The 139,026-nt window shown below is 42.6% G+C and overlaps 10 protein-coding genes across 15 annotated transcripts in view; 5 read left to right on the forward strand and 5 right to left on the reverse strand.

The window, feature by feature from the left end:
- Positions 1-239: 239 nt before the first annotated feature.
- On the reverse strand, positions 240-2,256 carry LOC115204355 (selenoprotein W). Of its 2 annotated transcripts, none has more exons than XM_075074299.1 (6): positions 2,083-2,256; positions 1,792-1,816; positions 1,623-1,676; positions 1,419-1,493; positions 1,202-1,314; positions 240-988 (listed from the first exon to the last, which is right to left on the reverse strand). In XM_075074299.1, the coding sequence occupies exons 1-5, from the start codon at positions 2,238-2,240 to the stop codon at positions 1,237-1,239; spliced, it is 390 nt and encodes a 129-aa protein (XP_074930400.1). In that variant the 5' UTR covers positions 2,241-2,256; the 3' UTR covers positions 240-988; positions 1,202-1,236. The 2 variants fall into 2 exon arrangements, with proteins under 2 accessions (XP_074930400.1, XP_074930399.1); XM_075074298.1 differs by having other exon boundaries at positions 1,218-1,314; positions 2,083-2,252.
- A 1,371-nt stretch (positions 2,257-3,627) lies between these two features.
- On the reverse strand, positions 3,628-7,588 carry ehd2a (EH-domain containing 2a). 2 transcript variants are annotated; one of them, XM_029769859.1, is made up of 6 exons: positions 7,020-7,588; positions 6,704-6,880; positions 6,299-6,396; positions 5,342-5,736; positions 5,020-5,184; positions 3,628-4,595 (listed from the first exon to the last, which is right to left on the reverse strand). In XM_029769859.1, exons 1-6 carry the CDS (start codon positions 7,241-7,243, stop codon positions 4,056-4,058), a joined length of 1,599 nt encoding a protein of 532 aa, XP_029625719.1. In that variant the 5' UTR covers positions 7,244-7,588; the 3' UTR covers positions 3,628-4,055. The 2 variants fall into 2 exon arrangements, with proteins under 2 accessions (XP_029625719.1, XP_029625718.1); XM_029769858.1 differs by having other exon boundaries at positions 5,342-5,754.
- Positions 7,589-11,024: 3,436 nt separating this feature from the next.
- zbed4l2 (zinc finger BED-type containing 4-like 2) lies at positions 11,025-14,907 on the reverse strand. Of its 2 annotated transcripts, none has more exons than XM_029769864.1 (2): positions 14,406-14,570; positions 11,025-13,955 (listed from the first exon to the last, which is right to left on the reverse strand). In XM_029769864.1, exon 2 carries the CDS (start codon positions 13,933-13,935, stop codon positions 11,449-11,451), a length of 2,487 nt encoding a protein of 828 aa, XP_029625724.1. In that variant the 5' UTR covers positions 13,936-13,955; positions 14,406-14,570; the 3' UTR covers positions 11,025-11,448. The 2 variants fall into 2 exon arrangements, with proteins under 2 accessions (XP_029625724.1, XP_029625723.1); XM_029769863.1 differs by lacking the exon at positions 14,406-14,570 and adding an exon at positions 14,594-14,907 and having other exon boundaries at positions 11,036-13,955.
- An 18-nt stretch (positions 14,908-14,925) lies between these two features.
- Positions 14,926-28,493, forward strand: napaa (N-ethylmaleimide-sensitive factor attachment protein, alpha a). Its single transcript, XM_029769868.1, has 11 exons — positions 14,926-15,143; positions 16,611-16,693; positions 16,790-16,906; positions 17,103-17,149; positions 17,303-17,380; positions 17,688-17,743; positions 17,873-17,957; positions 23,591-23,695; positions 23,781-23,849; positions 24,018-24,068; positions 27,462-28,493. Exons 1-11 carry the CDS (start codon positions 15,049-15,051, stop codon positions 27,561-27,563), a joined length of 888 nt encoding a protein of 295 aa, XP_029625728.1. The 5' UTR covers positions 14,926-15,048; the 3' UTR covers positions 27,564-28,493.
- On the reverse strand, positions 28,435-35,138 carry LOC115204360 (radial spoke head protein 6 homolog A). The gene is made up of 7 exons (XM_029769867.1): positions 34,733-35,138; positions 34,431-34,650; positions 31,251-31,550; positions 30,710-31,159; positions 29,430-29,571; positions 29,174-29,291; positions 28,435-29,054 (listed from the first exon to the last, which is right to left on the reverse strand). The coding sequence occupies exons 1-7, from the start codon at positions 34,831-34,833 to the stop codon at positions 28,823-28,825; spliced, it is 1,563 nt and encodes a 520-aa protein (XP_029625727.1). The 5' UTR covers positions 34,834-35,138; the 3' UTR covers positions 28,435-28,822.
- A 154-nt stretch (positions 35,139-35,292) lies between these two features.
- sympk (symplekin) lies at positions 35,293-47,001 on the reverse strand. 3 transcript variants are annotated; one of them, XM_029769862.1, is made up of 27 exons: positions 46,983-47,001; positions 46,168-46,278; positions 45,987-46,052; positions 45,560-45,613; positions 44,656-44,729; positions 44,409-44,535; positions 44,047-44,296; positions 43,242-43,412; positions 42,797-43,036; positions 42,500-42,651; positions 42,256-42,406; positions 41,819-42,047; positions 41,536-41,686; positions 40,763-40,998; positions 40,575-40,656; positions 40,354-40,467; positions 40,126-40,273; positions 39,870-40,030; positions 39,622-39,730; positions 39,408-39,508; positions 38,910-39,000; positions 38,713-38,814; positions 38,396-38,583; positions 36,611-36,787; positions 36,354-36,449; positions 36,006-36,236; positions 35,293-35,762 (listed from the first exon to the last, which is right to left on the reverse strand). In XM_029769862.1, the coding sequence occupies exons 2-27, from the start codon at positions 46,273-46,275 to the stop codon at positions 35,595-35,597; spliced, it is 3,777 nt and encodes a 1,258-aa protein (XP_029625722.1). In that variant the 5' UTR covers positions 46,276-46,278; positions 46,983-47,001; the 3' UTR covers positions 35,293-35,594. The 3 variants fall into 3 exon arrangements, with proteins under 3 accessions (XP_029625722.1, XP_029625721.1, XP_029625720.1); XM_029769861.1 differs by lacking the exon at positions 46,983-47,001 and adding an exon at positions 46,525-46,650 and having other exon boundaries at positions 46,168-46,275; XM_029769860.1 differs by lacking the exon at positions 46,983-47,001 and adding an exon at positions 46,525-46,650.
- A 125-nt stretch (positions 47,002-47,126) lies between these two features.
- On the forward strand, positions 47,127-56,973 carry hnrnpul1l (heterogeneous nuclear ribonucleoprotein U-like 1 like). The gene is made up of 16 exons (XM_029769865.1): positions 47,127-47,232; positions 47,669-47,928; positions 48,155-48,511; positions 48,620-48,857; positions 48,962-49,035; positions 50,709-50,848; positions 50,980-51,079; positions 51,201-51,313; positions 51,417-51,683; positions 51,814-51,936; positions 52,027-52,155; positions 53,513-53,681; positions 54,382-54,651; positions 54,740-54,906; positions 55,326-55,535; positions 55,883-56,973. The coding sequence occupies exons 2-16, from the start codon at positions 47,706-47,708 to the stop codon at positions 56,000-56,002; spliced, it is 2,700 nt and encodes an 899-aa protein (XP_029625725.1). The 5' UTR covers positions 47,127-47,232; positions 47,669-47,705; the 3' UTR covers positions 56,003-56,973.
- Positions 56,974-57,336: 363 nt separating this feature from the next.
- On the forward strand, positions 57,337-61,185 carry im:7138535 (protein FAM98B). Its single transcript, XM_029769869.1, has 8 exons — positions 57,337-57,519; positions 57,775-57,881; positions 58,331-58,450; positions 58,560-58,828; positions 58,930-59,010; positions 59,129-59,245; positions 60,348-60,494; positions 60,588-61,185. Exons 1-8 carry the CDS (start codon positions 57,455-57,457, stop codon positions 60,771-60,773), a joined length of 1,092 nt encoding a protein of 363 aa, XP_029625729.1. The 5' UTR covers positions 57,337-57,454; the 3' UTR covers positions 60,774-61,185.
- Positions 61,186-74,739: 13,554 nt separating this feature from the next.
- On the forward strand, positions 74,740-79,887 carry LOC115202630 (uncharacterized). The gene is made up of 14 exons (XM_029766718.1): positions 74,740-74,968; positions 75,115-75,260; positions 75,510-75,595; positions 75,792-75,888; positions 75,979-76,262; positions 76,358-76,521; positions 76,615-76,764; positions 76,869-76,940; positions 77,099-77,210; positions 77,332-77,390; positions 77,483-77,633; positions 77,722-77,797; positions 77,891-78,035; positions 78,236-79,887. The coding sequence occupies exons 2-14, from the start codon at positions 75,132-75,134 to the stop codon at positions 79,885-79,887; spliced, it is 3,177 nt and encodes a 1,058-aa protein (XP_029622578.1). The 5' UTR covers positions 74,740-74,968; positions 75,115-75,131.
- Positions 79,888-80,711: 824 nt separating this feature from the next.
- LOC115204363 (ryanodine receptor 1-like) overlaps positions 80,712-139,026 on the forward strand; it is a 112,422-nt gene continuing 54,107 nt past the window's right edge. The window contains exons 1-63 of the mRNA XM_029769870.1: positions 80,712-80,829; positions 86,762-86,881; positions 86,981-87,082; positions 87,544-87,564; positions 91,169-91,243; positions 94,904-94,982; positions 95,084-95,196; positions 95,297-95,396; positions 96,013-96,109; positions 96,189-96,263; positions 96,363-96,519; positions 96,671-96,835; positions 97,019-97,140; positions 97,347-97,536; positions 99,052-99,187; positions 99,345-99,440; positions 99,541-99,659; positions 99,786-99,919; positions 100,017-100,258; positions 100,353-100,545; positions 100,652-100,868; positions 100,943-101,047; positions 101,169-101,272; positions 101,355-101,438; positions 101,753-101,912; positions 102,840-102,987; positions 103,622-103,827; positions 103,920-104,094; positions 104,685-104,893; positions 105,051-105,403; positions 107,216-107,342; positions 107,659-107,819; positions 107,934-108,096; positions 108,679-108,765; positions 111,683-111,909; positions 112,100-112,544; positions 112,781-113,329; positions 113,430-113,630; positions 113,739-113,850; positions 113,979-114,119; positions 114,331-114,604; positions 131,424-131,538; positions 131,654-131,786; positions 131,924-132,018; positions 132,116-132,251; positions 132,355-132,544; positions 132,674-132,788; positions 132,902-133,022; positions 133,244-133,413; positions 134,236-134,456; positions 134,659-134,749; positions 134,904-135,044; positions 135,172-135,335; positions 135,611-135,689; positions 135,804-135,893; positions 136,012-136,155; positions 136,274-136,351; positions 136,620-136,695; positions 136,811-136,934; positions 137,021-137,136; positions 137,326-137,393; positions 137,533-137,654; positions 138,726-138,775. Of these exons, the coding sequence (XP_029625730.1) occupies positions 80,785-80,829; positions 86,762-86,881; positions 86,981-87,082; positions 87,544-87,564; positions 91,169-91,243; positions 94,904-94,982; positions 95,084-95,196; positions 95,297-95,396; positions 96,013-96,109; positions 96,189-96,263; positions 96,363-96,519; positions 96,671-96,835; positions 97,019-97,140; positions 97,347-97,536; positions 99,052-99,187; positions 99,345-99,440; positions 99,541-99,659; positions 99,786-99,919; positions 100,017-100,258; positions 100,353-100,545; positions 100,652-100,868; positions 100,943-101,047; positions 101,169-101,272; positions 101,355-101,438; positions 101,753-101,912; positions 102,840-102,987; positions 103,622-103,827; positions 103,920-104,094; positions 104,685-104,893; positions 105,051-105,403; positions 107,216-107,342; positions 107,659-107,819; positions 107,934-108,096; positions 108,679-108,765; positions 111,683-111,909; positions 112,100-112,544; positions 112,781-113,329; positions 113,430-113,630; positions 113,739-113,850; positions 113,979-114,119; positions 114,331-114,604; positions 131,424-131,538; positions 131,654-131,786; positions 131,924-132,018; positions 132,116-132,251; positions 132,355-132,544; positions 132,674-132,788; positions 132,902-133,022; positions 133,244-133,413; positions 134,236-134,456; positions 134,659-134,749; positions 134,904-135,044; positions 135,172-135,335; positions 135,611-135,689; positions 135,804-135,893; positions 136,012-136,155; positions 136,274-136,351; positions 136,620-136,695; positions 136,811-136,934; positions 137,021-137,136; positions 137,326-137,393; positions 137,533-137,654; positions 138,726-138,775 (9,268 nt within the window). The 5' untranslated portion in view covers positions 80,712-80,784. The remainder of the gene's footprint in view (positions 80,830-86,761; positions 86,882-86,980; positions 87,083-87,543; positions 87,565-91,168; positions 91,244-94,903; positions 94,983-95,083; positions 95,197-95,296; positions 95,397-96,012; positions 96,110-96,188; positions 96,264-96,362; positions 96,520-96,670; positions 96,836-97,018; positions 97,141-97,346; positions 97,537-99,051; positions 99,188-99,344; positions 99,441-99,540; positions 99,660-99,785; positions 99,920-100,016; positions 100,259-100,352; positions 100,546-100,651; positions 100,869-100,942; positions 101,048-101,168; positions 101,273-101,354; positions 101,439-101,752; positions 101,913-102,839; positions 102,988-103,621; positions 103,828-103,919; positions 104,095-104,684; positions 104,894-105,050; positions 105,404-107,215; positions 107,343-107,658; positions 107,820-107,933; positions 108,097-108,678; positions 108,766-111,682; positions 111,910-112,099; positions 112,545-112,780; positions 113,330-113,429; positions 113,631-113,738; positions 113,851-113,978; positions 114,120-114,330; positions 114,605-131,423; positions 131,539-131,653; positions 131,787-131,923; positions 132,019-132,115; positions 132,252-132,354; positions 132,545-132,673; positions 132,789-132,901; positions 133,023-133,243; positions 133,414-134,235; positions 134,457-134,658; positions 134,750-134,903; positions 135,045-135,171; positions 135,336-135,610; positions 135,690-135,803; positions 135,894-136,011; positions 136,156-136,273; positions 136,352-136,619; positions 136,696-136,810; positions 136,935-137,020; positions 137,137-137,325; positions 137,394-137,532; positions 137,655-138,725; positions 138,776-139,026) is intronic.

Genomic DNA, 139,026 nt, shown 5'->3' on the forward strand with positions numbered 1-139,026 from the left:
TCAACAGCTTCCCGTGTGTATCAAGAATGGTACAAAACCCAAAGGACACTCAGCCAACTTACCACAACTGCGGTAAGCATTGGAGTCAATATTAGGAAGGTGTCCTTACTGTTTTGTACACTTAGTATACTTTTCCTCTAACAAGTGCACAACCTACTGGTATCTACCATACCCAGGCAAGGGGATCATTTTTCACATGCCTACAGGGTGCCTGTATCAGATATCACAGCTGACAAATATTTCAGTTTCAACTTTCATTATGCATTAAACATGATCTAGTTTAAGAGAAGATACATGTAACACCAATCTTGAATGTAGATTAAAACAACTGTAAGGGTTATAGAAATGTGTATAAAACCCCAAATGAATGTGTAACACTAAATGGCTAACAGTCTTGTTTTTACACTAAATAGATGCTGTTTAAGATGAAAATGTATCCTATTTATCTGTCATGGAAAAGACAGTGCAGCTCTATAACTTTCCTTGAAGCATGTCTACCAAGGGTGTCACTGTCACTCACTAGTCTACTGGACATTGCAATACGCATTTCTATTCTGTCAAGGAGTTGCATCTTCCTTTCCTTGTTTAATCAAAACATCAGGCCTTTTTAAAATACAGACAAACTAAGAGAAGAAAGTTGACATATAAACAAAAGATAAGTTAAAAACTTGCATTTCATAGTCGCATCAACATTTGGGAAGATACATACAATGTTAAATGTTTTAATGCTTGGCCATGCCTAACAGGTAAAAATAATGAAAATGTAAGAAGCTCAATTGAGATGTTATGTTTCAATTACAAATAAACAGTATATTCTCCCTTTATCACCCACCATCTTACAAAAGCAGTGCCACTGTAGGAGTTGAAGCAATCTGCAGGGCACCTCCATGGCAGAGCAGGTTTCATCAAGCAGCACCCATGTCTTTGACAATTGGAGCACCACCATCATTATTATGCAATGTCAAGGAGATGACAAACAGAGATCAGACTGTGGAAAGAGAAAACATTTAAATTAAGAAAATGTACACTGAAATGGATGTATGCTGCTACCAGTAACAGTGTACAAGAAAGAAGCCAAAGTAATAATAAAAAAATTACATTGTAACAATCGTGGAAACCATGTGTTAGATGTATTTATTTTGAAAGATTCCACTCCAGTCACTACCATGAGCCCGTCCTCCCCAATTAAGATGCCACCAACCTCCTGTGGTTCATACCTCCATAATCAGCACTATCTTATTTCCCCAACACCTTATCAATGGCATCAACCAATGTTGCCATTTTCTGCTCGTTGTCCACAAAGCCTGACCCTTCCTGTAGAAAGCAAATGTTTGTATTTAAAAAAATATTTGATTAATCATACTGTGCACACATGTTTTGTTGGGTGAAGAAACAAGTTCCACTGTTTGATACTGTACCTTCTTTGAGTGGACCAACTTGCCATTCACCTCCACCTCAAACCACCCAGAGGTTGAAGGTGTGCTTTCACCAGTCTGGTGAGTGAGTGATAGATAGAAAGGATGTGAGACAGAAAGAGGGGTGTCAGTATAGTAACTTGAAACAAATATCTGGTAACATCCATCTGCAATTTTCTACTCTTTAGGCTACTTAAAATGACTCACAATCTCAAGATCACCTGGGAATTCATCCTCAAGCTGTGTCTTGAGTCTGGTGAACTAAAAATTAAGGCATAAATATCACTCAGATGTAGAAAGAATGATTAAATCAAAAAGATACAATGATTAAAAAATGGACTAACATGTTTTATTTACACATTTAATGGACACGTACCTTGGGCCTGTACCCTCATCCACCGCTAGGCATGAGAAACAGAGGATTAGCAACACTGTGTCAAACAACATGCGTTCACTTCACTGTGCCATCTATATGCAACTTTATAAGCAAATAACTACAGCAACTCATTTTCAGAGAACCAATCATTTGGGGTGAGGGCCTACGATTGCTCCTACCTAACAATCAATCTAGCAGTTTGCAAAAGCAGCCAGGCGGTAATGTTACCTAAATAAACCATTGCGTGGAGGATAAACTGTACCGTCAGCAGTAGTAAAAATAGCAACCTACCAGTAGGTGATATGAACTTTGACTCCCATATCGCAAGTCGCAGCAGCCCTTCTCTGAGAGAGGTAGTGGTTGCAAAAGGGTTGTCGGTGTAAGGCTATTTCCTTGATATTTGACGTTATGAAATAAATAAGGCGGAGCGACCCACGAATCATCTTCATGAGGTCCCCGTTCACACAGGAGAGAACACATCTTTACCAAGGAGGAGAGATGTGTTTTTTGCTTTACCAAAATACTTCACATGAAAACAAGTACGGCAAGAATAAGTGCATGTTCTAGTCTTGATTATTTTTATGCATGTACATAACGTTTTCATACATAGATTTATTCACATAAGTAAATATATAAAACAGTCCATTTTGTCCACCCCTAAAAGCTTGCATCAAATGGTTTGGTTGGGAAATTCGACCTCCCAACTACGTCATCGTTGCATTCACGTGACCACTAGACTTTAGAGAACGAAGCCCTTTTAGCCTGGATACTGCCTTATGTGCACATCTTCTGCCCCCACAAAACACTTCTTCAACAAAGATATTGTTAAAAACAAGTCTTTATTCTTCCCTAAGTGATTTGAAATAACCATTATATTTTTGCTTGATTTATTTGATAAAGGGAATATACTCTCTTATAGAATGTTCTTAAAAACATATAACTTCTCAATACATTAAATCATTTAATTCTACATGCAAAGCAATACCTTCAGGATTTACTCAATTAATTAAATCTAATTTGTGTTTTGTAGAACATGTCAAGATAAGAGGCACAATTTATGTTGTATGGTTGCCCCCAGCTGGATAAGAAATGTATTAATGGGACTTTTACGTTCCAAGAACAAGATCTCTCTCAGGGGGAAATTCTTCTGGAATGTAGACATATTACTGAAATGTAATGGTAGAAAGCTTGGTTGCTCACAAATGTTGTATATCAAATGAAGTAAAACAAATGTACTTTAAAATATTGCACAAACTATACCATTGTAATAACTTTTAATAGCATGTTTTGTGATTTAAAAAAAAGGGGAAACTACTACACAGGTTTTATGAGTGTGACTCTGTGAAGTTATTTTGGAGCGAGTTAAGTAATTGCATGTGTTATCTCATTAATAAGACCCATGTATTTACAATGAAAGATGTAATATATTATTCAAATGAAAACAAGCTACTGAATTAGTTGTTCATTTCTTAATTCTCTTGTCAATTTTACATACACAAAAACAAATATTTGAAATCTGTCCCCAAATGTAATAAAATCTCTAGAATTAGTCAATGACAAAACAATGTATTCTTACAACTCTATCATAGTTTTATACAATTGTAACCCCTGACCTTTTTCTGATTATTTTATTTGAGATACTTGCATTTCTGTGAAATTGTTGTCACTGGCAATTCACTTGTAGTGATTTGTATTTCTTAAAATATTTTTTTACATTTTAGTCATTTAGCAGACGCTCTTATCCAGATCGACTTACAGTAGTCAATGCATACATTTCATACATTTTTTTTTTTTCCCGTACTGGTCCCCCGTGGGACCGTGGGAATCGAACCCACAACCCTGGCGTTGCAAACACCATGCTCTACCAACTGAGCCACATGGGACTCATACAATACAAATATACATATAATCAAAACAAGAAATCAAGAAATGACAGAACGAGTCCAATTCACAATCCAGCGATCTATTGGAGTGAACCAGTGTCAGGATCCACAATATAAATGCGTAGTGTTTGTAGACAGTACATCATTTGGAAGGAAAATCCTGCCAGGATTGTGGTTTCTCAGGGAAAATCAGTGGGTGGCCTGACATGACCAAGTTGTTGGAAATCTATCCTGTCCAGTCATCTTTTCTAGGAACAAATGTTTTGTTTAATTATTTATCTTCATTCAAAAGGGTTGTTGTTTTTGACTGCATTATTTGATGTTCTCTAGTTTTGCTTTGCCCAGCCAATCATAGGCTCCTGTTCAACCTGTCAGACTAAGCTAAACAGCTAATCCTTTATGCAAACGTTTCGAAGGTGGCACCAGGTGGGCAGGCAGCTCTCCTGGGAGCCCATGGCCCTCCAGCTTGGCCTCAATGAGGTGGATGGCTAGGGCAAACTCCTGATCATCCAGCATGCCATCACAGTCCACATCAGACAGCCTCCAGATATGGCCAAGTACCGAGTTTGGCAGGTGGGTGCTGACCATCCACTCCTTGGCCTTAGTACCGCTCAGTTTGCCCTCATTTGGACAGAGATGGTAGAATATCTCATCATATTTTTGTTTATCTTTTGTCACCACCCACTCATCATTCTGTATTTCCCTGCTTTCTCCACTCTTTGTAACTTGCTCAAAGAGAGACCTGCCAGTTTCCAAGAAGGTTCCATCCGGAATCCCTGGCGGGGAAGCCTTCTTCAGATCCTGTTGATGTAGTAAAGGCATCAGCTTTGCAATGTCATTGGACAGTAACTTGTCCAAGGAAGCCATTAGGCTGGGCTTGAGTGTCTTGAACTTTGTGAAATCTTGACCCATTAGCCGTGCCTGAGAACAGAAAAAAGCAGGAAAGTCATACGAGCATGATTTTGAGTAAGTGATAATCAACTGGTCTGATTTTCTAGAAGTTGTACTGGTCCTGACAGCTTTCTGTTTCCTGTAATAAACACATCAGCAATAACCATTATGAGTAGGGCCCTGTGTTTTGTGCAATCATGTGACATGACTGGATTTTAACCTTTATTTGAAGCTTTTTCATAAAAATTTTCCCTTTTGGTACAGCGCCATCGTCAGACAATTGCTTACATTTTTGGTGTAATTCTTATTTCTGGATGGCTTAAAATACAGGATAAAATCTTACTATGTCACATTATGACTGCACAAAACATAGGACTCTAATTATGAGTTCTTGGTAAACGGAATAGGTAATCCAACCAAATATGCATGCAACAAAATTGGGAGGGTAGCAGACCTGCATCTTGGCACAGTCAGGGAAGTCACCAGCTGGCACTCGCTGTTGCTGTTGAATCTTGGAGAAGATGAGAGGAAGCTCATAGATCAGGTTCTGCTTCTTGCTCTCCTTGCAGAAAACGGTGGGCATCTCCTGCTTGAGATGGCTAATGATATGTGCATGGGCCTAGAGTGAGGAGGACAAAGATGGGAAGCACTTAACCTTGGTTTCAAAAGAGTCCATTTTTATAGATTCATGCCTGTGCAAATGCTCTCCAAGTATACACTTATGTTTATTTATAAACAATTATATCAAATGAAAATAGACAATAAAAGTGCCTTACCCTAACTAGGCGTGCCCTCTTAACTAGGTCATTAAGTTTCCGTACGGCAGCATTTCGAGGCAGGTTCCGGATATCTGCCAAAAGATCCAGTTCCTCAAGCTCCAGCAGTTGACAGTGGTCAGACAACAGACGTGGCTGTGACCAGAGGGAGACGATGTAAACCCGGAGTATTTCAGGGGTTTGAAACACCTTCCCCAGTGACCACATGAGAGCACCATACACTCGCATCAACTGTTGAGAGTCGACCCTGTCTGCTTTATTCAGTACCACACGCAGCTTGTCTTCATAGCCACACAGAGCCCCAAAGACACGCGTGAGCTCATCAGAGAACTCCAGTTTATGTGCATCAAACAGAAGGATGATGTGGTCCACACGTTCTGCAAACCAGCGCAGCACTGCTGGGAAATCATAGCCTAAATTAAGAAACAGCACAGAAGTTGTATGAAACCATTAAAAGTGGAACACTGAAATTGAATAACTCCGTGAATTAGGTCAACATGCATAATCCCAGTGGACCTAAAATATTTCATTTGATTGAGTGGCTGTTAGCAGCTCCACCCTTGGATTAATATCTCCCCGAGTAAAAATAATCTGCACAGTCCTCCCATCCCATACAACACATACAATAATTTGACATCATACATTCTGCTTCAAATCAAGACCCACCCTCTCTCTGAGGACCGAGGGTGTGTCAGGGAGAGTTGGGATATCCCCCAAAAACATTTCCAATTCACAAGTGTATTAAACACACTTGTACAAATATAAGCACCCTCCAAATTATTATTATTGTTTTTTAATCAACACCCGTCTTACAAGTCAAACTTCCAGCAGGATAAGGTGTACGCAAAATACATGGACTACTGAAACGTTTTTCAATTCAAACAATTGATTTGAGATATATATTAGGACAGTAGGACTTCTCCATCCTCCATTCAATGTATCTTTCTTGCATCTGACCTCGACTCATTCTCCTCTTAGCCGAAGATAAGATGCCTGGTGTGTCAATAATGCTGATACTCTCCAGGACCTGATTTGGCAGCAGGGCACACTGGAATCTAGGGGAAAGAGTTAACAAGAATTTGACTCTCTGCATCAAACTTTGCATGTTTTTCAAACATCACCGACGATGCAGTATGTTGAAATTGAAATTCTAAATAACATTTCCAAGCTTCTCCTCTTTGGTAGCACTAAAGTTAATGCAGCTCACTTTTTCATTTCTCATGTCCCCCCCTTTCCCTATTCTCAGTTTTCCATCCACTCCTTGATTTGCTTTGTTGGCGTGGTTTTATTTCCTGTCCTTGCACCTCAATTAAAACATTTATTTTGCCAACAGCCACTAACTTTGCCCTGATGTGCTCTTACCTGTTCAGGAAGGTATTTCCAAAAGAGTTGAGGTGGCGAAAGGGCTTTTTGGGGTCTACTGACAGAGCATTGCCTGGGATCAGTTCTTCCAGCTCCCCATGCATGATGGCAGTGAAGCTGTCTGTGGTGGGCTCAGGACCAACACGGCTACCTGGAAAGTCTTGCTCAAGGAGATATCTTTATCTCACACACACACACACACACAGATAAGCAATATACATACATACACCATATAAAGAAAGACATTTGTATGGCAAATACTGTATCTGTGCCATAGGCCCGTGAGCCCTTACGATTGAATAAATAACTTAGTCACCTGATAAAGGTAGTCTTCCCTGTCGAGTATTGACCCATCACCAGCACCATTGGTTTGTTGTCAAAATCGGCATCCTCAAAGCTGGGAGAGTGAAAGTGTTGGAAGCCATATTGCTTCTCTATGGGAAGCAGCCTCTTATAGTAAAGATACTTGAGCTCTTTTGTGACTGCGTTGACATCCTCCAGCGTTTCAGCATTTCTGTCCTTCAGCCCCCCACTAGACATGATGGTGGAGTAATATAGAACAAATAAAAGGTCCTTGAAGTGTTGGTGAGCCTCTTATTCTGCTGTAGAAGAATGTGAAAAGTAGTGATTGCAAAGAATGAGCTGGAAATTGTGAATAGAACACAGTGGTCTGAGCTGCCTGAGCCTATGCTGCCTCGGGGACATGCTCAGAGGGTGGAGATGGGTGTTGACCACAGCTGTTCAAGTGCACCGAACACAGACATGTCAATTGGGATTGGGTGGAGGAGTGGAACAATGCAATTTTTTACTGAGAAGGCGAATAAGAAAAGCTCGGACATAAGAAAAAAAAAAAGGTCTAAGGCACTGAATCGCAGTGTTGCGGCATCACTACAGCCTGGGGTTCGATCCCAGGCTGTGTCATTAAGGTCTGTGACCGGGAGTCCCATAGGGCGGCGCACAATTGGCCCAGTATCGTCCGGGTTAGGAGAGGGTTTGGCCGGGGGGACTTTACTTGGCTCATCGCGCTCTAGCGACTCCTTATGGTGGGCTGGGCGCCTGCAAGCTGACCCCGGGTGTCAGTTGAATGGTGTTTCCTCCGGCACATTGGTGCGGCTGGCTTCTGGGTTAAGCGAGTGGGTGTTAAGAGCGCAGTTTGGCGGGTCATGTTCCGGAGGACGCATGACTCGACCTTCCCCTCTCACTCTATTGGATAATAATAATTCAAAAAAATTGGCAGCCATTGTGCCAAACCAGAAGATTAATAGGAAAGCAAGTATGCCTATGCAATTCATCAGCCAGTCAGGCCAGTTAGTTTGGCAGACTGGTCTCATAGACTATGCGTAACATAGAAAACATAAATCCGGGACTCAAATTACACTGAACAAAAATATAAAACGCAACATGAATTTAAAAGAGTTACAGTTCATATAAGGAAATCAGTCTATTGAAATAAATAAATTAGGCCCTAATCTATGGATTTCACATGACTGGGAATGCAGATATGCATCTGTACCTTAAAAACCTTTTTTTTAAAAAGGTAGGGGTGTGGATCAGAAAACCAGTCAGTATCTGGTGACCACCATTTGCCTCAAGAAGCGTGACATCTCCTTCGCATAGAATTGATCAGGCTGTTGATTATGACCTGTGGAATGTTGTCCCACTCCTCTTTAATGGCTGTGCAAAGTTGTTGGATATTGGCGGGAACTGGAACACGCTGTCGTACACGTAAATCTAGAGCATACCTAACATGCTCAATGGGTGACATGTCTGGTTAATATGCAGGCCATGGAAGAACTGGGAAATGTTCAGCTTCTGGGAATTGTGTACAGATCCTTGCGGCATGGGGCCGTGCATTATCATGCTGAAACATGAGGTGATAGCAACGGAAGAATGGCACGACAAGGGGCCTCGGGATTTCATATCTCCGTGCATTCAAATTGCCATTGATAAAATGCAATTGTGTTCGTTGTCCGTAGCTTATGCCTGCCCATACCATAACCCCACCGCCACCATGGGGCACTCTGTTCACAACGTTGACATCAGCAAACTGCTCGTCCACACAACGCCATACATGTGGTCCGCGGTTGTGAGGCTGGTTGGACACACTGCCAAATTCTGTAAAAAGACTTGAGGCGGCTTATGGTAAAGAAATGAACATTCAATTCTCTGGCAACAGCTCTGGTAGACATTCCTGCAGTCAGCATGGCAATTGCACGCTCCCTCAAAACTTGAGACATCTGTGGCATTATGTTCTATTACACAGGTGCACTCTATAAGGTGCAGTTTTGTCACAGAACATAATGCCACAGATGTCTCAGGGAGCGTGCAATTGCCATGCTGACTGCAGGAATGTCTACCAGAGCTGTTGCCAGAGAATTGAATGTTCATTTCTTTACCATAAGCCGCCTCAAGTCTTTTTACGGAATTTGGCAGCTTCTTGATATGCCACACCTGTCTGGTGGATGGATTATCTTGGCAAAGGAAAAATGCTCACTAACAGGGATGTAAACAAATTTGTACACAAAAATTGAAAGAAATAAGCTTTTTGTGCATATGGAACATTTCTGGGATTTGTTTTTCGGCTCATGAAACATGGGAGCAACACTTTACATGTTGCGTTTATATTTTTGTAGTTCAGGAAGTGTACTGGGCTTTACCTAAGTGGTATTTCCTCTATTGTGAGAGTGTTGATGAAAGTTAAATTTGTCTCACTCAGGTGTTGTTTTAAAACCTCTTACATCTAGATGTTCCGCTAGCGGAACGTCTGCTCCAATATCCAATGATGGGCGTGGCGCGAAATACAAATTCCTCTAAAATCCGAAAACTTCCATTTTTCAAACATATGACTATTTTACAGCTATTTAAAGACAAGACTCTCGTTAATCTAACCACACTGTCCGATTTCAAAAAGGCTTTACAGCGAAAGCAAAACATTAGATTATGTCAGCAGAGTACCCAGCCAGAAATAATCAGACACCCATTTTTCAAGCTAGCATATAATGTCACAAAAACCCAGAAGACAGCTAAATGCAGCACTAACCTTTGATGATCTTCATCAGATGACACACCTAGGACATTATGTTATACAATACATGCATGTTTTGTTCAATCAAGTTCATATTTATATTAAAAAACAGCTTTTTACATTAGCATGTGACGTTCAGAACTAGCATACCCCCCGCAAACTTCCGGGGAATTTACTAACAATTTACTAAATTACTCACGATAAACGTTCACAAAAAGCATAACAATTATTTTAAGAATTATAGATACAGAACTCCTCTATGCACTCGATATGTCCGATTTTAAAATAGCTTTTCGGATGAAGCACATTTTGCAATATTCTAAGTACATAGCCCAGCCATCACGGGCTAGCTATTTAGACACCCGGCAAGTTTAGCCTTCACCAAAATCAGATTTACTATAAGAAAAATGGTCTTACCTTTCCTGTTCTTCGTCAGAATGCACTCCCAGGACTTCTACTTCAATAACAAATGTAGGTTTGGTCCCAAATAATCCATCGTTATGTTCCATCAGCGACGTTTTGTTCGTGCGTTCTAGACACTATCAGAATGGTAAATCACGGTCGCATGCATGGCGCATAACGTGACAAAAAATTTCTAAATATTCCATTACCGTACTTCGAAGCATGTCAACCGCTGTTTAAAATCAATTTTTATGCAATTTATCTCGTAGAAAAGCGATAATATTCCGACCGGGAATCTGCGTGTCTGTAAACAGAGGGAAAAACAGAAAGGCGGGGGAGGCCAGTGCCCGCGCCTAAGCCCTTTGTCCTCTGATAGACCACTTAGCAAAAGCGCTCGTGTGTTTCAGCCAGGGCTTTGAATTATGTCATTCAGGTTTTTCCCGGGCTCTGAGAGCCCATTGGAGCCGTAGGAAGTGTCACGTAACAGCAGAGATCCTTTGTAATGAATAGAGATGACAAAGGGCAAGAAATGGTCAGACAGGGTACTTCCTGTACAGAATCTTCTCACGTTTTGGCCTGCCAAATGAGTTCTGTTATACTCACAGACACCATTCAAACAGTTTTAGAAACTTTGGAGTGTTTTCTATCCAAAGCTAATAATTATATGCATATTCTGGCCAGGACTAATAATCAGATTAAAATCGGGTACGTTTTTTTATCTAGCCGTGAAAATACTGCCCCCTAGCCATAAGAGGTTAAAATAAATGTTATTGAAATACTTTTGTTTGTTTGAAAATGTTTGAATGTTTTTTAACCATTCCTTTAGTGCAACAGTTCTTCACGGATAGTGTTTGAGACATTTCTTACTTCTAAATGAACATCATGCTGCAATTATTGAACAAGCGTCGCTGCTGAACCAGTGTTTTTACTTCATGCAAACCAAGGACAAAGTGCAACAACTCCTAACAACTTTACATATAAGATACATATTATTTGGTATGGTACACATTGAAAGCACTTTACAACGACTTATGATGAAAATTCACAGCTCACATGTAGATATGTAGGCCAGACGCTAGTAGGCCAGACACTTTTTACATGTAAAAACAGATGGCACACAAGTGTGGCTTTGAGCCCAATAGCTGCATTATTTTTTTGCCTTGTCATTGATTTTTCAACTCTTTACCTAGATGAGTTGAAATCAGCTAAATCTTAGGCAGGAATGGATGGATATTTTCTCACAGGCCTATGTTGAGTGTGCATATCCACAACTCTGTTCTTACTATAATAAAGGAAGGTATATCGACTGACTACAAGCTCACAACTCCTCCCCTCCCATCCAAGTCTTGCTCTCATAGGACACTAAAGACTGATACAGAGTCTCTCTTGTCTTCTTGGCTCCATTCCTGTCACTGCCCCTTTCTTCATGCCCCATAGACCCTCCCATCAGTTTCTCCACATAGTCACTGTTCTGGTGAAGGAAAAGAATATGATCCAAATGCTGGGGCCCCAGAATGGCCCTCCGTTGAGCAACAGTAGTCTCTCTAGGAGCAAAAGCTCTGTCTGCAGCCATAGCCGTAGTAGGAATAGCCAGAAATGTACGGGCAAGTCTGGCCACGGCAGGGAAGCGATGCTCCTTGGAGTGCCACCAGTGGAGAGGTGACAGGCTACGTTTGCACAACGGCTCTGCAATGTAGTTCTCCAGCTGTTGGTGGATCTCAGGCATTCGCTCAGTGGGATCCTCTCCTAGCAGTATGTCGTACATGGTTTTGGCCACTGGGCTCACTTGATTATAGGAAGGGGGTTGCAGATGAACGATTGTTGACTGAGAGTTAATCAATCTCATATTAGTCACTCCCCTTTCCCTTCCCTCTTCGCCCTTCTCATCATCACCTCCTTTATCACGCTCTCTGCTTATTTCCTCTGCCTCTATTTGCGCTTGAGCAGATAACAGTTCTTTAACCTTGTCGTGCAGCTTACTACGCGCATGTGGGCTGAGGAAGCGCAGCTCCTTAAACCTCGGGTCCAGGAATGAGGAGAGGACGGCAGGGCTGTCCAGTAAGGCCTCCTCTTCACTCAGTCTCCACTGTCGCTCCATTCCTGACTGCACGGTCTCCATGACTCCTCGAGCCACAGGGCAGCTGCTCTCTGCGATGTGTTGCCTTAGGACACGGAATACGCCATGCAGGCACGGCATAAGGGCGGAGATGGACACATTTATGTCCTCACTCAAAAAGGAGGCAGCGATGCGCATGGTCTTAAGAACTGGCACCAGCTCCTGGAGGAGGCGCCACTGGTGGTCCACTAAATTTGGAGCAGCTTTCTGCTCCTCTAGAACTGAGCTCACCACCCATTTCAGCCCTAGCAGACTCTCACACATTTCGATTGTAGTTGCCCAGCGCCCTGGGTCATCCAGCGCCAGACAAGCACCGGCTTTATTAGCAGCTTCTGCTTTGTGGATCAGAGCGGCAGCAGCAGGTGTGTCATGCTGGAAATGTGAAATAATCCTACGGGCCTCAGAAAGAGCCTGTCTGACAGGTTCCATCCATAGTCCTTCCTGGATGCAGAGTTTGAGGGCTTCCCCTGCACAGTGTAATGCTACCCAGCTCGCTGGAAGATCCTGAGGCGATTGGCCTGGTCCAGCAATTTGATTTTCTTTCTGAAGTCCCATATTCACAGTCCCTCTGGCCTCTGAGGTCCTGGGAGTATCGTGCACAACACAGAAAACAGAGCTCTGGGGGAGATGAAAGTCAGAGAGAACTGCCTTTAGGGTGTCACCAAATTGAGTGAACCCACTTCCACAAGCCCTCTCTCTGATATCGGTCATGGGACGGGTCTGCAGCACACAACGGGCCAAGCGCCAGTCTTTGTCAATAAAATGTGCACTTACAGTGAAGAACAGCCGGCCGCTTGCTCCCACCTCACAACCTGCTACTGACCGCCAGTATTCAGTGCAAAGTGTTATGCCACGTGGTGCGAGGCCAGACTGAAGACACTGCTGCAGTTGCCATTTAAGAACATCATAGCGATGCCAAATAAGGCTGCCGAGCTGAGAGGGAGATGGCACTTGGTACTGTGGTTCTAAGCAGCTCAATAGAAGACGAAATCCCCTCTCCTCCACCACAGACAGTGGCTGCAAGTCCCTGTACACCACTTCTAATATTAGGTCAGTCAGGAACCCAGTTCGCTTATCATTGGACTCCTTGATACAAGTGCCACTGCGATTGCTATCACCAAAGTGGTTGTTCTCACTGTATAGTAATCCAGTATTTGAATGTGCCGGTTCCAAATCTCGGCTGCAGACAGGGTTTGCATTGGCACCGCCTCCTACATCTGGGGGAGCACATGTGATTCGTGCACGTTTGGCCGTCCCTTGTTCAGGAGAGAAGTCAGCATCCTGCTGCTCCTCTTTTACAACTACGTGCAAATCTGGCTGGAACATGCATGTGTTAGCAGTAGTAGATGTAGTGGAGACGTTGCAGGGGAATCTGGGCTGGGCCATTGGCTGAGGTGATGTAGCTGGAATCGGGGCCAAGGCCACCACTGTGTTATGGAGTACAGGTGGCCCATTGTCGCGTATATTATGTTTGCGGACAAGGTGCTCCCTCATAGTCGTAGTGCTGTTGTGAAAAGACAACTGTCTCTTGCATATATTACACTCAACATACATCTCATTAAGCTGGATATAGTAATTCCAAACTGTAGACTTGCGCCTATCCAGAACCAGTCCTGGTGCTCCCCGATCCCCCCTTCTCCTCAAATTTGGTCCAAGACTGCTGGACAACGGGTACCCTCGGAAATCCATGTTAGAGTTGTCAGAGATCACTGGAATGCAAGATAAATACACATTTGTTCAATGTTAGGTCAATCTGTGACTTGTTACATAGCTCCCAAATATTAACATGTAGAAAAATAATTGCCATTTAACTACCTTGGCAATAACTAATTAAAAAGGGCACAGAAAACATGCACTAATTGTATGACCATCATGTTTGGCATGCATGTTGATTTCCTTTTCTATCTCAAAACATGACTAAGGATCTCAAGATGTTCTCCTGACAGAAATATTTTCTCCACCAAAGAGTTAGAGGTTCCTTGCTCCTGGCCTGTCTGTCAGTTCAGACTAGGGTCCATTGATCTTTGATAATGGTATATTTCACCTGAGATGAACGACTATATCAAACTATTAATTATCTCGAGTCCAGAATAACTTGATTATTATATATTTGTTATTTTTTTAACTGCATCACAAATATCGGAACTCCATCTGAATACCTTCATAAAATTACGGCGCCCGTAGTTTCAAAATAAGGCCGTCTCTATCAAACTAAAGACCTTTGAACGGGAACTGATCAAAGACTTTGGGTTATAGTCAAAAGTGCATACGCTGAGAAAAACGTGAAACATTCAAATAACCAAATACAATTTTGACCAAATGAATGCATATGATCATGCAAAAATACCTGTGATTTCCGAGTCTGACTCTACATCATCACTAGGTTTAGCTTTAGTGACGAGAGGATGTTTTTTTCGCAAATGGTATTGCAAGCTTGTTTTGCTGCAGTGGTAGGAAAAGCTCTGTTCGCAATGGAAACAGTAAACTATGCTTTTGTCTGTTAAGATTCCTTTCGCATCCAATTTAAAGCCAAAACTTCCATATAAACTTCCTTTGAGTGGTTTATAGCCTTCCATTGTTAGTAGTAAGGGTCAGTGATATAGATAACCTTTGCTAAAATGTCTCAGAAAAGTACCATACCACCACGTGTTTTTATTACTGATCACCTGATTTTACACTTCCGGTTTCAGTGTGACGTGACGCGTAGTTAAACATAAATACGTTTAACTGAGTTTACAGTTTTCTGCAGTGGATACCGCGTACGATTTTCAGAGCTCACGAATAATCATTTGGTTTAAAAAGATGGATAACTCCGGGAAAGAGAAGGAGGCTTTGACTCTCATGGCGGAGGCTGATAAAAAGATGAAATCCTCACGAGGATTTGGGACGTTGTTCGGGTAAACGCAAACTGGCCTAGCTAACCTTTGGTAGCTGTCGTTGGCGTGTTTGTTTTGTATTAGCTAACGTTCGCCACTTGTTCCAGATCCCATACATTTATTTTAACATGAAAGTATGTAGCTGCGAAACACAATAAAAACCACTAAAATAATAACGTTATGTACAGTGGCGATAACGTTAACTAACTAGCAATGTCCCACACCAAATGTTTAGCCACAGTCTACTCAGATTCCCTATTCATCTGTGGTCTACTGACAGTGTTGTCATTTCACTTTGCTGGCTCCATCTGTTAAGTGGTTTAGCCAACTCCTTTTTGCCTCCCCCCAAAAAATGTTTTTAAACAAGATAATGACCACATATCTCTGTTACTTTTCTGTTTCATGAGTTACAGTTGTTTTGCAACATCTCTTTTTTGTTGCTTCTCTTTATGAATTATCTTTATTCCATACTTAATAGTCTACGTATATATTATTATGATTTTATTTCCTATAATTTCTCTAGTTTTTGGAATCAAACGAGGAAATTAGCATCAAAACATTACATTTACATTAAATATTACAAAAATGATTTGAGATTTATTGCAAGAAAAGTTTAAATATCGACAATATCCCATAATTTGCCCCCTCCGCTTTCTTAATCATAAACTTTGTTAACATCCAATTGGCAACAGATTTTCATGCTACTATTCATAAATCCGCATTAAAAACTATATGTGCATTTTCCCAACAGAGATGTTTCCATCAAATTGGATTTGTTGCAGATAAAAGGCTGTGCGCGATGACGTAGTGCAAATAAAATATATTTTGCGGTTAAATTCCCATGTACGGAATAAAACATACACGTTAAATGGGTTTCCAACGGATTTTCCACTCTACTGATGGTTATCACACTTTTTTTTGCTTTATATAGTCTGCTATTGGCAAGTGCGCTCCAGCCCACAGCCCTATCGAGGGTCTTATTCTGGTGACGCTGTAATCGATGTTTGGCTGCCATTTGACAAACAAAAATAGTCTCGCTCTTTTGTCCATAATAATAATCTCATCATGTAGGCTATATGTGCTCTCTAGCCAACAGCGCTGTTGGTTAGAACCACGTGCCAATACCAGAGTTGGCACACTCGCAATATATCGCAATATTGTTTGGAACCCCATTTAACTTGTGTTTTTTATTCAGTACATGGGAATTTAACAGCAAAATATATGTTATTTGCATATATTTTACGTCATTACGCACAGACTTGTATATGCAACAAGTCAATTTGATGGGAACATCTCTGTTGGGAAAATAGGCATATTGTTTTTATACGGATTTAAAAATATTTGCATAAAAATCTGTCTCCAATTGGATGGGGAAAAAATATCGGGAACACCTTTTTTTTGTCTTGTTCCTTCGTTGTCATGACCAACATGTTTTGATAGTGATATGTAGTATTAGGTCTAAATAATATTTTCTGTCTTTTTCTCCAGAGGTTCATCCCGCAAGTATGAGGAACCCTGTGACATGTATGTGAGGGCAGCAAACATGTTCAAAATGGCCAAGAATTGGAGTGGTAAGATTTGGTTAGAATTGAATAGTGGACATTTAGAACTGCAAGGGGTGTGTGGGGTGTAACCAACATAATATCTTGGTTCATATTTTGTTCCAGCTGCTGGCAACGCATTTTCTCAAGCAGCACACCTTCATCTGCAGATGGACAACAAACTCGATGGAGCCATCAATTTCCTTGATGCAGGCAATGCTTTCAAAAAAGCAGACCCACAGGGTACATCCTGTTTTACTTTACACTCTGAAAAAGATTACAGTTGCATTATCAACATTATTGGGTTATGGGACAGATATATATATATATACACACACATGTTATTATATTCTCAAGGGTTGAGAATATATGCCACTGTATATGCCCTATTATAATGTAATTTGGGGTTTCTAATTGAATGTACTTTTTATCTCCACAGAGGCCATCAACTGCCTGAACCAAGCCATTGACATTTACACAGACATGGTGAGAAGCTGGGAGTATTTCTGCATTCACTACACAGTGTAATAATAAAGAAGTAAATCTCAAGCCTGCTCAATGATAGACAATTGTGCCTAGTGTTCAGGAGCACTGGTTGTATGGTGTGTTGATTATTATTTCACCTCTTCTTGTCTGCAGGGCCGTTTCACCATCGCAGCCAAACACCACATATCTATTGCTGAGATCTACGAGAGTGAGCTATTAGATGTTGATAAGGCCAGTCACTCACAAGAGCCTAATAGAGAATGTGGTATCCTGTAATGTATTTTATATATTTTTTATTTATTTCACCTTTATTTAACTAGGCACGTCAGTTAAGAACAAATTCTTATTTACAATGACAGCCTACACCTGCCAAACCCGGACGATGCTGGGCCAATTGTGCGCTGCCCTATGGGACTCCCAGTCACGGCCGGGTGTGATACAGCCTGGATGTACTGTTTTCATAGATCTTTCGCACATATTTCAGCCTTTGATATCAATGAGAGGCCATGAAAAGTAAATGTGAATTTTTTATCCACAGGCCATTTGTCACTATGAACAGGCAGCAGATTACTACAAAGGGGAAGAGTCAAAGAGGTATTTTAACGTTCTTGCATAATCCCTTATGGGATTTACTGGTGTATTCCATCCCAATTTTCATACTTTTCTCTTGGTGTTGTGTAAATGTCTTTTGAACTGATTATTTACTTGCCAATCTAATTGTAGTGCTGCAAATAAATGCCTTCTGAAAGTTGCTACCTACACTGCCCAACTGGAACAGTACCAGAAAGCCATTGACATTTATGAACAGGTGTGTATTAACTCATGTACATTGCATTCAGAAAGTATTTAGACCCCTTGACTTTTTCCACATTTTGTTACGTTACAGCCTTATTCTAAAATGTATTCAATAGTTTTTTCCCCTCATCAATCTACACACAATACCCCATAATAACAAAGTGAAAACAGGTTTTTAGAAATACTTTATTTACATAAGTATTCAGACCCTTTGCTATGAGACTTGAAATTGAGCTCAGGTGCATCCTGTTTCTATTGATCATCCTTGAGATGTTTCTACAACTTGGAGTCCACCTGTGGTAAATTCAATTGATTGGTCATGATTTGGAAAGGCACACACCTGTCTATATAAAGTCCCACAGTTGACATTGCATGTCAGAGCAAAAACCAAGCCATGAGGTCAAAGGAATTGTCTGTAGAGCTCTGAGAGAGGATTGTGTCGTGGCACAGATCTGGGGAAGGGTAGCAAAATATTTCTGCAGCATTGAAGGCCCCCATGAACACAGTGGCCTCCATCATTCTTAAATGGAAGATGTTTGTAACCACCAAGAATCTTCCTAGAGCTGGCCGCCCGGGAAAACTGAGCAATTGTGGGAGAATGGTCTTGGTCTGACAGAGCTCCAGAGTTCCTCTGTGGAGATGGGAGAACCTTCCAGAAGGACAACCATCTGTGCAGTACTCCACCTTTATGGTAGTGGCCAGACGGAAACCACTCCTCAGTAAAAGGCACATGACAGTCTGCTTGGAGTTTGCCAAAAGGCACCTAAAGGACTCACACCATGAGAAACAAGATCAAATCAAATTGTATTTGTTATATGCACCGAATACAACCTTACCGTGAAATGCTTACTTACAAGCCCTTAACCAACAATGCAGTTCAAGAAATAGAGTTAAGAAAATATTTACTAAATAAACTAAAGTGAATTAAAAAAAATAAAAAAATAAAGTAGCACAAGAAAATTACATAACAATATTGAGGCTACAGTGAGGGAAAAAAGTATTTGATCCCCTGCTGATTTTGTACGTTTGCCCACAGACAAAGAAATGATCAGTCTATAATTTTAATGGTAGGTTTATTTTAACAGTGAGAGACAGAATAACAAAAAAATCCAGAAAAACACATGTCAAAAATGTTATAAATTAATTTGCCCTTCGGCCCTTCTTTTCCACTTTCAGCTCCTTTATCTTGCTCACATTGAGGGAGAGGTTGTTGTCCTGGCACCAGACTGCCAGGTCTGACTTCCTCCCTATAGGCTGTCTCATCATTGTCGTTGATCAGGCTGTTGTGTCGTCAGCAAACTTAATGATGGTGTTGGAGTCGTGCTTGGCCATGCAGTTGTGGGTGAACAGGGCGTACAGGAGGGGACTAAGCACGCACCCCTGAGGGGTCCCGTGTTGAGGATTAGTGTGGCAGATGTGTTGTTGCCTACCCTTACCACCTGGGGGCAGCCCATCAGGAAGTCCAGGATCTAGTTGCAGAGGGAGGTGCTTAGTCCCAGGGTCCTTAGCTTAATGATTATCTATCTTTGTGGGTACTATGGTGTTGAGCTGTAGTCAATGAACAGCATTCTCACAAAAGGTGTTCCTTTTGTCCAAGTGGGAAAGGACAGTGTGACATGCAATAGAGATTGCTTCATCTGTGGATCTGTTGGGGCAGTATGCGAATTGGAGTGGGTCTTCTGTTTCCGGCATGATGGTGTTGATGTGAGCCATGACCAGCCTTTCAAAGGACTTCATGGCTACCGACTTGAGTGCTACTGGCGGTAATAATTTAGGCAGGTTACATTCGCTTTCTTGGGTACAGGGATTATGGTGGTCTGTTTGAAACATGTAGGTATTACAGACTTAGACAGGGAGAGGTTGAAAATGTCGGTGAAGACACTTGACAGTTGGTCCGCGCATGCTTTGAGTACACATCCTGGTAATCCATCTGGCCCTCGGCTTTGTGAATGATGACCTGTTTTAAAGGTCTTACTCACATCGGCTACGGAGAGCGTGATCACACAGTCTTCTGGAACATCTGGTGCTCTCATGCATGCCTCAGTGTTGCTTGCTTTGAAGCGAGCATACAAGGCATTTAGCTTGTCTGGTAGGCTCGCATCACTGGGCAGCTCGCTGCTGGGTTTCCCTTTGTAGTCCGTAATATTTTTCAAGCCCTGCCACATCCGATGAGCGTCAGAGCCGTTGTAGTAGGATTCAATCTTTGTCCTGTGTTGACACTTTGCCTGTTTGATGGTTCGTCTGAGGGTATAGCGGGATTTCTTTATAAGCGTCTGGATTAGTGTCCCGCTCCTTGAAAGCGGCAGCTCTAGCCTTCAGCTCAGTGCGGATGTTGTCTGTAATCCATTGCTTCTGGTTGGGACATGTACATAGTACAGTCACTGTGGGACGACGTCGATGTACTTATTGATGAAGCCGGTGACTGAGGTGGTATATTCCTCAATGCCATTGAATGAATCCTGGAACATATTCCAGTCTGCTAGCAAAACAGTCCTGTAGCGTAGAATCCGCATCATCGGACCACTTCCATTTTGAGTGAGTCACTGGTAATTCCTGCTTTAGTTTTTGCTCGTAAGCTGGAATCAGGAGGATAGAATTATGGTCAGATTTGCCAAATGGAGGGCAAGGGAGAGCTTTGTATATGTCTCAGTGTGTGGAGTAAAGGGGGTCTAGAGTTGTTGTTTTCCCCCCCTCTGGCTGCACATGTGACATGCTGGTAGAAATGAGTTAAAACTGATTTAAGTATGCCTGCATTAAAGTCCCCGGCCACTAGGAGCGCCACTTCTGGATGAGCATTTTCTTGTTTGCTTATGGCCTTATTCAGCTCGTTGAGTGCGGTCTTAGTGCCAGCATCGGTTTGTGGTGGTTAAGACGGCTACGAATAATATAGATAAGAACTCTTGGTAGATGGTGCTTATCATGAGGTATTTTTCATTCAAGGGTTTTTCTTTATTTGACTATTTTCTACATTGTAGAGTAATTGTGAAGACATCAAAAATATGAAATAACACATATGGAATCATGTTGTAACCACAAAAAGTGTTAAACAAATCAAATCATTTTGATATTCTTCAAATAGCCACCCTTTGCCTTGATGACAGCTTTGCACACTCTTGGCATTTCTCTCGACCAGCTTCATGAGGTAGTCACCTGGAATGCATTTCAATTAACAGGTGTGCCTTCTTAAAAGTTAATTTGTGGAATTGCTTTCCTTCTTAATGCGTTTGAGCCAATCAGTTGTTGTGACAAGGTATGGGGGGTATACAGAAGATAGCTCTATTTGGGAAAATACATATTCCAATACATATTCCATATAAGTCCATATTATGGCAAGAACAGCTCAAATAAGCAAAGAGAAATGACAGTCCATCATTCCTTTGAACGTTTCTTCAAGTGCAGTCTCAAAAACCATCAAGCGCTATGATGAAACTGGCTCTCATGAGGACCGCCACAGGAATGGAAGACCCAGAGTTACTTCTGCTGCAGAGGATAAGTTCGTTAGAGTTACCAGCCTCAGAAATTGCAGCCCAAATAAATGCTTCAGAGTTCAAGTAACAGACGCATCTCAACATCAACTGTTCATAGGAGACTGTGTGAATTAGGCCTTCATGGTCGAATTACTGCAAAGAAACCACTACTAAAGGACACCAATAAGAAGGAAAGACTTGCTTGGGCCAAGTATTACGAGCAATGGACATTAGACCGGTGGAAATTTGTCCCTTTGGTCTGGAGTCCAAATTGGAGATTTTTGGTTCTAACCGCTGTGTCTTTGTGAGACGGTGTGGGTGAACGAATGATCTCCGCATGTGTGGTTCCCACCCTTAAGCATGGAGGAGGAGGTGGTGTTATGGTGTGGGGGTGCTTTGCTGGTGACACGGTCTGTGATTTATTTAGAATTCAAGGCACGCTTAACCAGCATGGCTACCACAGCATTCTGCAGCGACACGCCATCCGGTTTGGGCTTAGTGGTACGATCATTCATTCTTCAACAGGACAATGACCCAACACACCTCCAGGCTGTGTAAGGGCTATTTTACCAAGAAGGAGAGTGATGGAGTGCTGCATCGGATGACCTGGACTCCGCAATTCCCCGACCTCAACCAAATTGAGATGCTTTGGAATGAGTCAGACCGCAGAGTTAAGGAAAAGCAGCCAACAAGTACTCAGCATATGTGGGAACTCCAAGACTGTTGGAAAAGTATTCCAGGTGAAGCTTGTTGAGAGAATGCCAAGAGTGTGCGAAGCTGTCAAGGCAAGGGTGGCTATTTGAAGAATCTCAAATAGAAAATGTATTTTGATTTATATAACACTTTTTTGGGTACTACATGATTTCATAGTTTTGATGTCTTCACAATTATTCTACAATGTAGAAAATAGTCAAAATAAAGAAAAACCCATGAATGAGTAAGTGTTATAAAACTTTTGACCGGTAGCGTAGATGCTCTGTCCTGACGATGTCGTTGTTCAGCCACGTCTCGGTAAAACGTAATATTTTACAGTTTTTTTTTTTTGTAATGTCCGGTTGGTAGGATAGTCTTAATTGTAGATCGCCCAGTTTGTTTTCCAATGATGGCACGTTGGCCAATAATACGGAGGGAAGTGGTGGTTTACCCACTCGTCTGCGAATTCTTACAAGGCACCCCACCCTCCTCCATCTTTTCTTCACGCTGATGATGGGGATTTGGTCCTTGTGTTGACAAAGCAGTATATCCATCACATCGGACTCATTAAAGAAAATTATCTTTGTCCAGTTCGAGGTGAGGAATCGCTGTTCTGATGTCCAGAAGCTCTTTTCGGTCATAAGAGATGGCAGCATCAACATTGTGTACAAAATGAGTTACAAACAATGTGAAAATACAGAAATAGCTCATTTTGGTTAGGAGCCCGTAAAACGGCAGCCCCCCCCCCCCCCATTATATTGCCTATCAAAGCTGTCTGATGAAACCAAGATTGAACTCTTTGGCCTGAATGCCAAGCGTCGCGTCTGGAGGAAACCTGGCACCATCCCTACGGCAAAGCATGGTGGTGGCAGCATCATGCTGTGAGGATGTTTTTCAGCGGCAGGGACTGCGGGGACGGTTCACCTTCCAACAGGAAAACAAACCTTAGCACCCAGCCAAGACAACACAGGAGTGGCTTCGGGACAAGTCTCTGAATGTCCTTGAGTAGCCCAGCCAGAGGCCGTACTTGAACCCGAGCGAACATCTCTGGAGAGACCTGCGATGTTCCCCATCCAACCTTCTCTGCTCTGCAGAGAAGAATGGGAGAAACTCCCCAAATACAGGTGTTCCAAGCTTGTAGTGTCATACCCAAGAAAACTCGAGACTGTAATTGCTGCCAAAGGTGCCTCAACAAACAAAGTACTGATTTAAAGGGTCTGAATGCTTATGTAAAGGTGATATATTTGTTATACATTTGCAAATAAATCTAAACCTGTTTTTGCTTTGTCATTATGGGGTGTTGTGCATAGATTGAGATTTTTTTAATCCATTTTAGAATAAGGCTGGAACGTAACAAAATGTGGAAAAAGTCAAGGGGTCGGAATACTTTCCGAATGCACTGTATATTATGGTGATTTAAATCACCAATTAACTTAGTGGGCTTTCCCAATTACCTTATTATGAGTTTGTTTTGTGTAATTCCTAGATCGGAACATATGCAATGGACAGCGTCCTGTTGAAGTATGGCGCTAAAGACCACTTCTTCAAAGCAGCTCTGTGTCACTTCTGTGTGGACATGCTTAATGCAAGGGTGAGCCTTTTATTTCTGTATACCTACATCACACAGCCTCTATGTACTAGTTTTGACCCTGTTCATATCTCTTGTCTACCAACAGCTGTCTGTACAGAGATATGAGGATATGTTTCCAGCCTTCTCAGACGCTAGAGAATGCAAACTGATTAAGGTAAGTCTATTGTGTTTCAAAGTTAAACAGCTCTTTAAATGGCTTTTTATCTGAGTTGATCATTTATTGAACATTTATGGTTATTTGTAGTAGAAACCAAAAATTAAACATGGCATTTCCTGAGTGTTGTATTGTATACAATACATGTCTTTATGCTTATTTTAACAGAAACTTCTAGATGCATATGAGGAGCAGGATGTTGACGCATTCACTGATGCGGTAGGTTTTTCTTATACTTGCCATTCCATGATAACTGAATTAGAGGTCGACTGATTAATCGGAATGATCGATTAATTAGGGCCGATTTCAAGTTTTCATAACAATCGGTGATCGTCATTTTTGGACACCGATCATGGCCGATTACATTGCATTCCACGAGGAGACTGGGTGGCAGGCTGACTACCTGTTATGCAAGTGCAGCAAGGAGCCAAGATAAGTTGCTAGCTAGCATTAAACTTATCTTATAAAAAACAATCAATCTTAACATAATCACTAGTTAACTACACATGGTTGACGATATTACTAGTTTATCTAGCTTGTCCTGTGTTGCATATAATCGATGCGGTGCCTGTTAATTTATCATAGAATCATAGCCTACTTCGCCAAACGGGTGATTTTTAACCTCTCTCGCGTATGTGGGACGAAATCGTCCCACCTAGTCAACAGCCAGTGGAATCGAGTGGCGTGATATTCAAAAACCTTAAAAATGCTATAACTTCAATTTCTCAAACATATGACTATTTTACACCATTTTAAAGACAAGACTCTCGTTAATCTAACCACATTATCCGATTTCAAAAAGGCTTTACAACGAAAGCAAAACATTAGATTATGTCAGGAGAGTACCCAGCCAGAAATAATCACACACCCATTTTTCAAGCTAGCATATAATGTCACAAAAAACAAAACCACAGCTAAATGCAGCACTAACCTTTGATGATCTTCATCAGATGACACTCCTAGGACATTATGTTATACAATACATGCATGTTTTGTTCAATCAAGTTCATATTTATATAAAAAAACAGCTTTTTACATTAGCATGTGACGTTCAGAACTAGCAAACATACCGAAAACTTCCGGTGAATTTACTAAATTACTCACGATAAACGTTCACAAAAAACATAACAATTATTTTAAGAATTATAGATACAGAACTCCTTTATGCAATCGCGGTGTCAGATTTTAAAATAGCTTTTCGGCAAAAGCACATTTTGCAATATTCTGAGTAGATAGCACGCCATCACGGGCTAGCTAATTTGACACCCACCAAGTTTGGCGTTCACTAAACTCAGAATTACTATAAGAAAAATTGGATTACCTTTGCTGTTCTTCGTCAGAATGCACTCCCAGGACTTCTACTTCATCACCCAATGTTGTTTTGGTTCCAAATAATCCATAGTTATGTTCAAATATCCTCTGTTTTGTCCGTGCGTTCAGGTCCCTATCCGAAGGGTGACGCGCGGGCGCATGTCGTGACAAAAAAATTCAAAATATTCCATTACCGTACTTCGAAGCATGTCAAACGCTGTTTAAAATAAATTTTTATGCGATTTTTCTCGTAAAATAGCGATAATATTGCGACCGGGAGACATTGTTTTCGTTCAAAGACTGAAAGAAGAAAACGGTGTCTTCACGTGCGCATCCGTGTCATTGTTCTCAGATCGACCACTATCCAAATGCGCTACTGTTTTTCAGCCAGGGACTGCAGAGTAATCATTTCCCGTTCTGGCGCCTTCTGAGAGCCTATGGGAGCCTTAGAAAATGTCACGTTACAGCAGAGATCCTCTGTTTTCGATAAAGAGGCTATAGAAGGCCAAGAAATGGTCAGAGAGGGCACTTCCTGTATAGAATCTTCTCAGGTTTTGGCCTGCCATATGAGTTCTGTTATACTCAGACACCATTCAAACAGTTTTAGAAACTTTAGGGTGTTTTCTATCCAAATCAAACAATTATATGCATATTCTAGTTTCTGGGCAGGAGTAATAACCAGATTAAATCGGGTACGTTTTTTTTATCCGGACGTGAAAATACTGCCCCCTACCCAAGAGAAGTTATCAAGCGCATTCGCGAAAAAAGCGCCTTTCTTAAAATCAATACACAAGTATATATTTTTAGACCTCCGTATTTAGTTAATATTGCCTGCTAACATGAATTTATATTAACTAGGGAAATTGTGTCACTTCTCTTGCGTTCTGTGCAACAGAGTCAGGGTATATGCAGCAGTTTGGGCCGCCTGGCTCGTTGCGAACTGTGAAGACCATTTCTTCCTAACAAAGACAGCCTACTTTGCCAAACGGGGGATGATTTAACAAAAGCACATGTACCTAACCATAAACATCAATGCCTTTCTTAAAATCAATACACAGAAGTATATATTTTTAAACCTGCATATTTAGTTAAAAGAAATTCATGTTAGCAGGCAATATTAAACTAGGGAAATTGTGTCACTTCACTTGCGTTCACTGTACGCAGAGTCCGGGTATATGCAACAGTTTGGGCCGCCTGGCTCGTTGCGAACTAATTTGCCAGAATTTTACGTAATTATGACATACATTGCACAACCTTCAATGTTAACAGGAATATTTAGACTTATGGATGCCACCCGTTAGATAAAATACGGAACGGTTCCGTATTTCACTGAAAGAATAAAAGTTTTATTTTCGAAATGATAGTTTCCGGATTTGACCATATTAATGACCTAAGGCTCGTATTTCTGTGTGTTATAATTAAGTCTATGATTTGATATTTGATAGAGCAGTCTGACTGAGTGGTGGTAGGCAGCAGCAGGCTCGTAAGCATTCATTCAAACAGCACTTTCGTGCGTTTGCCAGCAGCTCTTCGCAATGCTTCAAGCACAGCTCTGTTTATGACTTCAAGGCTATTAACTCCCGAGATTAGGCTGGTGTAACCGATGTGAAATGGCTAGCTAGTTAGCGGGGTGCGCGCTAATAGCGTTTCAAACGTCACTCGCTCTGAGACTTGGAGTAGTTGTTCCCCTTGCTTTGCAAGGAGCGATGAGTAACGATGCTTCGAGGGTGGCTTTTTTCGATGTGTTCCTGGTTCGAGCCCAGGTAGGGGCGAGGAGAGGGACGGAAGCTATACTGTTACACTGGCAATACTATAGTGCCTATAAGAACATCCAATAGTCAAAGGTATATGAAATACAAATGGTATAGAGAGAAATAGTCCTACAATAACCTCAACCTAAAACTTCTTACCTGGGAATGTTGAAGATTCATGTTAAAAGGAACCACCAGCTTTCATATGTTCTGAGCAAGGAACTTAAACGTTAGCTTTTTTACATGGCACATATTGCACTTTTACTTTCTTCTCCAACACTTTGTTTTTGCATTATTTAAACCAAATTGAACATGTTTCATTATTTATTTGAGGCTAAATTGATTTGATTGATGTATTATATTAAGTTAAAATAAAAGTGTTCATTCAGTATTGTTGTAATTGTCATTATTACAAATAAATAAAAATCAGCCGATCAATCGGCTTTTTTTGGTCCTCCAATAATCAGTATCGGCATTGAAAAATGATAATCGTTCGACCTCTAAACTGAATTATGTTTGTCTATTAAACCATTTCTACTTCTCTTAACAGGTGAAGGACTTTGACTCCATCTCAAGATTGGATCAGTGGAACACTACTATGTTACTGAGGATAAAGAAACAAATACAGGATGACGAGAGTGACCTTCGCTAATCCCCTCCCCTCTACTAATCCATCAGAACTAATCATCATCATGAAACTATCACATCACATTCCTGAATAACTTACCAATCTTAAATGTTTCTCTCTGAGTGGTTTCATCCTTTAATCACCAGGCATTGAACCCTTTAGTGTTTCATAACTGTCTATCCACGTATCAATCTGTGTGATGTGTTGTCAAGCAATAAGGGTCCTGGCCCAGACCCCAAAGAACTACTGGCTAAACCCTGTGTAGAATAGCACCAGGTAGATAAAGGTGTAGCCTACTGTACTAGCTAGCCCATCCAAATGAGGTGGATAATAACTTTGTTGTAGTTTTTTCTGTTGTGTTGTTTTCTGTAATAGTAATTCCACACAACTGTCTTAAGTGTTAATGGTTTTAGGTCATTTCTGACCTGGACATTTCCAGAGGCAACAGTATATTCTACTAGAACATACAGTATATGTCTTAAATTGGTTAGTTAATTAAAAACAGTGTTTTAGTCATAAGTTGAGGCGTCTACTGTTAAATATATTGGTCATTGCTCAATTATGCTGCTGTTGTGTTACACAATAGCAAAGTCTCATCAGCCAAAAATGTTTTAGTTGCTATCTTATATTGAATTAAGACTTTGGAAGAGATGGAACACATGTTTTTAACTCTGTTGATGAGTATAAATATTTCAGTGGGTCTACTAGCAGCCATTCCTTCCCCTTTTAATCATTATTTATTGATCTCTGAACTGTGAACATTTTGAATTTTGTTTCATTATACTGTAGATACTATTTTTATGTTGTCATTCCAAAGGAGACCTCTTTAAATTCCTACACAGGAAGCTGGATTACCTCAGTGCTATTGGCAGAACTAGGATGATTCCATGGATTAACCTGTAATAAATCATGTTTTATTTATTTCACATCTTGATTAAACATTTGGTTTTCAATTATCTTCTGGCTTGATTAATAAGAGGTAACATGTTGTACATGTACATTAAAGTATGCATTACTCAAACAGCTGTATTACACAGCTACAGATGACTGTGATTGAAGGATGTGCAAGTTTGCAGTGAAACAATAAAATGTAAGTCGCTCTGGATAAGAGCGTCTGCTAAATGACTTAAATGTAAAATGTAAATGTATAAAAGCAGTTCATTATCCATATAATTGTCTGCCTCATTTGATTTGCGAATTGTTTAATTTGTGCTTTCTTGACAAATTATGGCTTTAGTCAAGTCAATTTTGTAATGTAGTGTCTGTTTCCTACAAAGTCTTCCTTAATCATCATCATCCTCTTCATCTCCACCCAGGCCCTCTGTCTCATCTTGGGCAGCCTTCTGCTCCTCTAGGGCTGCTTTCAGGGCCTGCTCTTCCTCCAGACTAGGGTCCAGGGCCTCTGTGATCTCTGGCCCGCTGGTGTATTCTCGCTGGGGCATTGTTGGAAAAGTTGGGGTGCAGGCTTCCCCTGCAAATTTCAGGCCCCAGCCAAAGTATATGTTCTCAAACTTCCTAAATTAGGAAACAACAAAAACATTTATTTGATTGGGGATGTTGTCTATGCCACAGTTACAACAACATACCAAAACATTCCCTGAATAACATTCAGAAAATAAAGAACCCAAACTTACTTTCCACTGGCATAAGCATAAGCCCCTGGCCAGAGGTTGGAGCGTAGCACTGCAATAGCAAATTGAGAGATGAGGGTGGAGGACATCTTGGAGCTCCAGGGAGGGGTGGTGGTAATCTCTAAAACGCACATACAAGCAAACAGTCAAAATTTGTTTAATACATTAAAATGTTTTATAACAGACAGCATGCTACCAGAATCGAGTGAAAATGTCTCTTCACCTTATCGTAGGCCAACACAGACTAGAATAGACTGACCTGCATCCTTAGAGAGTGGTGTGAGGAGGGGGGGGCCCACCTCTGGCTCAGGCTCCTCAGCCTCCTCCTTCACCTCTTCATCTGCTTCCTCCTCAAAGTCATCCTCAGGCTTCTCGGCCAGGTTCACCCACACACAGCGACCCTAGGATAGGCCATATGATAATTTACAGGGCAAAAAACACACAGCGACCCTAGGATAGGCCATATGATAATTTACAGGGCAAAAAACACACAGCGACCCTAGGATAGGCCATATGATAATTTACAGGGCAAAAAACACACAGCGACCCTAGGATAGGCCATATGATAATTTACAGGGCAAAAAACACACAGAGACCCTAGGATAGGCCATATGATAATTTACAGGGCAAAAAACACACAGCGACCCTAGGATAGGCCATATGATAATTTACAGGGCAAAAAACACACAGCGACCCTAGGATAGGCCATATGATAATTTACAGGGCAAAAAACACACAGCGACCCTAGGATAGGCCATATGATAATTTACAGGGCAAAAAACACACAGCGACCCTAGGATAGGCCATATGATAATTTACAGGGCAAAAAACACACAGCGACCCTAGGATAGGCCATATGATAATTTACAGGGCAAAAAACACAGCGACCCTAGGATAGGCCATATGATAATTTACAGGGCAAAAAACACACAGCGACCATAGGATAGGCCATATGATAATTTACAGGGCAAAAAACACAGCGACCCTAGGATAGGCCATATGATAATTTACAGGGCAAAAAACACACAGCGACCCTAGGATAGGCCATATGATAATTTACAGGGCAAAAAACACACAGCGACCCTAGGATAGGCCATATGATAATTTACAGGGCAAAAAACACACAGCGACCCTAGGATAGGCCATATGATAATTTACAGGGCAAAAAACACACAGCGACCCTAGGATAGGCCATATGATAATTTACAGGGCAAAAAACACACAGCGACCCTAGGATAGGCCATATGATAATTTACAGGGCAAAAAACACACAGCGACCCTAGGATAGGCCATATGATAATTTACAGGGCAAAAAACACACAGCGACCCTAGGATAGGCCATATGATAATTTACAGGGCAAAAAACACACAGCGACCCTAGGATAGGCCATATGATAATTTACAGGGCAAAAAACACACAGCGACCCTAGGATAGGCCATATGATAATTTACAGGGCAAAAAAAAAATGGTCTGGAGTATACCTGAAAATTGCTGATCAAAATCACACAGGAAAATGAATGTTTTTGAGTCAGCGTTACCTGTTGGAGAATATGTTGAACATGATGCACCCAGGTGGATAGAGATTCTGCCATTTCAGGAACAGGAATACCCTCAAAGTCAGGATTCTCTTCAAAGCTGTCTCGGGCTCCCTCCTCTTCCTCCTCACCTTCCTCCTCTCCAAACTGGTAGAACCCGAGTGGACTAACCTGTGTGCTGGCAGAGATGCGAGCAATTTGGGCTCGCAAATAGTTGGCCTCATTGCCAGGGAAAGGAGGATAGCTGACGATGGGGGCATCCAGTCTCCCTGTGAAGAATTTGCGGATGTGGCGCGCAGCTGTAATCTGGGTAGGAGTGACAGTGGGCAGCCTCATCCAGGGAAGGCCAGGCTCTCTGCACACAAAGTAAGTGAATTTGTTCACACCTGTGCGGTTGTCCTCCGTTGGCACCACAGGTGGCGGCTTGAAAGTGGATCTTGGGAGTGTATCAATCTAAAAAGAAAAGTCATTATACATTTTTCATAAAAGAAGAAACGTAATATGAAAGCAACATACAGTCAGACAGGTTTTTTCAGTAACTCACCACTTCCACCACCTCAGCTTCCTCATCATCATCCCGAGGTTCTCCTTCTGCGTCTTCCGCTGTTTCCTCATGAATCCCTTCCTCCTCCTCCTCCCCATCTCTGTACTCACCCTCAGCAACAAGATAGTTGCCCTCAGTGCCCAGGATTTTACCCCAGAGTCGGCAGCGTGCTAGTGGTTGGGAATTTACCAACTGCTTGAGTGCCAGGAAAACCCTCAGCATCTCCTCTCTGCCCAGTCCCACTCCAGCCTGCTCCAGTAAGAAGCCAACTTCACTCACATTGGGGAGCGGTGTTTCTACCTAATGAGACATAGACACATTGAAATAATTATTGATCACACTATACAACTTGCTCATTCAGTCCCCAGATCAGTCTTGGTAAAGTGAATGTGCAAGGACCACTATCGTAATTTGTTTTCTTAGCAGTTCCTCCTCTTGGTAAAGTGACCTGATTTTGGAAAAGAAAATGAGGGGTGTCACTGTGCAGAAATATATAAAAATCAATGGAATGGAACTATATTTTACTATCAGATTTCACTACAGCACTTATCAGGGCCGGTCCTTGCCGTTCTGCCAGACCAATGCTGCCCGAAAACTAGAATAGTCCCTTTAAACAAAATGAAAGGTGAAAATATATTTTCTGTATGTTTACGTTGAAAAGGCATATTTTTCAGACGTTGAAAAATACGCATTTTCCGGATGTTGAAATCAGGTTAGTTTTGGGTTCTGAAAGAAAGTAAAAAAAAAAAACGTTTTTTCCAGATGTTGAAAATATGTATTTTCCGGATGTTTAAATCAGGCAAATGTTTGGTTCTGAATGAAAGTTGAAAATAATATCTGTTTGGGCCAAATCAAGGCTAGTCCAGACTGGACAAAATCACCAAAAATAGACCTCTATGATTGGTCAATGTCTGGTTCAGATTTGGTCCAGACCGAACCAAAAATCAATGACCTGTGGGAATTGAAATAAAGGCCAGTCTGGACCACACCAAATCTGAACCAAACATCGACGTCTATGACTGGTTCAGATTTGTTCCGGACCGGACCAAAAACCAATGTCTGTGGATGTGGAAATCAAGACCTGTCCCTAACTGCACCAAAAAAGACATCCGAAAGGCGTCGCCCGGCCGTGCTTACTGAGGTGTAGTGTTGCCCGAAATTTAATTTTATGAATTTCCATCTGTACAGCCTGTAGACTAATGAAAAGGTCACAAACTAATTCTACCATATCCTATATCTGCTACATGATTTATGTTAGATTTTTAGATGCGATTCTTTAAGGAACGTTGGTGGAGCGCTGCAGCGATGCATCTCTCCAACAGCACCGTGGAGAGGCGCGCTGGGAATGGACAAGATAAATATTTTGCGGCCCATATGCCACTGTTTGAGAGAAATTGTCATTATTTTTTGACAGAATTATGTGAGTTTTTTTGTGTTGTTGTTGGTGGTGCGTATCGGCCAGTTTAGCTCATAAAGTGCCGCCAGGGATATACATCATTTTTACATGCGAATACAGCGTTTTATTATTGATAGGCTGGCTATATCAGCCTCAATTTAACTTCAGAGTTGCTTTTTTCTTTCTGAGGACTAACCAGGGACATTTCCGGGGACAGCTCTAGACAGGACACCTAAATCGGGGTCGTCACTGGTTACCACAGTCACAAAGAGATATTTCTAAAATGTATCTTCTTAAAATCTCATTTTAAACCTAACCCCACTGCTAGCCTTGTGCCTAACCCTAACCTTAAATTAAGACCAAAAAGTACATTTTTCCCCCCCAATGAATTTTTACAATCTAGACGTTGTGGCTGTGGTAAATAGTGCGATCAGTTTGCTGAACAACACGTTTTCCCAAAAACGTTCCTGAACAGACTTTGAGATACACTACATGACCAAAAGTATGTGGTCACCTGCTCATTGAACATCTCATTCCAAAATCATGGGCATTAATATAGAGTTGGTACTCGCCTTTGCTGCTATAACAGCCTCCACTCTTCTGGGAAGGCTTACCACTAGATGTTGGAACATTGCTGTGGGAACTTGCTTCCATTCAGCCACAAGAGCATTAGTGAGGTCTGGCTGTGTTGGGCAATTAGGCCTGGCTCGCAGTCGGAGTTCCAATTCATCCCAAAGGTGTTTGATGGGGTTGAGGTCAGGGCTATGTGCAGGCCAGTCAAGTTCTTCCACACCGATCTCAACAAACCATTTCTGTATGGACCTCGCTTTGTGCACGGGGGCATTGTCATGCTGAAATAGGAAAGGGCCTTCCCCAAACTGTTGCCACAAAGTTGGAAGCACAGAATCGTCTAGAATGTCAATGTATGCTGTAGCGTTAAGATTTCCCTTCACTGGAACTAAGGGGCTTAGCCAGAACAATGAAAAACAGCCCCAGAACATTATTCCTCCTCCAACAAACTTCACAGTTGGCACTATGCATTCAGGCAGGTAGCGTTCTCCTGGAATCCTCCAAACCCAGATTCGTCCGTCAGACTGTCAGATGGTGAAGCGTGACTCATCACTCCAGAGAACACGTTTCCACTGCTCTAGAGTCCAATGGCGGTGAGCTTTACATCACTCCAGCCGACGCTTGGCATTGTGCATGTGTGTGGCTGCTCGGCCTTGGAAACCCATTTCATGAAGCTCCCGACGAACAGTTCTTGTGCTTTCGTTGCTTCCAGAGGCAGTTTGGAACTCGGTAGTGAGTGTTGCAACCGAGGACAGACGCGCTTCAGCACTCGGCGGTCCCGTTCTGTGAGCTTGCGTAGCCTACCACTTCACGGCTGAGCCGTTGTTGCTCCTAGACGTTTCCACTTCGCAATAACAGCACTTACAGTTGACCGGGGCAGCTCTAGCAGGGCAGATATTAGACAAACTGACTTGTTGGAAAGGTGGCATCCTATGACGGTGCCACGTTGAAATTCACTGAGCTCTTCAATACGGGCCATTCTACTGCCAATGTTTGGTCTATGGAGATTGCATGGCGGTGTGCTCAAATTTATACACCTGTCAGCAACGGGTGTGGCTGAAATAGCTGAATCCACTAATTTGAAGGGGTGTCCACATACTTTTTGTATATATTGTGTGTTTGTTTTTCCACAGGTCATTCAGTACTGCAGCGTTTCCGTTCAATTGAACGTTCTATTACATTTTTGGTACTGAACGCAGCCCTGGCCACCTTACCTCTTGGTCACCATCATCACCCCCTCCCCATGAAAACAGCAACATCTGCTGCTCAGCCAGGAGCTGTGCAGCAGGCGACAGAGGTATGTCTCTCAATGTGCTCTGCTTGTCCAGCAGCAATCCCCGCTTCACCTCATGGCTCATGTCTTCAATTACGTCAACCACATTTTCTGGGCGCTCATCCATCACCTTGGTCAGTACCCGTGCCAAATGGTCATAGCTGGAAAGGTTGGAGAAGAGTGTCATACTTTACTTACACACTAGCATCACCCATCCACTATTGCAATCATACAAATACTCACAGGTTGAGGTTACTTTTTGTACTATTTTTTAGCATAAAGGCCTTGAAGCAGATCGATGTCTGCTCCCTTTGATCGTTCAGTGGTGCTCCCCCTGACTCCATATTTCTTTCGTTCCCAACAAAACAGAAAACGGTTCTGTCGTGAAAACAACTCGCTAACACCAAGTACCGCGGTTAAATTTAGGTTGTTTATCATGCGTTAGAAATCAACACTTTTCCAAAACATTAAAAAGGCCAATATCAACAGATAGCTTTTGAAAATTGCTATCCAAGTTCCTTTCCAGAAAGTCCACGTTACCAGCGGCCTGTTTCTAGGGTAAATAATACTGTTGCTGTGCTCGTGGTACTTCATGCATAAAATGTCCACAAGTCGCAGCATATCCTCCACTCCTAACAGTCTTTAAAAATGTAATGACATGCAGGATCTTGCTGCAGGTTGTCTCAATCGAAGCATGAAATAAAGGTTGAATTCACTGACCACCTTTGACAGAGAGTTGATGAGTACACATATGCTATACATGGTTTGTATAATTAGGGCACAATAAAAAGACATGGAACAAATAAACAAAAATCTGTTTTATTTTCATGACAAATACATTTTCTATTAAGGACTTTCAAAAGTAAAATAAATTGTAGTAAATATTTTTCCTGACTAGAGTTCCGCAGTGCATTTCTCAATTTCGACAAATACAAAACTAAGGACACATAACATAGATATTTTTGTATGACCAATAATGTGTATTTTCAAGAGGTTCATACAGGTAAGAGCCAGTACAAATACAGAGGTGAAGTCAAAACAATTTCGCAGCAGTTCACCCTGGGTTCATTATAGTCTACTTTATGACTTCTCCTTAGATGGAACATCATTCTGCATCTCCTGTGCCAGTCTCAGGTTGTGTGGTACCGTCTTCGGTGACATCTTTTAATTGGTCAGTGACATCTGAAGGTTCAGTAGGTGCCTCCTCCATTGGTTCCTCCACGGTCTCTATAGGATCCAGAGTGGGGTTTTCTTCCACTACTGGCAAATCCACCTGGTAGAAAACATCATTGATTAGTTATATTATATACACACACTATCTATCTATATGTAATAATATTTCAGCATGGCTTTTATAAGTGTTATTTTGAGGGGAAGCTCAGTGGCTGTAGATTATTCTGCTGGTTGTCAGTTGCAAGACACCAGTTGTGTCAATCTACACCTTTTCAAAACTTTCCACATAAATACAACCAACTGCTGTAACGGCGACAAAAGGATGACAATAGTCTCGACTTACCTGCAAAGTGGTGTCTGCAGTTTCCTCTTGACTAGCAGGGGCCGTCTCTCCTTCCTCCATGGGCTCCTCTTCCTCTTTTTTATTTGGCAGATGCTGCTGGACTGCTGGCTCTGGATCTCTCAGCGGTACTGGAATAGGTTCTGCCCGTACTGGAGGGGTTGCAACAGGTGCGAAGGTTGCAACTGGTGCAATGGTTACATTGGGTGCGATGGTTGCAATGGGTGTCTCAACCTGTATGTAGTGAAAGAAGAATAATAAAATAAAAAAGTAAAAGACATAATTAAGAGTTTAGACATGACAATCGTTAGTGACAGACACATAGCCATCTGTTGTTTCTGTGCCCATTACCTGTCTCTCCAATACTACAGGCTGCATGGCCTCTGGTTCTGGCTGCTTGCTGTTGGCCTCCAGGACTGTCATGATGGAGGCGGGAATGTGGGCTTGCTGTAACAACAACCAGGGAAGGTTTTGTTATGAGAGACTGATAAATAGGGAACTGGATCAGTTTGATAAACAATAGAGAGACTTTCTTACACTGGTGCATTTCATTTGTATGAGCTTAAAATGTCTCCCACTAAAATAAAGAGATAACGTTAGCTAGCTACCTGGTGGGGGGTGAAAGAGTGGACATGCTGTAGAAGAGGTTCCCTCATCTCCGGGCAGCGCTCAAACACACTGGTCAGCTGAGCTGGTGGGAGCTGCAGCAGCACGCTGTAGGACTGCGGCTTGGTCCTCTGGCAGCACTTCACAAAGCCCTCCCACACCTTAGGATACTTCCACACCTGCACAACAAACAGGGACACACATATGTATATACAGTACCAGTCAAAAGTTTGGACACACCTACTCATTCAAGGGGTTTTCTTTATTTTTACTATTTTCTACATGGTAGAATAATAGTGAAGACATCAAAACTATGAAATCACACATGTGGAATAATGTAGTAACCAAAAAAGTGTTAAACAAATCAAAATATATAGCATAGTCATTTACAACATTAACAATGTCTACACTGTATTTGTCAATTAAAATAACAAAATTGGTCTGAAATACAGTGTAGACATTGTTAATGTTGTAAATGACTATTGTAGCTGGAAATGGCAGATTTTTAATGGAATATCTACATAGGTGTACAGAGGCCCAATATCAGCAACCATCACTCACTCCTGTGTTCCAATGGCACGTTGTGTTAGCTAATCCAAGTTTATAATTTTAAAAGACTAATTGATCATTAGAAAACCCTTTTGCAATTATGTTAGCACAGCTGAAAACTGTTGTACTAATTAAAGAAGCAATAAAACTGGCCTTCTTTAGACTAGTTGAGTATCTGGAGCATCAGCATTTGTGGGTTTGATTACAGGCTCAAAATGGACAGAAACAAAGATCTTTCTTCTGAAACTCGTCAGTCTATTCTTGGTCTGAGAAATATAGGCTATTCCATGTGAGAAATTGCCAAGAAACTAAAGATCTCGTACAACGCTGTGTACTACTCCCTTCACAGAACAGGGCAAACTGGCTCCAACTAGAATAGAAAGAGGAGTGGGAGGCCCTGGTGCACAACTGAGTAAAAGGACAAGTACATTAGAGTGTCTAGTTTGAGAAACAGATGCCTCACAAGTCCTCAACTGGCAGCTTCATTAAATAGTACCCGCAAAACACCAGTCTCAACGTCAACAGTGAAGAGGTGACTCCGGGATGCTGGCCTTCTAGGAAGAGTTGCAAAGAAAAAGCAATATCTCAGACTGGCCAATACAAATAAAAGATTTAGATGGGCAAAAGAACACAGACACTGGACTGAGGAACTCTACCTAGAAGGCCAGCATCCCGGAGTCGCCTCTTCACTGTTGACGTTGAGACTGGTGCTTTGCGGGTACTATTTAATGAAGCTGCCAGTTGAGGACTTGTGAGGTGCCTGTTTCTCAAACTAGACACTATAATGTACTTGTCATTTTGCTCAGTTGTGCACCGGGGCCTCCCACTCCTCTTTCTATTCTGGTTTGATCCAGTTTGCGATGTTCTGTGGAGGGAGTAGTACACAGTGTTGTATGAGATCTTCAGTTTCTCGCATGGAATAGCCTTCATTTCTCAGAACAAGAATAGACTGACGAGTTTCAGAAGAAAATGATTTGTTTCTGTTCATTTTGAGCCTGTAATCGAACCCCAAAATGCTGATCAATTTGATGTTATTTTAATGGACAATTCTTTTTGCTTTTCTTGCAAAAACAATGAAATTCTGAAGTCACCCCAAACTTTTGAACGGCAGTGTATAACATATAGCAGGTTACCGGCATCCTGTGTTCTTAAACAGCAAAGCCGTCAAATCAAGTCTGTGTCTAAATGTTGGCTTAACTGAATGCTCAGTGTAGGAGAAAAACTCCTAGTTTACTGACCTGCTTGACAATGAGTCGGGACAGGATGTTCATAACGAAGCCTCCCAGGCGGGGGTACATGCTGAGGGACTGGATAACTGTTCTCATCAGCAGAATGGGGAGAGGACTCTGCTCCATCAGCTGCTGCATTACCACAGCCAGGACCTCTGACGTGTACACATTCTTCTCCCCAAAACACAGGTTGGTGGCTGCAGACATGGACACACAAATAATACACTTTGATCAGCTCAGAAATGTTCCAACAGAAAAATATCACTGGTAACAATGTGTACCAGAGAAAACAAAACTGAATGGTTCTCAGGTACAAGACAACTTACCTTTTATGATGGACTTCATGTCACACTTTGTTGAGTCAACATTGTGTAAAGAAATTAGAAGCTCGCCAGGGGTGAGAGGAGACATTGAGGAACTACCCTCGCCTAGTAACGAGAGATGACAGCGTTATTACACGTCATTCACACTTGTGACATACAAGTGTGGACAGCAATCACTGGAAGATGTGATGGGATCTTACTATGCTGGGTGCCCAGGAGACGGTTGAAGACTTCCTTCACCACAATGGGGTTGAGCTTGATAAGCTTGGGAAGAGCCTGGGTCACCTCTTTCTGTACACAGACACACAGCAGAATAAGGTAGAACTCTGTTTATGATATATCCTGACTGCTTAGTCACTTTTACCCCTACCCATATGTACATACTGTTACCTCAATCTCATACCACTGCACAGTGACTAGGTACTGGTACTCCTTGTATATAGCTTTGTTATTGTTTCCATTGTAACGGTTTCCTTTTTTATTTAGCAAATACTTGTCTTACTTTTTAATTCTGCATTGTTGGAACGGGCTTGTAAGTAAGCATTTCACTGCAAAGTCCACACGTGTTGTATTCGGCACAAGTGACCAATGAAATGTGATTTGATCAATGTAACACTGATCCTGTTGTTTTAATGTCTCAGTTACCTCCCTACTGTAGCACTTTGTGAATGACACCATTGTTTCTTTGAGGAACTTACCTTTTCCAGGCCGTTGATGACAGGAATTAGGAAACGAACGTCGGGCACTCGTTTGTGATACAGGTCCCTCACTCTCTCCACCAACTCTGGTGACGGAGGCACTAAGGAAAGACAAGAGTCCATGTAGAAGCTGACATTCCCGTCTCATCTCCCTTTTGCCAAGCACACAGACCATCTGCGAATAAGCTGGGCAGTGGAGTGAAATACACTTTACCTTTATCAGTGAGAATGTGCAGGCAGCGAGTGACCAGAGTCTCTGCTCCTTTAGGACAGTTTTCAACCAACAGCAGAAGCTGTGGAGACTTCATCCCCATTCCACGGATCTATTGGGCAGGGAGAAAACTCACAAACACACACTGGTGGACAAGCAAGCCAAACGGCAGAGAGGACCAAAGACTGGTGCAGGGAGAGTTAAAGGAATTAGACAAAACTAAAGAGAGTGGGTAAGAAGAAGGGGCTTACTGGCTGCTCTATCACTCGAAGCACACTGCGCTTGATGTCAGCAATGGCTTCAGTGTAGACAGAGGCCAGCTCATGAACCAGGCGGTGGTTGAGAGGCAGAAGGGACAGGTAGAGGTACAGACACTGCCTCACTGTGTCCTCTGTCCAGGGGGAGGCCACCTCTGTGGGAGTGAGAGGGACAAACAGACATGGTTAGGTCAGTGGGGAAGAGAGGGACATTGTCATGTGTGTATAAAAGTTAAACTGGAAGTCAAACCTGTATCCTTGTCAGCCCCAAAAAGTAACGACGGAGGGTTAGGGTGTACGAGGAGCTGCATGTAGTTCAGGGCAAACTTCTCAATATAGTCCCTCAGCTGGTCTTTCTCATACATCCGCTTTATGAAGGACAGGGCATTGGAGCGCACCTGGACAGAAAACAGTTAACTAAAGAAAAACACAAGCCAGCAGCAACAGAGACTCAGTTTTGTTCATTTTACTATGTTACCTTCTCCTTTTCATGTGAGCTGAGATCCAGAAGCACATGGAGGTACTGGAACTGCCTTGAGGGTCGTTTTACAATCAGCTCTTTTAGAGTAGTCATGCCGAGGTACACCCGCGACTGAAACACATTCAACCAGAAACAAAGTGTCACTAGTGTCATGGTGACAAAGCCGGTACGTCATTTTAATTATTTGCTCAAGTTTAAAGACAATCAAATGTCATTACCTCATCTTCACAGTACCGTCGTATTACTTCCAAAGCAGATTCTGTAATTAACGGAGCCTCCAGCACAATCTTTGTGAAAAGCCTAGGAGAAGGGATACAAATGGATAGGAAAGTGGATTAGGTAATTGCTATTTGACTGCGGAGCCCTTTAGCTGGTGTCCACAGAAGAACAACGTAACTGTCCTCACCCATCCCTCTGCTCGGGCTTCTCCTGCAGGCCGGACAGTAGAGTGAAGAGGCAGTGGTCGTAGCTGTCCAACAAGCCAGTGGGCTGCTGACTGAGGTATGTGTTGTACTCCTGGTAAAGAAGAGAGAAGGCCAGGTCGCTCCTGGTCCTAATGTCCTCCAGAATGAACTCCAGCACATCATCCTTCATCATCCCCTCAAACTGAGTCACAAGTCTGGACAGCAGCTTCACGCGCACCTGCCAGGAAGAGTACATATATATTTATATTCCGGACTCAGACATCACTTGTTCTAATATTTCTAGATTTCTTCATTTGAAGCAGTACATCTAATTATACTGAACTTCACCTCCAGCCAGTTCACCACTTATTCAAAATCAGATTCTGTACTCAAAATAGGAGACCAAGATCATTTTCTGGGTCATTGATAAAAAAAACCTTGCTTCAGGTATCATACACATAAGTATGTGATCTTGTGTTTAATCTCACTGTAGTACCATATTGACCATGCGTTCTAATATTTCTAGATTTTTATTGGGGGATTTGCGTGCAGTAATATCTAACAATACGTTAAATATTACTGCACGGTTGGAGCTAGGAACATAAGCATTTTGATACACCCACGATAACATCTGCAAAATGTGTACGAGACCAATCAAATTTGACATATGGCTACATCAAGATGTTTGTCTCTTCCTATAGATGTTAGTTACTATGGAAATTGATGCCTTAGTTTATTTCTCTACCGGAGAGGAAGAATGTTTTGAAACACTCACATGGGCCATCCCACTCTGTGCTATAGCTTTTTCTGAGTGCAGGATGCGCTTGACAGCCATGTTGGTCAACTTTTCAAGCTGGGTGTCTGTCAAAGGCTGGATCACATCAGCTAATCTGAACACTTTCCTCTTCCCACTTGCACCAGGTGTTCTAAAAAAAATAAAAAATAAAAGACACAAATGAAACAGTCAGAATCGTTAAATGGCAGGGTGGTTGTAGATGGGTGGTTGTAGGGTACAGGGTTTGCTTTTATGTGTGATAGTTGTACTGCTGCAGACTCACTTGATCTGTGTGGAGGGGAGGATGGGCTCAGGCAGCCTCTTGACCTGGGGGGCTTCCCCCGTTTCAGTTTGGCTCTTATCTCCATAGCCTCCTCCAACCACAGAGATGGCTTGGCCCATAACTGGTACTTTACGCTTGATGAGCAGGTCTTTGGAGGACTCCCCTATGCCTTCATCCATGCCCTCCTCCTTTCCAGCTTTCTCATCTCGTGCTTTGCACTGCTCCAGTCCTAAGGGATAGATTGGAGAAGGTTTGAAACAGATTTTATTAGAATTAAGAATTTGGAGAACAGATTTTCAGAAATGAAAATCAACATTTCCATCTTTGAAATCTGTGAATTGGGTGGCCCATTGTGCTCAGTCATTTTGCTATCTTTATTTCCTTGTTCTAGTTCCTTCCCCCCCCCCTCTCTCTCTCTCTCTCTCTCTCTCTCTAACCTGGTCCAACTCCAGCTGCTGTCATCTGAGTGGCCATCATTCTGGCCAAGTGTTTGATTTGGGCATCTGTTCCTGCAGACTCCACTGGTGTGTATGTGGCCTGGAAGGACGCTGGCATGACATCAGGCAAGTACACCATGCTGATTAGAACCTGTATGTGGAAGAGGAACACAAACATGACAATGGCCCTCACATCCTCCAGGTGTCAAAAATGAATAAATCACATTCTACCACAGCAGTTTACCAGATTGGCCACGTTCTCTGGGGAGAGCAGGGGGCGCAAGAACTCTGCAGTGAGGTCGATTGCTGACTGGACTACTGGTACAGAGGAGGGCTTGGAGATGGAAGGGGGGGCTGGCTCTTCTTTATCTTCATCATCTTCTATAAGAGCGGGCTCTGAAAGTAAGACAACATTAGATTACAGATCTAGCATATGGAACCGCAGGTTGATTCTGGATTTATGGGGTATGAAAGTCAACTAGGTACTTCTAAAAAAGTTATCAGTCTGAATGGTAACTGGTGCAATATCTTTACAACTAACCAATCTTGAGCTTTTTGCCCTCTGTGTAGGGCTCATGGCGGGGCCTTTTGCGCGGTTCACGTGGGGCTGGCGTGTTGCGGGTTATTTCATTCTGGGACATCCCCAGGTCTAGGAGCAGAGTGCTGATTTGGCCCTGGAACTCCAGGCTGCAGGGGTGCTTGAGCACTGCCATCAGGTGTAACTTCAGATTCTTGCGTACACTGCTCACCTGAGACTTGGCCAGCGTTGGGGGTAGGTTGGCTACAAAAACAAGTGAAATATGATTTAAATTATACTGAACTTCACCTCCAGCCAGTTCACCACTTATTCAAATTCTGTACTCAAAATAGGAGACCAAGATCAATTTCTAGGGCATTGATAAAGAAATAAAAATGAACTTTGCTTCAGATATCATACACATAAGCTTGTGATCTTGTGTTTAATCTCACTGTAGTACCATACTGACCATGCAGAGTCTCATAAGCCTGGACCACTTCAGACATAAACATAGGCCTCTGTCGGGCCAGTGTGGCCAGAGAACCCAGGGCTGTGGTCAGGTTGATGCTGGAGATAGCAGGGTGGACCATGAACTTCAGAAGCTGCTCCAGCGCAGACTTGCCCTCCCCACACAGGGTATCTTAGGAAGACATTGCAGACATTGTGTAAGGTGCATCAAGACATGTAGAGACCGCAATGCTACATTTAAGCAATAAAGCACGAGTGGGTGTGGTATATGGCCAATATATCACGGCTAAGTGATGTTCTTATTCACGACGCAACGCGGAGTGCCTGGATACAGCCCTTAGCCGTGGTATATTGGCCATATACCACAAACCCCCGAGGTGCGTTATTGCTATTATAAACTGGTTACCAATGTAATTAGAGCAGTAAAAATACATGTTTTGCCATACGGTCTGTTATAAATTGGGTGGTTTGAGCCCTGAATGATGATTGGCTGAAAGCCGTGGTATATCAGACCATATACCACAGGTATGACAAAAGTTATTTTTACTGCTCTAATTATGTTGATAAATAGTTTATAATAGCAATGCGTCGTGGATAACAGCAGCCCTTAGCCGTGGTATATTGGCCATATACCACACCCCCTCGGGCCTTATTGCTTAAATATACCACGGCTGTCAGCCAATCAGCATTAAGGGCTCAAACCACCCAGTTTATAATCCTGCACAACACATTGGGGAAAACTCAATTGAAAATGTATGTATGTAAAGCTTTAAAATGTCACAGTAAAGAAAATCATCCCCTCTCACCGTAGCGGATATAGGCATGGTCTTTTGAGATTTTATCCAGGCTGATGTCTCCCTCTTGGCGCTTGGGAGTGTCAGAGTCTGACGTCCTCGGTGAAAGAGTGATGATGAGAGACTCTGTGAACTTGATAGCATGAGTGCGGACTCCATCGTTGTCAACTTCCAGCATAGCCAGAACATCCTCCTTCATCTGAGTCACCATGTCCCAGCATGCTTCCTGCATGTCTGACATGGTCTTGGAACGCACAAACCACTGGCATAGAAAACAAACAAGCCTCAGTACAGCACACAGCAACACACATGGGTACATAATATGGGTTGAATGGGCTAACAATGAGAAGGCATTGATTCATGAAAGTGTGTACCTGCAGTGCCACTTTGTAGAGCTGAGTGAGTGTGAGGATAGCCTTCTTCACCACATTGACACTTTCGTCCTTCAGCAGCATGTTCAGGTTGGCAATCAGTTTAAGCAGGAGCTCGTTGTCCCTCTTACTGTTAAGACAAAAACAACCCAAGTTAAAAATATCACATTTATTGAACACGACTATCGTGAACTTGATATTCTAACAACTGTTCTATATATGTGTGTGTGTGAGACTGATGAACACTTACCATGCTTCCTCAATGAAGCCAATGACAAACTTTCTTACTTCCATTGACTTATCTGTCTGAAAGGCTATGATCTCCTACAGACACAGGGTGACAATGAGAGAGAGAGAGCGCATTTTACACTTAAACAATAAGGCCTGACGGGGTGTGGTATATGGCCAATATACCACAGCTAAGGGCTGTTCTTATTCACGACGCAACGCAGAGTGCCTGGAAACAGCCCTTAGCCGTGGTATATTGGCCATATACCACAAACCCCAGAGGTGCCTTATTGCTATTATAAACTGGTTATACGGTTTGATATAGCACGGCTTTCAGCAAAATCAGCATTCGGAGCTCGAACCACCCAGTTTATGAAAGTGCTTTTGCAACTGGTGTTAACCTAGCTGAGGAACGCTCAACTTTGGTATATTATATCGAGGCGGAGTTGGTCGCACGGTTTGCTAGCAACAACATTGCGTCAGCATCAGTCAATACTCGTAAAAATGACAATTCTGAAAAAGCTTACCTGTACCTATGTTTCTCCGCAGTCCTTTCGCAGGGTGCTGAAATTCCTACTTTTAATTAAAACGTATTGAATACAACCAACGACTTTTTCCTCATGTGTTGCACAACTCTGAATCTCAGCTTACGTGGTATGTCAAGGCCACTATGTCTCCAGTTGAGCAACACAAATTAGGAAAAAGTCAGTGGTATTCGATAAAATGTATACAAGACAAACATAAGTACAGGTAAGCATTTTCAGAATTGACATTTCTACAAGTATCGACTGATGGTGACTCAATGTTGTTCCTAGCAAATTGTGCAACCAGTTATCAAAACTCAACTCTGCCCTCGATACAAGAGAACGGAGCTGAGCGTTCCTCAGCTAGTGGTAACCAATATACAGTTATAACTACATACTTACATCTAAGAAATTGTCAAGTAAAGAGGGGTCCTTGTTGATGATCAGTTCCTGGACCTGAATAATGAAAATACACTTATAAATATTATATATATATTACAACAATTCTAATAATTGACGTTATTTAACTAGGCAAGTCAGTTAAGAACATTCTTATTTACAATGACGGCCTACCGGCGAACAGTGGGTTAACTGCCTTGTTCAGGGGCAGAATGACAGATTTTTATCTTGTCAGCTCGGGGATTCAATCCAGCAACCTTTCGGTTACTGGCCCAACGCTCTAACCACTAGACTACCTGCCGCCCCATATATATTACAGGTCTGAAGAAAAGGGTAGAATGTATAGCCGTCCTAACATTCCTATATGATCTCTTGAAGGAGCTTATTACTGATGGCCTTATACTGGCCTGCCAGAGAGCTGATCACAAACCTGTTTGAGAACCGTCAGTTTGCTGTCTGTAGCAATAAGAGCTGCTTGGTTCAGGAGATCAACAACCTGTGGGTTGAGAACAGACAATCAGGTACATATGTTGGAACTATCAAACATAGATAATTTGACGCGATTTTATTCAAATATGGACCAAATCATTCCAAGGGTTGTTCGGGGATACCTTTTCACTGGTGGTCATATCGACAATAGCCGTGTCCTCGTCTTCATTGAAAAACTGTGATGCCACACTGGTCCTCACACCAGCACTTTCTCCGTTATTTGAGGCCATCTTCTAAACATACACGGAAACAAAGTTAAATGAAATAATAACATTAAATTAACTTACTAGTTAGTTACATGCTATGAAAAAATAAGAGCAAACCCTGGCGCACTTTGGTTAGAAACAGATAACGTTAGCTACCAACCATAACGTTAGCCGGCAATGCTAGTTAGGTACCGGACGTTAGCCGTCACCTGCCCTGCAAAATAACTTTACTGACAACAACAATTACAGCAGAAAATGAGGCAAACACATTACCTTATTAGATCCTTTATTATTCATAAATTAAAATGAAATATTTGCACTGGTGTAACAAGGGCGCAACTTCGCTAATACACCGCCATATTTGGTGGAAGTACTAATAATGCAGCTGTGCAACAAAAGCTTCCCTCGTCTGCAACAACGGTTGGGTGTTTTATGTTCCCTTTTACGCATAACTAGATACATTTACCAGACAAATTGGCAAATCTCTAGGATTTTAAACCTCTGAACCTATTATATTTATATACAGATGTTTTATTTATGCTTTTATGTGCAAAATTGTAGCCTATAGAAGGACACGTGAGGTAAACCCATACAACTTGTTAAGGGTTGCAAACTGTACATAAAAAAAAACACTTGTCGGGATATAAAAAACAATAAAATACAATACACCAAAGGTACTGATAGCCAACCGATTCATCTGTCTGAACCATAGACCTAACATAATAACGTACCTATTTAACTGCTTGCAATAATTGTATTACGCTGTAACAAACAGCAACCCTTCCTCGCCCTCTGCTGCCTGTAGAGAGGCACAGCAACTGGAACACTGTTGTTCAAATATTACCTACAAGGCCTCTAGCCAATCACGGAGCAGACGGCAAGCGCTAACCTTTTCTGGCTACAACAGAATCGTCCATTTTGTTTCAGTTGAGTTGGTCGCTGCATGAATCAAGCAAGGAAATTAAAAGAGTGAGAAAAGAGGTTAGTAATGTACGCTAGTGTATTTTGGATGTAAACTCGCATGATTTACAAATAGTAGCGACGCTAGCTATCATGCACATATGTTTGTATACAGCTAGCTAGCTATGACGTTTCAGAATCCGTTGTTTTGGTGTCCGACCTTAAGTGACTATCCTGTAAAAATGTGCCTAGTTGCTAATGCTAACTACCGGTAGTTGGTAGGCAATACCGGCGTAGCAAAGACCGTAGCGAAGTCTATAATGTAACTAGGAACTAGCTAGTTTAATGAAAACTGTTGGCTTTGGACCTATGCGTTTTGCCGTGGATTGTATGTTTCTGTTAACGGGAGCGATGTCCATGTAAGATTTTGTAATGCAACGAAATGGCTACAGTAGCAAACATTACCAATGCTAGGCGTCTACTAAACTACATTCCTTGTCTGTAAACTAATTTACAGATTGGGATTTCTGATCACTGAATAAGTTGCATGAAAGATGAGTGGAATCAATGTGAAGAAGCTCAAAGTCAACGAGCTGAAAGAGGAACTTCAGCAGCGAGGCCTGGATACTCGTGGGCTGAAGGCGGATCTTGTCATAAGGTTGCAATCAGCACTTGAGGCCGAGGCTGCAGGTGAAGAGGGCGGGCCACCGACTGCTGATGCTGGGGGGGATGAGGAACACGATATTGGCGCAGATGGCGACGACTACTCAGATGAAGGTAAACACATATTTAGGGGTTTCTATGTGTATGTAGACAGTTGTACGATTGCATTGGCAGAGCCACGTTGACTGTTCACAGATTTTCCGTTTTTAAATGGGGGTGGTACTGTTTGTGTCAACGTGACTAGTGGGCTGTCAATTGTAAACATGCGGGTGAAACTGCTGTTTTACCAAAGTTGTAAATCAAGCAGGTTGTGATACTGACACTATGTTTTCCATACTAGTTAAAGATGATGGGGAAGAAGACCAAGATGGTGAGGACGATGAAGTACAGTTTGTCCCGCAGGCTAAAGAAGAAAAGTTTAATGAGGAGAAAGGTGATGGTGAACAGAGTGAAGATGAGCAGGAAGAAGACAGCCGGGATGGGGCACAGGAAGACAGCCGAGAAGGGGCACAGGTGTTAGAACCAGAGAGAGCAGAACCAGAGATGGAGGAACCAGAGCCACCACAACCAGAACCTGTGCAGCCAGAGCCACCACAACCAGAGGCTATGAAACCTGAACCGGTGCAACCAAAGCCAGTGGAACCAGCATCAATTGAGCCTGAAGCAAAGCATGTGGAGATGTCTGAAATTAAGCCAGGTCAGTAATAACATAATTCAAATGAACAGATTAGTGCTTAGTGTATTCTCTTAATTCACCCTGCTGCTCACGCTGTAATTATTGACAACATTGTCCTCTTCGGTACAGATGAGTTTGGGATGAAAGCAGAGTTGAAAAAAGAGGCAGATGAACCTCAGCAGCAGGAGCAGTTGAAGAAGGAGCCAAAGCAGCCAGAGGAACACCTTCCAGATGCTACCAATGAATGCGAGGCCATGGAGGCTGAGCAGGTGAGCCAAGCCAAAACGGAGGATGACCGATGCAACCGTAAGAGGCCATACGATGAAGGCCGTGGCTATGGCTATTATGAACACCGAGAGGAAAGAAGGTAAGTGTGGGGGAACAGGGTTGAAAACTACTTCACTAAAGTGCCTTAAAAACATTCTTCCGAACTATACCCCTAGCTTATGCTCCACGCTCTTGTGCACACAGGGCACGTTCTCCACAGCCCCCAGCAGAGGAAGAGGAAGAAGATTTTGATGACACTCTTGTGGCTATTGATACATGTAAGTGAAAGTACTGTTTGATTTGTGATGAATGGTTTATTGTGTGCATTAACACCATACAGTTGAAGTCGGAAGTTTACATACACTTAGGTTGGAGTCATTAAACACATTTTTCAACCACTCCACAAATTTCTTGTTAACAAACTATAGTTTTGGCATGTTGGTTAGGACATCTACTTTGTGCATGACACAAGTAATTTTTCTAACAATTGTTTACAGACAGATTATTTCACTTATATTTCATTGTATCACAATTCCAGTGGGCCAGAAGTTGACGGTGTCTTTAAACAGCTCGGAAAATTCCAGAAAATGATGTCATGGCTTTAGAAGCTTCTGATAGGCTAATTGACATAATTTTGAGTCAATTGGAAGTGTACCTGTGGCTGTATTTCAAGGCCTACCTTCAAACTCAGTGCCTCTTTACTTGACATTGTGGGAAAATCAAAAGAAATCAACCAAGACCTCAGAAAAATATTGTAGACTTCCACAAGTCTGGTTCATCCTTGGGAGCAATTTCCAAACGCCTGAAGGTACCACGTTCATCTGTACAAACAATAGTACGGAAGTATAAACACCATGGGACCACGCGGCAGTCATACCGCTCAGGAAGGAGACGTGTTCTGTCTCCTAGAGATGAATCTACTTTGGTGCCGAAAAGTGCAAATCAATCCCAGAACAACAGCAAAGGACCTTGTGACGATGCTGGAGGAAACGGGTACAAACGTATCTATATCCACAGTAAAACGAGTCCAATATCGACATAACCTGAAAGGCCGCTCAGCAAGGAAGATGCCACTGCTCCAAAACCGCCATAAAAAAGCCAGATTACGGTTTGCACACGGGGACAACGATCGTACTTTTTGGAGAAATGTCCTCTGGTCTGATGAGACAAAAATAGAGCTGTTTGGCCATAATGACCATCGTTATGTATGGAGGAAAAAGGGGGAGGCTTGCAAGCCGAAGAACACCGTCCTAACCGTGAAGCATGGGGGTGGCAACATCATGTGGTGGGGGTGCTATGCTGCAGGAGGGACTGGTGCACTTCACAAAATAGATAGCATCATGAGGAGGGAAATTTCTGGATATATTGAAGCAACATCTCAAGACATCACTCAGGAAGTTAAAGCTTGGTCGCAAATGGGTCTTCCAAATGGACAATGACCCCAAGCAAACTTCCAAAGTTGTGGCAAAATGGCTTAAGGACAACAAAGTCAAGGTATTGGAGTGGCCATCACAAAGCCCTGACCCCAATCCTATAGAAAATTTGTTGGCAGAACTGAAAAGGCGTGTGTGAGCAAGGAGGCCTACCAACCTGACTCAGTTACACCAGCTGTCAGGAGGAATGGGCCAAAATTCATCCAATTTATTGTGGAAAGCTTGTGGAACGCTACCCAAAATGTTTGACCCAAGTTAAACAATTTAAAGGCAATCATTGGGAATGTGATGAAAGAAATAAAAGCTGAAACAAATCATTCTCTCTACTATTATTCTGACATTTCACATTCTTAAAATGAAGTGGTGATCCTAAATGATCTAAGACAGGGAATTTTTACTAGGATTAAATGTCAGGAATTGTGAAAAACTGAGTATAAATGTATTTGGCTACGGTGTATGTCAGCTTCCGGCTTCAACTGTATTTATTTACCTTTGGGGTATGGTTTTGTTTTTCACAGATAATTGCGATCTGCACTTCAAGGTATCACGTGACCGGTATAGTGGATACCCGCTCACCATCGAAGGTTTTGCATACCTGTGGTCAGGTGCACGAGCTTCCTATGGCGTCAACAAAGGGCAAGTCTGCTTTGAAATGAAGGTATTTCCTGATTAAATTAAGTTGCATTTCACTTAGGCGCTTTGTAGATGGAATATTCAGGTTGTGTTTTCCGATTGAGGAGTCTCATCGATTTGAGTAAATATGAATTTGGTGCATGTTTTGTTATCCAGATAAACGAGGAGATCTCTGTGAAGCACCTTCCCAGCAGTGAGCCTGATCCACATGTAGTGCGCATTGGCTGGTCCTTGGATACCTGCAACACCCAGCTCGGTCAGTTTGTGAAAATGCTTCTGTACTAGAGCTGGAATATTTTGGATTGTCTCATTGTTATTATAGATATTTTATGTGATTTGCAACTAACACAAGCTCATTGTTTTTGACTCTATACCAGGTGAAGAACAATTCTCTTATGGCTATGGAGGAACTGGCAAGAAATCTTCAAATTGTAAATTTGAGGATTACGGGGAAAAGTTTCGTGAAAATGATGTCCTTGGATGCTACATTGTAAGTATTTGTGATAGTACAGAAGATTCACTTAGATTCATCTGCCTAATAAAAGCTGAGTACTCAATAAGCCTAAATGTTTTCCTCTCCATATCTGGTTCAGGACTTCGATAGTGGTGATGAAGTGGAGATGGCGTTCTCAAAGAACGGCAAGTGGCTGGATGTGGCCTTCCGTGTGTCACGGGAGGAGTTAGCTAAACAGCCACTCTTTCCCCACGTTCTTGTGAAGAACTGTGCAATTGAATTTAACTTTGGCCAGAAAGAGGAGCCCTTCTTCCCCCTGCCCGAGGGATACACCTTCATTCAAAACATCCCTCTGGAAAACAGGATACGGGGAACAGTTGGGCCTGCAACCAAGGCTGACTGTGAGGTGAGTGTCGGCCATATTGGTTCATTGAGTGGATTGTTGATTTGGATCATTAGACTAGATTCCTTCTGTTGTCAGTAGCTGTGAGATGCCAGGACTAATTCCTCATGTTTGTCTCTTGTTTTTACCTCAGCTCTTGATGATGGTTGGCCTGCCTGCATCTGGGAAAACCACCTGGGCCTCAAAGCACGCGACAGAGCACCCTGCAAAGAAATACAACATCCTGGGCACCAATGCCATAATGGAGAAGATGAAGGTCAGTTATCTTTGTTTGAACACAGAATCCTTCAGTCTTGGTCTTTAGTGTCAAGTTCCCCACTAACGTAATGAAAACCTCCACCCTCAGGTGATGGGACTGCGTCGTCAGAAGAACTATGCTGGTCGCTGGGATGTCCTGATCCAGCAGGCCACACAGTGTCTGAACAGGTTGATCCAGATCGCTGCCCGCAAGAAGCGTAACTACATCCTGGATCAGGTATCTACTGTCTGATTTCTCACCCCATTCTATGTTAATGTGCTCAACCTCCCGCCCACTGCTGTTCACTGATGCACATGTCCATTAATGCACTCTTTGATATACTGTCTCTAGTGTAGAAGCCTTGATCAACAACTCCTGGAAGTTATCACACTTTTCATTGTCCTGAACATGCTGCTGAAATCATTATTTCTGTTTTCGCTTAAATGAAAGCAGTATTGACATTGTATGTTTTTACTCAATATTTTTTATTTCCTCTCTGTATGTCCTGTTGAAAAAGAGCTCTAAGCTGTACAAATAGTCCATGTCTATAATAAGATGTTGAAAAACAAGTAAACACTGCCGGGTGGTGAGTAAGAAATACACCTTCTGTTGTTCGTTAACTGTAAGATTAGTTCAAGTTCAAACTCACATCACCTTTGATGTAAGATAGCTGATTTATACATACAGACAGCATATGGAACTTTTGAATGTTGTATGTAAAATGAATAAAACATTAAGGTAAGTGAAAACTAACATGTTTGAATTTTCAGGGCGTTTGCTCAAGTTACTCGAGGTAGGTAAGGTCTTGGACATTCTTATGGGTGCCATGGAATTCGTGAGTATTGACAGGTAGGTAGTGTATGTTGTTATTGTCATGACAGATGGACTATTGACAAACAGGTAAGTTCAGGTAAGTAAATAGGGGGACCCTGTTATTGTAGGCAAGATATTACGCAGCTTTATAAACTATTCATTGTTGGTTTATTCAGCAAGTTACATTAAATCAATGACAGCACAGAGAATCGTTTGAAAAGCAGTACATTGATTGCCCTAAAAGGGTTTATCTGGAGACAATTCAATTGATTTTCCAGATCTTTTTCTTCTGTTAATTGTATGGAAGTGAATGTGAGCTCTGTGGAAGAAGGGATTAACAGGAACATTCTTCTATTTGCTCAACCTTGTAAGAGTGAGCTGTCAATATGGCAAAAATAGATTCAAAGATGGAACATATTTAAAGATGCTACTATTCTTTTGTAATGTAGTATTTTGCATTTTAAGTAGCTAACGTTCTTAGCTCTTCATTGGAAACGTTGACCAGTTGAGAACTTGCAAGAATTAACCCAATAGATGGCTAACATGGGTCCCCAAAGTTCTTTCTCACAGGAAATGCATTCCAGACACAACGGTAAGTTGTGAGAGACAAACATATATGTAGTTCCAGAACAGTAAATATAGGCATGAAGGAAAAAAAAAAACTCTCACTTTCATCATTGCAGGAATCCAATTTCCCTCCTATGGAACGCAAAGCTGTAACAAAACCAGACAAGTGAACAATAATGAACAGCTTCTACTTCTTTCTTGTCAACTTTGCTAGACAAATGTATATGGATCAGCCCAGAGACGAAAAATGCGTCCTTTTGAAGGTTTTCAACGCAAGGCTATTGTAATTTGTCCCACGGACGAGGATTTAAAAGAGCGAACGTTAAAGCGAACTGATGAGGAAGGGAAGGATGTGCCCGATCATGCCGTATTAGAAATGAAAGGTAGGAATTCCATGGATAACAAAATTTAAAGACAATGCATTTCCTATGTATTTTTATTTTTTTTATTTTATGGAAACTTGGAAGATCCCAACCGTCCCCTTCCCCTCAGAGAGCTATTCCCACTTTCCCCCTATCATCCATCATTCTCTTATTTGAACCATTTCTGTCAAACTTCTTGTTCATCTATTTAGCACTGCAAACTCAGGGTGACGTCCATTTCAAGTGTTGGTTTTGATTCTGACCCTTGAAGGATGAGATTTTAATAGATGATCTATTTAAATTTTAAACAAAACCATTGGCAGTGCAATTTCCAGTACCAAGGGAGGGAAATATTAAACATTTATCACTTAAGAACTGAGGACATAGGTGTCCATAGGCTATGCTTGTGATTTGCAGTTGCAAAATTTCCCCTATCTACATATTCATAACTCTCCTTAGTTTTGCTATTTTATTTTTCTCCTCTATTTCCTTGTCCTCCCTAAACTGGAGCAAATTCTCCCCTGTCCCTTGAGGTAAAGTTTTGCTCCAATTCTGGTGCAACTCCACTCTCTCACCTAACATGTATTCTCCCCCACTTCCCTCTTTTCCCTTTCTACCCCTTCCTAGTATAGTCTATCAGATAGTAATAATGATTTTCTTTGTCTTTCGACGGCGCCGCTATACTCGTCCTGACAACGTCCAACCCCTCTGCTTCCTGTAGCCAACTTTGTGCTCCCAGAAGCTGGTGAGTTTCTTGACAACGTGACCTTCATCGAGCTTCAAAAAGAAGAGGCTGACACGCTGGTGAAGCAGTACAACGAGGAGGGCCGCAAGGCCGGCCCACCCCCTGACAAACGCTTCGACAACCGCCAAGGAGGTTTCCGTGGTCGCGATGCACCTTATCAGCGCTATGACAACCGTGGTGGCTCTCAAGGAGGAAGGGGAGGTTACCAGAGTCGTGGTGGACCCCAAGGTGGAAACTTCAGAGGAGGTGAGGAGCAAGGTTTCTGCTCAACTGTTTTGTTTTTCTAAATTTGTGTTGTGAGCCTACTTAACTTCCTGCCCTTTATACATGACAGGCTATAACCGTGGAGGCTACCAGCAGAACCGTTGGGGAGGCAACCGTGATGGCGCAGCAGGAGGGCAACATGGCTACAACCGCAACCAACAATCTGGAGGGAGCTACAATCAACACCGCCAAGGACAATATAACAAGGGAGCCACTGGCAGTTACAGCCAAGGACAGGTAAGCTGTCTAATATATTGGTTACTTTGATTTTTAAGGGGAATCTACACACATTTTTCAACTTCATATTCATCGTCTCCAGTACCACCCCAACATCATGTGAAAATGCCGTGTTAATGTTTTGTAATAAAACGGATAATGACATCAACCAATTAGTAGGCAATGCCTACTCACAATTGGTCAAAGTCACACGACCTGCACTCATGATGTAATTGGAAACACTCTTCCTATCTTACAACAAAACATAGAAATGCACCATTTTCACATGTTGATGTTGGGGTGGTGCTGGAGATAATGAATATGAAGTTGCAAAATGTTGGTGTTTCCCTTTTAATGGCATCTCCTTACATGTGGTTCTTCCCCTGTCAACACTTCACCAGTCCTTCCAACTTTCTGACATTGTATGTGTTAACTTGTAGCCACAGACATACAATCAGGGCTACAATCAAGGCTACAATCAAGGCAACTACAACCAGGGTTACAACTACGGCAACTACAGCCAGTACCCAGGTTACAGCCAGAGCTATAGCCAAACTCCTGCTGCTCCTGCCGCTGCTGCTGCTGCTCCTGCCGCCACTGGACAGACCTACAGCCAGCAGCAGCAGAACTACAACCAGCAGTATCAACAGGTGACTAACTAGTTTCTTAGGTTGGCCCATATGTAACCGATGTGAAATGGCTAGTTAGTTAGCGGTGGTGCGCGCTAATAGCGTTTCAATCGGTGACGTCACTCGCTCTGAGACTTGAAGTAGGGTTTCCCCTTGCGTTGCAAGGGCCGCGGCTTTTGTGGCGCGATGGGTAACGATGCTTCGGTGGGTGTCAGTTGTTGATGTGTGCAAGGGTCCCTGGTTCGAGCCCGGGTTGGGGCGAAGAGAGGGACGGAACCTACACTGTTACACATATATCAACGTTAACCTGTCACCTGTCTAAAACTCACTTCATAATGTCTTGCTCTCTTTCCCTCTCTCTGATCCAGTATGCACAGCAGTGGCAGCAGTATTACCAGAACCAGAGCCAATGGAATCAGTACTACAGCCAATACGGCAACTATGGCAACTACAGCCAGGGTTCTCAGGGCTCCCAGGGCACGCAGTAGGTCTACAGTAGTGCACTGATGAGACGGATCCATTCCCTGAGCAGCATTCCATTGCTTATCCTGCCTGCAGGCTACACCTGTCTTTTCGTCCTCATCCATCATCTCCTTAATGATTAGTCTTCCCTTTCTTATAGCTAACATTTTCAAGGTTTTCTTTTCAGGGTCTAGTGGTTTTTCTCCCTGCCTTTCTGGTATAGGATTTATTTTTTAATGTCACGCCACAACATTAGCATTGTTTTTGCAGTAGGTCCTGCAACCATTTAGTAACATACAGCTTATTTGTCTTGCCTGTTTGTAGACCCTGGCTATTTTAAATGAGCAACAGTGGTGTAGTTTAACATGCATATGTAGTACACTTTTCAGTGTTGTGCAGTGAATGTTTATTAGAGCTCATAAAAGGTAGCTGGGATTTGCATGTGTACATTTCAATGTGTTTTTAAGAGAGATGGAAGATTGTAGGACAACATTTTGTTTTTTGTTTTAATATTTTGCTGTTTACGCGTCATTTTTAGTTTTAGATGTTAGATCAAAGAACCATACATTTTAAAGAAATTGGTGTAGAGTCTGGACTAATTATATATATATACAAAAAAAATGTATCTTCAACTGTTGAGGTTTTGATTTAATCCATTAATATTTTGCCCATATTTATTGAAATTGAAGTCTTGAAGACAAACATTTTGATTACTTTTTTCTATAACCTGTATAAAGAGAGCTTGTAAAACAACATTTACCAAAATGTATTGTTTCACACCATTTAAAACGTTCTGTAACAGTGGTGGTCATCTATTGTCCCTCCAACTTGTTTTTCCAATCTTTGTGATCATTAACTAGTTTGTGTGGTTGTAAAACTTTTTTATACCATATACCATGTATGTAAAACAGTATCTGCATGTGGTTCTGTGTTAAATCAAAACTTACTCTTTTTGTATTTGAGAATAAAATCTGAAGACTTTGTCTCTAGTTTTAATTTTTTTTTCTGTCTTGTTTCTTGATTACTGGTCACAAGTTGAGATTTTAATTATGGATCATTACAAGACCCACATAGCTATAACGACATATACTGTTAATTAACCCCTTGCAGCTGTGGCAATAACCTTTGAAACCTGTTTTTAAGGCACAGTGTAAAGGAGTAAAACAGTGCAGAATCACGCCTTTAGGTAACGGATATTATAATAAAATGTCCCAATGCATGATAATTATTCTAATTTACCTACAGAAATTAACAGCCACACTGGCTATTTCATCCATGCATATGTCCTGTAATGTGTTATTCGCATCGATGCATCAAAGTGGATTGTCGATCTATTAACCTTGCCTTGAATCCATTGTATACATACAGAACCCGGAAGTACAGCGCTTCTGCAACTTTTTAACTAAACATTGGGAAAGACGGGAAAGGAAAATTACTTGTTGCAAATGCAATAGCTACATGATTGGATACATGTTTCAATGTGTTCTATTGAGTCTATAATGGAGAGAGATATAGGAACAATATATGCTATAAAGTCTATTGGGTGAGTTTGTACGTTTATTTTTAAAACAGATTAGCTTATGTCTGCGACCTAGCTAACGGATGTCAGAAGCCTAGCTACCAGACGTGCTGCACGTGCCAGATGGGATAGACAAGTAAATAGCACAAGAGTAGCTCAACTAATGGCTGAGAGGCTCAGTTTAATAAGTTTGCTTTCGCTACTGTGTGTTTTTTGAACCTTATCTATCTAGCTATTACGTGTTGCTTGATCGTGGTCATTACTTTAACATTATTTCAGGTACACAAGCAGTGTCTGTGTCAGACGGTGCAGGTGTGATGAGCTTCCTTGTCCGCTGCTCACTTGGCTGGCGTCAGAATTGAGGGCTGTCTGCTCAGAGTTACAGGGTATAACCTTACAACTAAGTCATGCAATTGTACATGATACAAGGGTAGCAACTAGAAGGTGCACCTACAGACACTTGCTATATACAGACACACCTACTAGTTTGGACACACCTACTAATTCCATTGTTTTTTATTTTTTATATTTTCTACATTGTAGAATAATAGTGAAGACATCAAAACTATGAAATAACACATATGGAATCACGTAGTAACCAAAAAAGTGTTCATTCAAAATATGTTATTCTTCAAAGTAGCCAACCTTTGCCTTGATGACAGCTTTGAGCTTTGCACACTATATATATTATTTTTATTTTCACATACACAGGACAGGTGAAGTGAAATGTGTTGTTTTACAGGGTCAGTCATAGTAGTACGGTGTCCCTGAAGCACATTAGAGCTAAGTGCCTTGCTCAATTATGGCGTGTGTGTTTGGTACGCATGCATTTCAGACCGAAAGACTGGTGTTGTCCTAGTGGGGGAGTTGCGGACCCTGCTGACCGAGTTACTTTGTCCCTACACTGCACTGACCACAGATCCACTGAGCCCTCCTCTCCTCAACAAAGTCACTGGTGAGAGATTAGGCAGGTGGGAGTTCTTGAAATGTCAAAGTGTTGAAACGAAGTGAATAATGTAAGTTGTGTATTGTTGATGCTATTGTCCTTATGGTCTTATTTGCAGAGTTCATGGTGTCAGAATTACAAGCAGCACGCATACTTCAACATAAAGAATTACATCCAGAGGATGAGAAGAGTGAAGTTAAATCTGAGAAAGAGCAGAGAGTGGAAGATCCCAGCATTGTTGATACAAAGAACTGGTGTAAAGAATATGAAGATGGCCAGGAGATGGAACAAGGTGACAGGAAGGAAGAAACAGAGCGTGAATTGGCTCTGTTGCTTCAAACCCTAAACATGGACGAGTCTTCACGGCTTACAGATGTGTGCCATCAGGTAAGGAGGAGGCTGACTCAGACAGGATGTGATATAAAAAGTGTCTGCAGAATTTTGCTGTTGATACAGTGCCCACTTCTCTATCACGCTTTACTATTAAGGTGGAGTCACGTCTTGCGATATTGCCGTGTGGCGATGTGACAGAACCTCTGCTTGACACCAATCTCAACTCTGAGCAATGGGTAGGTTGTCAAGGGAGGGGGGGGTTCCTCATGACAATGCTGAAGATTGTCAGTGTATTTGGTACCTTAATTATTCACCAGGTTATTCATTTCTGTATTGGTTTTTCCACCTATTTAGAGGCATGTCCAGAAGATAAATCAGGCTCTATTAGAGGACTATCATTGTCGACGCCAAATGATGATCAAACGTTTTCAGGTCACACTTCAGTCCTTTGCCTGGGGAGAGAAGGAAAAGGTATGCAACACTGCCTCTCTACTAAACGTTACTTAATATGCAGGCTAAATCGATACTGAGTGTACAAAACATTAATCACCTTCCTAATATTGAGTTGCACCCCCTTTTGCCCTCAGAACAGCCTCAATTCTTTGGTTTTGAAAGCATTCCACATGGATGCTGGCCCATGTTGACTCCAATGCTTCCCACAGTTGTGTCAAGTTGGCTGGATGTCCTTTGGGTGGTGTACCATTGTTAATACAAACGGGAAACTTGAGTTCTTGACATACTCAAACCGGTCTGCCTGGCATCTACTACCATACCCTGTTCAAAGGCACTTCAATATTTTGTCTTGCCCCTTCACCATCTGAATGGCAAACCTACACAATCCATGTCTCAAGGCTTAAAAAACATTCTTTAACCTGTCTCCTCCCCTTCATCTACACTGATTGAAGTGGATTTAACAAGTGACATCAATAAGGGGTCGTAGCTTTCACCTGGTCAGTCTGTCATTGGAAAAAGCAGGTGTTCCTAATGTATGTCCACATTAAAAGCACTAGAGTGCATTGTAGTCAATGGGGCGCAAACGCAAGGCCACGTCGAGCAGAATTAGCAGGCATGTGCACAGCACAGAAATGGACTTTGTTCCTATCTTCACAGCTTCAGGCAGCATGCTGCGCCCCATGTGGAACAGTCTGTAAGGTGTTGCCAGCACTGACCTTTGGATCATATCTGCTAAATATGGTAGTGTGATAAGATCTCCAACTCCTAAGGACCATATTCCATCAGACCTGGGTCTCCAGAATAAGTCCAAAAAATGTCTGGTGTGATGCTCATCACCATGGTGTGATGAGCAACAGAATTTTTTGCATTCAGTGAGCATTTACTGAGAGCACAGCAAAGCGCAGGGACGAAGTCAGAACCAGAAGTGTAGTTCCACAGTCAGCAAGAAAATTAGGATTGACGATCTGTGTAAGTCAGCGTTAAGTTTTTGCATATATATCTGAATATAGACTTTTGACAATAACACAGATCCCAAAAATATATTGTTTAGTTTTATATTCCTTTATTGTTAGTAGCTTCATGTATATTAATGGTAAACCTGTTTCCATGTACTCCACAGGAGCGCAGTGAAGTGCTTGCCTCAATACCTCCACTCTCATCACTTCCTCTCGTATCCCAAGTCTCCATGTCTCTTCTGCTTGCAGCAAGAAAAGACCAATCTTACATTTTACCAGTAAAGGCAGGGGAAAGCACTGAAGTCTACAAGGTATGCTGTAGCTAACTAGCTTTGAGTTTTGTTAGATTTTAGAATGAAGATAAAGAGATGAATTATTCTGTCTTCTCCTCTGTCTCTGTGAAGGTATTGATGGGCAGTGTACCAGACCGGGGTGGACGGCCAGGAGAAATTGAGGCCCCCATGCCCATGTGGGAGGGACGGAGAGAGGGAGGAGGGAGGGGTCGAGGACGTGGACGTGGAGGGCCACGCGGAGGGGGTGGTCAGAAACGACAGAACCTTTCTGGAAAAAAGAGAAACAAACGAGAGTAACACAATAGGTTGTATGAAGGAAATGACAAGGTAGAATTTAGCAACATGGAGATAAAGACAAACCCACAAGCAGGAAGATTTCAATATTAAAATACACTTTGTTTAACATTAATATAATTAATGCAGATCCACAAAGTCCTGAAATTTTGCAAAAAGTCAAATTTATCAACAAAAATGTGTTGATGTGGAATTTAAATTAAATTGAAGAAATGCTAATAAGGATAGGCTATAATTGATTTGTGATATTTTTGAGGGGGACAAATAGGAAGTTGATTATGTGGATAAAAAATATAGTATTTTTTAAAAATACTTTAGAATATGTTAGAAACCTGTAGAGTCTATTCGTTTGATTACTTCAATACCGTTTAAATGTCACTGTCTGTTTAAATAAAGCCTTAAGTACTTCCTTGTACTTTTGTACTTTTGTTTTATCACCATGAGAAAACAGATATAAATGTCATAGTCCTGTATGGCGGGTATGTATGAGGATGAAACATAACTATGGATGAGCAACTATACATTATAGAATCTTTTCCATTATGTACTGACCACTTCAAATGATATTTTTGACTTCAGTACAGACCAATGATTTATATATACACTAGATGACTGATGGGGTCCGATGTTGAAGCCACCGTGCCTCTGTAACAGGGTTATATTGGTGATTCCCTTTGCCACTTTATTGTTAAGCCAATGGGTTTCTGCTTTTATTTTTGCCTTGCCTTCACCTACTCGACATGGCATCTTATTGGCTGGTTTGCGTAGCTTGCTTACGAGGGAGGATGTTTGTTAGAATCATCCCAGTGAACAAGCACCAAACCAGCGGTAAGTTGTTGGTTGCAAAGCACTGCACGTCAAAAGTGATTTTTTTTACTCCCAAGTGATGATTTAAATTTACATCAATTTGTTTGTAAATGTTATTAGAACACCATACATAAGATGCAGCGGTTTTTGGTGAATATGTGTTGTGCATTTTGTTGTAGAGAATTCCAGCTAATACTAGCTAGCAACTTACTGTGTCTGGTGGGGGGGTTGTATATTTTGTACAGTGCGTGAGTGCAGTTGGATGGTGAGCCGTGTGTTGCATGACGTGCAATTTTGTGTTGTTTCTATCGGGTACATTGTTCAAAATATTATAATTGTTGTATTATTTTGGTAACTACATTGCCCAGTGAACAAGCACCAAACCAGCGTGCGTGAGTACAGCGTTGGCTGGTGAGCCGTGCATTGCATGACGTGCAATTTTGTGCTGTTTCTATCAGAATACATCTCTATGACTGGTGCTACAAGTTGGAGTTCGTGTCGTTGATTGTTCACAACGCAAGAAGAGTACTGCTACACCTCCATCTCGGCACTCCCCCACCGTTGTAAGTGGGGGTTATAGAAAAGCATTTCTATGTCTACATTTTGTTTTTGCCACATTTATTCTATTAAGACACTTAAAAGGGAAAATAAAACTATCTTTAGGTATTTTTTTCCACAAGTCCACTGTTTGCATCATCATGATGTGGCCGGCAACACTTTGCTTCTTGAAAGTCAAATTCTTTGAAAACCTAACGCGCACATGTATAACATTGTGGGACCTTTAACAGTGGACTAATTAAAAAAAGTTGACTGGATTTTCACTTTTAGAATATTACTGTCCCCAATACAACAAAATACTTAAATACATGCCATTTTGTCCTTGAAACATTTAATTGAAATACTGTTGAATTCCATTCATTCTATGGAGGACTACTTCTGAGGAGTGACAATAGTGTTTTTTCTCAAAGTTGCTGGAATGTCACGTCCTACTTATACCAGTACACTCGTAACAACCTATTACGAAACTTATATTCGATTAAATAAACCACACGTAGCAAATAAGCCAGTACACTTTTGTTTACCAAATTCTACTCATTGACCACATTACAAAAACTCCTCGCCTGATGAGCGAAAAAAAGGAAACCACGGCACCTGCTGGAGAAGACAGATTTTGGGCCCTGCTATCCCTCTTGCTTCGTCTCTTCCTCTCTGAGCTGACGTCGTCGTGGATTTTGAACAGCGCACCTGGCTGACGCCGGGGGCCAGCGCGGTTACAAAACGAATGCAATCACTGTTCACCTAGTGCAAACTCCTCTCACCAGGGTAACCCGGGCCAGATAATTAAAAAAACACCGTGGGGATTCGATTAACAAATATCAACAAACAAAAGAGAAATAGTCACATGCAAACAAACTATTTACATTGCCAGGAATCGTTAACAAACAAATCATATTTAATAATAATACAAGTTTTAATTGCCTTTTTGTTTTTCATTTTAGTTAAGGTAGTGCCATATTGTTTTAACTCATTTATAAAGTGAAAAAAGTTAGGTTTTGACTTAGCCCATTTGCATTTGTGAATATGAAATGTACCTAGTATTATTAGCAGTTGAATTAAATATACTACATCTTTATCAGAATTTCTGAAATAAATCATATCAAAACCATTAAATAGTACAACCGGTCCTATTTTTTTTGTAACAAAATTCTGTATGTCAATCCCCAAAAAATCTACTATAAATACAGGCAAAAAACACATGCAAAATGGTCTCCTCCATTCCACAGAAATCAGTTATATTCAGCTTGAATTTTTCCAAAACATGTTTCACAGGATAAATTCTATGTAACATTTTAAGTGAAACATCCTTTACTTTGTTACTGATACAATATTTGTTTGTAATTTTCGATGCTTTCCCCCATTGTATATCACCATTGATATTTGACCAAAAGAATATTGCTGAGGGAATTGTAGTATCACAAACAATATTCCTAATCTGTTTATTACTACATTTATCTTTGATGTTAATATTGTGTAGCGTGGTTCGTTCTGCGTTGTGTACTTTTAATCAGGACACTGCCACAACTGGAATTATGATGGTTGAATCATGTTTATTGGTCCTGCACACGAAGAGACAACACACAATAGGTTAGCCCTCGGTGCAGTCACAGCTCTCGGGCACCTTGCTAGCTGAAGGTCCGGCAAAAGAGAACGATAACAGGGTCCGCAAGTACGGATAACCCGCGATGGACCAAACCAAAATATACAAACTTTTACAATTAGGTGTATTTACAATATAGATATCAAAAAATGTTTGTACACTGAAAAATAACATTAACTATGCTGCTGTAATTAAATAAAGAAAACACATTGAATTATTATTATTGTTATTAACTTATTAACATCCCCTCTTGCCCTGGCCTACTTGAACTGTCCTTGCGTGCAACTTGGTGCATAATCTAGGGGAACAACATCACTCTACTACAATTGCCAATGAATATATTTTTATGTAAACCTAATGTTACTTACATCAACCAGAGAGGAATTTAAAAGAGATACAACCCCCCTTGGAATCGCATCAAAAACAATTGCATATTCTTTCGGGGTTATTGGAATTTTAAACTTATCAAGAAATTCCCAATATGAGAGTAGATATCCATCCTCATTCAGTAACTGACCAACCAAAATAATTTTATTCTCAAACCAGTTATGAAAAAAGAGACTTATTTTTAAATCGTATATCTTTGTTGTTCCATAAAAAGTATCTGTGAGGGGAAAAATTGTGTTTATACGCTAACATCCAAGCTAAAATTGCCTGCTTATGGAATTTGGCCAACTTTACTGGGATTTTATCAACATCAAAATTACAACGAAGCAAAAATTCTAAACCACCAACAGTCAAATAAATACTTAGCGAAGACATTCCAAATACTGTTCTGGTTCTTAACATACTTCAGAATCCAATTTATTTTACAAGTATTATTTAGAGTATTGAAATCTACAACCTCAAGACCTCCTTGTTCTTGGGTATTAGTGAGAATATCTTTTTGTAGATAGTGAGGCTTGTTCCTCCAAATACAATTATAAAGGATCTTATCTAAGTCTTTCACAATTTTAGGGGGTAAGTCAAGTGATAACGAGACATAAACCGATCTGGATAACCCTTCAGCTTTGGATAATAAAACCCGACCGTATAACGATATATCTCTCATCAACCAGAGGTTCAATTTCTTCTTTGTTTTCTCAATAATGGGGTTAAAGTTACATTTACATTTTTTTTTAAACATCTTTTGTCATTTAGCAGACACTCATATCCAGAGCGACTTACAGTAGTGAATGCATACATTTCATACATTTTCTTTTTTCCGTACTGGTCCCCCATGGGAATCGAACCCACAACCCTGGTGTTGCAAACACCATGCTCTACCAACTGAGCCACACCGGACTAGTTCAATTCACTCCTTTGTTTTTCATCCTTGCATAAAACAATTCCAAGATAAGTAACCTTATCTTTAATTGGGATACCATATACTTCCTGTAAAATACAATCCTTGAGTGGAAATAAGACTGACTTATTGATATTAATTTTCAAACCCGAAACTAAGGAAAAGTCGTCAATACAGGAAACTGCTTTAGAAACCTCATTCCTGTCTCTTAAAAATTATAGTGGTATAATCAGCCAGTTGACATAGTTTAAATTCATTGCCAAGTGCTGAAACACCTTGAAAATTCCCTTTCTTGATATGAAGAGCCATAATTTGAGTAACCAATAAAAATAAAAATGGACTAATTGGGCAGCCCTGCCTAATGCCACGGCCAATATCAAATCTTTGGGATGTCCCGTGAGCTAATTTTACAGAGCTAGAACAACCACTATATAAAGTTTGGACTGCTTTCAAAAAAAAGTCACCAAACCCTCAAAAACATATTGCTTTGAACATAAACTCATGTTCTACAGTGTCAAAAGCTTTATAAAATCAACAAACATAAGAAAACTATCATCAAGGATGAGGTCATTATAGTCAAGCATATCTAAGGTCAACCTGATGTTATTACTAATGTGTCGACCATGCATAAAACCAGATTGTTCTTCATCAATTATATGATGCAAGCCTTGTTTCAACCTCTTAGCAAACACAACGGCAAATAATTTCACATCATTATTCAACAGGCTAATGGGTCTCCAGTGGTCTATATAAAGAGTATCCTTATTAGGTTTGGGAATCAAAGTAATTACACCTTGCTTTAAGGAAGCCGGTAACTCTCCTTTTTCTATTGATTCTTGAAACATAGCAAGAATGAAAGGAATCAATTTATCGTCGAATGCTTTATAAAACTCGCTTATTAAACCATTTTCAGGGGACCTATTGTCCTTAAGGCTTTTAATAGTCTTATCTCAATTTCAGATAACTCATCATCACAAAAATCCCTGAAATCATTATCTATCTTCTTAGCAATGTTTGCTACATTGTCTAAGAAAAGATTCATATTGGAAGTTGGCTGGGCTGATGTATACTGATTCTGATAAAACTAGGCAACATGCTGAGAGATTTCTTTTGGATTTTCATTGGGAGTATTATTAATATATAGATGGAAGTCTTTTCACCTACCCTTTTTTCTAAATTAAAAAAATATTTTGTATTTCTCTCTTCCTCTTCCATCCATTTTCGTCTTGATCTTACAAACGCTCCCCGGGCCTTTTCCTCGTAGATACAGTCTAACTGCATTTGCAACGATGATATCTCCAGTAATTTCTTATTAGTTAGTTCAGTTTTTTAGTATAATCCATTATTCCCTTTATGATGTCATATTCTTTCTCTTGGCACAAGCAATTTCTTTCCCCATTGAAACAGCCAAAAGCCATATCAAATCTCATTCGCTCCCAGTAACTTCCAAACGTATTCATAACACAGGCACAATTTCAGTATTTATCAATAATTCCAGCTACTTCCTTCTTAAATACTTAATTCTCACAAAGTCTTGTTCATTTTCCAGTAACCTTTACTAACTTTTTTTGTTGACAAACCATGCATATTTATCTTTATTGAGATCCCTTTGTGGTCTGTTAAAATCAATGGTTCAATCGAGACTGTATCAACCTTGTCAGCCATATCTTCAGATATCAGCCATAAATCAATACGGGATTGTATAGATAAATCTTTGGTACTCCAAAAACATAATCTTATCTGGGTTCTTATGTCTCCAAATATCTAGAACACCTAACCTTAGACATATATTCCTTATCTCACAAACATAATTGCTATCCTTAGGAGGCCATCTATCTAGATCATCATGTAATACTGTATTAAAATCTCCACCCCATATTACTTTGGCCAATGGAAATTTAGACACAATTTTACTTATTTTCCTCTCAATGTATCTAAATAAAATACAGTTACTTGACTTTTTATTGGAAGCATAAGTATTTACAACAATGAATTGAACGTGGTTGACATCTACCAATAGTATAATCCATCTCCCTGTATTATCTGCTTCATGACTCAATATGACCCTTAAAGTTGCCTTTTAAAATAGCGACACCTGCTGACCGATTAGTACCAAATGAAAACCAAATATCATTCCCCCATTGACACTTCCAAAACGCAGCATCTGTGGAACAGGCATGAGTTTCTTGAATGAAATAAAAGTTGTCACTCTTACCCTTACAATACAAAAATAAAGATTTCCTTTTCAAAATATTACGGATTCCCCTGGCATTAATAGAAAAAAACAGAAATTGACATTTACTATCACAGTGACGATATGAAGAATATTAAACTTGTATACGTTCACATGAATCGGGTTCTCACAAAAATAAAAGTTCTTACTAGTTGCAAATAAAAACAGTCCTTTGCGCCACGCAAGTGGTTGACCTAAATTATATTTTTTATACAATTGCAAATAACATTGTACCATAGATTGGTAAAAACGAATAGCCATCAAGCTAACATTAAGTGTCAGTGCGAATTTCCCTGCCATAAAAAATATAAAAACAGTTTGGCTCACACAAACAATGCTCTTTCCTCAATAAATAAAAAGTTTTATCAGATGCAAATAAAACTCAGTCCTGCACAACTCACTTGATAAGTCCAGCAGTCAACAAGCTAGGCGTCAGCGTGAATTTCCCTTCCATTAACAAAAGCCTTGGCTCCCGCAAAGTATGCACTTTTCCCTTCCTTGCTCTCTCAGTCATCGGCCACAGACGATTCCGAGCTTCTTTGTCAAATGCTGTCAGATCCTCCTTGAACCTCAGGTTGTTCTTCTTTAAATAGTCATTTTTCTTCGCACTTTGCAATGTCATATCCCTCGTTGTCCTCGAGATGAATCTCATGATCACTGGTCGTGGTGGCTGGTTGTTATCCCACCATCTCTCAGCAGACCCAGGAGGTGCACTACATCCAGAGAACCTGCAACAACATTTCACTCCTCCGGGACTATGCCCTGCAAATGTCCTTCACTCTTGCTTTGATGTTCTCGTCAGATTTTTCTGCTATTCCATAAATTCGAAGATTCCATCTCAGACTATAACGGACATTCTCGTTTACTTTTGACTCCATTTCAGTGAGTTTCTGCTCCTGCTTTGCAACCAGAATGTTCAATGTTGCGTTCTGCTGCTTCAGAGTTTTTACTTCCTCAGCATTGAAATCAATTGATTTCTTCAGGTTAACGATGCTGATAGCGTTCTTTTTCACCAAATTCATGATGTCATCTGCGCTCTCTTTGATTTTAACCGTGAGGATGCGGAAGATGATGTCCTGTAGCTGGCTCATTGATGGTTCACTTCTCATCTTCTTTGGAAGTTGCTCCTTTGTTGGGAATTTCGGGTATGAATCACATTCACCCCCCTTTTTTACACTGCAAGCATACGAGTGAGTTTCAACAATGCCTCTTTTCTCCTAGGAAGTTTCAACATCCATTATCTCAGCAACAGTTGGGTCATGTCCTGATTCCATGCTACTAGCTATGAAGACCTTAGCAGGCTAACTTAACTTAAACACGCTGAAACTTTCCTAGCTAGCTTGTTCGTTGGACCAGAGGCGCTGGAAGATGGCAGCGAGTGTAGACGAGATTTCAGCTTGCTCCGAGTAACCTTAACTTTTATCCCTCTCAAACTTACTTAAATGTAACGGAACTTGGCTTATAGTAAACACAATAGAGAACAACACTTAGTTGACCGATAATTTGATTCATAACTTTTGAGAAATGGAAGGAAAAAATGTGCGAAAGAGCAAAGGGAGGAGAAAGCAGTTGCTAGCTGAGCACTCATACGTTGGAGAAAAACCGCCACCTGACTCCTCAGGAGAAGAAATGGAGGATTCTGGACATTCGGTTGATTCTGAAAATGCAGTCAATAGTCCTGCACCCAAAAAGACACATAAAGAATTGTCTTTGCGTGAACTACAGATCAACATAATCGATGCTGTAAACGAAAGAGCCGACGGTCTGGAGAAAATGATACGCGAAAACACATCAAAAATAGTTGACCTCGAGACCTCTCTGAATCATGCATACAAGAGTATCGAAGAGCTTAAACTTGCAAACACTGCTACGTCTGAGAAATGCATTGCTCAGGAGAAGACCATCGCAGACATGCAAGAGCGCTTATCGGAAGCAGAGCGATACCGGAGAAGGTGGGGGCTACGGCTTTACGGTGTCCCCGAGGACCAGGATGAGAATGTGAAGCGCTTAGTAAGAGACATCTGTAACCGTGTGGCACCGGACTTTCCCGATGGATATATGGATATGGCTGTGGATGTCGCTCATCGTATTGGGAAGAAACAAGATGCCATCGTCAGCCGATCGATCATCATCCAGTTTGCTTTTCGCACAGCGAGAGATGCAGTTTGGAAGAAAGCAAAGGAAAGCGCCTTTCTGAAAGAAAGAAAACTTCGATTCGGTGAGGACTTGACTGCAGCAGACAAGGCAGCAAAGGCAAAATTGTGGCCTCTCGTACAACAGGCCCGAAATCAAGGAAACGGTGGATACTACAGGGGAATCAGAGCCTTTTTCGCCAACGGTAAAGAAATACGACCGGGGTGATTTGTCTGTCGGTAGGTTTACAAGGTAGTTCCTTCCCCACTGCAAACTGAACGTTCTACTTCTGAAACATGGTGTTACTGTTTTACAAGTTAAGAATTCTGTTAATACATATATGAAGCAACTTTTTATAGAGAGGGTAAAGTTGAGATTGCATAGGATTTTTCTTTCTATTCTATAGATATGGACTTGAAGTTTATGTCAATCAATGCCAGGGGGATACGTAACCTGTTGAAGAGAAAAGCTTTTTTTTTGTTTTGTAAGGACTGCAATGCAGATCTTGTATTCGTTCAAGAAACACATTCATGCAAAGAGGACTATAATTATTGGAAAAATCAGTGGGGCAGTGACATTTTTTTGGCCCACGGGACAAATTATTCAGCTGGGGTTGCAATTTTAGCACACAATTTCAAAGGGAAATTTTTGTTTACTCAAATGGACTCCAATGGACATTGGCTAGTAGCGGTCATCAACCACATGGACAGATTATTTGTGTTGTGTAATGTATATGGATACTGTTCTAGTCCTCCAAATAACTTAGTTCTAGAGGAAATTGAAGAAATTCTTAAAAGTCTTCTGAGAAAATATCCATCCAGTCAGATTATAGTTGGTGGAGATTTTAATATGGTTTATTCTAATGAGACTGATAGATTGCCTCATAGGCCTAACATTGGTGTGAACAAGTTGGTGAATTTCTGCCAAAGCCTGGACTTAATTGACATATGGAGAGTAAAAAACCCTGGAGAGATACAATACACATGGAGTAATAGAGATCGTTCCTTACAATCAAGAATTGATTTGTGGGTAATAACCTCTAGTCTTGTGCCCAACACTGTAGAGGTAAAAATACTGCCTGCAGTCCTGACGGATCATAAAGTCATATGGTTGACTGTAAGAATATGCAGTAATGATGGTAAGAAATACTCTGGTGGTTACTGGAAACTAAATAACTCATTGTTATTGCATGATGATTTAAAAAATGTGATTAAGAATCTAATCTCTGTTTACTGGAGTTTAGCTACATCTAATGCAGAATATGGGAAATATTGGGAACTACTGAAATTTAAAATCCGCTCAGCCTGTATTACTTATGGAAAACGGCTTGCTTTAAGAAGGAGATGTGAGGTAGCTGAACTCTCTAAGACAATTGCCGATATCACAGAGATTGAGCATCTTGATCTTAATGAGAAAGCTAAATTGAATGATTTACAGAATCAACTAGATACATTGTATGAGGAAAAGGCTAGAGGAGCTTTCATAAGATCTAGAAAACAATGGCTTGAAAAAGGTGAAAAGAACAGGTGATACTTTTTTAATTTGGAGAAGAGGAGAGGGGAACTCAACACACTTCGGAAACTTAAGATTAATGGGGTTACCACTGAGGATAGAGAGTTGTTATCAGAATTTACCACTAAATTTTATGAGAATCTTTACTCCTTAGATAATAATTTGAGTGACTCTAAGGATCTCCTTGATTCTATAGAGAATGTTAATTTGATTAGTGAAGAACTCAATCAGTCTTGTTGCCAAGATTTATCCATTATGGACATCCAGTACGGGGTTGCTCAGTTAAAAAATAACAAATCTCCAGGTTGCGATGGATTAACCTCTGAATTTTACAAAACCTTCTTTGAAGAAATGGCACCTTTTTTACTTGAAACCTTTAAGGAGGCTATAAAGAAGGGAAAACTACCTGCCTCTCTGAAGCAAGGGGTTATTACTCTTATACCTAAACCACACAAGGATCTCCTAAGTATTGATAATTGGCGTCCAATCACACTCCTAAATAACGACTACAAAATTATAGCCTTAATCTTTGCAAAAAGGTTAAAGTCTTGCTTAAATGATCTGATTGATGAATGTCAATCAGGGTTTATGAAAGGGCGCCATATATCTAATAATCTGAGGCTGATATTAGACTTGGTTGAGTATCGTGATCTATTAGATGACTTCCCTGTTATCCTATTTCTGGATTTTCAGAAAGCATTTGATAGAGTAAGTCACAATTTTATCTTTGATTGTCTTAAGCATTTGAAATTTGGTTGTTTCTTTGTTGATGCTATTAGAACTCTGTATAATGGTGGCAATAGCTGTATCAAACTCTGTCATGGAACATCCTCAAGATTTAACATTTACAAAGGAATACGACAAGGTTGTCCAATTTCACCTTTTTTATTTTTGTTAGTTTCTCAAATGTTATGTCTTTAGTTCATAAAAGTCCATTTGAAGGCATTACATTCCAGTCCAGAGAGATCAAGATATCCCAACTGGCGGATGACACCTCACTTTTTTTGAAAAATGTATCTCAAGCTAGATTAGCATTGGATATCGTGAAGCAGTTCTCCAAAATCTCAGGCTTGACTTTAAATCTTTCCAAATGTGAGTTGTTTGTTGTGAAAGGAGCTGTCAACCCAGCAGATTGTAACATCTCTGAAAAAGATACTGTAACCTACCTCGGTGTAAAGATCACCAAAAATCTTAAGGCTATGAATGATCTTAATTTGAACCCTGTAACTAAATCTGTCAAAAAAAAATTCTCCTCATGGTTAGGGAGGGATTTAAGTCTTCAAGGAAGGGTGCTTTTATCCAAAGCTGAGGGGCTATCTCATGCATCCTATCTTTTTTCATCTATTGACATTCCCAAATCCACTTGCTGTACCTTAGATAGGCTTTTGTACAACTTCATATGGAAAAACAAGCCACATAAGATAAAAAGAGATGTTATCACCAACAGGGTTTGTGATGGCGGTCTAAATGTCTTAGATTTCACTCTCTTCAATCAGATATCAAAGGTCAACTGGATTAAAAGGTACATAAAAAATCCTCATAGCTTCTGGAATATTATACCTCATTTTGTTTTTCAGAAGTTCGGCGGGCTTAATTTTTTACTACAATGTCCATATATTGTGGGTAAAATTCCTGTGAAACTGGCGTTTTTTCACAAGCAGGCTTTAATGTGCTGGGCTTTGTTGTATAAACACAACTTTTCACCTCATAAATGTTTTATTTAGAACAATGGGTCAATATTACATAGAAATAAGATGTTATTTAACCATAAATGGTTCTCGAAAAACATTGTTCTTGTCAGCCAATTGGTTAATAACAGTGGGAATCTATTTACACGGAGAGAATTTATGGAAATATACAACTTTGAGGTTTCAAGCAAGGAATATGACACTGTTATTAAAGCTATACCTAGTGGGATAAAAACTTTACTTCAGAATAATGCATATTTTGGAATATCTCCGATTGTAAGCGATATTCAGGTGAATGGCATTGGTCTACTAGATACGAAATTCAACAATCGTTTAATAAGGGATATTTTCTACAGGAAGTCTATTCCCTCAGCGATATTTTGTTGGGCTTCATCGTTTGATGTAAACTGGCGCCGTGCTTGGCTCACTCCACACAGATTTATGGTGACCAATAAAGTAAAGGAGATCTCCTTTAAGATAATCCATAGATGCTATCCGTGTAATAGCTTAATTTCTAAATATATATTTGACGTTACCAGTGAATGCAGTTTTTGTGAACTACAAACTGAATCTATTGAACACTTATTCTGTAATTGTTTTTATATAGTGAAGTGTTTTGGACTGATGTAAAACTATATCTTAGCCGCAAATTGCATACAACCATTGATATTACTAAGTTTGACATATTATTTTACTACACTGATTCCACAATTGAACGTGAGTATGTCATAAATCTCTTTATTTTATTAGGAAAATCTTTCATCCATAAATCAAAATTTATGAAGAAAAAGCCCCTTTTCTTATTTTTTTTATCTGATTTGGAACAGTACGTAGAATCTTTAAAACGTATACAAAACAATATGTCAAAAAAATGTATTCGATATATGTCTGTATTTGATTTGATATAATAGTTTTTTTATTTTTCTCTAATTTCTTTGGATTCCCTCTGGCTGTTATGTTATGTTATGTTTATGTTTTGCATGTTACTGTTATTTACAACAAGTTAAATAAAGATTTGTGCAAACTTAAAAAAAAAAAAAAAAGCTTGTTCGTTGGAAATCGTCAAAAATATATTTCAATGGTTTGATTAATTACAAAATTATAAAAAATAGCTAAATTGTATGGTTAGATATCATTTTTTGTGAGGAAAAAAAATAAAATAATTGCAACTGCAGTCTAAAACTATAAACTTTGTGAGAAAACCCTGAAATTGTTCCTCAGCTAGAAATGTTACACCCTCTCATGTCGCCATCTTGAGCGCCCCCCCTCAGTGGTACAGCCACGCATCTGAACCGTGCCCATCACACCTTTTTTAGGCACAGGTGACCGGAAGTATAATCAATGTTGATGGCGAGAGGACCAAATACGTGCAACAAGATCGGCTCCATTATTTTTCAATTTACCTGTCGAAATTTAGGATCTGTAAGTAATTTGAGCAAGTCATGTGAGGATCGCTTCTTCTGAGAAATGCTAGCATAGCCAATTTTAAAGCTTCTCATAGGCCAATTCATATCATTAGCAATCCAGGGTTCATATACATCATTGAGGGAGTTATATTAACCTGAGTCAAGGTGCACCGTCTATGGCCCGTTACCTGAACGGGCAAAAACGGTGAGGGAGGAGCGACCTCAAATTGAACAGTAATCGGTGCCGCTTTATCATGCTGTTAACAAGGCATCAATGATGCACCGTCCAGAATAATAAAACATATATTTTCCATAAAGGTGCTTAATCTAGCCTAGGCTACATCACTTTTCTGTTGAGCCACAGGTGATCCATTATATTGACCAGTGAATAACAATGAAAATAAATGTTTTAGGCAGTCGGAGGAGCAAGACCAGGTGGGACCATTCTAATCTAGCCAATGAGAGGCAGATAAACCTGACAACAACAGGAACAACTCCGATATAAAGTGTTTTTTTTTCTTCTCAAAATTGCTTGGATGTCACGTGTCCTACGTATATCAGTACACTCATAGCAACATGAACATTTCGAAACTTCTAATCGATAAAATAAACCACACGTAGCAAATAAACCATGACATTTTTTTTTTGTTAACCAAATTCGACACATTGACTTCCATACAAAAACACGCCACCTGCTGAAGACAGATTTTGGGCACAGTTATCCCTCTTGCTTCGCCTCTTCTCAGTTTGAGCCGATTTCGCCTTGGGCTTTGAACGCGGCACTTGGCTCACACCCGGTAGGCAGTCCCGTAACAAAACTCATGTTTTTTTTTAAAACCCGGTGTAAACTCCTCTCACCGGTGTAACCCGGGCCAGATAATCGAATTCCCTCAGTGGCGGTAGGATGCGAGGATCAAAGAAGTGCAACAACATCGGCTCCATAATTTTCCTACGTAGCTGTCCACATTTACGTTTTGTAAGTGATTTGAGCAAAGTCAATGGATTTGAGGTCCATTGTAGTTTCGTGCAAATTGTTTCTATAGCTTGTCCCAGCCTCGGTTTTGTATAGTGATGTCGTTTTCAAAGGCCTCTACTTTAAACTGTTAATTTTTTTAAACACAGCCGAATTGGATCTACCAATGCCAAACCCCACGGACGACCGTCTTCGCGTGGTGGCCGTGATACATGCTTTGAAAGCATCTGGAGTTCGCGTGAAAAATTGGAAGAACTTCTTCAATGGGCAATACACGAGTGGCCCTGTCAGAACGGTAACAAACATGAACAAAATGTTCCCTGAACGGTTAACCTCAATGCTTCAATAAAGTTTGTTGTCCACACACAGACAATACGGCGCCACCTTAGACATTTTGATTACTTGTTGAGTGATGATTACTCCCAAGGCCACATTTCTTGAATATTCAAATCTATTAGTCATAAGTTGCAATCTACCAATGTTGTGTGATTGTTGTAGAAAGCATTTATAGTACCTCTATGATCTGTAGATGGATGTCTTTCAGGAGAACCAATCTCAATTTGCCTTTGGTCGGGACCTGATCTTGCTGCCCCAGTGCCATTTAACTGATATGAGTGGGACAGTGCCAAAGTATGTACATTTACATTTACGTCATTTAGCAGACGCTCTTATCCAGAGCGACTTACAAATTGGTAAACTTGAGTTGTATTTTAGGTTTAAATACAATCATAACTGGGAGATGTGATTGTAACCAGAATATATTTTAAACAATGAACAACTGGTCATGACAAACTTACAATTGAGTGATCTAACTTTTCCAATTTAGGTTCTTGGTGGATGCCTGTGAATTTTTATCCCAGCATCTTCATACTGAAGGGCTGTTTCGAAAGACGGGGTCGTTGAGTCGGATCCGTGCTTTGAAGGTAAGATTGCACAGGAGAGATGTGTAGGAAAATCCACTTTCTTACCCCAATGTATCTTTTCTATGTTGACCATCTACCACCTCATAACAGGCTGGCCTGGAGCAGGGGGAGCCAGTCTTTTCTCTGCCACATTCAGCCACTCTGCAGTCCTGTGATGTGGCATCTCTTGTGAAGCAGTTCTTACGGGAGTTGCCCTCTCCCCTCATCCCTATGGATCTACAGGTGCCACTGTGCTGTGCACAGGGCTTAGAGGAGGAGGGGGGCCAGGAGCAGGGTAAAGATGGAGTCACACTTCTTCTTACAGCCCTGTTCCCTCTTTCTCATTCACGGGCCCTCCGATACTTCTGCACTTTCCTGAGACAGACGGCTCAAAGGTTTGTCTCCAGAAAGTCATGATTACTTTTCCTTTCATCTGCGTTCCTCCATTCACCACCAAGTTTCTCCATCTCCGATCCCTCGTTTTCACTAGATGTGAAGAGAATCGTATGGAAGTGGGCAATCTGGCCCTTGTGATTGCACCTAATTTGCTACATTGTCCAGCTGGGGGCTCTAAACTGACCGCAGGCACAGAGAGACAACTGGATAGACAAGCAGCAGTGATCAAGACGCTCATAATACATGCAGATCGTATCGGTATGTTCTGATAACTATTCATTTGTTTAGTAGCTGATGACGGGTGTTTGATTTAATGTTGACACCGATTTCATTCCTCTATACGTCCACAAGGTGTCGTTCCCCCTTCTATTATGGACATGGCAACTGTAGCAGAGTCGGGTGAATTCACTACACCCCCAGTTGACGGAGGGAGGTTTCAGGAGAGGGCAGGACTTGGTGTGTATAGGAGTTTAAGACGTCAAAGGAGGCGCAGTGTTGGAGGTGAGAGTTTTGCAATGACGAGGTCTTGAGGTTCATACTGTGAGAGTAATTTAAGAATACGCTGCTGTCAATTCATGAATTTCTTTTTTGCTTGATCTCTCCAGAGATATTTGTGGATGCTCTCAGTAAATTCAAGACAGGCCGCACACACACTGGCCCTTCACACCCCACAGACGGTACGTGCATAATGTTGTGGTAAAGATATGCTTTTTGCTGCTTAATAACTGGTTTCTTAGTTCTGATGCTTTTAGTAAAAAGTTATGTCGAAATGATCTCGTTGTTAGTAATAGCCAATAGGTGTGTTGCCCCTGACTTTATAACCTTGACCCCACAGGCCAGCAAAATACAAAGACCTCTCACCACACCACACCTCAATCACCAGTCACATCCAAACGAAAATCGAGCGAAGATACTGTCCCTGATGTAGAGGGCTCTGCTAAAAAAAGGTACTTTTATAGATATATAGATATATATAGATAGATATATCGATAGATAGATATATGAACCACCTCAGATTCTGTTTTAAATGTTTTACATGGAGCTAATACCATCCTTCTCTGTATACAGACGCTCTATCCATGACCTAAGAGAAGACAGCCAATCCATCAGCAGACTACACTCAAATGGTGATGTATTTGTAGCCTGTACTGCAATATAGCTTTTAGTCAGTCGAATAAGGTACGGTATGATAAGTTCTATGTTTTGACTGTCCGAGTAGATTCCGAGTTGGCAGTCGGCCAAAGCCCTTCCAGTACTCACACCTCTGTCCTGAGTGTAGTGGAGGGCAGTAGGGAGCAGGATCTGTCTGTCACTCGCAGTGCCTCAGAGAAGAGGAGGAATCACAAAAAACATCATAAAACATCAAACAAGTAAATCTTAAGCATCTTATATTTAACCCTTGTTTGTCTATTGCATTGTTTTCGTGGCTGATGAGGTGACTGTGTATATTTCCTAAAGGCATCCGGTGCAAGATGACAAGGCTCATCGAAGGAGATCTCTCAGATTCTTCAACATGCCAAGCTGGAGCAGCCCTGTAAGTCTGATGCTTTTCATTCTTCTGTTCTAACACACTGGGTCTTTTGACACGCCACTCTATTGTTTGACTTCCCTGTGACTTTATTCACAGAACCCTTCCCCCACACCAATTGGGAATGACACTGAGAATTGGATCATGGGCAGTAGGACGGTATCTGATGGTATGACTGAAGCATCCAGCTCTGAGGCTGGACTGTACAGGATTCCTGTCAAAAGGATTGATGGCCCTGGACGAGGTTTGGATTGTTTTTTTAAAAAATGTCCATTACATCGAGATTTTAGTCATTTAGCAGATGCTCTTATCAAGAGTGACTCAAAGTCGTAGTAAGTACGTTTTTCCTCAATAAAGAAGTTATCAACTAAATCAGTGCTAGTAGGATAATACCATGTACGTTACTCACTTAAATACTCAATGTGACATTTTATCTGTATTCAGTTCTAGTGGGGAATGAGATGGAGGCTAAACCTGATCTGCTGAACTACAGCTTTGCTGAAAATCTTGATGACTTCCTGGATCTCGCGACATTTGACTCGCCTACCGGGACAGAAGATGGGGATTCACGTGATTGCTCTGGGCTCAAGTTGGAAAAGGAGACAATAGAGGAAACAGCTTCATACTGTCTAACTAACCGTGTATTTAGGGGTCCGGAGCAGGTTGGGATAAAAGAAGAGATGGGTCTAAGTAAGAAGCTGTCAACAGTGGATATGTCTGACAGGGTTGGTCAGAAGCCCCGTCGGCCTCGTCGCTCCATCAGTATGCCAGAGGTGACATTGGACCAACTGAGGATTCAAGATGAAATAGACAAGAAGGAGAAAACAGAGAAAGAAGATGGAGTCTTTGAGGACACCTGGGTTATGGGGGAGGAACCCCAACAAGCCAGAACCATAACTGTGGTGGATGAAGGGCTGGGTAAAGGAATGGATGAAGCAGAAGAGTTGGAGGAAAAACCATTGGTGAAGAAAGAGAAGATGACAGAGTCAGGACTCGGGTTTAAGAGGACACACCAGCGCCTGTCTTTAGCAGAGCAGCTCAGGCGTTTCAATGCTCTGGCAACACTGCTCCGTAGCCCCAGGGTTTCTCCCCCGCCCCCTGAACCCCAGCTCAACGATGTCCTGCATGAGAGTCAGCGGGAAGGGGGTCAGAGGAGCGTTGTACATCTGCGTCGGCAGGGAGAAAGGGGGTTTGGACGCTCCATCAGTCACGATGGTGTTCCCGGATCTTTTCCAGGACAAGCTCCTAAAAATCAGCAGGATGAGCCAGGGGTTTTTCAAAGCCCCAGTGAGACAGTTCTATGTTTACCACCAAAGCCAACTCTAAGTCTTTATCAATTTGCCCAAGAGGGGCAGAATGAAATCCAACATACTCCAGATCCTCAACTACAACAGGATAACCCCTTGCAAACCCTCCAGTATTTGTGTACTCCTCCATCACTAAATCCAAAGCAGAACCAGGAATCTCACCAAGGGCAATTTAACAAATCACAATTGCATCTCAGGGAAAGCCAACTGAAACTGTTGGAGGAACAATACACAGAGTCAGGTCTGCATGACCTGCTAGAGATGCACTTGAATATATGTGATCCAAAGGAGGAGCAAGGGCAATACCTTACAGTTCCAATGCAGTTTGATAGACTGTCTCAGACAGACACTATCTTAGGTGTTCTACCTCAGACCATGGTCCCCCTACAGCAGAAGCCCCAAACTACTGAAGTCAAACTTCCTCTCCCTTCTCCTCTAACCCCTCCTCTCTCTCAAACAGAAACATGCTCTCCCAGTCCCAGTGTACCCTCTTCCACAACGATAGACAGAACATCATCAACTGAACTCTACACTGATCCGTTGGTAGCTAACTGCTCCCCTACCTCTGTCACGGCTTTTGACTTTATAGAGGTCGACAGAGGGGTCAGTGAGAGGGATGGGTGTTCTCTTCCTGTGGAATTGTCTCCACCCCCAGTCTTGCAGTTCAGTCACCTGGCCACCAGGAGAGGCTACAGAGATTCACCTCGCTGGCCTATCCATGATATTAGCATTGCCACAGGGGACCCCGTTCATATATACCTTGGTGCAGGGGACCCTCTGCAGATCTGACATGTACAGGACATACAAAGTGGTTCTCTGTTTGTAGTAATTTGGTTTTGAGTATTAGGGTTTTAAAATGGGAAAATAAAACCGCACAAAGAATGGCATCTGTTGCTTGATTTAATTGTGCCAAGTTATATCCTCACATGTTTATTTTCTGTTTTCATGAGGTTGTTTTATTAGTCTCTGTTATGTTTTGTTATTATTGTGTCCGAAGTTGCATTTGACATATCTCAGACTATTTAATTTGCTTAATCTTTATGTATTCAGTTTTAATAAAAATATATTTTTTAATCCTTTTGATTTATTCATTCATATCAGATTAGTATATCCCTCTTAATAAAACAGGCATTTTCCTGTTTGTTTAGAAGTTGACGTCATTCTCCTGACTTAGTAAGTACAAAGGTTTTAAAATGCGTCTATATTCACAAACCTCTTTTGCAGACCTACACTAAGGGGGATCCTTTTGGGACTGATGCAACAACACTGCCATCTATAGTATGCACGTGTTTTGGGTCTAGCTTGGCCATTTACACGTATTGTAGCTATGTTTAAATCGGATTCAGACACATCAAATGTTTACCGGTGTATTTGGTAATACTGTACAACAATCCTATAGGACTTCTAGCTAAACTGTCCAGTTAAAGCTTACATCTCTGTGTTGTAGTCACAGATCCATCACCTTTTATGTTGCACTGAGCAGGAGTTAACTGTCACTGTCTCATAACGTAGCCAGAGACACCAGACCCACATTCTCCTTAAGTACGCCACCACACACAGGCGGTAGCTTGGAGTGAGAGCAGAGAGGCGGGAGAGAGACAGCAAGGTTGGCTGAGGAGCAACCAGGGAGAAGAGAGAGGCATTTCCACATCTCTCTCAAGGAGTGATCAGTATTACTTTGAGAGGATGGCAGAAGGAGATGGAGAGGAGGAGATTCAGTTCCTGCGTACGGTTAGTGATGCTGTATTCCTTCTGTTCTATTATTTAGTTTAGAGTGTAGCTGATAAAGGCTTTGAGAGAAACCATGCTGCAGTATAGCTACAATCAGTTACCTTATCCTGCTGTAATGTGTCACTTCTGTGTAACTCGTAGTCCAATGTATCAACTCAGACGTTTTTGTTAATGGCTTCCCTTTGATTGACTTTGGAAAGACCAAATTGACATGGACAGGTGCTGGGTTTGTCAGTATTGTTATGTTTATACACCAGAGGAACTTGATATGTTATTGTTGGGAGTTGGGCAGCTTGCTTGGTGCCAAGTAACAGCTGACGATGGCAAGTAGAAACACATGAAAACTAGGGTAGTAATTCATTTTAAAAAACACTAAGACTGGTCAACAAAAGACGCATAAAAACTTTATTCTATTGGATTAATTAAATGGAATGAGAAATCAGATTTTGAAGAATGCATAGCTTTTAGGGGTTTTTACTTTTTGGTGCAGTGATATGGGTTACCTGACAGATCAGGTAATGACAATACAGCATGATGGAAAGGGGTGACAGGTTACATTGCATCAGAGCTGTTGTCCCAGTCAAGACAAAGCCATTCTTCACAGCAATTTATTGACTACAGCACGTTTTTACACCATTGAGACCAGCATGATAAAGATGCTGATTTCCACACTGTTCAGCTACTGAATGAGGGAGAGCAATTGTGTGTGACATTTTCCTACTGGTGTTTTACGAGCTGTTCTTAGACTGATTGAATACTAATCTTCAGCAGTACAGTAACCAGAGACCAGTCTGCTTGTGGAGAGTTAGACCATTCATAGCACTGTCCCAGTGTTGTGTAGAGTGACCCTCTCACCATCTCTCACCACGTCTCACTGGAGACTTAGTGGAGCAGAGACGAGGATACTGACGGGTCTCACAGGGATCCCAAGCGTCTGATGAACCCAGAGTTTGGTGTTTCATATCTGTTATATTGAGATACACTAACAACTAGTTGGGAGGGGAACGTACAACACCAGTCAAACAAAATGCACCAGCTCTAAGTACTGATGTTTGTCATTCACACTGTTCTGAACTAGATACAGTACACTACATTATTTTCAAAGTGAACATATCTTTCTCAAAGACTACCAGTGAGCTACATTGAATATACAATCACAGCAAGACATTGAAAAAGATTATGGCATACAACATGCCTTTCTGAAACTACCTCTCTGTTTTGGTTTAGTTTTAGGCACAGCTATTTTCCTTAGTAGGGACTCGGACTGACGTGAACACCAAATTACATTTCACAGGCAAGGCTTTTATATAATGTGTCAAACCTGACTGATGCCAGGCAGAGATGGGCTGTTAAATATACCTGACATTTATCTGTGTGTAGAAGTATCATTCACCACAGAGCACTAGCACTTTCTAGATATACTGCTGTGTTAGTGGGCATGGCCAAAACTGTTTGAGGTCCTCCTCTTGGCCACAGTCAAAATTGATATATTTTAAAGCTAATTATTGTATTTAAAAAAATAACATGTTTTGCATTGTTGTACAGATACTTCAGTGTGAAAGACTTGGAAGATAGGAAGAGTCAAAGAGCAGTGGGCTGAATTCAAACCCAAATCCTCTTTATATCTGTGCTGAGGTCAGCGGCTGTAACCGCTGCAACCGCTGGACCACACAGGCCCCAGAAAATATTTGCAGTTTTAAAGCAAATTTTCTGCAATTATACACATTTTGCCATAGCATAAGAACAAGACATAAACCATCTGAGTGACTCAAACATGAACAAAATCAGTGGGGGCCCCATGCCATAACATTTTTTTAGAATCTTTTGATTCTCCCTGACTAGTTTTAATTTTGGTGGTTGTTTGTTCTCAAATATAATCTTATTTTAAAATACACGGACCAAAAATATGAACCCAACATGTAAAGTGTTGGTCCCATGTTTCATGAGCTGAAATAAAATATCACAGATATGTTCCATATGCACAAAAGCTGATTTCTCAATTGTGTGCATATATTTGTTTACATCCCTGTTATTAAGCATTTCTCCTTTGCCAAGATAATCCATCTACCTGACTGGTCTGGCATATCAAAAAGCTTATTAAACAGAATGATCATTACACAGGTGCACCTTGTGCTGGGGACAATAAAAGGCCACTCTAAAATGTGCAGTTTTGTCACAACACAATGCCACAGATGTCTCAAGTTTTGAGGGAGTGTGCAATTGGCATGCTGGCAGCAGGAATGTCCAACAGCGCTGTTGCCAGAGAATTTAATGTTCATTTCTCTACCATAAACCACCTCTAACATTGTTTTAGAGAATTTGGCAGTATGTCCAACCAGCCTCACAACCGTGGACTACGTGTATGGCATCGTGGGCAAGCGGTTTGCTGACGTTGTGGCGGTGGGATTATGGTATGGGCAGGCATAAATTACGAACAACGAACACAATTGCATTTTATCGATGGTAATTTGAATTCCACAGAAAATTGTGAGGCCCATTTCTTTTAATGTATCTGCGACCAACAGATGCACATCTGTATTCCCAGTCACTTGAAATCCACAGATTAGGGCCTAATGAATCTATTTCTATTGACTGATTTCCTCATATGGACTGTAACTCAGTATTGTTGCATGTTGCGTTTATATTTTTCAGTGTACATACAGGTGCATTATCTTTTTTACATACTTTATACCTGGTTTTAGTCATTTAAGTTCACACTGAAAACGTTTACCATCCCGATTTAAAAAAACAATATATAGAGAGTTGAAGTCAGAAGTTTACATACACCTTAGCCAAATAATTTATACTCTGTTTTTCACAATTCCTGACATTTAATCCTAGTAAAAATTCCCTGTCTTAGGTCAGTTAGGATCACCACTTTATTTTAAGAATGTGAAATGTCAGAATAATAGTAGAGAGAATGATTTATTTCAGCTTTTATTTCTTTCATCACATTATCAGTGGGTCAGAAGTTTACATACACTCAATTAGTATTTGGTAGCATTGCCTTTAAATTGTTTAACTTGGTTCAAACGTTTTGGGTAGCCTTCCACAAGCTTCCCACAATAAATTGAGTGAATTTTGGCCCATTCCTCCTGACAGAGCTGGTGTAACTGAGGCAGGTTTGTAGGCCTCCTTGCTTGCACACGCTTTTTCAGTTCTGCCCACAAATTCTCTATGGGATTGAGGTCAGGGCTTTGTGATGGCCACTCCAATACCTTGACTTTATTGTCCTTAAGCCATTTTGCCACAACTTTGGAAGTATGCTTGGGGTCATTGTCCATTTGGAAGACCCATTTGCAACCAAGCTTTAACTTCCTGACTGATGTCTTGAGATGTTGCTTCAATATATCCACATATTTTTCCTTCCTCATGATGCCATCTATTTTGTGAAGTGCACCAGTCCCTCCTGCAGCAAAGCACCACCACAACATGATGCTGCCGGGATGGTGTTCTTCGGCTTGCAAGCCTCCCCCTTTTTCCTCCAAACATAATGATGGTCATTATGGCCAGACAGTTCTGTTTTTGTTTCATCAGACCAGAGGACATTTCTCCAAAAAGTATTATCTTTGTCCCCATGTGCAGTTGCAAACCGTAGTCTGTCTTTTTTATGTCGGTTTTGGAGCAGTGGCTTCTTCCTTGCTGAGCGGCCTTTCAGGTTATGTCGATATTGGACTCGTTTTACTGTGGATATAGATACTTTTGTACCGGTTTCCTCCAGCATCTTCACAAGGTCCTTTGCTGTTGTTCTGGGATTGATTTACACTTTTCGTACGTTAATCTCTAGGAGACAGAACGCGTCTCCTTCCTGAGCGGTATGACGGCTGCGTGGTCCCATGGTGTTTATACGTACTATTGTTTGTACAGATGAATGTGGTACCTTCAGGCATTTGTAAATTGCTCCCAAGGATGAACCAGACTTGTGGAGGTCTAAAATAATTTTTGGCTGATTTCTTTTGATTTTCCCATGATGTCAAGCAAAGAGGCAATGAGTTTGCAGGTAGGCCTTGAAATACATCCACAGGTACACCTCCAATTGACTCAAATGATGTCAATTAGCCTATCAGAAGCTTCTAAAGCCGTGACATAATTTTCTGGAATTTTCCAAGCTGTTTAAAGGCACAGTCAACTTAGTGTATGTAAACTTCTGATCCACTGGCCTTGTGATACAGTGAATTATAAGTAAAATAATCTGTCTGTAAACAATTGTTGGAAAAATGACTTGTGTCATGCACAAAGTAGATGTCCTAACCGACTTGCCAAAACTATAATTTGTTAACAAGAAATTTGTGGAGGGGTTGAAAAGCGAGTTTTAATGACTCCAACCTAAGTGTATTTAAACTTCTGACTTCAACTGTATGTGTGTGAGTATACCGTGCCTATGTTTATAGCAGTGTGTGTAACATAATGCTCTCTCCAAAGAAGGTACCCGATCCAAAACCATCTTCTTAAATTGGTCAGCAGAATGTGGAGGTGTGAGAGAGTCTGGCCATCACATGCTTTGATGCTGTTCATCCTCAACTCTGCTGTGTTCTATATTTACAGAGTCTTGGGATTAGCACGTTTATAGCCAGGGCCATGGGAGCACCTGTTTATTTCTGGCCCTATGAGAACTGCACTCGCTTTACGTATTGAATAGCACGATGAAGTGCTTTCGTTTGTATTGTCTTTGCCAAGTAAGGGTGATGGCGTCCTATATGCCCTGTGTTCTGATAGGTTTGGTATGAATGACAGTGGCCGTACCCGTACAAATGAACTGCAGAACACTGAACTGTACAGTACCTTAGGCTTTGGAAAATGTTTATTGATACAATGACGGACTTATAAATGTCCACTGTTCTGCCAGGATTAAGGGTTTTTCCTTATTCACTCTATATTTATTTCTCGTGTTACAATTTTAAAATGTTTTATCTGTAACTCTACATTGTTGAAAAAGGACCCGTAAGTCAGCATTTCACTGTTAGTCTACACCTGTTGTTTACCAAGCATGTGACAAATAACATATGATTTAATAATAATTTTTTTGCTTACTTTTGGCTGGTCTCTATGGTTGACATTGCCAAGGTTTTGTGTGTCTTGAGCTGCCTAAGAATAATAGTTAGAAACCCATCTGTGTATATCTGTCTCACTGCTCTCTGCGTGTGAGTGCATTACAAATGATTATGTCATTGGAGCTGTGCAATAAACATCCAGACTTGCCGGCCCGGCCAGCTCTCAAATATCTGCTGCTCCACTGGTGGGAATGTGTGAACAGCAGGTGCAGGGGCCTGAAATAGAGGGTCGGGGAGGATCAGGTGCTTACCCACAGTCGAGAATACCAAGTTGATTAGTGGTCGGGCAGGCACAGAGGAATGTCAAGGAATGACAAGAGAGTGAAGGTTAGGAATGTGAGGTGTAGATTCAAGACCAGAGAGTGTCTGCTCTGCTGACAGCTGTTTGCAATTTGACCTAGTAGGTTAAGGCTCCCTGTTACGAATGATTTCTCACTCTGCTGGCTCTATCCAGTCTTGCTATTGTCACCATATGTTGGTCAGGGATTCAGTCTTGCTCTTATGTAACGTAAAAGATGTCTGTTTGGGGCACAGGAATCATATTCATTGTTTTACTATTGTCTCTTGTCCACTACAACCACTACACATCCACACTTCAGACCCTCTTTATGTGTGTTGGTTGTACCTCTACCTCTACCCCTGGCCAGTATTAGTGTCATATGAACCTATCAAGGTTATGAATGGCAAGTTAAATAAGCTTATGAAATATTACCCAAGTGATGAAACATCTTAATGTTAAAAATGTTTTATCTATGATATAGCTGACTCCTGATATGTGTACATCGGATAAGGGCAATTCATCAGTTCCAATTCAAGTACATTCCGTTTAGTTTTAAGGATGGATTAATGGAATCTGGTTTTGACCTCTTTTCTCTATGTAGGATGACCAGGTTGTGCTACAATGCACAGCCTCCATTCTGAAAGAGCAGATCAAACTGTGTCTGTCATGCGAAGGCTTTGGGAACCGCCTCTGCTTCCTGGAGACCACCTCTAATGCTCAGGTAGAGAGAACCACGTTCCACACTCTCACAGGTGATTACCTATTTATTTCTGCTTCTTGCCAGTCGCTGGGTTTTGCTGATGAACGTGTTGCGTTGTAGAATGTGCCACCTGATTTGGCGATCTGCTGCTTCATCCTGGAGCAGTCCTTGTCGGTACGAGCCTTACAGGAGATGCTGGCCAACACCACGGAACTCAATGAGGTAGGGGACTCGCAAAGGGTTGTGTTGTGTGTTTTACTGAAGGAGATTATTTGTCATTTGAACTTTAAACAATTAGATAGTATGTGGAAATATTTTTTATTTTGCTGGAAAACCGAGTTGGTCTTCGCATAGTGTCCAGTGAGCTTAGTTCTGTCTGAATTTCACCAATGCAACTGTCATGTTTGTCCCATAACATGGGAACCAATTTTATTGGTACATTTTTTTCACAAAATAGTCTTATGGCTTTCTTATACGGTTGTGAGAACATCCTCTTATGTCATTGACACAGTTTTAAAAGTAGCGTTGTAGTGAGTTATGCGCTTCCAAAGTCTAATGACAGATAACATTTTTGTATTTGAAATATGAATATTATGTCAAGGTATCTTATTAATTTAGCAACTTAACTTCATTTTGTCTCTTTTCTGATCCCACACCCCTCATCTCCTACCTGCCAACCATAGGCAGTCGATTTGGACAAATGGGTATGTCTGCTCATGTTTCCCTTCCTGTCACGTTTCCCCAAAGTTTTCCCCTCCTCTCCCCCTTGTCTACCCTGAGAGTCCTCTCACCCCTCATCCAATGTCCCTGTCTGAATCAGTGATGTGCCACTTTCTTCAACCCTCACTCATATCACTCCACGCGTCTCACACTTTGCTCAGTGCTGTCATAGCTGAAATACCAAGCAGTGTTTCAAATTACGCTCCGGGAAGGATTCCTGTCAGCAGCACAGGAGCAGCCAAGAAACTCTCCACAGGGCTTCTGGTAGCAATGTAATCTCTACACTATGTCCAATATCAGACTCATGTACCACAGACCAGGCCTAGTACTGGATGGTGTGTCACATATTTCATCTGAAACAGGGCTCTTGCTGCTCTGTTACCCTGTCCCTCTGAAAGTGTCCAATACAACCTCCATCATACTTCCATTTCCCTTTTCATACATCCTCTTTCCACTTCCTCATAGTCCAATACATCCCATTCGTTGCATGTGTACCACCTGTTTACATGTTCTTAATCAATGATATTCCTTCATCACCTGAGTTACTGTGGTTTGCTTTTGACCAATTCAACAAACCGCCAAGTCAATTCATCTTAATCTTAAGACACACTACATTCCAGACTAACTTTGAATATCAAACAACACACGCATACACACACACACACACACACACACACACACAGGTTCACGCATTATGAACTAAATCTGACCCGTAGTCAGTCTTGCTGTGTTCTGACTCTTCACTTATTCATGGAATGATCCCAATGATGACAACGTTGACAGTGGAAATGATAACCACTAATTATAACAAATGTTGCAGGAACAATATTGTTTTGTCATCAAAAAGAATGGAGGACCAAGGCACTCTTCATATAATGAATTAAAATGCCTTAATTTGTATGACATGTTCAATGGAAACAAAGTTTAAAAACTGACGCGTTTCGGCTGCATGACCTTCGTCAGTAGTAAACTTTGTTTCCATTGAACATGTCATACAAATAAAGGCATTTTAATTCATTATATGAAGAGTGCCTTGGTCCTCCTTTCTTTTTGATGACCAATTTACCCCTTTTACCAAAGAGCACCTTCTGTCTACCAAAACCTACTATTGTGTACCTTAGTACCTTCTGTCTACCAAAACCTACTATTGTGTACCTTAGTACCTTCTGTCTACCAAAACCTACTATTGTGTACCTTAGTACCTTCTGTCTACCAAAACCTACTATTGTGTACCTTAGTACCTTCTGTCTACCAAAACCTACTATTGTGTACCTTAGTACCTTCTGTCTACCAAAACCTACTATTGTGTACCTTAGTACCTTCTGTCTACCAAAACCTACTATTGTGTACCTTAACACCTTCTGTCTACCAAAACCTACTATTGTGCACCTTAACACCTTCTGTCTACCAAAACCTACTATTGTGTACCTTAGTACCTTCTGTCTACCAAAACCTACTATTGTGTACCTTAGTACCTTCTGTCTACCAAAACCTACTATTGTGTACCTTAACACCTTCTGTCTACCAAAACCTACTATTGTGTACCTTAACACCTTCTGTCTACCAAAACCTACTATTGTGCACCTTAACACCTTCTGTCTACCAAAACCTACTATTGTGTACCTTAGTACCTTCTGTCTACCAAAACCTACTATTGTGTACCTTAGTACCTTCTGTCTACCAAAACCTACTATTGTGTACCTTAACACCTTCTGTCTACCAAAACCTACTATTGTGCACCTTAACACCTTCTGTCTACCAAAACCTACTATTGTGTACCTTAGTACCTTCTGTCTACCAAAACCTACTATTGTGCACCTTAACACCTTCTGTCTACCAAAACCTACTATTGTGTACCTTAGTACCTTCTGTCTACCAAAACCTACTATTGTGTACCTTAACACCTTCTGTCTACCAAAACCTACTATTGTGCACCTTAACACCTTCTGTCTACCAAAACCTACTATTGTGTACCTTAGTACCTTCTGTCTACCAAAACCTACTATTGTGTACCTTAGTACCTTCTGTCTACCAAAACCTACTATTGTGTACCTTAACACCTTCTGTCTACCAAAACCTACTATTGTGCACCTTAACACCTTCTGTCTACCAAAACCTACTATTGTGTACCTTAGTACCTTCTGTCTACCAAAACCTACTATTGTGTACCTTAACACCTTCTGTCTACCAAAACCTACTATTGTGAACCTTAGTACCTTCTGTCTACCAAAACCTACTATTGTGTACCTCAGCACCTTCTGTCTACCAAAACCTACTATTGTGTACCTTAGTACCTTCTGTCTACCAAAACCTACTATTGTGTACCTTAACACCTTCTGTCTACCAAAACCTACTATTGTGAACCTTAGCACCTTCTGTCTACCAAAACCTACTATTGTGTACCTTAACACCTTCTGTCTACCAAAACCTACTATTGTGTACCTTAACACCTTCTGTCTACCAAAACCTACTATTGTGTACCTTAGTACCTTCTGTCTACCAAAACCTACTATTGTGTACCTCAGCACCTTCTGTCTACCAAAACCTACTATTGTGTACCTTACCACCTTCTGTCTACCAAAACCTACTATTGTGTACCTTAACACCTTCTGTCTACCAAAACCTACTATTGTGTACCTTAACACCTTCTGTCTACCAAAACCTACTATTGTGTACCTTAGTACCTTCTGTCTACCAAAACCTACTATTGTGTACCTTAGTACCTTCTGTCTACCAAAACCTACTATTGTGTACCTTAACACCTTCTGTCTACCAAAACCTACTATTGTGTACCTTAACACCTTCTGTCTACCAAAACCTACTATTGTGTACCTTAGCACCTTCTGTCTACCAAAACCTACTATTGTGTACCTTAACACCTTCTGTCTACCAAAACCTACTATTGTGTACCTTAACACCTTCTGTCTACCAAAACCTACTATTGTGTACCTTAACACCTTCTGTCTACCAAAACCTACTATTGTGTACCTTCCCTTCTTTTTTTCTACAATATTGTTTAGTTGTCTGAATGTCACTTTTTCTCTCTTCCAGTTAGAGACATGTAAAAATGTGCTTCTGGTATTGTTAGCCATGTGACTTGATGTTTTGTGATAATTGCGTGAATTCCCCTTTCCACTCACACCTGGTTTGTACACTGTGGACCTGTTTGTTGTTGGTTCTAGGGTTGAAAAATTCCAGGAACTGTCAATAAATTCTCTGGTCTTCCAGAAATCCTGGTTGGAGGCTTCAGGAATTTGGGAAACCAGAGAATTTATTGAAAGTTCCCAGAAGTTTGCAACCCTAGTTGGTTCTCTGTGGTGGGCTCTCTGACTCCTCTCAGCCAAGATACCTTCAGTACACAGGTTCTCTGTTGCCTGCCACATTGTTCTCAGTTTGGTATGAGGAGGGTGCTTTCTTCAACTACTGTCTCTGTCCCCAGTCTTCAACAGTCCTGTGTGCCTGACCTTAGCAGTCTGTATGCTGAATGTTGAATCATACACTACTCTCTTTGGTTCGAATGTATTTGTATTTTTTTACTTCTCTCTCTCTCTGTGTGAAATGTCTCTCTCTATTCTCTGCTCTGTCCAGTCATCTCAAGGAGGGGGCCACCGTACCCTGCTGTATGGCCACGCTATCCTTCTGAAACACACTCACTCCAGCATGGTAAGCAGCCTCCTCTCCGTCTCGCTGTGTAGGCTCTCACATGTTCTAGCTCATCCAGTAGTCTCTCACATGTTCTACCTCATCCAGTAGTCTCTCACATGTTCTACCTCATCCAGTAGGCTCTCACATGTTCTACCTCATCCAGTAGTCTCTCACATGTTCTACCTCATCCAGTAGTCTCTCACATGTTCTACCTCATCCAGTAGTCTCTCACATGTTCTACCTCATCCAGTAGTCTCTCACATGTTCTACCTCATCCAGTAGTCTCTCACATGTTCTACCTCATCCAGTAGTCTCTCACATGTTCTACCTCATCCAGTAGTCTCTCACATGTTCTACCTCATCCAGTAGTCTCTCACATTTTCTACCTCATCCAGTAGGCTCTCACATGTTCTACCTCATACAGTAGGCTCTCACATGTTCTACCTCATACAGTAGGCTCTCACATGTTCTACCTCATCCAGTAGGCTCTCACATGTTTTACCTCATCCAGTAGGCTCTCACGTCTTACCTCATCCAGTAGGCTCTCACATGTTCTACCTCATCCAGTAGTCTCCCACATGTTTTACCTCATCCAGTAGTCTCTCACATGTTCTACCTCATCCAGTAGTCTCTCACACCCACACTCCCCTGTAAACTCTGTGTTGCTGTTACATGGGTTTGCTTGTCAATGAGTGCTTTGTGATTCAAATTTATTCAAATCAAATGTATTTATTTATATAGCCCTTCTTACATCAGCTGATATATCAAAGTGCTGTACAGAAACCCAGCCTAAAACCCCAAACAGCAAGCACTGCAGGTGTAGAAGCACGGTGGCTAGGAAAAACTCCCTAGAAAGGCCAAAACATTGGAAGAAACCTAGAGAGGAACCAGGCTATGAGGGATGGCCAGTCCTCTTCTTGCTGTGCCGGGTGGAATTTATAACAGAACATGGCAAAGATGTTCAATGTTCATAAATGACCAGCATGGTCAAATAATAGTAATCATAGTGAGCAGGTCAGGGTTTCATAGCCGCAGGCAGAACAGTTGAAACTGGAGCAGCAGCACGGTCAGGTGGACTGGGACAACAAGGAGTCATCATGCCAGGTAGTCCTGAGGCATGGTCCTAGGGCTCAGGTCCTCCAAGAGAGAGAGAGAGAGAGAGAGAGAGAAAGAAAGAAAGAAAGAGAAAATTAGAGCGAGCATACTTAAATTCACACAGGACACCGGATAAGACAGGAGAAATACTCCAGATATAACAGACTAGCCCCCCGACGCATTAACTACTGCAGCATAAATACTGGAGGCTGAGACAGGAGGGGTCAGGAGACACTGTGGCCCCATCCGATGATACCCCCGGACAGGGCCAAACAGGCAAGATCTAACCCCACCCACTTTGCCAAAGCACAGCCCCCACACCACTAGAGGGAAAGCTTCAACCACCAACTTACCATCCTGAGACAAGGCCGAGTATAGCCCACAAAGATCTCCGCCACAGCACAACCCAAGGGGGGGCGCCAACCCAGACAGGAAGACCACGTCAGTGACTCAACCCACTCAAGTGACGCACCCCTCCTAGGGACGGCATGGAAGAGCACCAGTGAGCCAGTGACTCGGCCCCTGTAATAGGGTTAGAGGCAGAGAATCTCAGTGGATAGAGGGGAACCGGCTAGGCAGAGACAGCAAGGGCGGTTCGTTGCTCCAGTGCCTTTCCGTTCACCTTCACTCTCCTGGGCCAGACAACACTCAATCATAGGACCTACTGAAGAGATGAGTCTTCAATAAAGACTTAAAGGTTGAGACCGAGTCTGCGTCTCTCACATGGGTAGGCAGACCATTCCATAAAAATGGAGCTCTATAGGAGAAAGCCCTGCCTCCAGCTGTTTGCTTAGCAATTCTAGGGACAATTAGGAGGTCTGCGTCTTGTGACCGTAGCGTACGTGTAGGTATGTACGACAGGACCAAATCGGAAAGATAGGTAGGAGCAAGCCCATGTAATGCTTTGTAGGTTAGCATTAAAACCTTGAAATCAGCCCTTACCTTAACAGGAAGCCAGTGTAGGGAGGCTAGCACTGGAGTAATATGATATATTTTTTTGGTTCTAGTCAGGATTCTAGCAGCCGTATTTAGCACTAACTGAAGTTTATTTAGTGCTTTATCCGGGTAGCCGGAAAGTAGAGCATTGCAGTAGTCTAACCTAGAAGTAACAAAAGCATGGATAAATTTTTCTGCATCAATTTTGGACAGAAAATATCTGATTTTTGCAATGTTACTTAGATGGAAAAGGCTGTCCTTGAAACAATCTTGATATGTTCGTCAAAAGAGAGATCAGGGTCCAGAGTAACACAGAGGTCCTTCACAGTTTTATTTGAGACGACTGTACAACCATCAAGATTAATTGTCAGATTCAACAGAATGTCTCTTTGTTTCTTGGGACCTAGAACAAGCATCTCTGTTTTGTCCGAGTTTAAAAGTAGAAAGTTTGCAGCCATCCACTTCCTTATGTCTGAAACACAGGCTTCCAGCGAGAGCAATTTTCATTGAAATGTACAGCTGTGTGTCATCCGCATAGCAGTGAAAGTTAACATTATGTTTTCGAATGACATCCCCAAGAGGTCAAATATATAGTGAAAACAATAGTGGTCCTAAAACGGAACCTTGAGGAACACCGAAATTTACAGATGATTTGTCAGAGGACAAACCATTCACAGAGACAAACTGATATCTTTCCAACAGATAAGATCTAACCCAGGCCAGAACTTGTCCATGTAGACCAATTTGGGTTTCCAATCTCTCCAAAAGAATGTGGTGATCGATGGTATCAAAAGCAGCACTAAGGTCTAGGAGCACGAGGACAGATGCAGAGCCTCGGTCTGACGTCATTAAAAGGTCATTTATCACCTTCACAAGTGCAGTCTCCGTGCTATGATGGGGTCTAAAACCAGACTGAAGCATTTCGTATACATTGTTTGCCTTCAGGAAAGCAGTGAGATGCTGTGCAACAGCTTTTTCTAAACTTTTGAGAGGAATGGGAGATTCGATATAGGCCAATAGTTTTTTTATATTTTCTTGGTCACAGTTTGGCTTTTTCAAGAGAGGCTTTATTACTGCCACTTTTAGTGAGTTTGGTACACATCCGGTGGATAGAGAGCCGTTTATTATGTTCAACATAGGAGGGCCAAGCACAGGAAGCAGCTCTTTCAGTAGTTTAGTTGGAATAGGGTCCAGTATGCAGCTTGAAGGTTTAGAGGCCATGATTATTTTCATCATTGTTTCAAGAGATATAGTACTTAAACACTTGAGTGTCTCCCTTGATACTAGGTCCTAGCAGAGTTGTGCAGACTCAGGTCAACTGAGCTTTGGAGGAATACGCAGATTTAAAGAGTCCATAATTTGCTTTCTAATGATCATGATCTTTTCCTCAAAGAAGTTCATGAATATATTACTGCAGAAGTGAAAGCCATCCTCTCTTGGGGAATGCTGCTTTTTAGTTAGCTTTGTGACAGTATCAAAAATAAATTTCGGATTGTTTTTATTTTCCTCAATTAGGTTGGAAAAATAGGATGATCGAGCAGCAGTGAGGGCTCTTCGATACTGCACGGTACTGTCTTTCCAAGCTAGTCGGAAGACTTCCAGTTTGGTGATTCACTGTGTAATATTCACTCTCTCTATGTGCTGCAGTACCTCAGCTGTTTGACTACCTCAAGGTCACTCACAGACAAACTGGCCTTTGATGTGGGGTTACAGGAAGATTCCACAGGTATGGCTTTTACCATAGAGAAGAGCAGTGGTATGTCTGCATCTTTTCTGCACCGTGTTCATATTGCTCATTAGTTGACTGATGCATTTATTCCTTCACAGGGGAGGCATGCTGGTGGACCATTCATCCTGCGTCCAAGCAGAGATCAGAGGGAGAGAAGGTCAGGGTGGGAGATGACCTCATCCTGGTCAGTGTGTCCTCTGAGAGATACCTGGTGAGCCACGTTGGTGACACATTGCCAAGTGGACTTTCAGACAAAGGTTAGGGATGGAGCTGACATGTTCTTGTCTCTCTCTGTCTCTCTCTCTCTCCAGCATCTCTCCTATGCCAGTGGTGACCTCATGGTGGACGCCTCCTTCATGCAGACCCTGTGGACCATGAACCCTGTGATGTCTGGCTGTGAACTTGCGGAAGGTGTGTATATGTTTTGATTGTTTTTCTATTTCATAATCATGAGTTTATTATCTAGAAACTATACACTTGACTGCCATGTCTTTCTCGTGTGGAATATGACCCCTGGGTGACTCATAACTGCAGGCAACAGATTACCATGCCTGGGTGTCTTTATTATTTCCATTGCAATTTCCTACTGTCCACTAGGTGGCGACTCAAGAGCCTATTACCATCTCGTAGGCTCATGCTAGGGTCTTGTTGATGGGCGCACAGAGGATCGCGGGTTCAACCCCAGTGCTAGGCACTCATTTTTATTTGTAACTTTGACCTTTTAACCCTATCCCAATCCTTAACCCTTACCTTAACCACTCTGAATTAATGCCTAAACTTAACTGCAGAGTTTCGGTTTCACTTTTGCACAGTTTGACTGACAGCTAACATAAATTAAAATATTCTGAATTTAAAACGGCCACACAGTGCATAATATACAGACAGCACCACACATGGCCCCACAGTGTATAATTAATCCGGCCTCAGTGCATATCTCTGTTGCTGCAGTTATGCACTGGGGGACTGCATTTTCTTTGGTGATTGAGTTGGTCTTTCTCTCATTGTTGATGTAACATTTTCCCCTCAGGCTTTCTGACTGGAGGCTATGTTCTTAGACTGTTCCATGGTCACATGGACGAGTGCTTGGCTATCCCTGCTGCCGAGCAAGGAGACAACCAGCGCAGGTGATGAAAACTGTTGAAATATTCCACATTTAATCAGATACCTTATCATCTGTCACTAACAGCCCATCTCTGTTTTCAGAATTGCTCATTATGAAGGGGGTGCTGTCTGTAGCCATGCCCGGTCACTATGGAGACTAGAACCCCTCCGGATTGGGTGAGCGAATGCCCTTGTGTCCATCAGCTTTAAGTGAGATAAACCATTCACATTTCTTATGAGTTCTCTCCTTGGGGTTATAATTATGGCTCTGTGTAGATGGAGTGGAGGTCACATGAAATGGGGCCAGTCGTTCCGAGTGCGTCATATAACCACAGGTCGCTACCTCTGCCTGGATGAAGAGAAAGGACTGATGGTGGTGGACTCTGAAAAAGCCAACGCCAAGATGTCAGCCTTCTGCTTCAGAATCTCCAAGGTCAGGGTCATCACAAACGGCAGTATGAAAATAAAAAGAGCAGTAGTCCATTTCATAGAAGGTAACAACATTTCCATCATCCCTCCATACCCAGCACTGTTGATGTTGTGTTGAATTCCTTCTCCTTGTTGTTTAACATTCCACCCTGCAGGAAAAGGTGGAGGTGGTTAAGAAGCGAGATGTGGAGGGCATGGGCACGCCAGAGATCAAGTATGGGGAGTCCATGTGTTTTGTACAGCACATCTCCACTGGCCTCTGGCTTACATACGCCTCTGTCGATGCCAAGTCCGCTCGCCTGGGACCTCTTAAGAGGAAGGTATGGAGGACTAATGTGGCAACATGCCCTGAACACCTAAAGGACAGGAAGAACAACGTCAAACTACATGCTAAGACAAAATAAATACATTTTAGTGCCTGTTAAAGTACTCTATAGTCAGCTTCTCCCTTGAATGAACCTAGTTTTTATCCATGTTGATAATGCAACCCTTGTATCTGTCAGGCCATCCTTCATAAGGAGGGCCACATGGACGATGCCCTGACCATGGCCCGCTCCCAGACAGAGGAGTTCCAGGCTGCTCGTATGATCTACAACACAGCAGGCCTCTTCACCCAGTTCATCAAGTATGGCCCCTCTCCACTCCCACTGTGCTTGCTGTCTGAGCACATACCTAGGAATCTCTGAACATGTTCATGTTTGTGCACATTATGGTGTTATGTATAAACCCCCTTTGACTTACTGCTATCCTTCAGGAGGGCCAGATGGCCCTGCTTTAATGTTTGACCTCATGGTCAGTGCAGTGACATTGTGCCTTGTTCTGTGTCTCCAGAGCGCTGGACTCTCTGAGTGGGAAGAACAAGTCATCTTCAGGCCCCCCGTCTCTGCCCATGGACTCAGTGGCCCTCTCCCTGCAGGACCTCATCTTCTACTTCCAGCCCCCAGAGGAGGAGCTGGAGCACGAGGAGAAACAGACCAAACTACGCTCCCTTAAGAACAGACAGAACCTCTTCCAAGAGGAGGTCAGTGCTCACAGACAGCAGGTCCAGAAGATACACTGTACAGTACATTCGGAAAGCATTCAGACACTTTCACTTTTTCCACATTTTGTTACGTTACAGGCTTATTCTAAAATGGATTCAATTGTTTTCCCCCCTCAATCTACACACAATACCCCATAATGACAAGGCAAAAACAGGTTTTTAGAAACTTTTGCAAATTTATAAAAAAAAACAGAAATATCACATTTACTTAAGTATTCAGACCCTTTACTCAGTACTTTGTTGAAGCACCTTTGGCAGCAATTACAGGCTCGAGTCTTCTTGGGTGTAACGCTACAAGCTTGGCGCACCTGCATTTGGGGAGTTTCTCCCATTCTTTTCTGCAGATCCTTTTCTTCAAGTATCACTCTGTACTTTGCTCCGTTCATCTTTCCCTCGATCCTCACTAGTCTCCCAGTCCCTGCCGCTGAAAAACATCCCCACAGCATAGCTATGGTGCCTGGTTTCTTCCAGACATGGCGCTTAGCATTCAGGCCAAAGAGTTCAATCTTGGTTTCATCAGACCAGAGAATTTTGTTTCTCATGGTCTGAGAGTGCTTTAGGTGCCTTTTGGCAAAATCCAAGCGGCTGTCATGCCCCTTTTACTGAGGAATGGCTTCTGTCTGGCCACTCTACCATAAAGGCCTGATTGGTGCAGTGCTGCAGAGATGGTTGTCCTTCTGGAAGGTTCTCCCATCTCCACAGAGGAACTCTGGAGCTCTGTCAGAGTGACCATCAGGTTCTTGGTCACTTCCCTGACCAAGGCTCTTCTCTCCCGATTGCTCAGTTTGGCCGGGCGGCCAGCTCTAGGAAGAGTCTTGGTGGTTCCAACCTTCTTCCATTTAGGAATGATGGCCACTGTGTTCTTGGGGACTTTCAATGCTGCTGACATTTTTTGGTACCCTTCCCCAGATCTGTGCCTCGACACAATCCTGTCTCAGAGCTCTAAGGACAATTCCTTTGACCTCATGGCTTGGTTTTTGCTCTGGCATGCACTGTCAACTGTGGGACCTTATATAGACAGGTGTGTGGTTTCCAAATCATGTCCAATCAATTGAATTTACCACAGGTGGACTCCAATCAAGTTGTAGAAACATCTCAAGGATGATCAATGGAAACAGGATTCACCTGAGCTCAATTTTGAGTCTCATAGCAAAGGGTCTGAGTACTTACTGTATGTAAACAACGTAAAATCTGTTTTTGATTTGTCATTATGGGGTATTGTGTGTTGATTGATGAGGGAAAAGTATTATTTAATCAATTTTAGAATAAGGCTGTAGCGTAACAAAATGTGTAAAAAGTCCAGGTGTCTGAATACTTTCCGAATGCGCTTTATATTTATTCTGTTGAGGAAGAACTGCAAGTAAGCATTTCACTGTATCATTACACCCGCTGTATTTTGTGCTGTGACAAATAAACTTTGATTTACTTTCTAAATATTTTCCCTGAACTGCTCCTGCCTTTGGTATTCCCATGCTTTTTGTGCCATTCCAACAGGGCATGATCACCCTGGTGCTGGACTGTATTGACCGACTCAATGTCTACAACACGGCGGCCCACTTCTCCGAGTTTGCAGGGGAGGAGGCTGCCGAGTCTTGGAAGGAGATAGTTAATCTCCTCTATGAGCTGCTGGGTATGTGACCTGCTATTGATCCTTTCATTTCGTGTTCCAAGGTACATCACCTTCTCTGCATTGCTGTGGTTATTGTGCCAGCATGCCCGTCATCCTGAACACGACCAAGCTCTGATCGGGTATTGTCTGTTCTCTCTGTCATTGTCTTCATATGAAGCCTCACTGATCAGGGGGAACCGGGCAAACTGTGCACTGTTCTGTGATAATCTGGATTGGCTGGTCAGCAAACTGGACCGTCTGGAGGCCTCCTCAGGTAAAGTCCCCTTTCAGAACCTTTATCACCCCTTTCAGATTGACTTTAATGTGTTTTGGGTGAATCGTCAGTGTTTCATTGTGTATTATCTTCACCGCAGGCATCCTGGAGGTGCTATACTGTGTTCTGATTGAGAGTCCAGAGGTTTTGAACATTATCCAGGAGAACCACATTAAATCTATCATTTCTCTACTGGATAAGCATGGACGCAATCACAAGGTCAGTGAATATTATTTAAGCCTGTATTTATCCAGAGAAGTGTTCAAAGGTAATCTGGTTGGAAGTCCAGTGGGAATTTGGGAATCATAAGCCCTTTGACCTTGCTCTCTCCCTGTGTTTTCTTAGGTGTTGGATGTGCTCTGCTCTTTGTGTGTGTGTAATGGGGTGGCTGTAAGGTCCAATCAGAATCTCATCACAGAGAATCTGCTTCCGGGTCGCGATCTCCTCCTGCAGTCCAACATCATCAATTATGTCACCAGGTGTGACATCTGGCCATTCTAAATACATTTAGTTGAATATCCAGTTTGTTTTTTCCTTCAAACTGTTAAGGTTGTGGTTATTTTCCTCCCCCCTCAGTGTGAGGCCCAACATCTTCCTAGGAACGTGTGGAGGATCAACTCAGTATAAGAAGTGGTATTTTGAGGTGATGGTGGACCATGTAGAGCCCTTCCTGACCGCCCAGGCCTTCCACCTGCGTGTGGGCTGGGCTCTGACTGATGGCTACAGCCCCTACCCTGGAGGTGGTGAGGGCTGGGGTGGTAACGGGGTGGGGGACGACCTCTACTCATACGCCTTTGATGGACTCCACCTGTGGTCAGGTACAGTCAGCAGGGCTTATCTGTAGAATGCAGTTCTCTTTGACTAGGTTGAGGTGATGCTGACCTCTGTGTGTCTGTCTGTCTGTCTCCCCAGGACGAGTCCCACGTCATGTCGCCACCCCCAACATGCACATCCTAGCCGCAGACGATGTGGTCAGCTGCTGCCTTGATCTGAGTGTGCCCAGTATTTCGTTCCGTATCAACGGGCACCCGGTGCAGGGCATGTTTGAGAACTTCAATCTGGATGGCCTATTCTTCCCTGTCGTCAGCTTCTCTGCAGGCGTCAAGTGAGAACCGCTGATGGGGCTAACAGGGCTGTTGTTATTTAGAATCTGACAGAGAGGATGTAGAATGAGTCATCACTGTTAATGTTGTTCTTCTTTAAACGTCCAGGGTTCGTTTTCTCCTGGGAGGGCGTCAGGGAGACTTTAAATTCCTCCCACCCCCAGGCTATGCTCCATGCTATGAGGCTGTGCTACCCAAGGATCGACTGCATATTGAGCCCATCAAGGAGTATAAGCATGATGTCAATGGTGTCCGCAATCTGTTGGGGCCTACACAGTCCCTCTCGCACACAGCCTTCACCCCTTGCCCTGTGGACACAGCACAGGTAAAACTCTTGACTTATCAATGCATCTCTCTGTCTCCTTTCTCTTGCTTCCATTCACCATGTTGTCCTTTCAGATTGTGCTTCCACCTCACTTGGAGCGCATTCGGGAGAAGCTGGCAGAAAACAGCCATGAGCTATGGGCTGTCACTCGCATTGAACAAGGATGGACCTATGGGTCGGTGAGTGCTTCCCATACTGCCCTATTCAGCTCACACTGCTTACATGACTGACTGATATCTATTTACTTCAATCTGGCAAACAAATTGTTTCTGTCCTCTGCTTGCATTTCCTCTACTCCAGTTCCAAGATGACAACAAGAAACTGCACCCCTGCCTGGTAGATTTCCAGAGCCTGCCAGAGCCAGAGAAGAATTACAACCTTGCCATGTCAGTAGAAACACTCAAGTGAGTCAAGGTCTTGTACACTTCCTCTCCGCCTAGTGTGTCTGTGTGTGAGCCCAGTATTCACTACCTCTGTTTCTCAAAGGACTCTACTGGCGCTGGGCTGCCATGTGGGCATGGGAGATGAGAAAGCAGAGGAGAACCTGAAGAACATCAAGATGCCCAAGACGTGAGTCAGACCTCAAAACAGGATCTCAGACTATTTTAAACGTTGACTTAATTATTCTCTGATATTAACTTACATGGTTGACAGTATTGTTCTCTGACGAAGGCCGTGAGGCCGATACGTAAGCTTATTAAAGATCAGTGATACTATCACGAGCATGGGCGGTTTCCTTTTTCATTCACATTATCAGAGATAAACGTTTTGAAATGTTGGATTGTCATTTAAGTAGAGGCCTGTTCACTTAGTGAGTGTAATAGAAGAGTCCTAATGACATCTCACTTACTAGTCTAATCATAACATCATGTTTGGTCCATTAGGTATATGATGAGTAGTGGATACAAGCCTGCCCCTCTGGACCTCAACCATGTCAAGCTGACACCCAACCAGACTAACCTAGTGGAGAGACTGGCAGAGAATGGGCACAATGTGTGGGCTCGTGACAGGGTTCACCAGGGATGGACCTACAGCATTGTACAGGTATCTTTCATCTCTCTCTGATCCTGTGGGAAAGCTAACCTGTGATAACAGCTTAAGTCATTTTAGACAATGACTGATGAATATCAATTGTGTTTCTGTCAGGTGGCTTTTAACGCACACGAAGGCGTACAGGTGGGCACACAACAAGCTCACCCAAAGTTATGCAGATACTTTGTCAAAGTTGAAGTCTGGGTGAAGTATGAGTCCTACTGACTCATGAGTTGTCGTAGTTATGATGTTTTCAGAGCCAACATTTATGTAACTGTTGTGGAAATTCTTCCACAGGGACACTCAAAGTCAATGAATCATCGTTTATAGCGCTGGAGAGGTTCCAACCAACTCAATGCACCATAGTACACATGTCTGTCAGGAGCTCTGCCGGGGAAGTCCCAGCAGTTGTCTTATACACGGCTACACACAGACAAGTTATATTTGCATGATTTAGCATAGTTAATGAATCATTACCATTTTGTTTCATCCATGTGATCGACCAATACTGTTTCATAACATGTGACAGACCAACACCTCACAAGGCTTCTATTCTCTAAGCTGAGACCTTGTAACTGAGATATCTTTAGTTTGTTCTCAAAACACGGTTGTTCGTTCTCAAAACACGGTCTGGGCCTACTGCCAAATTGCAGCAACTGATAGGTGTGATTTGTACAGTCAGTCACTTGCATGAACACAGAAATTGGTTTATAGAACAGCACATGAATAGAACATAGAAATTATTTATAAGAATAGCACCAACATTAAAATTTCCCTTACATAACTATTCAAGATGTTTAGAAAAACAAACAATAAGGTTCTTGGAGCTTTCTTTATTCAGTATCAATCTTTCCAGGAGATTAAAGTCCATAACTTGCACAATCATTCTATGACTCACACAATTGTTTGTTGATTTTAACTGTTTATTTCCATGTTCAGGACATAATGAACAAGCGCAACCCGCGCCTGGTGCCATACAACCTGCTGGACGAAAAGACCAAGAAGACCAACAGAGACACTGTCTGTGCAGCTGTCCGCACTCTCATCGGCTACGGTTACAACATTGAGCCACCTGACCAAGAGAGCAGTGAGTCTGTCTGCCAAGATATAAACTGATCTAGTACCGAGTCGGACCCCCATTAGCATCCAGAACAGTCTGAATTCTTTGGGGTATGGAACCGTTGCTCAATTGGTATCGTGGGACCTAACTTGTCCCAGGAAAACATTCCCCCACACCTGACTGGATGTTTTTTGATTGTCTCACCATTCTCGGTAAACCCAAGACACTGTTGTGCATGAAAAGCTATTTCTGAGATACTGAAACCGGCGCACCTGGCACTGAAGATCATACCACGCTCAAAGTCACTTAGGTCATTTGTTTTTCCCATTGAAAGATTCAATTGAACAGTAACTGAATGCCTCGATGCCTGTCTGACTGTTTTATATAGCAAGCCACGGCCACGTGACCCACTGTCTGCAGGAGCGAACCATTTTTGTGAACAGGGTTGTGTACCTAATAAACTGTCAAATGAGTATGTGTGTGTGTGTATACACACACACACACACACACACATACATACATACATACATACATACATACATACATACATACATACATACATACATACATACATACATACATACATACATACATATATTGAACTGTGTATATAATGAATATATAACCTGTTAATAATGTCACCTGAATCTGTTTGTGTTAGGTGGTCATGGGGAAGGTCATTCCCGTGGAGATAAGTTCCGGGTGTTCCGAGCTGAGAAGTCATACGCGGTGACCCAGGGGAAGTGGTACTTTGAGTTTGATGCTGTGACTGTGGGGGAGATGAGAGTGGGTTGGGCCAGACCCAGTGTCCGCGCTGACAAAGAGCTGGGAGCAGACGAGCTCGCCTATGTCTTCAATGGTTTCAAGGTATGGTTGGTGATAAATGTTCTGTTCTGTGTCTGTTTTAGGGAAAACATTTACTAACATGTCCTATTTGAACTTTGACCGTTCTTTTTTAGGCTCAACGTTGGCATGTGGGCAATGAGCCGTTTGGTCGTATCTGGTTGCCAGGTGACGTGGTGGGCTGTATGATTGACCTGGTAGAGCAGAACATCTTCTTCACCCTGAACGGAGAGATGCTCATCAGTGACTCTGGCTCTGAGATGGCCTTCAAGGACATTGACATAGGAGATGGTGAGTGACGGATGGGGAGGCTGCTGGGGCTTGGAGGTGACGGATGGGGAGGCTGCTGGGGCTTGGAGGTGACGGATGGGGAGGCTGCTGGGGCTTGGAGGTGACGGATGGGGAGGCTGCTGGAGCTTGGAGGTGACGGATGGGGAGGCTGCTGGGGCTTGGAGGTGACGGATGGGGAGGCTGCTGGGGCTTGGAGGTGACGGATGGGGAGGCTGCTGGGGCTTGAAGGTGACGGATGGGGAGGCTGCTGGGGCTTGGAGGTGACGGATGGGGAGGCTGCTGGGGCTTGGAGGTGACGGATGGGGAGGCTGCTGGAGCTTGGAGGTGACGGATGGGGAGGCTGCTGGGGCTTGGAGGTGACGGATGGGGAGGCTGCTGGGGCTTGGAGGTGACGGATGGGGAGGCTGCTGGGGCTTGGAGGTGACGGATGGGGAGGCTGCTGGGGCTTGGAGGTGACGGATGGGGAGGCTGCTGGGGCTTGGAGGTGACGGATGGGGAGGCTGCTGGGGCTTGGGAGGTAAATCCTTATAGGATGGATCTACTGATTTTAGATGCATGTTATTCATTAAACTGCATCTGCCGATCTCCAGGTTTTATCCCTGTGTGTAGTCTGGGCCTGTCTCAGGTTGGCCGGCTCAACCTGGGCCAGAACGTCAGCAGCCTGCGCTACTTCACCATCTGTGGCCTTCAGGAGGGCTTTGAACCCTTCGCCATCAACATGAAGAGAGACATTACCATGTGGTTCAGCAAGAGCCTGCCCCAGTTCATTCCTGTTCCTACAGAGCACCCTCACGTTGATGTACAGTACACCATATGTTGTTTAACAGCAGTGTGTTGGAATGGCTTCCCTTCCTATATTTTATCATTCCATTTAAAACACGTTAACATTCAAATGTTCTCTTCTGGGGGTTTTCAATATGTGATTTCCTGCCCTTTCTCTCACGTCCCCTGTGTAGGTGTCCCGTGTGGATGGGACGGTGGACAATGCTCCCTGTCTTAAACTGACCCACAAGACCTTCGGTTCTCAGAATGCCAACACCGATCTGCTGTTCCTGAGGCTCAGTATGCCCGTGGAGTTCCACGAGACCTTTAAAATCATGGCTGGGACCACCCCCCTGACACGAACCCTGACCATCCCCGAGGACCAGGTCCTGGAGGTGGACCCCGACTCTGACTTTGAGGTGCTGAAGAAGTCTGCCAGCCGCACAGAGAAGGAGGAGGAGAAGGAGCCCTCTGTGCCTAAGGAGATCTCCGTCAACGGAGGAGAGAACGTGAAAGATGCCTCTACAGAGAAGAGCAAGAAGAAGGGGTCAGTACTGAGTAGGGGTCAGATTAGTGAAGAGACAGATGATAGACTTGAGACAGGTCACAACTCTCTGTTGGAGAAGAGACAGGTCACAACTCTCTGTTTGAGAAGAGACAGGTTTCAACTCTGTTGGAGAAGAGACAGGTCGCAACTCTCTGTTGGAGAAGAGACAGATCACAACTCTCTGTTGGAGAAGAGACAGGTCACAACTCTCTGTTGGAGAAGAGACAGGTCACAACTCTCTGTTGGAGAAGAGACAGGTCACAACTCTCTGTTGGAGAAGAGACAGGTTCCAACTCTGTTGGAGAAGAGACAGGTCACAACTCTCTGTTTGAGAAGAGACAGGTTCCAACTCTGTTGGAGAAGAGACAGGTCACAACTCTCTGTTGGAGAAGAGACAGGTCACAACTCTCTGTTGGAGAAGAGACAGGTCACAACTCTCTGTTGGAGAAGAGACAGGTCACAACTCTCTGTTGGAGAAGAGACAGGTCACAACTCTCTGTTGGAGAAGAGACAGGTCACAACTCTCTGTTGGAGAAGAGACAGGTCACAACTCTCTGTTGGAGAAGAGACAGCTTCCAACTCTGTTGGAGAAGAGACAGGTCACAACTCTCTGTTTGAGAAGAGACAGGTTCCAACTCTGTTGGAGAAGAGACAGGTCACAACTCTCTGTTTGAGAAGAGACAGGTTCCAACTCTGTTGGAGAAGAGACAGGTCACAACTCTCTGTTGGAGAAGAGACAGGTCACAACTCTCTGTTTGGAGAAGAGACAGGTCACAACTCTCTGTTGGAGAAGAGACAGTTCCAACTCTGTTGGAGAAGAGACAGGTCACAACTCTCTGTTTGAGAAGAGACAGGTTCCAACTCTGTTGGAGAAGAGACAGGTCACAACTCTCTGTTGGAGAAGAGACAGGTCACAACTCTCTGTTGGAGAAGAGACAGGTCACAACTCTCTGTTTGAGAAGAGACAGGTTCCAACTCTGTTGGAGAAGAGACAGGTCACAACTCTCTGTTGGAGAAGAGACAGGTCACAACTCTCTGTTGGAGAAGAGACAGGTCACAACTCTCTGTTGGAGAAGAGACAGCTTCCAACTCTGTTGGAGAAGAGACAGGTCACAACTCTCTGTTTGAGAAGAGACAGGTTCCAACTCTGTTGGAGAAGAGACAGGTCACAACTCTCTGTTGGAGAAGAGACAGGTCACAACTCTCTGTTGGAGAAGAGACAGGTCACAACTCTCTGTTTGAGAAGAGACAGGTTCCAACTCTGTTGGAGAAGAGACAGGTCACAACTCTCTGTTGGAGAAGAGACAGGTCACAACTCTCTGTTGGAGAAGAGACAGGTCACAACTCTCTGTTGGAGAAGAGACAGGTTCCAACTCTGTTGGAGAAGAGACAGGTCACAACTCTCTGTTTGAGAAGAGACAGGTTCCAACTCTGTTGGAGAAGAGACAGGTCACAACTCTCTGTTTGAGAAGAGACAGGTTCCAACTCTGTTGGAGAAGAGACAGGTCACAACTCTCTGTTGGAGAAGAGACAGGTCACAACTCTCTGTTGGAGAAGAGACAGGTCACAACTCTCTGTTGGAGAAGAGACAGGTCACAACTCTCTGTTTGAGAAGAGACAGGTTCCAACTCTGTTTGGAGAAGAGACAGGTCACAACTCTCTGTTGGAGAAGAGACAGGTCACAACTCTCTGTTGGAGAAGAAAGTGGAAAGTGAATGCTGAAAACGGCACTTTAACTGTAATCGTCGTCATGTTTTCTCAGTCCTGTTGAAAAGGAGGCCCGACTACGCTGACATTGTGTGTTCCCCTCAGGTTCCTGTTCAAGGCCAAGAAGGCAGCTTTCACTCCGCCCCCTGTTGTTCCCACCATGCCCCGCCTGATGGAGGAAGTGGTCCCAGACGACAGAGATGACGATGACATCATCCTCAACACCACCACAGTATGACCTTTTACATCTCTTCAGATTCTCGTGCCTGAACCTTACTTCTCTTCTGTAGCTCAGTTGGTAGAGCATGGTGTTTGCAACGCCAGGGTTGTGGGTTCGATTCCCACGGGGGGCCAGCACAGAGAAAAGAAATGTATGTGTTCACTACTGTAAGTCGCTCTGGATAAGAGCGTCTGCTAAATGACTAAAATGTAAAAAATGTCTTCACTGGGACATTTTTGTCTGGAAATATGTTTTTTTTTTCATTTTTAGTTTTAGGTAGTTCAACTCCTTGTTAATCATGTTTTCTGCTCACATTCTCTGTGTTCAGTACTATTATTCAGTGCGAGTTATTGCGGGACAAGAGCCCAGTGGGGTGTGGGTAGGCTGGATCACCCCTGACTACCATCAGTACGACCTGCACTTTGACCTCAGCAAAGTAAGAAATGTCACAGTCACCGTGGGAGATGACAAAGGCAACATACATGACAGGTGAGTAACGCGTCCCTGTGCACACACACACACACACACACACACACATGCACAGTATTCACAAAGACATAATACCTTAATATCTTCCTATGTTGTCTCTCCTGCCTCCCTCAGTATGAAGCGCAGTAACTGCTACATGGTGTGGGGAGGGGAGTTCAGCAGCTCCCAGCAGACCCGTGTCAGTCAGGAGGACTTTGTGATTGGCTGCCTTATTGACCTGGACACAGGACTCATGACTTTCACAGCCAATGGGAAAGAGATCAACACCTTCTACCAGGTGAGATGCAGTGTTCAGTGTAAACATGTATTCTGCTTTGTGTCCCGCCACCCACCACCCGCCAACCCCTCTTTTATGCTACTGCTACTCTCTGTTTATCATATATGCATAGTCACTTTAACCATATCTACATGTACATACTACCTCAATCAGCCTGACTAACCGGTGCCTGTATATAGCCTCGCTACTGTTATAGCCTCGCTACTGTTATTTTCACTGTTTTTTTTACTGTTGTTTTTATTTCTTTACTTACCTACTGTTCACCTAATACCTTTTTTGCACTGTTGGTTACAGCCTGTAAGTAAGCATTTCACTGTTGTATTCGGCGCACGTGACAAATAAGCTTTGATTTGATTTGTATTTCATTACTCAGAAGCATGTCATGGGTTACTGGACTAATAATAAGCAAGGTACAAACTGCTCTGGGCTTGATTGATTGATTGAATTTATTAGACAATTTTAAGAACATAGATAAGAGACGCCTCCACATACAATTCAAAAATCATCAAGGATAACACATTAAAGCTCGAAATCTAATTTCCATTGTGGTTTCCTGTGTAACACTGTGGTTGTTTGTTCCAGGTGGAGCCCAACACTAAACTGTTCCCAGCTGTCTTTGTCCTGCCCTCCAGTCAGAACATGCTGCAAGTGGACCTGGGGAAGCTCAAGGTCAGACTCATCGAGAATCACGCCTCCACTGTCTGCGTTTTACAGTGTTACCCCTCCACTGTCTGCGTTTTACAGTGTTACCCCTCCACTGTCTGCGTTTTACAGTGTTACCCCTCCACTGTCTGCGTTTTACAGTGTTACCCCTCTACTGTCTGCGTTTTACAGTGTTACCCCTCCACTGTCTGCTTTTCAGTGTTACCCCTCCACTGTCTGCATTTTACATTGTTACCGCCCACTGTCTGCGTTTTACAGTGTTACCCCTCCACTGTTTGCATTTTACAGTGTTACCCCTCCACTGTCTGCTTTTCAGTGTTACCCCTCCACTGTCTGCATTTTACATTGTTACCCCTCCACTGTCTGCGTTTTACAGTGTTACCCCCTGACTGTCTGCGTTTTACAGTGTTACCCCTCCACTGTCTGCGCTTTACAGTGTTACCCCTCCACTGTCTGCTTTTCAGTGTTACCCCTCCACTGTCTGCATTTTACAGTGTTACCCCTCCACTGTCTGCATTTTACAGTGTTACCCCTCCACTGTCTGCGCTTTACAGTGTTACCCTCCACTGTCTGCTTTTCAATGTTACCCCTCCACTGTCTGCGTTTTCAGAGTTACCCCTCCACTGTCTGCGTTTTACAGTGTTACCCCTCCACTGTCTGCATTTTACAGTGTTATCCCTCCACTGTCTGCGTTTTACAGTGTTACCCCTCCACTGTCTGCGCTTTACAGTGTTACCCCTCCACGGTCTGCGTTTTATGGTTTTACCCCTCCACTGTCTGCATTTTACTAGTGTTACCCCTCCACTGTCTGCATTTTACTAGTGTCACCCCTCCACTGTCTGCGTTTTACAGTGTTACCCCTTGACTGTCTGCGTTTTATGGTGTTACCCCTCCACTGTCTGCGTTTTACTAGTGTTACCCCTCCACTGTCTGCATTTTACTAGTGTCACCCCTCCACTGTCTGCGTTTTACAGTGTTACCCCTCCACTGTCTGCATTTTACTAGTGTTACCCCTCCACTGTCTGCGTTTTAAAGTGTTACCCCTCCACTGTCTGCGTTTTACAGTGTTACCCCTCCACTGTCTGCGCTTTACAGTGTTACCTCTCCACTGTCTGCGCTTTACAGTGTTACCCCTCCACTGTCTGCATTTTACTAGTGTTACCCCTCCACTGTCTGCATTTTACTAGTGTCACCCCTCCACTGTCTGCGTTTTATGGTGTTACCCCTCCACTGTCTGCGTTTTATGGTGTTACCCCTCCACTGTCTGCATTTTACTAGTGTCACCTCTCCACTGTCTGCGTTTTATGGTGTTGCCCCTCCACTGTCTGCGTTTTACAGTGTTACCCCTCCACTGTTTGCGTTTTACAGTGTTACCCCTCCACTGTTTGCGTTTTACAGTGTTACCCCTCCACTGTTTGCGTTTTACAGTGTTACCCCTACACTGTCTGCATTTTACAGTGTTACCCCTCCACTGTCTGCATTTTACTAGTGTCACCCCTCCACTGTCTGCGTTTTATGGTGTTACCCCTACACTGTCTGCATTTTACAGTGTTACCCCTCCACTGTCTGCGTTTTATTGTGTTACCCCTCCACTGTCTGCATTTTACTAGTGTCACCCCGTCACTGTCTGCATTTTACTAGTGTCACCCCTCCACTGTCTGCGTTTTACAGTTACACCTCCACTGTCTGCGTTTTACAGTGTTACCCCTCTACTGTCTGCGTTTTACAGTGTTACCCCTCCACTGTCTGCATTTTACAGTTACCCCTCTACTGTCTGGGTTTTACAGTGTTACCCCTCTACTGTCTGCGTTTTACAGTGTTACCCCTCTACTGTCTGCATTTTACAGTTACCCCTCCACTGTCTGCATTTTACAGTTACCCCTCCACTGTCTGCGTTTTACAGTGTTACCCCTCAACTGTCTGCGTTTTACAGTGTTACCCCTCTACTGTCTGCGTTTTACAGTGTTACCCCTCCACTGTCTGCGTTTTACAGTGTTACCCCTCCACTGGCTGCGTTTTACAGTGTTACCCCTCCACTGGCTGCGTTTTACAGTGTTACCCCTCCACTGTCTGCGTTTTACAGTGTTACCCCTCTACTGTCTGCGTTTTACAGTGTTACACCTCCACTGTCTGCGTTTTACAGTGTTACCCCTCCACTGTCTGCGTTTTACTAGTGTCACCCCTCTACTGTCTGCGTTTTACTAGTGTCACCCCTCCACTGTCTGCGTTTTACAGTGTTACCCCTCGACTGTCTGCATTTTACAGTGTTACCCCTCCACTGTCTGCGTTTTACAGTGTTACCCCTCCACTGTTTGCGTTTTACATTGTTACCCCTCTACTGTCTGCGTTTTACAGTGTTACCCCTCCACTGTTTGCGTTTTACACTGTTACCCCTCGACTGTCTGCATTTTACAGTGTTACCCCTCCACTGTCTGCATTTTACAGTGTTACCCCTCCACTGTCTGCGTTTTACAGTGTTACCCCTCCACTGTTTGCGTTTTACAGTGTTACCCCTCCACTGTCTGCGTTTTACAGTGTTACCCCTCCACTGTCTGCGTTTTACAGTTTTACCCCTCCACTGTCTGCGTTTTACAATGTTACCCCTCCACTGTCTGCGTTTTACTAGTGTCACCCCTCCACTATCTGCCTTTTACAGTGTTACCCCTCCACTGTCTGTGTTTTACAGTGTTACCCCTCCACTATCTGCGTTTTACAGTGTTACCCCTCCACTGTCTGCGTTTTACAGTTTTACCCCTCCACTATCTGCGTTTTACAGTGTTACCCCTCCACTGTCTGTGTTTTACAGTGTTATGGATGTTTTCTATTTCATTCTGTCTTTTTACCCTCAAGGCTACTCAAGCTATTATTTCACTTCAACGACGACCCTTCTACTCTGCAATGTAAGTGTTTGTTCTCTCCTCAGAACATAATGCCTATTTCAGCAGCCATGTTCCGCAGTGAGCGTAAGAACCCGGTCCCTCAGTGTCCTCCCAGGCTGGATGTCCAGATGCTGACCCCAGTCATTTGGAGCCGCATGCCAAACCACTTCCTGTCCCCAGAGACGGGCCGTGTGAACGACAGGCACGGTTGGATGGTGGAGTGTAGAGAGCCTCTCACCATGATGGCCCTGCACATCCCTGAGGAGAACAGGTGAGAACACAGCCACCATTGCTGACATCTAAGCAGAAGATTATTGTGTTTGATTGTGAAATGGATTTCAGTCTTAGCTATAGTATTGGGAAAGACGTATAAACAGGAGCCATTTTGGCTTTGATGCAATAGATTTGTCCAAATCTGTACAGCCTTGGGCCATACTGTCCTCTGCCTCTGTCCCGTCTAGATGTATTGACGTCCTGGAGTTGTCGGAGCGTTTGGACCTGCTGAAGTTCCACTACCACACTCTGAAACTGTACGGCTCGGTCTGTGCCCTGGGGAACAACCGCGTGGCTCACGCCCTGTGCAGCCATGTTGACGAGTCTCAGCTATTCTACGCCATAGAGAACACCTACCTGCCTGGACCAATGAGGAGCGGCTACTACGATCTGCTCATCAGCATGCACCTGGAGTCGGCCAAGAGGAACCGCCTCATGACCAATAAGGAGTTCATTGTGCCCATGACTGAAGAGACGCGCAGCATCAACCTCAACTCAGACACTGACAAATCCCATGCTTTACCAGGGGTGGGCCTCACTACCTGTCTGCGCCCCAAACTCCACTTCTCCCCCACTGGGTTTGTAGGGACAGACCTGGATATCTACACCCTCAGCCCCTTCATCCCCCTACATGTAAGGAGCCTCATAGGTTTGCAATCTTTGCAACTTTCAATAAATTCCCTGGTTTTCCAGAAATCCTGGTTGGAGGATTCCAGATTTCCTCCTTATTTCCCTCCTGAATCCGGGAATCTTTCAACCGGTATTTTTTAAAAGAAAAACACTGGGCCAGGCTGATGGAGGGAGAGGGGAACATTTTTCTGTTTGAACTGACTGATGGTCATGAAAGTGTGTCTCTCTCTCTCCTGTAGGTGCTGAAGGCGAAGGCCCTGACCATGCTGACAGAGGCTGTCCAGGATGGTGGTCAAGCCATGAGGGATCCTGTAGGAGGCAGTGTTGAGTTCCACTTTGTCCCCATCCTCAAGCTTATCAGCACCCTGCTCATCATGGGTGTGTTTGAGAATGAAGATGTCAAGCACATCCTGAAGATGATTGAGCCCACAGTGTTCAGTGGAGAGGCAGAGGATGCTGCCCAGGGAGAGGGGGACCAAACATTGGCCCTCAAAGAACGGGGATTGGAGGTGAAGGAAGAAGAGAAGGGAGCAGTAGAGAGGGGACATGAAACAGAAATGGAGGATGAGGGGATGGGTGAGGAAGATGAGGAAATGGAGGCAGAGCTGGAGGAGTTGGAGCCTATAGAAAAAGAGGAAGACGAGGGGGAGGACGACAGAGAGAAAGTGGATGGAGAGAAAGGTGCTGAGGAGACGGAGAAGGAGGTGAAGCCTGGAGAGGCAGGAGAACAAGTAGGTCTGGAAGAGGGGTTACTGCACATGAAGCTGCCAGAGTCTGTCAAGCTACAGGTTGGTGTGTGTGTTTTTCAATTTCACTATCCTCCTTAGTTTTATGAATTACCCTAATCTATGCCGCTAAGTCTCAGGTCATTCTCTCTCTGTCGGTCAGATGTGCACTCTGCTGCAGTATTTCTGTGACTGTGAGTTGCGCCACAGGGTGGAGGCCATCATAGCCTTCTCAGACGAGTTTGTGAGCCAGGTGCAGGCCAACCAGAGAGCCCGCTACAACGAGCTCATGCTGGCGTACACCATGAGCGCTGCTGAGACCGCTCGCAAGACCCGCGAGTTCCGCTCCCCACCACAGGAGCAGGTACCCTCTGCCTCAGCCACTGTCTCCTGGAGGATAAAGTACACTATCACACTTGTAACAGTACATGAAAGGTAACAACAACTTACTGTTTCTCTGTTTGATATGCAGGTCAACATGCTGATGAACTTGAAGAACATTGCGGAGGATGAGGATTGTCCTGTGCCTGACGAGGTCCGCGATGGTCTGCAGGCTTTTCACAAGAACCTGCTGTTTCACTGCAGTCAGTCAAGCTCATACCTAGCTCTCCATACGTAACTTAGAATTTCACTTGTATATCAGAGGGCCAATAGCTGAGATGAAAAGTTTTCAGCTAATGTCAATGATCTATCACCCCTGATGTCATGTCAGGTGTACATATCGAAGAGGAAGAGGTAGAGGAGGAGTTGGATATGTCTCTCAAAGGACGACTCCTCCGAATGCTGGACAAGTGGAGGCACCTCCGTAAGAAGAAGGTAGAGGAGGAGGAACCTGAGGAGGAGACCAAACCCAGTGAGTCTCACTCACTATCAGCTGTCCCAGTGAAAAACGGTCAAATCAAGACAAAAATGTACCATCAATCTCAGTCTAGTCGCCATGGGATAGTTTTATTCGGTTTCAGCAATCAATTATTTTCAGGTTACAATGATTTTATCACTAACACAACAAAAAACAGACAATCGATCAATTAACTGATGTCCCTCCTCCATAACCAACCCACCAGGCACCCTCCAGGAGCTGATCTCCCACACCATGGTCCACTGGGCCCAGGAGTCATTCATCCAGAACCCTGAGCTGGTGCGTCTGATGTTCAGCCTGCTGCACCGTCAGTATGACGGGCTGGGGGAGCTGATCCGGGCCCTGCCCAAAGCCTACACCATCAACGCCATCTCCATAAAGGATACCATGGACCTGCTGGAGTGCCTGGGACAGATCCGCACGCTGCTCATCGTCCAGATGGGCCCCGAGGAGGAGAGGCTCATGATCCAGAGCATCGGGTCAGTACAGAAAACAGTTAGAAAGGTACAGAGAAGACATTATAAACTGGGTGGTTCAAGCTCTGAATGCTTTTTTTAACTGTTCTAATTACGTTGGTAACCAGTTTATAATAGCAATAAGGCACCTCTGGGGTTTGTGGTGTATGGCCAATATACCACGGCTAAGGGCTGTATCTTTATTTTATTTATTGAACCTTTATTTAACTAGGCAAGTCAGTTAAGAACAAATTATTATTTACAATGATGGCCTACCAAAAGGCAAAAGTTTTCCTTGGAGGACGGGGGCTGGGATTAAAAATACAAATTTATTAAATAAAAATATAAGACAAAACACACATCACCACAAGAGAGACAACACTACATAAAGAAAGACCTAAGACAACAACATAGCATGGCAGCAACACATGATGACAACAGCATGGCAGCAACACAACATGACAACAACATGGTAGAAATACAACATGGCAGCAGCACAACATGGTAGCAGCACAAAACAGGGTACAAACGTTATTGGGCACAGACAACAGCACAAAGGGCAAGAAGGTAGAGACAACAATACATCACGCAAAGCAGCCACAACTGTCAGTAAGAGTATCCATGATTGAGTCTTTGAATGAAGAGATTGAGATAAAACTGTCCAGTTTGAGTGTTTGTTGCAGCTCGTTCCAGTCTCTAGCTGCAGCAAACTGAAATGACAAGTGACCCAGGGATGTGTGTGCTTTGGGGATCTTTAACAGAATGTGACTGGCAGAACGGGTGTTGTATGTGGAGGATGAGGGCTGCAGTAGATGTTTCAGATAGGGGGGAGTGAGGCCTAAGAGGGTTTATAAATTAGCATCAACCAGTGGGTCTTGAGACGGGTATACAGAGATGACCAGTTTATAGAAGAGTATAGACTGCAGTGATGTGTCCTATAAGGAGCATTGGTGGCAAATCTGATGGCCGAATGGTAAAGAACATCTAGCTCAAGAGCACCCTTACCTGCCGAGCTATAAATTACATTTCCGTAATCTAGCATGGGTAGGATGGTCATCTGAATCAGGGTTAGTTTGGCAGCTGGGGTGAAAGTGGAGCGATTACGATAAAGGAAACAAAGTCTAAATTTAACTTTAGCCTGCAGCTTTGATATGTGCTGAGAGGTAGTAATCACACCTGTGGGGAGAGGGGCATTCTTCTTACCAAACCACATGACCTTTGTTTTGGAGGTTTTCAGAACAAGGTTAAGGGCAGAGAAAGATTGTTGGACACTAAGAAAGCTTTGTTGTAGAGCGTTTAACACAAAATCCGGGGAGGGGCCAGCTGAGACTGTAGCATCTGCATATAAATGGATGAGAAAGCTTCCTACTGCCTGAGCTATGTTGTTGATGTAAATTCGGAAGAGGGTGGGGCCTAGGATCGAGCCTTGGGGTGCACCCTTGGTGACAGGCAGTGCCTGAGACAGCGAATGTTCTGACTTTATACACTGCACTCTTTGATATGGTTTAGTTAACATGTGTGTCCTTCTAACGTAGAGGCTGCAGACCTCCCGTACTGGAACTAACGGTTATCTTTTCGTCAAAGGCTTATATAGTGGAGAGGGGGGAGGGAGGTGTTTCATCGTTTATAACCCCTGTCTCTTCACAGGGTTGGGCCACTGATCGAGCAGGGCACTTTCCTTATGAAAACCCAATTCTCTCATTTGGAAGCTAAAATTACATTTAATCTCCTAACAAACAATTTCAATATCAAACATTTCAATTGCATAACAATTCCATGTGACTCTGATAACTAGAGGGTGTATACTTTCTCAGGTACAGTTTATGTCATCCTGTAATCAATCATAATGTCCCAGATAACAATGAACTGACCTCCATACTCATTACGTTATCAAGCATATTTCCAACTGGTTTTATTATCAAAAGATGGTTCCTTTCCCCATTTGTTTGATGTTCCCAGACTCTCTATATTTAACAGGACAGCAGTCCTTCAGTAGGGTCAGTAAGAGAGGGGAAGGGAGAAAGGTATTTATGGGGGGGTCATAAACCTTACCCACAGGCCAACGTCATGACAGTCCCCCCATGTTGGGTTCAATCTTGCGATTAACCTGTATGTTGTAAACCAACATAGAAATGAACGTGGGTTGTCCTGGTTGTGGATCATCGTTGTGGTCCCCATCTGGCGGTCGACCCGGGTAGGGTGTCTGCAAATGAAGAAGTCCGCTCCAAGGCTGGGCAGCAGATGTCCAGTTGGTGGTTGCTATTGCAGTCCCCCCTCTGGTGGTCGACCCAGGTAGGGTCTCTGCAAATGAAGATCAAATCAAATCAAATCAAATTTATTTATATAGCCCTTCGTACATCAGCTGAAATCTCAAAGTGCTGTACAGAAACCCAGCCTAAAACCCCAAACAGCAAGCAATGCATGTGAAAGAAGCACGGTGGCTGGGAAAAACTCCCTAGGAAAAACTCCTGAGAAAGGCCAAAAACCTAGGAAGAAACCTAGAGAGGAACCAGGCTATGAGGGGTGGCCAGTCCTCTTCTGGCTGTGCCGGGTGGATATTATAACAGAACATGGTCAAGATGTTAAAATGTTCGTAAATGACCAGCATGGTCAAATAATAATAATCATAGTAATTGTCGAGGGTGCAACAAGCACGTCCGGTGAACAGGTCAGGGTTCCGTAGCCGCAGGCAGAACAGTTGAAACTGGAGCAGCAGCATGGCCAGGTGGACTGGGGACAGCAAGGAGTCATCATGCCAGGTAGTCCTAGGGCTCAGGTCCTCCGAGAGAAAGAAAGAAAGAAAGAAAGAGAGAATTAGAGAGAGCATATTTACATTCACACAGGACACCGGATAAGACAAGAGAATACTCCAGATGTAACAGACTGACCCTAGCCCCCCGACACATAAACTACTGCAGCATAAATACTGGAGGCTGAGACAGGAGGGATCAGAAGACACTGTGGCCCCATCCGATGATACCCCCGGACAGGGCCAAACAGGCAGGATATAACCCCACCCACTTTGCCAAAGCACAGCCCCCACACCACTGGAGGGATATCTACAACCACCAACTTACCGTCCGAAGACAAGGCCGAGTATAGCCCACAAAGATGTCCGCCACGGCACAACCCAAGGGGGGGGCGCCAACCCAGACAGGAAGACCACGTCAGTGGCTCAACCTACTCAAGTGACGCACCCCTCCCATGGACGGCATGGAAGAACACCAGTAAGTCAGTGACTCAGCCCCTGTAAAAGGGTTAGAGGCAGAGAATCCCAGTGGGAAGAGGGGAACCGACAAGGCAGAGACAGCAAGGGCGGTTCGTTGCTCCAGCCTTTCCGTTCACCTTCACACTCCTGGGCCAGACTATACTTAATCATAGGACCTACTGAAGAGATAAGTCTTCAGTAAAGACTTAAAGGTTGAGACTGAGTCTGCGTCTCTCACATGGGTAGGCAGACCATTCCATAAAAATGGAGCTCTATAGGAGAAAGCCCTACCTCCAGCCGTTTGCTTAGAAATTCTAGGGACAATTAGGAGGCCTGCGTCTTGTGACCGTAGCGTACGTGTAGGTATGTACGGCAGGACCAAATCGGAAAGATAGGTAGGAGCAAGCCCATGTAATGCTTTGTAGGTTAGCAGTAAAACCTTGAAATCAGCCCTTGCCTTAACAGGAAGCCAGTGTAGGGAAGCTAGCACTGGAGTAATATGATCAAATTTTTTGGTTCTAGTCAGGATTCTAGCAGCCGTATTTAGCACTAACTGAAGTTTGTTTAGTGCTTTATCCGGGTAGCCGGAAAGTAGAGCATTGCAATAGTCGAGCCTAGAAGTAACAAAAGCATGGATTAATTTTTCTGCGTCATTTTTGGACAGAAAGTTTCTGATTTTTGCAATGTTACGTAGATGGAAAAAAGCTGTCCTTGAAGCAGTCTTGATATGTTCTTCAAAAGAGAGATCAGGGTCCAGAGTAACGCCGAGGTCCTTCACAGTTTTATTTGAGACGACTGTACAACCATCCAGATTAATTGTCAGATTCAACAGAAGATCTCTTTGTTTCTTGGGACCTAGGACAAGCATCTCTGTTTTGTCCGAGTTTAAAAGTAGAAAATTTGCAGCCATCCACTTCCTTATGTCTGAAACACAGGCTTCTAGCGAGGGCAATTTTGGGGCTTCACCATGTTTCATTGAAATGTACAGCTGTGTGTCGTCCGCATAGCAGTGAAATTTAACATTATGTTTTCGAATGACATCCCCAAGAGGTAAAATATATAGTGAAAACAATAGTGGTCCTAGAACGGAACCTTGAGGAACACCGAAATTTACAATTGATTTGTCAGAGGACGAACCATTCACAGAGACAAACTGATATCTTTCCGACAGATAAGATCTAAACCAGGCCAGAACTTGTCCATGTAGACCAATTTGGGTTTCCAATCTCTCCAAAAGAATGTGGTGATCGATGGTATCAAAAGCGGCACTAAGATCTAGGAGCATGAGGACAGATGCAGAGCCTCGGTCTGACGTCATTAAAAGGTCATTTACCACCTTCACAAGTGCAGTCTCAGTGCTATGATGGGGTCTAAAACCAGACTGAAGCGTTTCGTATACATTGTTTGTCTTCAGGAAGGCAGTGAGTTGCTGCGCAACAACTTTTTCAAAAATTTTTGAGAGGAATGGAAGATTCGATATAGGCCGATAGTTTTTTATAATTTCTGGGTCAAGATTCGGCTTTTTCAAGAGAGGCTTTATTACTGCCACTTTTAGTGAGCTTGGTACACATCCGGTGGATAGAGAGCCGTTTATTATGTTCAACATAGGAGGGCCAAGCACAGGAAGCAGCTCTTTCAGTAGTTTAGTTGGAATAGGGTCCAGTATGCAGCTTGAGGGTTTGGAGGCCATGATTATTTTCATCATTGTGTCAAGAGATATAGTACTAAAACACTTTAGTATCTCCCTTGACCCAAGGTCCTGGCAGAGTTGTGCAGACTCTGGACAATGAAGCCCTGGAGGAATACCCAGATTTAAAGAGGAGTCCGTAATTTGCTTTCTAATGATCATGATCTTTTCCTCAAAAAAGTTAATAAATTTATTACTGCTGAAGTGAAAGCCATCCTCCATTTGCGAATGCTGCTTTTTAGTTAGCTTTGCGACAGTGTCAAAAAGAAATTTCGGATTGTTCTTATTTTCCTCAATTAAGTTGGAAAAATAGGATGATCGTGCAGCAGTGAGGGCTCTTCGATACTGCACGGTACTGTCTTTCCAAGCTAGTCGGAAGACTTCCAGTTTAGTGTGGCGCCATTTCCGTTCCAATTTTCTGGAAGCTTGCTTCAGAGCTCGTGTATTTTCTGTATACCAGGGAGCTAGTTTCTTATGACAGATGTTTTTAATTTTTAGGGGTGCAACTGCATCTAGGGTATTGCGCAAGGTTGAATTGAGTTCCTCGGTTAGGTGGTTAACTGATTCTTGTCCTCTGACGTCCTTGGGTAGGCAGAGGGAGTCTGGAAGGGCATCAAGGAATCTTTGGGTTGTCTGAGAATTTATAGCACGACTTTTAATCTTCCTTGGTTGGGGTCTGAGCAGATTATTTGTTGCAATTGTAAACGCAATAAAATGGTGGTCCGATAATCCAGGATTATGAGGAAAAACATTAAGATCCACAACATTTATTCCATGGGACAAAACTAGGTCCAGAGTATGACTGTGGCAGTGAGTAGGTCCAGAGACATGTTGGACAAAACCCACTGAGTCGATGATGGCTCCGAAAGCCTTTTGGAGTGGGTCTGTGGACTTTTCCATGTGAATGTTAAAGTCACCAAAAATTAGAATATTATCTGCTATGACTACAAGATCCGATAGGAATTCAGGGAACTCAGTAAGGAACACTGCATATGGCCCAGGAGGCCTGTAAACAGTAGCTATAAAAAGTGATTGAGTAGGCTGCATAGATTTCATGACTAGAAGCTCAAAAGACGAAAACGTCATTGTTTTTTTTTTGTAAATTGAAATTTGCTATCGTAAATGTTAGCAACACCTCCGCCTTTGCCGGATGCACGGGGGGTTTGGTCACTAGTGTAACCAGGGGGTGAGGCCTCATTTAACACAGTAAATTCATCAGGCTTAAGCCATGTTTCAGTCAGGCCAATCACATCAAGATTATGATCAGTGATTAGTTCATTGACTATAACTGCCTTGGAAGTGAGGGATCTAACATTAAGTAACCCAATTTTGAGATGTGAAGTATCACAATCTCTTTCAATAATGGCAGGAATGGAGGAGGTCTTTATACTAGTAAGATTACTGAAGCGAACACCGCCATTTTTAATTTGTCCGTTCCATGACTCGGCAGCGGATGTCCGGATTGGGATCGCCGTTCCGGACCCGTCGTCTGGTCGTCCAGACTGGAATATCTGGGCAGTAACTTAGGCAGAGGTTAACAACGCACACACACTCATGAAATATATCATTACATTTCCTCACCAAATGAGCGGTGTTGTGGCACTAACTGATGGTTGTATGGGGGAGTTGTTTATGGCTCTATCACTTTCTATGTGCTGAAGAAAATGAAACAAAATGAATGAAAGCATAAACAAAACAAAATATAGTTATGCCACCTTAATCATCTAATTGGACTGTATTCTATCTACGTCCATGGTCTTGGCAAAATGACCCTATCATGGCACTGTCTAATGACATATTTAGGGCTTTCCTAATTTGCGGGGTGGCGCTTAGGGTACTATCCTAAGTTGACAACTATATGATAAGTCTACAGCTGTAAGGCACTAGTTTTGGGCAGTCTACAGGGGTGACCTATGGACTTCTGGTTAGAAAACTGGTGAGTGCTGTGTCATGACGTTGGCCTGTGGGTAAGGTTTATGACCCCCCCCATAAATACCTTTCTCCCTTCCCCTCTCTTACTGACCCTACTGAAGGACTGCTGTCCTGTTAAATATAGAGAGTCTGGGAACATCAAACAAATGGGGAAAGGAACCATCTTTTGATAATAAAACCAGTTGGAAATATGCTTGATAACGTAATGAGTATGTATGTCAGTTCATTGTTATCTGAGACATTATGATTGATGACAGGACGACATAAACTGTACCTGAGAAAGTATACACCCTCTAGTTATCAGAGTCACATGGAATTGTTATGCAATTGAAATGTTTGATATTGAAATTGTTTGTTAGGAGATTAAATGTAATTTTAGCTTCCAAATGAGAGAATTGGGTTTTCATAAGGAAAGTGCCCTGCCCGATCAGTGGCCCAACCCTGTGAAGAGACATGGGGTTATAAACGATGAAACACCTCCCTCCCCCCTCTCCACTATATAAGCCTTTGACGAAAAGATAACCAGTATGTTCCAGTACGGGAGGTCTGCAGCCTCTACGTCAGAAGGACACACCTGTTAACTAAACCATATCAAGGACAGAACTAAGCCAACCTCGGCGTGAGCTTTGATTTTGAATGGTATGAACTTTGAGCTTATTCACTACAGAAGTGATACTTCCTAGCCGTTGAGTTAGCCGCTGCTAACATGGGCTAGGAAAGGACGGACGACGGATCCAGTCTAACAACCAGACGAAGATACCACCACGTACCCAATTTACCACCATTGACATTCTTCCACTACAGGAAGATCTGTTGGCCAACCCGGCCAGCATCTACGACCAATCTACCGAAGCGCAGCTCAGAGTAAATATTTATTGCATTTTCCTTTTCCAAATGGGCGGTAATTTAGAATGCATAAGATAATGTATTTACGATAGCATAGCTGCTGTTTCTTTGTTCCTAAATCTTCCCGCTCTTTCATTCAAGCCCAACCCCCCTTTCCTTTGTGTAACCAGCCATGATACAGGCTCCGTACACCAGGACGTTTTCTGTATGACATCATTTGTATTCTGTGTATTTGTAATTCTGTGTGATTAGTTAGGTATTTAGTAAATAAATAATTAAACCCAATTTTGTATTGCTGATTCAACTTGTTAGCCAGGGTTCGTGAAGATAACCAAGAATTTACAACTTTCATTATGAGACTGAAAAGAAGATAAGGGTTAATATTGACTGCTATCGATGTAAAATATTACTAAGTATTTTAAGAGTTTATTCGGAAGATAACAGCTCTATAAACGTTCTTCTGTGGTGCCCCGACTTTCTAGTTAATGACATTTACATGATTAGCTTAATCAGGTAATATTAATTACAGAGAAATCATTTTATAAGTTAGCATGTCATATCACTTAATCCGGCATAGCCAAAGACACGACAGCTGTATAGTCAAAGGTCTAGAAGTAAATGTTCAACTTTACTAAGGCTGGTATTTTGCTTGTACCTTAAGTGACCCTAGCATAAATCCTAATTGGATGTTCCGTTGTGCATGTGCGTTTATGCTTACACAATCGCGCATGTCAAGGGAAGAAAACCAAGTATCCTGGCAGATTACAACTTGTTCAGAATGAGTCTGACGTAGTCAGGTAATTTTCAGTTCAATGCCTGGAGGTCAGTCAGAATTGGTGTCAAGGGAGTCTGTAGTAGTTTTCTACAAGTCACGGTGTCTTCCACTATTGTAGTGGCGGTAGGTATGAAGTCTATTTCATAGCTATGTTATCCACGGAGGAGCTAACCTCACGACGGAAGTACTCTAAGTATTAGACCAGTCGTACGTGGTGTGATCATGGTTCATGACTTCTAATAACTTTTCTCCTGAATGGAGGGTTCTATTTATTAGTGGCATGTGTTAACCATTGGAAGAGTGCAATGGAGATTCCCTTCCCCGCGTTGCACTCTGGGTGACTCCTATGATGCTATTATCAATAGCAATTTAACTTGTGAGGTTACTAATCCTCTTACTGAGTGTTGCTGGACTGACTGTGGTATTGGCACTGGTATTCAAGGGGTCCAGTTGTCCTACCGATTTATTCTGAAATATTATCTACTGGAACACATGATTGGAGCATATTACTAGTTGTATTGTAGTTGAACCTACACATGGCAAGGAATGATTATTGTTGCCATTTGTTTTGGAGGTGGACAAGTCCACTGGACTTCCTTTACGACCAGTGTGGTACACCTCAGAACTATCTTAGGGGCCTGTCTGCTCCTCACTGTTCTCATAGGGGAGTTTACAACTAGATTTGATTTATGCTCTGGCGGCCTCGTACGGTGTTGTCCGTAGTCTCGACCCCCCCACCGGCCTCGATGAGGCTCATCATGGGTCTGGGCTACTATTCCCCCCCTTTGTGTCTCGGGACCCCCCCACCAGCGGGTGGTGTTGGTGTCCGAGGCGCAAACGAAAAGGTCGGACCCTATGTACGAGTTGTCAGTGGCCGCGTTATTATGAGAATGGCTGTAACCTTTCAACCAAATCTCCTGGTGTTTGTGCTTCAACACCCTCAGTGGCTGTCGAGGTCTGTCAGTCACCACCGCGACCGCGTGTGGCAACCTCTTCAGTACCTGCAAACTGAGACGAGGATATCGGTCTGTGATATCGCAAAGTGTTTCACCAGTGGGAGTCATCGGGTCAGTTGCTGGACTGACGCCATTAGTGTCATTGTAAGGGGTGACAGTCCCCAACAAAGCAGAAGGTGTATCATCGGAAGCAGAGTGTACTCTGCGCATCAATGTTTTACTTGCTGAGACGGCCGCAGTGCTTGCGGAAGTGTCCGAAGGGCAAGAGAAGTTCATCTCAACTACCGTATTGCACGACTGCAAGGAGGAGGGAAGTTGCTCATTCACAGAGACAGCTGGCTCGAAATCATGAAAAGAATGGTCAACCAGATTGGCTGATGGAATGTGTCGAGATATCGTAATATCTCCTTGGATCGGATTCTGCACCAAGAGGTTTCGAAACGTCTTTTTCCCAAGGGGTGCTTTTGACAGATACCCCTCGTGAAGGACTGCGTTGCAGCTAGCGTTAGGGGAAGACAGTGTGGTCAGTGGAGAAGGCACTGTGGCCTGTGACCATACCTGGTTGGTTTTCCAATCCATCAATGGGAGTAACCGATCCATCAAGTCTGCTCCAAGTAGCAGGGTTACAGTTTCGAGGCTGGTAACATACACAGGGTGAACGAGCGATACGTCCTGGAAGTGTAGTTTCAGCATAACTCTCAATGTGAGAGGCGAGGTAGTCTGAGTGACCCCTCGAAGTTTAGTGTCGCATCGTTCCACTTTTAACCAACGTTTAGTTGGCTTCAAAGCCCTTTTGAGATCATCAAACAATGTTTGAGAGATGAGTGATATTGTCGCACCCGAATCAATTAGCGCATGACAAGCTAAGCAGTCCTCCAGGACTGTTTCCAGATATGGCCGTTTAGATTCGTGGTTAGTGGACATATTCCCCACAAAGTGGAGTGGTCGTTCGCAACCACGTGGTGTGCCATGTCTGTTCAAGATGGAAGCAGATTGACTTTTCCGATTTTGAGTGGGCTTGGCTTTAACGAAGCGTTTGACCTTTATCTTCGCAACTTTTGTATCAGAGTCTATAGACAGAGCCCGGGGGCTTGTTTCTTGATCAAGCCTGCCCTGGATAGGGTCTTGAATGAGAGCGGGAGAAATTTGAACTTTAACGTCCATGCTATGGGTGTTAATTCCTGCGGACCTGGTGTCCGGTAATTCCCCGTCTAGTCCTTGTGACTTATCTTTTACCCTTTTCTCAAATTGTTCTCGCTTAAGTTCTTCCCGTAGTGGGACTTCTGGAGAACATTGGTCTACGTTTTGATCGTCCTTCAACCCTTTGTTACCCTTGTGCTCTGACACTTTTTGTGGGTTGGGTGCAGGAACGTAGCGAACGGGTCGATTGTAGCGGTAGTCATGTTGATGGCTACGTACTTTACAGTTATTTCGACCGCGGAGGTTATTGGAACCATGGTTTCGTGGTAGAAACTGTTGTTGTGCGTCATCTCTCGAAGCTCCAATACTTGATAATGCACCCTCTAACTGGAGTGAGTGCTCCTGGTCAAACTTCAAAACCGAGTGGTCAGGGCTCTTAGTGTTGCGAGCTTTTGATGCCTCAAAAGCTGTGCTTGCAAGCTCTCTGAGTTGTAAGATAGGCAAGCCAACGTGGGCTGCAGGGCCCAAGTAGGTAATGAAGGTGGGATACATGTTCGACAGAAACATTTGTTTGAATGGTAACAGTTCTTCCATTCCTGTTTCCGTGAGTAGGCCAAAGTAAGCTGAACGAAGCCTATGATAGAAAGCTTGTGGGTGTTCGTTCCGAGCTTGTTTGACCGTGTTAGCCAGTGAGCTATCGTGTTTGCGAGTCGCAGAACCACTGAATTCTAATTTCAAAGCTGTGGCAAGTTTAGCGTAGTCATTTAGCACGTGTTGCTGTTGTAGGCGAATGAACCTCGTCACGTGTCTATTCGACGTTCGCTTCAACAGGTAAACCCTGTCAGAACCCGTAGCGTTCGGGTAGCCACCCAACGCGTCCTCTCTGTCAGCTAGGAACGTCTCAGTATCGTTTGGCTGACCTGGAACGGGGTCAAAGGTGGGGAAATTCTTGACGAGTTTGTCAAGGTATTCCGCGCCAAGCGGGCGGAGAGGATTGGCTTCATCCTGTGGAGAAACTGGGGCCGAAAGGCCAAGAGGAGAAGCCAAGCTTTGGCTTTGTTGGCCAAGAGGCTCCATATTACTCAGTGCCAAATGGTCAAGAGGAGAAGACTGAGGGACACATGATGTAGGCAATGTCTGAAAACTATCATCTTCACTCCTTTGAGTACCGGACTCCGGTTGCTTGGATGGGTAGTCATGCTGTAGAGCGTGACCATTCTGGACTTCCTCCAGATGGTACCTAAGGGTGGTCTTCTGCTGCATTGCAGAGTCCACTTGAGCGCTTAGAGTACCAATTTTGGACACGTGAGTGTCACACCTGCTCCTTTCGGTCTCAAACTTATCTGTCATGGTTTGCAGATAGAGGTCTCGAGTACGGAGCGAGAGATTCAGTGATGAGATTTCCTCTGCTTGCTTAGAAATCAATATTTCCATCCTCATCACCTGAGTTCTCTCATCATTCATTTGGTCAGCAACTTCAATAAGTTCTGCTGATTTGTCATCCAACTTAGTCATTATGTTCATCAACTGATCGTCTTTGGTCTGCAGAATTTTGAGGAGCACCGTGTTATTTTGAGTAACATTCAACAAAACAGCATGCATGTTGTCAAGTTGAGCGCTCCTGTTTGTAGATAACTCTTCAGATTTATCTAGTTTGCCGTGGACATCATCGTATTTAGTTTTGGCTAAATCGAGTTGTTCCTGTAGCATATGATTTTGTTCCTGTAGAAGACGATTTTGTTGAAGAGCTTGTGCTCGTTCATCGTCATAAGTATTTGCAATTACTTTTAATTGTTCCGATTTCAAACGCAGTTCCTCGGCTAGCAGAATGTTTTCATTTCCTGCTTTTGTCAATAGTTGCTCAGTTCTCTCCACTTGTGCCCCCATGTTAGCCATGTCTTGCACGTGCTTCAGCTGTGCACTGTGGTATTGGATCGATGCCAACCTTTGATGGCGATACATAAGTGCTAAAGTGGAGAGAACCGTCACAAAGCCTGTGTTTGATGGTTGATTTTGGAGAGCGTTCGCAATTTCGGCTGTGTTTTCGCTAATGTCATAATTAGGGTTGGTATCCCTGCTGAGGTCAGAGATCGATCCTTTTATGGGTTGAGGTTCACTAATTAGCGGAGGAGTGGTGACCACCTCCTTTGGTAGCTTGCACAAAATTAGAAAAATTTAGAGGAAAAATGTTCCTATTTTATTCAATGTTTGGGTTTGGAATTCATTGGAAGCTGCAAAGACAAGTTTAATCTATTTATAGATGTTGACAAACCATCAGTACTGTACCAGTAATGTGGAAGTTGGATGTGAATGAATTTGCAAAAGCAAATTGAATGAATTAATCAATACCAATGATTAATCCTACCTGGGTAGGCTATCTGGGTATTAGACTTGAATTAACCTTAGAGGTTGCTTCATCCAGGTTAATATGAGAAGTTTTAAAAGTGTCTCATTTGATTGGAAGAACATTAAGGTATGTTCAACAATTTAACTTATTAAATTGAATGAGATGATAATCCATACAATCTCCATTGATTGGATATCATAAGTGTAAACAGTAGTTCAAATGTTGGGAACACCCCCACTATGGTACACTTCTTCCTTGGGCCGAAGCCACATGGGATTCCCGCTGGGGCGGGACTTCTGTTAGTACTGGATTACTGAATGGGTTTTGCAAAAACCAAATTTTACTGATTGATCAATTTTAATGATAAATCAAACCTGTATAGGGTATTTGGGATTTAAACTTTAATTAACCTGAGGGGTTTATTCATCTAGGTTAATGTGGAAAAAAGATTACAATGTCTCATTTAGAAAACTCATCAATTTGGATATTTTTTTTAAAAGATCCACTTGAGAATGTAAATCTGGCAATTTCACTTATTAGTTCAATTGAATAAGACATTGATATCCGTCTGGATATCATGAGTAACGACTTGAGTGTCACCTGACTAATTATTTGAAGTAAAGTACTGGTGACTCTTCACACTGGCACACATTGAAATCAAACGGAAGTACCCAGGGCAGGACTTTCGTTCCGCGAGTCGGATGAATTACAATGTGGCGCAAAACAAAATGGCTGTTTTCCCTTTTGTTAGCTTAGCATCTCGAGCAAGCTAATGCTACTTGATGCCTGAAAAATGCTCACATAGGATTCCCTTGGCAAGGGAAAGGTTTTACTTATAACGTATTATGTTCAAACCCTTTTCGGCGATATTTGACGATGTTTTAACCGGAACTCGCGGTAAACAACAAAATGCACCGTGGTCTACTCGCATCGAAATGCGAGAGAGACAGGAGATACTTATAGCTGGTCAAGCTAATCTCTCCTAAATTTCAATCGGCTGGCTCTTTGTCCTCGCTCGAGAAATTAATAATGACCTAGCCAACACGCGTCTGAAACGCGCGAGGCAGAAATAGCCCTGCGTTTGGCCAAATGCGCTATTTATCAGATAGCTTTATCAGTCCTCATACAGAACTGTATAGCTTATGCTCGCCACTGACTACCTCAGAGCACAACACGGAGGCGATTCTCCAGAGCACACACGCACCAATAATTCCGGTCTACTATTCCCATAATGTATATAATCAACTTGGTATATTATGTAATCTGCTTTTCAATTTTATATAGGCTGAATCAAAATGAAAGCTTCATCCTATTTTAGATTCCTCGCACGGGGGCACCATTATGTTGTGTCTTTGGCTATGCCGGATTAAGTGATATGACATGCTAACTTATAAAATGATTTCTCTGTAATTAATATTACCTGATTAAGCTAATCATGTAAATGTAATTAACTAGAAAGTTTATAGAGCTGTTATCTTCCGAATAAACTCTTAAAATACTTAGTAATATTTTACATCGATAGCAGTCAATATTAACCCTTATCTTCTTTTCAGTCTCATAATGAAAGTTGTAAATTCTTGGTTATCTTCACGAACCCTGGCTAACAAGTTGAATCAGCAATACAAAATTGGGTTTAATTATTTATTTACTAAATACCTAACTAATCACACAGAATTACAAATACACAGAATACCAATGATGTCAAACAGAAAACGTCCCGGTGGACGGAACCTGGTTACACAAAGGAAAGGGGGTTGGGCTTGAATGAAAGAGCGGGAAGATTTAGGAACAAAGAAACAGCAGCTATGCTATCGTAAATACATTATCTTATGCATTCTAAATTACCGCCCATTTGGAAAAGGAAAATGCAATAAATATTTACTCTGAGCTGCGCTTCGGTAGATTGGTCGTAGATGCTGGCCGGGTTGGCCAACAGATCTTCCTGTAGTGGAAGAATGTCAATGGGGGTAAATTGGATACGTGGTGGTATCTTCGTCTGGTTGTTAGACTGGATCCGTCGTCCGTCCTTTCCTAGCCCACGTTAGCAGCGGCTAACTCAACGGCTAGGAAGTATCACTTCTGTAGTGAATAAGCTCAAAGTTCATACCAGTTCATACCATAGCTCACGCCGAGGTTGGCTTAGTTCTGTCCTTGATATGGTTTAGTTAACATGTGTGTCCTTCTAACGTAGAGGCTGCAGACCTCCCGTACTGGAACTAACGGTTATCTTTTCGTCAAAGGCTTATATAGTGGAGAGGGGGGAGGGAGGTGTTTCATCGTTTATAACCCCTGTCTCTTCACAGGGTTGGGCCACTGATCGAGCAGGGCACTTTCCTTATGAAAACCCAATTCTCTCATTTGGAAGCTAAAATTACATTTAATCTCCTAACAAACAATTTCAATATCAAACATTTCAATTGCATAACAATTCCATGTGACTCTGATAACTAGAGGGTGTATACTTTCTCAGGTACAGTTTATGTCGTCCTGTCATCAATCATAATGTCCCAGATAACAATGAACTGACCTCCATACTCATTACGTTATCAAGCATATTTCCAACTGGTTTTATTAACAAAATATGGTTCCTTTCCCCATTTGTTTGATGTTCCCAGACTCTCTATATTTAACAGGACAGCAGTCCTTCAGTAGGGTCAGTAAGAGAGGGGAAGGGAGAAAGGTATTTATGGGGGGGGGTCATAAACCTTACCCACAGGCCAACGTCATGACACATCTGACCCAGATGTTTTTTTAGGGTCAAGTTTAAGGAGCTCCATTAGCACCTTAGATTCAGTGACCACCTGCAGGGAGAAACTTTGTAGGGGTATCGGGGCTAGTCGCATTAGAAGGGGTGGGAGATGAGGAAATGTTGGACAGGCAAGGAGGCAGGGCTGAGTGAAATAGGAATCCAGACTTAATGAAGTGATGATTAAAAAACTCAGCCATGTGCTTCTTGTCACTAACAACCACATCATCAACTTTAAGGGGCATGGGCAGCTGTGAGGAGGAGGCTTCATTCTCCAGGTCATTAACCATTTCCCAGAACTTCTTGGGGTTTAGACCCAGAGAGAGAGAACTGCTCCTTAAAGTAACTAACTTTGGCCTTCCGGATAGCCTGAGTGCACTTATTTCTCCTTTGCCTGAACGAGAGCCTGTCAGCCTGAGTATGCATGTGCCGAGCCTTTCGACAAATAGAATTCTTGAGGTGGAGTAACTCTGCAAGATCACGGTCGAACCAGGGGCTGAACCTGTTTTTAATTCTCATTTTCTTATGGGGGCATGTTTGTTAAGAATATCACTGAAAATATCAAAAAAGAAGGTCCAAACATCATCGACAGAGATGATTCTATACCAATTTACAGAGGCCAGGTCATGAAGGAAGGCTTGCTCATTAAAGTCTTTTAGCAAGCGTCTTTGACAAATCAGGACAGGTCGTTTCACTGAGCAGCCATTACGAACACAGGCTGTAAAACAGTGATCACTAAGGTCATTACAGAAAACACCAGACTGATACCTATCAGGATTATTTGTGAGTATAACATCAAGAAGAGTAGCCTTTTCTGGGTGTTTGGAGTCATACCTTGTGGGATTGGTAATAATCTGAGAAAGATTTAGGAAGTTCCATTGCTTTAGGACTTGGGTAGGTGGTTTAAGCATGTCCCAGTTTAGGTCACCTAGCAGGACAAATTCAGACTTAGTGTAAGGGGCCAGGAGAGAGCTTAGGGCAGGTAGGGTACAGGCCGGTGCTGATGGAGGACGATAACACCCAGCAACAGTCAACAAAGAGCTATTTGAAAGTATCTAGGCACTCCGCATTGTGTCATGCATAAGAACAGCCCTTAGCCCGGGTATATTGGCCATATACCAGACCCCCACGGGCCTTATTGCTTTAGTATACCGGAGAGAGGATTGGAGGAACTGAGAATCAGCATGAGCCTTCTTTCTCGATCAGGAACATCATGAGCAACAAAGTGTTTTATCAGCACCCCAACCTGATGCGAGCGCTGGGCATGCACGAGACTGTCATGGAGGTGATGGTCAACGTGCTGGGTGGTGGCGACTCCAAGGTGAAGTGGTTATATGCTTCATAACTGCAGGATCAATGCTTGTCTGAAAATTCTAATGAGTAACATATTTTTACACTGTAGTCAGTGCATTCACCCTACATGTGTTCTTCTGCAGGAGATCAGATTCCCTCTTATGGTCACCAACTGCTGTCGTTTCCTGTGCTACTTCTGTCGTATCAGTCGTCAGAACCAACGCTCCATGTTCGATCACCTCAGCTACCTGCTTCAGAACAGTGGCATCGGCCTTGGTGAGGGACATTGATATCTTCTTCCAATACAAGTTTATATTCTTGTATAAATGGGAAAGAAAGGTTGACATAATTCCTCTAAAGGCAGAATAGTTTTGCTGTGTGTTGAAACTAAACGTGTCATGGATGTCTTTCAGGAATGCGTGGCTCCACCCCTCTAGACGTAGCTGCAGCATCCTGTATTGATAACAATGAGCTGGCTCTGGCTCTACAGGAACAAGACCTGGAGAAGGTTGGACACCCCCAGCACCCACATGAACATTCTCTGATCCAGCAGCACATTGGTCATCACTCTTTCAGTCTCTTTTGCCCTGTGTTTTTCCTCCCAGGTGGTGAAGTACCTTGCAGGCTGTGGGCTTCAGAGCTGTCCCCAGCTCCTGGCTAAGGGTTACCCTGACATTGGCTGGAACCCTTGTGGCGGAGAGAAATACTTGGACTTCCTCCGCTTCGCTGTCTTTGTCAACGGTCTGTGTTTGTTAGCTTCATGTAATGGAATACACTGCTGTTGGTATTGTCTTTCTGTTTGTCCTTCATCACTGAACGTGGTTTGGCTCCATGTCCCCCATAGGAGAGAGCGTAGAAGAGAATGCCAATGTGGTGGTGCGTCTTCTGATCCGTCGGCCAGAGTGTTTTGGCCCGGCTCTGAGAGGAGAGGGTGGGAACGGCCTGCTGGCTGCTATAGAGGAGGCCATCAAGATCTCTGAGGATCCTGCCAGGGACGGCCCCACTGTCAAGAAAGACAGGCGCTTCCCCGGCATGTAAGCGCCAAACCGCTTAGGGACTCTGCCGATTGACTATCTAGTCTTAACTGGTGTAGTAGATTAGAACATGTACTCCTTTCAAAGGTCTTGGGCCTACATGTATTAATTTTTCCTTTCTCCTGGTAGGTTCCCTGGTGGAGAAGGGCAGCATGAGGAGAACAAGGTGCATCTTGGGAATGCCATCATGTCCTTCTACTCAGCTCTCATTGACTTGCTGGGACGCTGCGCTCCAGAGATGCATGTGAGTACTGAGCGTTGGAAAACCTTAAGAGAGAAGCCAAGGCTTATGGAATTGCGCTAGCTAGCTGCTGTGTTTTCAGTCTAAGACATTGCTATTTGTTCTTCATCCTCCAGTTAATCCAGGCTGGGAAGGGTGAGGCTCTGAGGATCAGGGCCATCCTGAGGTCCCTGGTGCCCATAGAGGACCTAGTGGGAGTCATCAGCCTGTCTGTCCAAATCCCAGACTTTGGAAAGGGTGAGCCACAGAGGAAACCATTTGGGTTCAGTTAACTCTGTTGTGTTGGCTCAAGGAAAGGGAGTATTAATGTCTTGATGATGAAACAGAACAAAACATGGTTTCAGTCAAGTTTGATCGTAATATGTTCCATATTATATCTGTAGTCAAAAGTGTTAATATGATGTGAGTCCTAGCATTATTCTCCTCTTTAACTTCCCTCTGTCTTTTGTGATGTCTAGATAACAGCATCATTGAACCCAAGATGTCTTCCAGTTTTGTGCCGGACCACAAGGCTCCCATGGTGCTGTTCCTTGACAGAGTGTATGGTATTGACAACCAGGACTTCCTGCTCCATGTGCTGGAGGTGGGCTTCCTGCCTGACATGAGGGCAGCTGCTTCTCTGGACACAGTGAGTCAGCCTCTCTCGATCTCACTACTCATATACTGTACATGACATAAGGCAATAACTTGCTCTTACGCAGGAGTGAGACACTAAGCATATATTGACTGTAAACAGAACTACGGCTAATTTGTTGGCATATCAGCATATTGTTTGATTAAAAATGTATCTCAACATTTTAATTGAGTTGTTAGTGTGTGGTCTTTTGAACACAGAGAATAGGACAGTTTAAATCAGGGATGGACAGCTGGCGGCCCGCGGCCCCCCTTTTGTAGTCCAGTGGATTACTGTTAAGAGTTAGAATAGTTAGAATAGAGTTAGAATTGAATGACATTTAGAAATGTGGTTGTGCATCAGCAGTTTTTCTCTTGTTATGTCAGTCACTGACAATCACTCAATTAGCCATGTCAGCAAAACATGTTTAGTTTGGTCAGTTAGTCTAGCGGCCAGCTATCTAAACTTGTAGTAATCATGATGGAATTGCTGACCTGGGGGCCCCCGTTGATTTTGTTAGTCACTCTCAATCAGAATTGTAGGAAATTAGCTGTAAAATAAAAAACCGTTTCTCTCTTCCCCTTGGCAAAATGTGTAGAATTGTAGGAAATTAACTCTAAAACCTCAAATGCTTTCAAAATGGGGGGCCTCCAAAATGTTTTCCCAGTGGGGGAGTGGGGGGCAACAACATTTCACTTAGTGCCCCAAAAATGCTAGGGCTGGCTTTGACTGCCTGTGTGGGTATGGATGTGGGTACGCAGACCTGCAATTTGTTTTGTGGCCCCCACGCCCAACCAAGTTGCCCATCCCTGGTTTAAATGGATCTCTCCCCACTAGGTGGCTTTCTGCACCACAGAGATGGCCCTGGCTCTGAACCGCTACCTCTCTCTGGCCGTGCTGCCCCTCATCACCAAGTGTGCCTTCCTGTTTGCCGGCACCGACCACCGGGCCATCATGATCGACTCCATGCTGCACACCATCTACCGTCTGTCCCGCGGACGAGCCTTCACAAAGGCCCAGAGAGATGTTATTGAGGAGTGTCTCATGGCTTTGTGCAAGTGAGTTGGACTTACCATGAGCTGTTATCTGAAGTCTATCTTTCTGCATTGTGTCAGTAGAATTGTCCTCTATAATTGAATGTCTCCTGGACATGACATGTTCTCTTCCCTAAACTGTTTGTACAGTGAACTTTTAGTGAGGTGTTTAACCATGCTTGATAATATATTTACGTGCGCTTATTTATTTGTGTCTATTTCCTAGAAATCTACGGCCATCCATGTTACAACACCTGTTGAGAAGGCTGGTGTTTGATGTACCAATTCTCAATGAATATGCCAAAATGCCACTTAAGGTATGGACATGACTTAAACGGTCATTAGACAAACAAACCTTTATAGAATCAAAACAAAGGAATGAAGATAGCCGTATCAAGATAATGTACGTATCATCCAGATGTTAGTATGCATCATCTCACTGATCTCATAATTTTATTTTGTTGGCTGCAGCTTTTGACCAATCACTATGAGCGTTGTTGGAAGTACTATTGCCTGCCCAACGGCTGGGGCAACTTTGGAGTGTCATCAGAGGAGGAGCTGCATCTCACCCGCAAACTCTTCTGGGGCATCTTTGAGTCCCTGGCCCACAAGGTTACACTATTACACTGATCGATCAGAGATATCTTAGTCACCAGGAAATGTTTGGCTCCAATAAAAAAAAAAACGTTGATAGATCATTTTAGAAATATTTCACTATGTCATCTGGTTCTGGTTTCAGAAATTTGATGCTGAGCTGTTCAAAATTGCCATGCCGTGCATATGTGCCATTGCTGGCGCCATCCCTCCAGATTATGTAGATGCCAGCTACTCCTCCAAGACTGAGAAGAAAGCCTCGGTGGATGCAGAGGGAAACTTTGATCCCAAACCAGTGGAGACCACAAAGTGAGACCCTAGAATGGAAGAGAGTGAGATGAAAGAGAGAGAAAATGATGAAGGACAGAAGAGAGGGCGAGATGAGGGGGTGAGATGAGGGAGAGATGAAGGGAGAGTAAACCGATAGGAGGAAGGCCTTGAGAAAACACAAACAATTTAGATAAGATACAGTATCAACGGAAAGTGTTGATTTTTTCATGAATATTTCACAGTATCCTCTGCTTTTAGCTACTGTGTAGCAAGTTATGTCTATGGTGTACTGAAGTCTATGTTTTGTGTTGTAGTACTATCATCCCTGAGAGATTGGATGGTTTCATCAACAAATATGCTGAATACACACATGACAAGTGGGCTTTTGAAAAGGTCAGTAAAAAAAACTACCAAAGGCAACAATAAACATTTGTGTATCAGTTGTACAGCAAATTGTACAATGTATGGTGTTTTAAACAATAATGTTGTATGTATGCTCACCTGCAGATTCAGAATAACTGGACGTATGGAGAGATGTTGGATGAAGATTCTAAAACTCACCCCATGCTCCGACCGTACAAAACATTCTCAGAGAAGGTAAGAGGCACAGTTGATCATTTTCTTACAATGCATAGTCTTTTCTGTCAACCACCACAGATTTTTACCATTGCTGCTCTCTGATGCCCTCTGTCTGTAATGATCTCCTCCCTTGTAGGACAAAGAGATCTACCGTTGGCCCATCAAAGAGTCCATGAAGGCTATAATTGCGTGGGAGTGGACTCTGGATCAAACGAGGGAAGGAGAGGAAGCCAAGACTGAGCAAAAGAAGGCGGCTCGGAAAATCTCTCAGACTGCACAGGTACAGAGAAAAGGACGATAGGAAAGGATGAATAACCCATAAAATTACATTTTAGATTTAATAGGATCTCTGTGGACAGAGATAATAAAAACAGTATGAATAAATGTGTGTATTTCAGGCAACGTACGACCCCAGCCAAGGCTACAGTCCCCAACCGATTGAAATCTCCCACATGGCACTGTCAAGAGAGCTGCAGGTATGATGGCACTAAAGTATTTTACCTTTATTTAACTAGGCAAGTTGGTTAAGAACAAATTCTTATTTTCAATGACGGCCTAGGAACAGTGGGTTAACTGCCTTGTTCAGGGGCAGAACGACAGATTATTACCTTGTCAGCTCGGGGATTCAGTCTTGCAACCTTCCGGTTACTAGTCCAACGTTCTAACCACTAGGCTACCCATCCCTCTCAATTACTTTACAGACTGTAATGTGATCAATGTTTTCATAATTTCTCCTTTCCCCAGTCCATGGCAGAACAGCTTGCAGAGAACTATCACAATACCTGGGGTCGCAAGAAGAAGATGGAGCTGCAGTCCAAAGGTCAGAGGTCATTCTGTTCAGAAAACAAAGAGGATATTGCCTACAGAATTGCCCGTCACCTTTTTCTTTCAAAAAAAGTTAATGGGAACTTTGTGTGTGTTTTGACTGTGTGTAGGAGGAGGCTCCCACCCTTTGCTTGTACCCTACGACACCCTGACAGCAAAGGAAAAGGCACGAGACAGGGAAAAGGCTCATGAGCTTCTTAAATTCCTTCAACTCAATGGATTTGCAGTCACCAGGTAAAAGGAAAAGTCATTGAAGGTATCAAGTTGAAGAAGCAACTGAATATGTATTGATAAATCATGCTTTTGAATTCTTTCTCCAGGGGGATGAAAGACATGGAGTCAGACATCTCGTCTATCGAGAAGCGTTTTGCTTATGGTTTCCTGCAGAAGTTGTTAAAGTGGATGGAGATCGCCCAGGAGTTCATAGCTCATCTTGGTAGAGTGGGCTCTGGGAGGAGGGTGGATGATGATAACCAATGAAATAGTGCTTTGGAATTGAGCAACTGATTGAATCAGTGGTCAATGTTGACTGTTATTGAGCAACTGAATGAATCAGTGTTGAGTCAATGTTGACATTTAACACGATAACAATACCCCATAATGTTGTCTTGTGGGTTTCATTCAGAGGCTGTGGTGAGCAGTGGCAGAGTGGAGAAGTCGCCTCATGAGAAGGAGATCAAATTCTTTGCAAAGGTGAGACCAGAATCACTATGAAACAGGCCTATCTAGAGAGGAGGGGAGATGGCATTTGATACAGCTGTTAAATGTTTACTGCAGGTGTATAAGAATATATGATGATGATGATGATGATGATGAACTGTGTTTGTCTCAGATCCTGTTGCCCCTGATCAATCAGTACTTTAAAAACCACTGTCTGTACTTCCTGTCCACACCGGCCAAAGTCCTGGGTAGTGGAGGACATTCCTCTAACAAGGAGAAGGAGATGATTGCCAGGTAACTCAGTCACACACTGTATTACGTGTATTTCTACACCTCAGTTCAGTTAGTTGGCTTTCGCCACTTTCATATATCTCTACTCATCATGTCAAGTCTCTCTTTTGGAACCTGTGCTGTAATTTCACCTTTTTCCTCTTACCTTTCATCATTCATTACCTTTCATTGTTCATTACCTTTCATCATTCATTACCTTTCATTGTTCATTACCTTTCATCATTCATTACCTTTCATCATTCATTACCTTTCATCATTCATTACCTTTCATTGTTCATTACCTTTCATCATTCATTACCTTTCAACGTTCATTACCTTTCATCATTCATTACCTTTCGATGTTCATTACCTTTCATCGTTCATTACCTTTCGTCGTTCGTTACCTTTCATCGTTCGTTACCTTTCATCAATCGTTACCTTTCATCAATCGTTACCTTTCATCATTCATTACCTTTCATCGTTCATTACCTTTCATCGTTCATTACCTTTCATCATTCATTACCTTTCATCATTCATTACCTTTCATCGTTCATTACCTTTCATCATTCGTTACCTTTCATCGTTCATTACCTTTCATCGTTCATTACCTTTCATCAATCGTTACCTTTCATCATTCATTACCATTCATCGTTCATTACCTTTCATCATTCATTACCTTTCATCGTTCATTACCTTTCATCAATCGTTACCTTTCATCATTCATTACCTTTCATCATTCATTACCTTTCATCATTCATTACCTTTCATCGTTCATTACCTTTCATCGTTCATTACCTTTCATCGTTCATTACCTTTCATCGTTCATTACCTTTCATCGTTCGTTACCTTTCATCAATCGTTACCTTTCATCATTCATTACCTTTCATCGTTCATTACTTTTCATCGTTCATTACCTTTCATCATTCATTACCTTTCATCGTTCATTACCTTTCATCATTCATTACCTTTCATCGTTCATTACCTTTCATCATTCGTTACCTTTCATCGTTCATTACCTTTCATCATTCATTACCTTTCATCATTCATTACCTTCCTCTGCGTTTCCTCTCTCCTTTCTATTGGGTGTCGCTGTAGCATCTTCTGTAAAATGGCTGCTCTGGTGAGACACAGAGTTTCTCTCTTTGGTAAGAAATTGTCTTTGTCCTGATGATTTAGTTCTGTCCCGTCATTCCTGCTCTGTTTCCGTCTGTCTAACTTGTGTTTGACCCTCCCCACTGTATCTCTACTTCACTGTCCGCTGTTCGTCCATCTCTGACTCTGATTACCGGTGCTTGGCTTTCTCCCCTTCTTATGCTGATTTGAGTTGATGTCATTTGAACTAGTGTACTTGCATTGAAGGTTTTTCTACCTGGTACTGTAAATCCAAAATAATTTC

Source organism: Salmo trutta, chromosome 12 (assembly GCF_901001165.1).
Source record: "Salmo trutta chromosome 12, fSalTru1.1, whole genome shotgun sequence".
In the NCBI taxonomy this organism is placed as follows: domain Eukaryota; kingdom Metazoa; phylum Chordata; class Actinopteri; order Salmoniformes; family Salmonidae; genus Salmo; species Salmo trutta.

Bases quoted from the DNA above. Each gene is read 5' to 3' on its own strand.
- ehd2a (XM_029769858.1), bottom strand. From the start codon at position 7,243: ATGTCTAGTGGGGGGCTGAAGGACAGAAATGCTGAAACGCTGGAGGAT. The intron at 5,755-6,298 runs GTCAGATGCAAG...TTCTTAATTTAG, and splicing joins TAAGAGGAGAATGAGTCGAG to GCTATGATTTCCCAGCAGTG. The intron at 4,596-5,019 runs GTCTGCTACCCT...TTCTGTTCTCAG, and splicing joins CTGACTGTGCCAAGATGCAG to GCACGGCTAATGGGTCAAGA.
- zbed4l2 (XM_029769863.1), bottom strand. From the start codon at position 14,822: ATGGAAGGCTATAAACCACTCAAAGGAAGTTTATATGGAAGTTTTGGC. The intron at 13,956-14,593 runs GTATTTTTGCAT...CTTGCATTCCAG, and splicing joins GTCAGACTCGGAAATCACAG to TGATCTCTGACAACTCTAAC.
- napaa (XM_029769868.1), top strand. From the start codon at position 15,049: ATGGATAACTCCGGGAAAGAGAAGGAGGCTTTGACTCTCATGGCGGAG. The intron at 16,694-16,789 runs GTAAGATTTGGT...ATTTTGTTCCAG, and splicing joins AATGGCCAAGAATTGGAGTG to CTGCTGGCAACGCATTTTCT. The intron at 17,150-17,302 runs GTGAGAAGCTGG...TCTTGTCTGCAG, and splicing joins TTGACATTTACACAGACATG to GGCCGTTTCACCATCGCAGC.
- LOC115204360 (XM_029769867.1), bottom strand. From the start codon at position 34,833: ATGGAGTCAGGGGGAGCACCACTGAACGATCAAAGGGAGCAGACATCG. The intron at 31,551-34,430 runs GTAAGGTGGCCA...ATGTCTCATTAG, and splicing joins GTGATGATGGTGACCAAGAG to GTAGAAACACCGCTCCCCAA. The intron at 29,055-29,173 runs GTAAGTTTGGGT...TTCCTAATTTAG, and splicing joins TATGCTTATGCCAGTGGAAA to GAAGTTTGAGAACATATACT.
- sympk (XM_029769860.1), bottom strand. From the start codon at position 46,548: ATGAATAATAAAGGATCTAATAAG. The intron at 38,584-38,712 runs GTAAGTTGTCTT...CCATGTCTGCAG, and splicing joins CATGAAGTCCATCATAAAAG to CCACCAACCTGTGTTTTGGG. The intron at 36,237-36,353 runs GTAATGGGCACA...CACTACATACAG, and splicing joins CTGTAGTATTGGAGAGACAG to GTTGAGACACCCATTGCAAC.
- hnrnpul1l (XM_029769865.1), top strand. From the start codon at position 47,706: ATGAGTGGAATCAATGTGAAGAAGCTCAAAGTCAACGAGCTGAAAGAG. The intron at 50,849-50,979 runs GTATTTCCTGAT...TTTGTTATCCAG, and splicing joins AAGTCTGCTTTGAAATGAAG to ATAAACGAGGAGATCTCTGT. The intron at 51,314-51,416 runs GTAAGTATTTGT...TATCTGGTTCAG, and splicing joins ATGTCCTTGGATGCTACATT to GACTTCGATAGTGGTGATGA.
- im:7138535 (XM_029769869.1), top strand. From the start codon at position 57,455: ATGTGTTCTATTGAGTCTATAATGGAGAGAGATATAGGAACAATATAT. The intron at 57,882-58,330 runs GTATAACCTTAC...CATGCATTTCAG, and splicing joins TGTCTGCTCAGAGTTACAGG to ACCGAAAGACTGGTGTTGTC. The intron at 59,011-59,128 runs GTAGGTTGTCAA...CCACCTATTTAG, and splicing joins ATCTCAACTCTGAGCAATGG to AGGCATGTCCAGAAGATAAA.
- LOC115202630 (XM_029766718.1), top strand. From the start codon at position 75,132: ATGCCAAACCCCACGGACGACCGTCTTCGCGTGGTGGCCGTGATACAT. The intron at 75,596-75,791 runs GTATGTACATTT...TTTCCAATTTAG, and splicing joins ATGAGTGGGACAGTGCCAAA to GTTCTTGGTGGATGCCTGTG. The intron at 76,941-77,098 runs GTACGTGCATAA...TTGACCCCACAG, and splicing joins CCCTTCACACCCCACAGACG to GCCAGCAAAATACAAAGACC.